This window comes from Pezoporus wallicus, unplaced genomic scaffold, assembly GCF_028554395.1.
Source record: "Pezoporus wallicus isolate ANWC-B61680 ecotype Strahan unplaced genomic scaffold, APGP_CSIRO_Pwel_v1 contig_10548, whole genome shotgun sequence".
Classification (NCBI taxonomy): domain Eukaryota; kingdom Metazoa; phylum Chordata; class Aves; order Psittaciformes; family Psittacidae; genus Pezoporus; species Pezoporus wallicus.
This window is the reverse complement of record NW_026639416.1, coordinates 119,953-242,614: the sequence shown is the minus strand read 5'-3', so window position 1 is coordinate 242,614 and position 122,662 is coordinate 119,953. Positions and strand designations below refer to the sequence as shown.

Sequence of the window (122,662 nt, the reverse complement as noted above, 5' to 3'; positions counted from 1 at the left end):
TTGTCTCTTTTCTCCCTCTGCCCTTCTGGGAAGGCAGTTCCATCCCTTCGCTGCTGACGGAGCAAGAGGTGTCACGGACATGGAGTCTGGACAAGAGTTTCTGTAGCATCAGTGCTGTTGTGGGTTGCTCCAAGGCTGGGACTTGGGTGGCTGAGCAGAGGGAGCGCTTCCACCGTCATTGTTCTCTTCAGCTGTGACCTGCTGCCGTGGCTCACTGGATACACCCTTGGCTTGTTCCCACTTTGACTCCCATTATCTTGCCTCGTGATCTGGGGCCAGCTTTGTTCTTTCTTCATCTCCCTGCTGCAGGGAGCAGATAAGTTTTGTCTTCTGTGTGTGCTGAGCCCATTTCCTGGAAGCCACCTCTCCTGCTGCCTCCTTGACCATCAGTCACTGAGCTGCACCCGCGTTCACCAAGGTGTTTGCTTTCTTATGCAGAGAAGACCTACGAATCGCATCACTGGGGACCAGGTATCAACCCATCCACATGCTGGAAGGCTTGCCATCATCTGCAGCGAAAGAAATTCTGGTCCCCATAGCACCATTTAGGTGGCTTGGGATCTGAATGCAATAGTGGATGGGAGGGTGGTCCTTTTGGTCTGGTTTCCCTCTCCCTGGAATTCATTTAGGAAGGTTGCACCACAACAGCAGTTTGTGTATGTGTTTAACTAGGATTCATAATGCAGATGAGGGCACTTAGGCTCTTGGAGAGTATCCGTGGTGGGTGTTTCTCAAAAGGGATGTCCTGTTTCACTGATAGTCATTATGCTGCTCTGGAGTGGATGCTGGAGCGTAGCAAATGCAGTTGTGACTGTTCCCGTCTTCACCAGGGGTAGGTGACATTTAAGTGGAACCTCTTTCCTAATGAGTTCAGGAATGGAGTCACCATCTGCTCTTCACTGGAGAGAGATGCCACCTTTGCATTTCCCACCTGGGTATTTGCTAGTGCTACCAGTTTGTGGTGGGTAGGGGCAAAGGTGGACTCTTGTCTCTGCAGACCCCAGGCAAAGGTTATTGCTCAAGAAGGTTTCCATGTAGCTGCACAAGGAAGAGGGCTTACTCTGGGGCAGTGTGGAATCACCACCCCTGGAAGTGCTCAGAAGCTGTGTAGATGAGGTCTTTAGTGCCATGGGTTAGAAAAGGTTGGACTTAATGATCTTAAAGGTCTTTTCCAACCTCGCTGGTTCTGTGGTTCTAACAAGGGGGCATCTCTGCTGTGTCGGGTGGTGCCTGGAGCTGATGGGCAGGGGTTTGGGCTGAGGAGCTGTGGTCAGGACATGTTGGACCGGTGCTGTGGGTTGACCCCACAGAGCTTAGGCTGCAGGTGAAAGCTCACACATGGTGCAGCGTGCCAGGCTGGTGCCTGTTAAATGGGCTGGGTTGGTGGGGACAGCTAAAGGATCACCAAAGGAGGCAGGCATTTGGGATGGAGAGCCTCAAGAATGATTTCTGGTTTCAGTTGCTGGCGGCAGTGATCCTTAGCAAGAGGTATCCATTGTCTTTGTGAGAAGGATCCCTGGATGGAAGTTTCTCCCTTCCTATCCTCCAAAGGGAATGTGTGATCAAAGGGGATGTCTCTATCACAGCCTCCAGCTGCCACCAGGCTGCAGAGCTCTGTCTTCAGTGAGAGGCGATGGGTGATGCAGAGCAGAGCAGCCTTGATGCAGAGGACATGGTAGGGCACTCAGCTGTAGCGCTGTGCTGTCCTGCCACGTGTTTGGGTCCAAGCCAGCAGCAGAGGCCCCAAGAAAATGCTTTTTGCCTCTGTTCTGTGTCCTTGAGCCCCTCGGCAGGGGGGAAAGAGGAATTCCAGCATTTTCTGTTCTGCCGCCCCTCTCTTGACGCTGAGGAGTGGTGGGAGGAGGAAGAGCGGGAGCTCTTTGTGCAGAGAAGGACCAAGGGGGTCTCTGATTCCTCTCCCTTTCCCTGCCTTCCCTGTGCGTGTCCTGAGATGAGGGTACCAGGGAGCCACAGCGGTGCAAAACATACCTGTTTGTGCCCCCTCTGCCCTGTGCCAGCGCCTCAGCACCCTCACAGGGAAGAGCTTCTGCCTCAGAGCTCAGCTCAGTCTCCCCTCTGGCAGGTTAAAGCCATTCCCCTTGGCCTGTCCCTACATCCCTTGTCCCAAGCCCCTCTCCAGCTTTCCTGCAGCCCCTTCAGGCACTGGAGCTGCTCTCAGGTCTCCCCTTCAGGAGCCTTCTCTTCTCCAGGCTGACCCAGCCCAGCTCTCTCAGCCTGGCTCCAGAGCAGAGCTGCTCCAGCCCTCGCAGCATCCCCATGGCCTCCTCTGCACTCGCTCCAACAGCTCCATGTCCCTCTTGTGCTGCTCCCCAGAGCTGGATCAGGGCTGCAGGGGGGTCTCCCCAGAGCACAGCAGAGGGGCAGGATCCCCTCCCTGAGCTGCTGCTCACACTCTGGGGGTGCAGCCCAGCACAGGGAGGGGATCTGGGCTCAAGCACTCACTGAAGCCAGGTCATGGGGAGCTGTTTGGTCTCTGCCTTCCCACGCTTCACTGTGCTGAGGTGGGTGCTCTTGGTGGGGAGCGGGGTCAAGGGGTCTGCCTGGGGCACCTGCCCTGTGGGTTGCCTGGTCCTGCTCTTCCAGAGCCTCTCCCATTGCACTCTGTGACCCTGCTCAGCCTTTCTCAGCCTTGCCTTCACCTTTCCAACCGTGGTAAAGCAGCCTCAGTTTCTCCCTTCCCCTCTGCTGACCGCCATGGGTCTGCAGTGCGGCTTTGTGCCACACCACGGGTCCCAGCAGCTCTCACCGTGCCCTGTAACAGAGCCGTTCTCTTTCATGGAGCGCCCTGGGCGCTGCAGGATTTCCCCGTGCTCTGCCAGGTTTTCCTGCACGTCACAGGATGATTTCTCCCCCATCTCACTGGGCTTTGCAGCACCAACATTGCTCTCATTGCCTTGGTTTTCCACTGGGAGCGATGCTCCTGCCCGCCCGGAGGGACCCTTCCTGCTCCTGGGCTCTGTCTGCTGGGCTGAGGATCAGCTTTGTCTTCCCGTTCCGCTCTCCCTTTCGTCTGCTCCGTGCACTCCCTCCTGCTCTCGACCTCATCCCCTTTCCCACAGAGAGGACAACCACCACTAAGGCAGAACACGCTGCGGGCAGTTTGCTTTGGGTCCTGGCTCCGCTTGCCCACGGTCCCTGCTTCCACAGCACCCAACCAAGCAGCTCAAGGGATAAACGTCCCCTCTTATCCAGGCCTCCTGCCTTCTGTTTCCCAGCCCTCGCTGCCTGCTGTAAGAGCTGATGTCTCCTCCAAGCAAACCCCATGTGGAGGGGGAGTGGGACCATGAGTTTAAGGACCATCAAGCCAGCAGCAGCAGGGCTTTCAGAGGTGGAAAAGGGCCTTTCAGACACACACAACTGGTGCCAGGGGCAAGGAGAGCCTGGAGCGGGGCTGGGTGGGACAGGTCTGCAGCATCTGTGCAGGAATTCCTGTGGGAAGAGGAGGAAAAGGGCCTGGGGATTGGGGGAGAACCTGGATGTTGGGTGCATGGGGCAGAAGGGAGCAGCCAGGGTCTGGCACAGGCAGGAGGAGGAACAGGATCAGCCTCAGCCGGGAGGTCAGGCACAGCCCAGTGGTGCTGGAGCAGTGCAGCTGGGCACGAGCCCAGGGGATGGAGGTGTCCCAGGGAGCGAGAGGAGAGCCCCATTGAAGAGTCCCAGAGCCCTGCACACACGGACAGGGCTGCGGCTGCCACCGGGGCAGGAGACCCCCGGGTCCTGACCGGCTGCAGTGCAAGAGCTGGGAGCTCCATCACCGCCAACCCCGGCTCCCAGCACCCAGCCCACGTTGAGCACCACGTACCGGGGCTCAGCCACCACCACGGGGGTGCCACGGCCTTGCCCGTGCCCAGCCCCACGTGGCAGCATCCCCATGCATGGAGCTGTGCAATGGGCTCAGCCCCATCCCTGCGGCTCCCTCGGCAGCAGAATCAGCCCCAGCCTGTCCCCAGTGTCTTGGAGCAGTGCAGGTGTCTCCAGGTCAGGACTGCGCTGCAGGGACCGAGTGGCCTTCGCTGGCTGCTCTGCTGCTGCCTGAGGAGCTGCTCCAGTGCAGGGGCTGTGAATGGAGCGCAGGGGCAAAGCTACAGCAGCCTCTGAGGGCAAGGCGTGAGCCAGGGAGAGGCCGGGCACTGACTGCCCTTGGGGGGACGGAGAGGGCTGCCCGTGGTTGTCCATGGTTATCTACGCTCCTGCAGGCACTGCTTGCCGGGGGGGGAGGCTGTTTTCCCACCGGGAGAAGCTATTCCTGATAAAACAAACAAAATCTTTCCAGCTTCCCTAAAAATAGGCACTGCCCTTTTTCATCCCCAGCTCCGGCTGGGAATCCGCCCCCGTTAATACCAGGAAACAGACCTTGAGCTGCGGTGCCTTGTTCCAGTGGGAACATGTGGGGGCAGGAGCCACCCGGCTGCCACGTCCCCGTATCCCTGCAGCCTGCAGGGGGGTGCCTGGGCCCCGGTGGGGTCTCACACAGGAAGGTGCATCCATGGGGTTTGGGTTAAACTGGGGTTATTCCTCGTGCCACGGCCACCTTGAGCATCTCGTGGGATGCAGAGGGGGATGTAACAGCCCTTCCGGGTGATGAGGATGCCCCTCAGCATCCCCATCCCTGCGTGGGTGCACTCCCCATGGCATGGGGATCAGCCCCTCAGAGCACACACGGGGCAGCTCCTTCCCCAGAGCAGCACATGGCAGAGGCTCAGCATCCAGATTTGTGGGAAAACCAGGATCTGTGGGTGCTTTCTGCACAAGGAGAGACCCCCCAGGCCCTGTGATGTGGATGGATGGATGGAGGATGGATGGATGGACGAACGGATGGATGGATGGACGGATGGAGGAATGGATGGAGGGATGGAAGGAAGGAGGGATGGATGGATGGATGGATGGATGGATGGATGGATGGATGGATGGATGGATGGATGGATGGATGGATGGATGGATGGATGCATGGAAGGATGGAGGGAGGGATGGATGGATGGATGGATGGATGGATGGATGGATGGAGGAATGGATGGAGGAATGGATGGATGGAGGATGGATGGATGGGTGGATGGATGGAGGATGGATGGATGGATGGATGGATGGATGGAGGGAGGGATGGATGGAGGATGGAGGGAGGGATGGATGGAGTATTTCTTAGCAAGGAGTAAAAAGAGAAATACCTTTTATTACAGATAAAACCCTCTTATGTTTCTAGAGAGCAGAGGGCAGCCCCACAACGGGACAGGCACGCGGGACATAGCGCTTGGTGCCAGGAGCATGGAGCTGCTGCAGGGTCCTCTTCATCTTCCTCCTCCTTGTCCTCATCCTCTTCCTCCTGCGGGTGCCAGGAGGAGGCAGGGTCAGTAGCAGTGCGCGATGGTGTCCACGTTGAGGAAGCGGACGTGCATCTTGGTTTCGATGTCGATCCCCTGCCACATCTGCAAGGGGAAGGGGGTGAGCGGGGTGGGGGGGTCCCCATAACCCCCTGGCACCCTCGTCCTGGGGACACAAGTGGAGGTGCCACCAACCTTAAGGAAGTCGTCAAAGGTGATGCCCTCATAGACCTGGTCTGGTCCCTATGGGCAGCGAGAGAAAAGGTTACAGCTGCCCTATAGGGGCAATGGGGCACTGGGTGACCAGGGGATGGGACAAGTCTCCCATGGGTGCACAGTGATGGCCCCACACTGTGCCCTATGGCCAGCCCCAAATTGGTTCCCAGAAACAGCATGGCTGCACAGAGCTGCCTTTTGAACAAGCATTAAAGCCCCACGCACTGAGGGTGATGCTTTGTGGGGCTGTTTGCTTATGGCCCTGGGGACAGGGGAGATGCCCAGCCAGGAGGGACATTTCCCAGCCCCATTTTGATGCCATCTCGGTGCCTCTGTGCCAAGACAGGGTGAGGAACCAGCTCCCACCATTTGTCCCACACAGATGCTGGCTGCCTCCATCATGGCGCCATCGGCAATGGACCGGGCCGACTCCTTCTCCAGGTGGGGGTTCCCCGACAGCAGCTCCTCCACCACCTGCAAGGCAGGGGGTCAAGGCTGGGGCTGGGGATTCGGTGGTGATGGGGTGGGAGGGACCATACGTTACATTTCTGTACTCCTGCAGCGTGATCTTCCCATCATGGTCTGAGTCATACATGTGGAAGAGGACTGGGAGGGATGAGAAAAGTATGGCAGGGTCAGAGGGCCCTTTCCCACCATCCATCCCTCCATCCATCCACCCCTCCATCCATCCATCCCTCCATCCATCCCTCCCTCCATCCATCCCTCCATCCTTCCATCCATCCATCCACCCCTCCATCCATCCGTCCATCCCTCCATCCCCCCATCCATCCATCCCTCCCTCCATTCCTCCACCCCTCCATCCGTCCATCCATCCATCTCCATCCATCCATCCATCCATCCTCTATCCATCCATACTCCATCTATCCATGCATGCATGCATGCATGCATGCATCCATCCCTCCATCCATCCATCCATCCATCCATCCATTCATCCATCCATCCATCCATCCATCCATCCATCCATCCATCCATCCATCCATTCATCCCTCCCTCCATCCCTCCATCCATCCATCCATCCACCCCTCCATCCCTCCATCTATCCCTTCCTCCCTCCATCCTTCCATCCCTCCCTCCCTCCCTCTCTCCCTCCATCTCTCCATCCATCCCCCTCCAGCCCTGGGCTTTGGGCAAGCCTCACATTTGAGTTTCTCTTTCCGGAAGCGGTCGAGCTGCTCCTCGTCCATGTTCATCTCGATGGGTCTGAAGTAGGACATGATGGTCAGGAAGTCCTCGAAGTTTATCTCATCCGCCAGCCCATCCGCCTCCTGCCGCAGGTTCCTGCCAAGAGCAGCGCTGCTGGGGACAGCCAGAACCCCTCTGCCCACCACAGAGCCCAGCGTGTCCCTCGGCAAAGCTTCAGGACTCTTTTATCCCCAGACTCATCTCGATGCCTGTAATTCCCATCCTGGCTCCATCCCACTCTTTAAGCAGATCTTTGCCCGGTCGCATCCTTGCAGAGCATAAACCAATGCCGGGGCTGTCCTCACCTCTTGTCGAAAAAGGCATGGACGATTTTCCCCCTGATTGGGTTGAATTCCAAATCGGGAATGCTGTCGAAATTCTCCTTGCTGCAAAAAGGGAACAGGGAAGTGGGAGGGAGCTGAGGAGGAGGGAGGTGCTGCCACTGCCACCACCGGGCTTGGCCAGGAGCCCCGACCCCATCCTTTCAAAACCATCACTGAGTATAAAGAGGTTTGGCTTGAAACCCCCTTGTTGCCCCAGCTCAGGCTGAGAACAGGCCACGCTGCTTCCATACTGCACCCATCTGAGGTTTGTCCCACTGGAGTGGGTCTTTGGGCCACAGCAGCATGGAGCTGATGCCGGGGCGCTCTGAAGGCAAATGCCTGCATGGTTTCCAGAGAGTTTTCCCAGGAATAATATCCCAAACGGGGCTCAAGAAGGCAAGAGAAGGAGCTCCTGCTGCGCACCCTCCCCTCGGCTCCCTCTGCCCTGCACCACCCCACTGCACCCTCGCTGCCCCCCGGGTTGTGCTGCACAGACCCGAGGCTGAGCCTGTGCTGGTGCTTTGCTGATTGACCTGTGTGTGGTGGGGAAGCAGAGGGCAGCTGAGCTGGTGACACCGATGGGATGCTCCGGAGCTTCCCCAAGCAAGTGGAGTTGTGGCTTTGGAGCACAGCAGCCTGCACAGATGTCAAGGAGGGGGGAAAAGGGCAACTGCAAACCCTGCTGTGTAGGGACCTGTCACTGCTCTCCCCCAAACTGGGCTCAGAGCTGTGGGGTGGTGGGCTAAAAAGAACATGGGGAAAGTTCAGGTTGGAGATAATGCAGAAGCTCTTCCCTGTGAGGGTGCTGAGGCGCTGGCACAGGGTGCCCAGAGAAGCTGTGGCTGCCCCATCCCTGGCAGTGTTCAAGGCCAGGTTGGACACAGGGGCTTGGAGCAAGCTGCTCCAGTGGAAGGTGTTGGAGTTGAAGCTGGAGGAGCTTTAAGGTCCCTTCCCTTCCCACCCAAACCAGGCTGGGATTCCATGATCCATGACTTGGCTGGAGCAGCCCTGCTCCTGGGTCACCACTCGCTGTCTCATCTCCTCCTGGCATTAACGCCACGCTGCAGAGAACCAGCTCAGCACGGCCATGGGATGAAGGGCAGGGCAGGACAGGCTCCTGCTCACAGCCCCGGGAGCCGGACATCCCCCCCGGGCACCATTCCCAGCGCCGGGAAGCGCCATACCGGATTGTGAGCTGGTCCTGGCTCAGCTGCTTGAAGCGCCGGTGCAGGTGCTCGATCTGCTCAGAGGTGACTGTGGGGGGAAAAGAGAGAGGTGATGGTGGGGTGTGTGAGAGCATCCTGGGCACAGGGCAGCACCCAGGGACCCATCTGCAGCACCCATATCCCACCCAGGGACGTGGGGTGGGCACCAAAACCTGCCATAGAGGCTGTGCCCTGGGGACACCACCAAAGCAATAGACAAAAGGCTCCTGGATCTCCCCAAGCAGGTGCTTGGACACCTCTTGACACGGATGTCCCTGTCCCTGTTTCCCTTTGGTGGCTCTATGCAGCCCTATGGGGGTTTGAGCAACCTGGTCGAGTGGAAGGTGTCCATGGAGGAGCTTTAAGGTTCCTTCAACCCAATCCAGGCTGGGATTCCATGATTCTGTGGAACTCCCTGGGGGCCGCATGGCAGGATCCCACCTCCCTGTTTAGGGTCTGTTGGGGTAGCAGACCCACCCTTCAAACAGATAGCACTGATAAAAAGGAGTGACCAAAGCTGACAGCAGCAGGGGGAAGGCTGAACACAGAGGAGATGATTTGGCATCCAAAGAGCAAAGCCCAGCTTCGAAACAGCCATTACAGCTGCTTGGAGGGAGCCGGGGCACGTGGAAACCACAATCCACTGAGGTGGGTGCTGGGTCCTGGGGGAGGCTCCAGCCCCTGGGCAGCGTGGCTGCACCCCAGAGCATCACCTTAGAGGGCTGGAGCTGGGGTGCCAGCAGCCCCCCTTGGGGACCCCCGTCGCTGAGGTTACAGCGCGAGGCTCAGCAGCATCCTTCCTCCTCCTCACTCCCATGACTCAGGGTATGTGATGTTTTCCCTGCTATTCTCTACAGGCCACAACCAAGCTCTGCAAAGCCCCAGAGCACAGAGCCAGGCGACTCTTGTGCAAATATTGACAGTGGCCGTTCCCAGGAGCCAGGGGAGCAGCTCCCACCTTTGTTTGTAGGAGCGGATGGAGTCAATCCCGGCACCAACTGCACCCATAGGCTTGCAGCAGCCCTGGCCAGAGCCAAGCAACTGATCAGCCCTTCCCAGTGCCATGGAGCAAGAGGAAAGCATCCCAAAGTACAGTTGGGGGGTTGCAAACAGCTGCTGTGGCTGAAGGCAAACAGGTCGGTGCGGAGCTCGGGGCTGGCTGGCTCCCTTCTCTCTTTCATTAATGTCCTTTGCTCTGTTTCTGTTGTTTCCCAGCCTTGAAATAGAACTCGTATTGATCAGGAAGGCTGAGCACTTCCAGACCTCTATTAATGCACTGGAAAAACCCATCTGTGCTTGTCGCTGGGGGTTTGCAGGATGAGGCCGTTGGATAGGCTTTGGGGGTCCCCCCCGAACCCGCTGGCTCTGAGGCAGTGATGCCTGGCTGCAGAGGCACCAGCTCACCCATACTGTGTTTTTCTCCCCTGATCCCTCTCTGTGTGATGCGCTGCTGCTGCCCGCATCCGCATGGAAACTTTCTCTGGACTTTGCTTTCCAATTTTGGCCATGGAGAAGTGACCTTTCGCTTTCCGCCTCGACAACATCACCGTCACCATGGGAGCAGCTGGGCCACCAGGCCTTCAGCATCTGCCCCTTGGTTGCACACCAAACCCTTTGATCTCTGAGGCATCCCAGACAAGGACATGACGGGGTCACCGCTGGGATGCTCCCGGCCGGTCCAGCCCCGCTCCGCGCCCGGCCCCCATCTGCAAGGCAGAGGGGAGGGATTCGCATCCCCACACGCAGGTGCTCCTCTCACAGCCGAGCTGCAGCACGGGGCTGCGGTGCAGGCGGGCCCCTGAGGACTGCACTGTCCTGCGAAGGGCAGCAGCGCTCGGCTGCCTTCCAGAGAGGAAGCTGCACCTGCACAAAGCGCAGCGGCTCAAGGGCGGCGGAGGCTGCTGCGTCCCTGAGAAACAGCCCCAGCACTCGGATGATGCTGTAAGGGGAAGGACGGTGTTCAGACTGAAGGTGTTGGGGTTGCTCTTTCCCAGCCTGCAGCGGTTTGCGCTGCTTCAGCAAAGGGGAGGGGATGGAGGGGCTCGGCCCCGCGCTGTGCTGGGTTTTGCCTTGCAAGAGCACCTGGGGCGCAGGCACAGATTGTATTGTCCCAGGAAGAGCCGCTTCAGGACAGGGCAGATGCCTCTGCTGCAGCTTCATCATCAAGCAGGGATGGGAACCGGCCCCACCGGCCCCAAGCAGCCATGGGTGCCCCTGCAGCTTTTAGGGTGGAAAGCAGTGGGAAGAAGGCGATGGAACGCGCCATGGGGACCCACAGGGAGCCCTGTCCCATCCCTGCAGCTCCCAAGGGGGGCCGGGATCCCCTCCCCGAGGCCGAACCCCAGCAGGAACCCGTCAGGAACGCGCTCTCCTGGGGTTTCGGTACCAGCAGCCACAGCCCGGGGGCAGGGAGCCCTGTGAACGCTGCCAGGAACGCCCCCTGGCCATGGGGGTCACCATGGGCCTCACTCCCATCCCCTCCGGTTTCGATGGGTGGTGCCTCTGTGAACCCTTCCTTCTCCGGGTGGATTCACCGGGACACCGGACGTGGGAAGGTGCCTCCCTCCCGCGGGTGGGTGCTGCAGAAAGGCCTCGGGCAGCGCTGCCTGTGCCCGCGGTGCCGGCTGCCCTGCCGGAAACCTCATAGGATCAGAGCGGGTTGGGAGGGACCTGAAAGCTCCTCCAGCTCCAACCCCTGCCACGGGCAGGGACACCTTCCACTAGAGCAGCTTGCTCCAAGCCCCTGTGTCCAACCTGGCCTTGAACACTGCCAGGGATGGGGCAGTTTCTCTCCCACCCTGAGCTGCTGCTCACACCCCGGGGGCTCCTGCAGGGAGCGCTGAGGTCACCCCAGTGGGTGCTGCCGTGCTCAGCCCTCACGGGAGGAGGAGGAGAGGGGAGGGGAGGGAGATGTGACCATAGGATCGGTAGGGGCAGGGCTGGGGGGAGCTGATGGCCCCTCTCAGCCCCGAACCACATCCTTTGTCCATGGGCAGCGCTGCCTCCTCCCTCCATCACCACCCGCTCCCGGTACGGCAGGAGCTGGAGGAGCCAGGCGGGAGCATCCCGACCCCTGTGCCCAGAGCTGGCTACGTCTGGGGGCATCCTGGAGTGATGACATTCACCTCCATGCCGTGCTCGGAGCCTCAGGCCACCTCCTTGCTGCAGCCCCCCGCGCTCGCTGGTTCTTTCCCCGCACCACCGGGCATTAGCACCGCACCGGGGCCGGGAGCGCTGCGGGGGGACCGGGGGCTCTGGGGCAGAGCAGCGCGGGAGGGGGACGGGACGGACACCCAGCTCCCTGCAGCAGTGCCGGGGGTGGGCAGTGCAGCGCTGGGGCTCACCCATGTGCACGCTGCATGTCCCTGCTGGCAGCGGTGCGGCACGGGGGTGACACGGCTGCACCCCCCCACCCCTCAGCCCCGGTGACATGGATACACCCCTACCTTTCACCCCCCACCCACCGCCTCCATCCCCCGGTGCGATGCTGCATCCCCCCCCCCCGGTGACACGTCCTGTCCCCTCCGCAGGGCTCCGCGGTTTGGGGTGCGGGGGAAGCAGCGGGCAGGGCCCTGCCAAGGTGCCCCCTCCCCGGGGCCGCCCTGCTCCGGGCCCCCGCGCTCCGTACTCACAGCCGGTCCTGTCCGCCAGCTCCCGCATCTCGGCGGGCACGGAGTGCGCGGAGCCCATGCCGGGCCGAGCCGAGCCGAGCCGAGCCGGGCCGGAGGCGGCGCTCCGCGGGCCGCTGCACCGGGCTCCGCCGCCGCTGCCGCTTATAAGGGCGGGCGCGGCGGGGAGGGAGGCAGCGGCGCGGCGCGGCTCCCCCGGGTCCCTGAGCCTTCCGCTGTCCTTAGGTTCCCGAGTTAACGGCGGCACCCCCAGCTCCAGGGCCTGGGGTCCGGCGCGGATGGGATCCCCCTGGGATGCGGCTGGCGGCAGAGCCCTTGTGGGCTGGCGGCGCTGGAAGCCCGTGGCTGTGCTGTGACCATGCCCTAGAAGGGCAGGTAGTGCCCTCCATGCCCTGCACTCTCTCCAGGCGTTTCCCCCACCCAAGGACGCCCTAAAGGAACCCAGTGCCCACCCAAACCCTTTGACTTTCCCATCCGTGGGATGCAGGAGGGTGGGAAGAGAGGGGAGACACAGGACCCCCCAGAGGAGGGATGGGCTGGGCTGGGCTGTGAACCCAGGGTAGCAGCAGGTCTGGCAGGGCCGCTGCAGAGGTGGGTGCTCTTATCAGCATCTCTCGCTGCCAGAAGAGGGTCGGACCCTGGCAGGGACACATCAGCCTCCCACCGGCACCAGGGAAGAGGAAACTGCATTCAAGAGACAAGGCAGTGGGGCTCAAGCCAGCTCCGGAAGCACAGCAGGCTCGGGCAGCAGGTAGCAAGTCAGTGTGGTTTATTGTTTTAAAGCGAAATAGAAACAGGAAAGGAACCAGACCAATCCCAGCCGGCACCTGCCCCAGAGCAAACAAAGTACCTGCTTCTTTAGAAAATAAATAAAGGAGAAAGGGGAGATGGCCCCAGGCTGCAACCTCAGCAGGGTCAGGAGGACCCTGTGGCTCAGGAGCCCTCCCCCTTCAGGTGTGGGGCAGCAGTTCTTCATCTAATGTGTCTCCATGCCCAGCCCAGGCATCTCCAGCTGAAAGGAGCAGGGTAGGAGAGAGGGGTAACGAATGCACCACTCCATCCCTGCCTACACGGGCAGGCCCTGGGTCCGGATGTTGGGGAAGAGCCACAAGCCAGGCAGGTAGGGCCCATGGAGCTGTGACACCCATCAGGGATGCTCAGAACGCGCTCTGAGGGTCAGGACAATTCCCTGAGCAACCCAACGTGAACGTGAAGTTGGCCTGGGAGGGATCAGAAGATCGCCAGGGGCTCTCCTCCAACCCCCAGCAGTCCTTTCCTGCCCTCACCCTCCTGCAGGCAGCAGAGCCCCAGTGGGTTCAGCTCTCCGTGGCTGCGGTGCAGGTGCTGGGGGCTCTGGTTTTGCTGTAAAGGCTGGGGACAAACTGGTACGTTTGGCACAGAGGCCACGCTCTCTGCATGGCCTCAGCTCTGGGGGCTGTTGGGTTCCGCTGTAGTGCGTCCTCACCAGCCCCATGGGTCAGGATGGATCCCAAAAGGATGGGGCACCATCAGCTGCACCTTCCCCTGCCCCCGGGAACAGGGCCCTGAGCAGCTCTTCAGCCCCTCTCACAAGCAGCAGCACACCAAGACAGTGCCCTGGGAGGGAGAACAAACCTGCCCCAGGAGGCTACTGCCCACAGCCCTTGCTGGAGGAGATCTGGGAATGGCACCAACTGTATGACATTCCCAAGCCCCCAAAATCCAGTGGCACCACTGCCTCAGCTCTCTGTGCCACTGTCCTGACGATCCAGACAACAATTACTACCTGCTTCCTACCCCATCCCAGCCTACTTTCATCCTCTCCATACATCTCTCCTTCACCCTCCTGAAAACCATTTTAACATGATAGCACCCTAGCTGTCCTGTCCCCAGGACTCAGAAAGAAAAGGGAGAAGATGGAAAGCCATTCTCCATCTGCATGGTGCTCCATGCTGCGGGAAATTGACCCCTCTGTCTCCAGGAGACTCAGGACCAGAGGACTTTGGTACTGCACCAGACCAACCTGGCCAGGCTTTCTGCCCGGTGAGATGGTGGCAGGTCAAGTCAGACAAGAGAAGGGCAATTCCACCTTCTCCAGAAAGCAAAGTATCCCTTCTCCCCAAATGAGCTCTGCACAGACATGACAGATCACAAAACACGTGCACCATCTTCAACATACGTACATCCACAAGGACCCAGACATTACTCACAGACACAAGGAACTTCCAGGATCCACTGTTTTCCTGGGGAAATGGTGACTGCAAAGATGCCTGTGCTGCCAGGGAAGGAGGGACAGAAGAGCAAACACCTAATGTGACCTCCACCAACCCAAAGAGGCGTCACCCAGCAGTGCTGGACCTCGGATGCTCAGCCCATGGGAACTGAAGTGCATTTCAAGATGTTCTCAAGCAGGGATAGAGAGGTATCCTTGTGGCTCTTTTTCCTTGGCCACACTGGATCCTTGGGCTGGGGTCCCCAACAGCTGCCAATAAATACTTACATGGGAATTCCTCCTTGTCAAGACTCAGCCTGTAGCATGCAACACAGTCTACCCCACAAGCAGCACCATAGGAGGTGGCTGGCATGCCTGAGCAAACAGGAACAGAAAGGGGAGCCTTTACACACCACTTCCTTTGGTTTTGTCTGGATCCCAAAATTGGCCTGGGACCCTGTGCTCATGTTGTGTGGTGCCTATTGCAGCTCCTCCAGTCTCCTCTGAATTTGGCACATACAAGGCTGTGTTGGCACTGACGTGGTCTGTGTGGCAAAGCAGGCAGGCAGACCTGTAAAACATTGCTGAAGGGATGAGAGACTTCACTTACAGGCTGCTGGCTTCCCTGTGCCTGTCCTCTACTGTGACACTCTCCTCTCGCACCCCATGCAAAACTGGAAATGGCTAAAGTCTGTGGGTGGGGGAAGACTGGGAGAACCTCATGAAGAGCAGTTCCCACGTTTCCTCCTTGTTCAGACTCTTTCCATGATATAAACCTAGAGTGGCCCCAGCAAGGTGGGTATAATGGGGTCTGTTGTACACTGGGACCCACATCCTAAAGCACACAGCACGTTTACAAGCGGGTTACATGTGCATCGTCCAGTACCAGTTTTCAGAGCAACTCTGGGTAGCTTTCTGTTGATGCAGCCTCTTTTGCTAAGGACTCCTGTGAGCTCAGTATGTGGCAATCCTCTTGATGCACTTGAGGGGGGCAAGGTGGCAGACTGCCTGTTTGGCAGAGAGGAGTAGAAAGCCTCAGGAAGCTCACCAATATCTATGCTGTTACAGAGCAAACCTCAAAGCTGAGGCTGGGAATGGGGAGCCCAAGCCCTGCTCCTGCATGCCTGTTTTCAGCTACCAGCATCAACCTTGTGACTCCAAGGTCCCATTCCCAGCCTTGCATCCCTGCCAGGATTCTGTTTTCAAACCTCAACTAGGGTTGGAGGGCTGGGGGCCACCAAGAGATGGATTTTATGATTCTGCCTAATGACTCCTACCTGGCTTTCAGCTGGGTCCATCCTCCTTCCATTGAAATGCTTTAGTCCCTTCCTTCCTCCCTCCCTCCAAGTTCATCCCAGTACAGACTTCTTTAAACACAAATACCTACTTCGAGTACAGCACCTTCACCATTCCTCAGCACTACCCACACAGGGCTGTTCTTCCTAAAGCACCAAGATCCTGCACACCACCACCACTCCACTGGCAAAAGTGCTGGGCTTTCCACATTTATTTCTCATATTAATCAGTGCTTAATATTCCAATAGGATGGCATGCAGTTCAAGCATTCTTTTAAGAGGAGGGCTGTTGGATTTAATGTGGGGATACCTGAAGTGCTATAATAGAGCATCCAGGGCACTACAGGGCACAGTACCTAATTCTCATCTTTGAGATAACTACTGTACTGCAAGTGGACAGTGACAGGAGACACTAACTGCAGTTAGTCTATAGACATTGCTTCAGAAACCACAGACATGAAGGTTCTATGTATGCACAGACACTGTGTCACTCTGTACCCCTGTAATACCTGATCCCAGAGGAAAACCTTTTCTGCAGTGGTTTTGTCTGGAGCTTTAAGTCATGTTAAAATTCATGTGCCTTGAGCCGCTGAAGCTCTTCCCTTCTGGGCAGCAGAGTGTGCACTCCCCCAAAATCCATCCTCTTTTGGCAAAAAGGAAGAAGGCCTCAAGCTGCAGGAATTCACATCTCTCTTTCATACACAGTCTGGCTGACTCCAGGGCTGGCCAGTTTCCAGTCACAATCCCACTGTATTGCATGAATACCTTCAGATTGGAGATGGCAGCAATTGGAAGCTCCCCATACATCAAAGAGATTTTCCCCGAGGCTGGACAGTCATGAGTGGCAGGGTGTGTGGGAGAGTATGGGCAAGTATCTAGTCCAGTGGGTCCCTCCAGTGCTTTGGAAGTGCTGGAGATGGAAGGCAGCTGTATGGAGTCCCCTATGACAAGCTGCAGAAACTGCTGAAGGAGAGGGTGAACTGAGAGTTTGCTGAGGTGAAAGCCATCCAGCTGGCCTTGGACACTGCTGAATGAGAAAAGTGGCCAGTACTTTACCTCTATACTGACTCATGGCTGGTGGCAAATGCCCTGTGGGGGTGGTTGCAGCAATGGAAGCAGAGCAGAGGTAGGCTGCTGCACCTTGCTGTGGCAAGATATTGCTGCCTGGGTGCAGTACCTGGTGGTGAAGGTACGCCACGTAAATGCCCATGTACCCAAGAGTCAGGCCGCTGAGGAACACCAGAACGACCAAGAAGTGGATAAAGCTGCAAAGACTGAAGTGGCTCAGATGGAGTTAGACTGGCAACATAAAGGTGAATTATTTTTGGCCCGGTGGGCCCATGACACTTTAGGCTATTAGGGCAGAGATGCAACATAGAGATGGGCCCGTGATCGAGGGGTGGACTTAACAATGGACACTATTGCCCAGGTTATTCATGAGTGTGAAACGTGCTGCAATTAAGCAAGCCAAGGGGTTAAAGCCTCTTTGGTATGGAGGACGATGGTTGAAGTATAAATATGGGGAGGCCTGGCAGATTGACTATATCACACTGCCACCAACCCGCCAAGGCAAGCGCCATGTGCTTACCATGGTGGAAGCAACCACCGGGTGGCTGGAAACATACGCTGTGCCCCATGCCACTGCCCCAGACACTATCCTGGGCCTTGAGAAACAAGTCCTGTGGCGACACGGCACCCCAGAGAGAAGTGAGTCAGACAATGGGACTCATTTCTGGAATAACCTTATAGACATTTGGGCCAAAGAGCATGGCACTGAGTGGGTATATCACATCCCCTACCATGCACCAGCCTCTGGGAAAATCCAACGGTACAAGGGGCTGTTAAGAACTACACTGAGAGCAATGGGTGGTGGGACCTTCAAACACTGGGAGTTACATTCTTTCCATTCTCCTTCCCATCTCTCCTGGAGTGAGGGGTGAAAGACTGACCTCAAGGTTTCCACGAAACAGTGCCATGAGATTCAAAATCATCCTGGGAGCACTCACAGCTGTGCCACAGATCCTGCCCTGGACATAAACAATGAATAGACCAAAAACCAAAGCAAGAACATGGACTGCATATGTTTAGCAGGCAAGGGAAAGGGCTAGAAGCTCATCTTCAGCATTAGGAAAGTTTGTGTCATCAGCAAGGTGGCCAAGTGGACCTCAGTGTCACCAGGGCTCTGGCCACCCCTGGAAGCTTAGCTACTACTGGTTTTGTTGCTGGGGCTCTTTCCCAGGCCCATAAGGATATTCAGAATTGGAATGGTAGCTCTATGAACAATCAGACTACAGAGGGGGAGCAAAACCTGACCAAGAATTCAGACCGGAGGAGACAACAGTGAAACGCAAGAGACTTTAAAAACTATCACCTGCATGAGATTAAAACATTAAAAAAAACCCAGAACACAACCAAACAAAACCCACATTACTGCAAGGACAAGCAACTTCCTTCCCTGGAAGAGTGACTTCTTCCATATTCCACACCAGGGATCTCACCGAGTTGACCTTCTAGGCAAGACAATCACAGAACAAGTAGAATGTGCAAATCCTTCCAAAGGACAACACGCTTTCCAACATGACCATCCCTGCAAGATCCTTAAGCTTGGCCTCAACTACCAATGTGTCCCTGTGCCTCTGGGCCAGAATGGGCAGGCAGGCAACAGAAAGATGCTATAGCACCAGTTAACAAAGTTCAATGCAATTTTCAATGCATTAAGCCAAAGGATTGTCACCAAACTTGCCTTCCATGCAAGTTTTGCAAAGAGGGTAAAGCTACACTCCAGCTGCTTCTGTCCTCATGGTGCCTTTTGCATTCACTCCTTGCCTGAATTGTAGATCTTCTGAACTGTAGCACGTGTGAGCTCCAGATCCTCTGGGTACCGAATTTCTAGCTCAGTATTTGCTAGGTAGTGAATGCCAGTAAACTCTGAGAAGTAGCGGCCGATGTCAGGATGAGGGATCTCCCGAGGCTCAGAGTTGTAGTCCAGGTTCTCTGTTAGGAAAGGGAACAAGGGGTTATCACCTCATAAAATGGCCTACTGCAAGGCAATAAATCCTGCCTCTCTCTTAAGTCTTGTTTCTGTCTCTACAAACACCACATCTTGACTCTTTAAAGACAAAAAGCTAATCCAGGAAACTACACAGAGTGCACCACTACAGTTGCTCCGTAGTCTCATGTCCTAAAAGATGCTGACCCCATCTACTAGCAGTATGAAAACTGTTTTATGCCTGAGACTACACTGTCTGGCATCAGGTTAAAGTAGCAGGATGCTGGCCTGCTCCTGCTCATTCAGAGGTCCTGGTTGTAAGCACAGGGAGAAGCTGCCACAGTGAGCTCTCTGCCACAAACCCCATGAGAGATCCAGTTGCTAGAGGAGATCCTTCTCAGTTGCTCCAAGGGGAGGCTGACTGCACAGGGTTGTCCTGGCGGAGGAGCTGAGTGCTTTCTAGCTCTAAGTCACCAGCCTGGTTTCAAGCATCTCTCACACAGCAAAATGAACTTCCCTAAATCCAAACTTCTCCGAGTTAAGAGAAAAATCCCTAAGAACACCACACTGATTCCTTCCCAGGGCAGCCCATTTCCTCCTCTGCACAAGATAACCTGACTAAGCACAACAGTAGAAGCACTGGCATTAAAACACAAAGGGAACCCAAGCTGAGGGCCCCTTTGCTCCTGCAGTGTTTGCATAAAGCAGTGTGACTGGGAGGCAGCCCAGCACTAAATCACACGTTCAGGTGCCCTGCAGCAGTCCCCAAATGATGCCAGTTCTACCAGCACGGTGCCAGACACACAGGTAGAAACCAAAGCAGCTGAAGTCCCAAAGTCTGACTGATCTGCAAGGTAGGCTGGGAACGAGATGGGATGCGTTCAGGAATAATTCATGTCTCAAACTATTCAGTTCACTACAGACAGCACACAGAAGTTGTATTAATCCATACAGGTGCTTTGAAGCTACTGTAGGTCTGTGTGCAGCCAAAAGCACAAGCACTTTCTAACACTTCAGTGGGCTGGTGCAGTCCTTGCAAACTACCTTGTTTGTATACTGCACCACTGCAGAAGACAACTGACACTCCAATATGCTCTGCAGAAGCACAGCTGAGCACTGAGCTGTGAACAGAGGGAAAAACACTGTGATGAAACAGAAGCTGGCAGGGGAGAAGAGTCTGAGTTTGGCACTAGGTGGGGAGCCTGAGAAACATGCTGAATAGCAAGTTCTGAGCCAGGTACCTGGCCTGGGCTGCCACAGAGCAAACAAAAAAGGCGAGAAAGGACAGGTAGACATCAAACTCACTGTATGAAGCAGGTGGTTTAGAATTAGCTACCGCTCAACCTACAAATATACAGGAAGGACTCAAACTGAGGTGCAGTTATTTATAATAAGCTTGAGGTTATTTCTGAACTGCTTAGATAAAACTCTGCATTACTTAAGATTCTTTCAGTAAAAAACTATCACCCCCTCCACAAAGTCAGGTCAGTAAGTTATGAAACTGACCCTTCCCAAGTGATCTGAGGATCTATTTTAGAGGGGATTTCATCAGCAAGATTTCAGCAAGCAAGGACAAACCTTTCAATAGCAATATCAAACCAGTTATATGCCACAGACACAACAGTGTCACCTACAGCTTGGCTAAAATACACTGTCCTCTAGAATCAGTATTACATTTTTTTGTCTAATTGCTTATAAACAAGTATGAGATGCATATTTTATTATATATTATGAATAAATTATTCTATAGTTCTTCCCTGTGAGGGTGCTGAGGCACTGGAAGAGGGTACCCAGAGAAGCTGTGGTTGCCCCATCCCTGGCAGTGCTCAAGGCCAGGTTGGACACAGGGGCTTGGAGCAACCTGCTTTAGTCGAAGGTGTCCCTGCCTGTGGCAGAGGGTTGGAACTGGAGGAGCTTTAAGGTCCCTTTCAATCCAAAGCATTCTATGATTGTATGACTCTATAGTTTAATATCAAGAATTTTTGGTCTTTAAGAGCCTGAGAGGTCAAGTACTGCCTAATAAGAGGCATAAGAAGCTGCAATATGCCCAGTCCCCGCTTCATCTACTGAATATAAAGCAAGTCTCAGGACACCAGGAAACACCTGCACTTTACACCTGCAAAGGTAGGAGAGTGTCCCTTCCTGTTCAAACACCTCTTGGTCACATATAAGGGATTAGGACGTTCTAGAGAGCACCCCTAGTGAAAGAGCTGAACTGCATTTTGTTCAGCATTTCCACTCCAGCAGCTTCCATGTCTCTTAGCAAAATACAATCAGGCTGTGCAGCTGTCCTGCCAGCTGGATGGGATGCCTCTGGATCAGAGGGAGAAGAGCAAACATGAGGCAAAGGAACACTCTGTTTACAGCATACAGAGTTAGATTTATTATTTTTCCTTTTGAACCCCAGTTCAACACTTCCTCCTGTGTCCTAACCTCATATTCTGTCCAACAGACAAGAATTTCCTTTCTTATGGTATACTGCATGAAGAGTGACAAAGATTTCTACATTGCTTTGCAGTTGCAGAGACACTAATTTTTGTCCTGGTTTTATGCAAGGTGGCACTAAATCCATGCTACCTGTGCTCTTGGCACATAGTGTCTTGATGACAGCTGCTCAGAACCATGCCCTGACAAGTGAAGCTTATTTGCTCCCTCACTAAATCCTGTTTTGAGGTCCTGCCCAAAGCACAACATGATTTCAAAGAGCAAGAGCTACTGACAGAACTTAAGAGTGCAGTAAAAGATGAGTGACTTCTTTCAAAAGCAACAATCATGGTTTACACAATAAAAACAATCACATCCAAAACACGCTTCTTGGGCAAGAAGAGATTACACCAGAGTGGTCCTTAAAATTCATTCATGGAGAGCAAACAAAGCAGGCCATGATTCAAAATCATTTTCCTTCCTACCTCAATCTTAACTTACAGTTTATGTTTCATACTTAAAAGAGTTAATCCCTTAAACATCCCTTTCTCCTAATGTACTTCTAAAATGGATAGTAAACACAGGAGACTTACTCACCTTGAGCAGCATATCTGCAAGAGCCATCTTCCACTAGCACATTGTAGAAAGGCTGGTGGGGGCCATGTGGAAGGCTGTGGACGTTCATGTTCCGGATCCATTCATGCCCCATCATGCAAGCAGGATCCCATCCGTAAATCACACAGTTGTAGCCATATCTAAAGAAATAGCACACCAAAGACTGTGAGAGCTCCAGAGCCAGCTCTTGTCTCTCAAGACTAATACAGCACAAACAGGACAGGAACCTCCAGTCAGGTGGCACAAAAAGATTGTGTGTGTATTTGGAGGCTGGAGAAATGACCAGGAGTGACTGGATAAACAGACAGGAACAAACAGCTGAGGACAAAGGAAAACTAAATGTGAGCAAGGAAAAGAGAATGGGAAAAAGACTCTAAGCCAGCAAACAGAAGAACAGGAAACAATAGAGAGGGAATCGACCATCCTACTGTGTTGTGCAATGACTCTGTGCCCATCACACAGATGTGGTAATCCCAGTACTGAACTCTCAGAACCAAAGCCATCATTATTTTCAGCATATTTATGTGATTCATCATGAGGTATTGTAACTGTCACTACTGATGCCCTTAAATATGTCCACATGTCGAGTCAGAGAACTAGCTGAAGCAACACAGGGCTAGCATGTCACTCTGACAGAGTGGTAGAGACAGGGACACAAAGCCTCTGTGCAATGCAGGAAGAGGGGATAATAATAGCACAGGGAAAGATCCATAAGCTGTCTTAGGAATCTTACAGTCTCTTCTGAAGTAGATTCTGTTCCATGGTCCCTCATCAGAAACTGATTACTGATGTTTCTTCAAGAGCTCTGGGCTGTGGAAATTTTACCTCTGCAAGCAAACAGCAATGAATGCACTTGCTCTCAAAGGACGGAACTGCTCCCATTTTCCTACAAGGTGCATGGCATAGATGCAAATGGCATTTTCCATTCCATGTATCTCCTTGGCAGATAAAACATCTCATTACTGTCAGAACCAACACCTCTGCACTCATCCTTACAGCCTGCTAATGGGGGGAAGGTTTTGAAGAGCTCACCTCTTGTGTTTCATTATCAGCCCAATGGAAAAGCAGACCTCTTTGTGCTTCTCATCTGAACGGTGCTTCACCTCAGGTCCCACCTCCTCCTTCCGCCGCTCAATGTGTTCCAGGGTGTGTTGAACTAAGTACCCAACAGCCCCATGCTGGGAGGGGTCCAAAGCCTGAATATGTTGCAAGATGTCCAGAACCTTCAGCAAGCAAGCCAAAAAGACGGATTCAGAACAAGTCTCTAAAGCAGCCCAATACTTACATATATATACAGATATATTACTCAACTTAGCTGGGTCTAAGCGCCCAGGCCTAAGTGCCAGTCCACTACATGAGTTTTCCACACAGGACTAAGAACCTCTGCTCTACGTACACACTCCCAAATAGTTCTTTACACTTGCTTAGCTTGCAGAAACTGCACAGTCCTCTCCTTTTCTAATTGTAAAGCTCCCTACTTCCAAGGAAGGGCACTGTTGAGCACAATAACTCCTTAAAACTAAGTCATACAAGCTAGTCATGTCACATTTTGTGACCACAGGGCATTGACAAGACTGTTTCAAGGTTTCTGGAATGTTAATACTGTTGCTAGTCTCCTGACCTGCTCCTGCAAGGTCATCCCAGATGACTTCTGCTGTACTTGAGAAGAAGCATTTTAGTTTAAAAGAGTTCCTCAGCATGTCTGTGGGAGCCTGATGGAGGAAAAACAGGGCAGCACAGAAGGAAGGGCAAAGAATCTCTGTGATGCTATACCACATAAAGGGAAAAAGAGACACAGAACCTGCTCTCTCAGGATGACTGAAGAACACCAACTCTAAAAGTGCTCTCAAAGTAGCAAACCAGAACACCAACCCACCCACCAACAGCCTCTGGCACACTGCCAAGCATCCACTGCCAAGTTTGTTAGAGGCACGAAATACAAGTTTTACTCTTGTTTTTTGTCTTCCTCCTTGTTCTTAATATAACTACTGTCTAAACTGGTTGGGAAAAGACAGACATGTCTGTCCCAGCATCAAATACCTCAAGTGCTGCCACATTTCAGCACCTGGCAAAGGGACTGTCTCCTTGATCATACAAGGAAGTTTTGGTCATTCTAAGTTCAGAGCAGCAGCAGCAGAACAGAAATCTCATGCTGTTGAGCATGAACATCAGCCAAGAGGTGGATAAAAACAGATTCAGAGAAAGAACAGGTGAATAAGACGGCATGAGAAGCAGCAGAGCTCAGGCTTCTTGGCCACCTTAATTCTTTGGCTGGCATCTTGAGAAGGATGAGAAAATCCTGGAAAATCCTACAGAAAGGGGAAGGCCTGACAGTGACCAGAGCTGCCAGATTCTTGGCTATTTAATTTACTGTTATTTGCTAACGTTTAGGACAACATTCTGTGCGACTTGGCTTGACTTTTAAGATTTTGTACCACTTGCCATAAATCTGGCAGACCTCTATTAAATCTGGTATCTTCTCTTCTGTCAGACATAGAGCATTCTCTCTGGCTGGCTAAAATCCTACCCAACAGCCTGGAACGACTGGATGCAATACTGCAAAGTCCAAATTTGCACATTTTCAGTGCATCTGGCAATGTGCTGCAGAGAAACCATATGAAAACTCAGCCATGATGTTGTATTATTTGCTCTGAGGGGCAGCAAAACGCAAGTAGGCAAAGCCTTGGTGCTTTACAAATACATCACTGAGTGCCAGAAAGGGGAAGGAAGATCTTGAAGGGGCTCGCTTAGCTGTCCCCTACATACATACAGTTGCTATTTCAGCTTAGTGAGTCCCCTCTGTACACAATGTCTTAGTTCGTGCTGGCTTTAATGTGATGATCCTAAAATTTGCTGGTATAAGAAAGCAAGGGCGAGCTCAGCACAGTTTGTTCTTCAAAAAGAAGGCAGCTTCTCCAGCAGTCCTGAACTTCAGTGACCTTGGTGGAAAGAGCTTTATCATCTGCTCAGCTGTCCAGCCAGTAATTCTGCCTCCTCACCCAAACTTCACTTCTGGAAATGGCACAGGCATTGCCCATGTGCGTGAGCTTCACTGAAGCGGTACAAGGAGTTTTCACTAGGGAACACCTCTTTGCTGTAGTGACACACTAAAGAAAGGGTACTTTGAGTTACATACTTCTTCCCTGGGCCTTAATTCAGTGAAAGGCACAGAGATGATCTAGACAACTTAGACAACTTGTAAGACTCAGCACCTTCTTTCCCACATTCACAAGACAGCAGCACTCAAGTTGCTAAGGTAAAGGTGGGATTAAGAAAGAATCCCAAGGACAAGAATATTTAGTTGCTTTTTCACAAGAGCCACTGACTGTCTGCCTAAGGCTTCAGAGAATAGCTTTGGTTGTATTTTTAAAAGATAATTTCCTGTAACTTTTTTAATAAGGTAATTGCTTTTATATGAGCCCAGCAAGAGTTTTACCACCACTACCAAAAACCAGGCATAAATCAGAACGCTCTTGTAACTTACAGCTAAAGTCCATAGCATTGGTTGCAAGATAAGCTGTCAGGCTTGGGCAGTAAATCATAAATTATGACTCAGACTTGATGGTGCTCACAAGTTTCCTCTAGGGCAAGCAAGCAAGCATCATCCTGCTTTCCCTGCTTCACAGAGTAGAAATTGATTCTCTGAAATGTGATAACTCATTCAATTGTATTTATCACAGAAACAACTCGTGGCAGACTGTAATGCAAGCTGACGTAGTCCAAAAATCAATAGACCAGTGTTAATAGTACTTAGTCTATCAGAAAACATACAACCAAGTGGCAGGGTACCTTTTCTGGCCAGATTCCCAGGTGGAAGTATAACCTAGCTTGGAGCATTAGATGCTGCACATTGTCCGGATACATGGCCAGGTACAGATCCAACGAGTCTCTCAAGAGTTGGTAAGACTGATCAGTGCTTTCTCTGCCAGCAAAAAAGAAACTGAGTGGTAAGACTAGCTCTTTAACCCCTGTCCCCAGTACTCTGATGTACATAGACAGTCACCAAAAATGATGCTACAGGTACAGGCATGCTCATTCAGTGACTCTAGCACTGACCATCACTCATAGCATCCAACAGCCTGCTCAGCAGGAAAAAATGCTACAACATGACTTCCGATTGGAATCTATCCTCCCGCTTCATTGATATTCCACTTGGTCAAACAATCCTACATGTATAATTAGCTCTCCAAGCCATTTCCTTTTGAAATCTGCTTTTGTACCCCTACCTTAATTAACCCTAAAGCAACTCTTTCACTCTGTGATTTCTGACTATGTGATTATCAGGGGCAACTGAAAACAAACCCAGATGTTTGTTACAAACATACAAACCAAACATATCTCTAAAATTGCCCATTTGAGCATGTGGATTGTGCTTACCAGGTCATAATGAAGGTCTCTATTCAATGATGGACAGTGCCTATCAGCTTTTCACAAAGCAAAAAGAGACCTGTCCATTTCCTTGGTGAGAACTAGTTTTATTAAATATTCTTGTTTCCACACAGCTGCAGGTGATTAAAAGCAACTAGAGAATGGAACATGGCATACAGAACTTAAAATCTCCTGGGGTGACTGACATCTTTCTAAAGCACTCACATACTGTGAGGAAGAAGAATCACATATGCAGACAGAACACTCTAGGCCCTTTTTTCCAGAGGCCAGACAAGCCCAGTGATCAACTCACCGCTTGCCAAGGTTTAAGAGATTCCCCACCATCCGCTGCAAGACCTCTTTTGAAGTCACCACTCCATAGAATTCTTCAGTCACATGGTGGCCAATAAGGTACTCACACTCCTTCACTGTCAGCTGCTTTCCCTTCCCAAAGGCATCAATGTAGGTGTAGTCAAAGATATCAGTGCTTCTAAGGAAACAAAAAGGGAGCTAAACTGTGATGATGGGTCTCATGATCCAGCAGGATTTCCTATTTCTGTGCTTCCCTCAGCACTCTGAAGCTTGTTTGTTAGCAAGTCTCACTCTTACCGCAGCTCTCGCCTAAAAAGAGATTACCTGGTACTTTCTCTGTCCTCTTAGCTGCTGCTTCAGATAAACATATATGGGAAGAGACAGAACAACTACAGGGACATTTCACTCCATCATGCCAGTTCTTTCCTTCAGGTTTGCTGCATCTATCTCGCTAGATTATATTATGAAGGCATACGCATATGACGTCTGAAGCCTAGTGCCAAAAGGGTCTCTTGGACTGCTGATGTCATTCACAAACCACAGAGTTCTGTAAACTGATCACGATCTGGTCAAAGACATGGTCTGTACTGACTCAGGGAATTAAATAAATGTCCAGAACAGCAGCAGTGGCCTGCAGCAACTGTTCTGTACGGAAGGTTAAATGAAATCAGCACCTTTTTTCTGCTTTTCAGCTTTTCATAATTTTCTTAAGTAAGAGAACCATTACCTCATGGTTACTATTATTGCACACAGGAGATCTGTTACCATTTAACAGCAGCATAGTTCAGTTCTGGGAAAACTTCTGTAGAGGTCTGATCTTTTTCTCCATATAGGTTATAATTACAGAAAGAAAATAATACAACATTCTGGTATAGGTCTGGACTTGTAAATCCTTTTTGGCTTTTATTACTGTGGGCATAACTTCAAAATTCAGCACGTCACTTACCCTTCCTTTCCTTGACACCATCGCAGCAGAAAATGGCTAGGGAAGTTCACCGGTTCAAGTCTGACTCCCAGCTGCCTGGCAATTGTTAAATACAGCACAGACAAGCTGATGGGGATTCCTGTCCTGCGGATCAAAACCTGAGGATAAAAGCATGATAAAACCATGAGGAATATTAAGAAAAAAACAGAAACCCCCAACGCTTGATTTTACAGATGAAAATACATCAACCTGACAGAGCATTATTTGTCTGACTATATTCAGACAGTTAAACACCATAAATGGATGCCTCAAGCTTTGTAGTCTCCTGGTTTTTTTGCCTGACATACACGTACCTGGTGAATGTATGAATTCAGGGAGTTGTAGTAATCCAGCTCGTTTCCTTTGTATTTCAACTGCTCATATAGGACACAGTTCATAGCATCAAGCACCTGCCGCTGAAGCTCCACTTCTGGGATCAGGATCTCTCCTAAAAATACATGCAATGAAATAAAGACTGAGGAAACAAGCGTACTTAACTTTCATGCAATGAACCTTATACCCGAATTTTGCCCAAGGACTAAGGACGCCAAGACAATTCAGATAGTGAAGAGACTAGCTGAAGTTTACCATGGCAGTGCTGTAGAGCTCTGCTCACAACATGGCCCGGCTCAGTGGATCACCCTGCAACTAAGCTGTGCCATAGCAATTCCTCGCTTCCTTCTGTGGCTGAAGGACTGGATCCTAACCACCCTGTGCCAGCATAGCACTGCAGCTCAGACACGTCACACTGTCTGGGTATGGGAAGAGTGCTTTCACTGCTTGGGAGCCCCAGGTTGGCCACACCAGATATACAGGTACAGACAGACCACCCATTCATCCATTTGACAGACAGCAAACATTTAATAGTGATTATTAATAAACCAAAGAGCAAGATGCTGCCCAACTTCTGGAGATGTTAAAGCACCTACCTTTTATCAGGACTACTTAAATCTTCAGGTACAAATGGGGAAATTAAAAAAAAAAAAGGAAAAGAGAACACCCCTCCTAATTCTTTTTGCTTAGACAGCATCAGATGGACTGACAACCCTGGGCTATTGAGACCCTGGGGCTGCTGCCTGACTGCTGGTTCAGGCAAATGTCAGAATATGCTTCCCAGGGAATAAAGTCCAACAGCTCTTTAAGCATCAATAACTCAACAGCTTCACCTTCTCCACCTGTATCTAGGCTTACAGAAATGCTCTGCAGCAAAGCCTGTGTTTATGTACAGTACCTGCCTTGGAAGCCAAGCTGGGGTGCCTCGGGTTCCTACTCCGCAGCACTTTGCGTACTTTATCTGTGATATCATCCACTTGTGCCTGGACACTTTTTAAGCAGATGTCTGACAGGGGGTTACAGTACTGATCAATTAAAACAGCACCTGCAAAAAACAAGCTATATAAGAAACAGGACTTCAGTTTTTTCTTGGCTTAGTTTCCCCTGCTCTAAATTCCAGGCATGCAGCAAGCAATTGCAGCAGAACATAAGAGCTTTCCTTTTAAAATCTGCAGTCATTTATTGGATTTGTCACATAAAATGCAAAGAATACGCTGACATGAGAAATACCAATCCAATTCAATATTCTCCTCTCCACCATCTGGAAGGGAAAGCAATAGATTCATACATCGAGCAGGTATGCTGCTAGACCAGGCTTAACCAGCCAACCCTCTGGTCACACCTGGCGTCCTCCCAATCTACAATGGTTTTTATTCAGAGCCTGAAATCATATCAACTTCACTATTGCTTCAGTTCTGATTTCTTCTTGCCACATCCTCCATAGCTATCATTCCCTTTTCTGCTACATTCATCTTTCTCTTCCACACCTGCTCTCCATCTTCATGTCAGAAATCCACTATTACAGAAGAAACTGTCATTTTCCTTCTGCCCAAGCCCCCTCTGTCAAACTTCTGCAAGAAAACAATAGCCCTTTCTGAGAATCTTGTTTGTCATCTTGTCACCACTGCTCTTTCCCACCTTTTTTAACCTTTGGCATCAACTGTATTCATCTGCAAGAACTTTGCCTGGATGCAAAATTGCTCTTCCAGCTTCCCACATGCTTTGATAACATGTCCATGACAGGCCTGTATTCAAACCTTTCAGCAGGGGCCCAGGCAACGTCTTCTTCCACACAACCCCCCCCCCAAAGTGCTCCCCATGCTGACTAGGTGAAACTTCACAAAAGACTGTGTTGGTGCTTTAACAGTACCTCCACAGCGGACAAATGCATGTATTTGTGACCCATACGATCAAGTCACACAATTAAGTGCTTCAGTTATTTCCAGAAAAGGCTACTTCTAGCTTTCCCTTCTTTCCCTACCACAGTCTCTTCTTCAAATTCTATTGCCACTAACAAGAACCAGCTTTGGTGATAGAGACTCTTTAGTATGACATTTTTGAGGTACGTATCAGGAGTAAGGGACTCGTAGAAGCCACTGGCAGCTTTTGATCCATTTAGAAGACTATATTCTCCACAGAAAGCTTGAAGAGGAGAATAATTCACCAGACTGAGGACATGAATAGCAGAAAAGCCTTTTCTTTCCTCCTATCAGGTGCATGTGCCTTCCCACCCTTCGACTGGACTTCCATCCATCCCCCAGCGATACACTGCACAGCTTCAATAGCAAATATTTCCCGAGAGAAAAATCACAATGCACAGGCTCCAAGCTGTAACAATTCCCCCTGCCTGCAGGCTGCTCCTTGCTTTTATCTGAGAAGCTCTTGGCAAAGTAGATAAGAGGGAGCTGACTTGAAATCAAATCAGTTGGTCTGGTAGGACCCTATTCAGGCTGTGAGCCACTGTTAAAATGCTTCTGAAATGTCAGCTAATGAGGATGCTGAGCTACTGCTGATTGCTTCAATACATTATTCAAGACTCAAATAGAAGTGTTTAACATTTTCTCCATTGCTTTTCAGCTCATCTGTCCATAGGCAGTGATTCAAGCACACAGCACTGTCAGAAGCTAAGGTAATCCTGACATTCCCATACAACACTGTGCAACCACTGCAGGCTTTTAAGGATTTCAGCTACGTCAACAATGCAAACTTAATTCTCAGTCACTGTTTAAGGGCTAATTGAAATATAAGCAAGGAAGGCTCTTTCCAAGTAGAAGAGAAATGATGGAAAGCTGCCATTAGGTGCTCTTACCCTCCAGAAACGACTGCCGATCAGTTGGGCGCTGAAGATATTCCTTCAGGTTTTTCAGTATGTTCTGTTGCCGTAGGAAGTAGAGAATTTTCTTTGCATAGTACTTCCAGGTGAGACCTTTCCTGCACATTTAAATACAGAAAGCAATACTGCCCTAAACAGGCACTTTAAGGGTGAGCATTTGTTTTCACTTTTCCAGTGAATACAGGTTTACAAGTTAAGACTATTGCTTTGCTAAATTAATTTGATAACACTGTCATAAGTGAAGAGTCAACCAACAATGAAGTGTTAAAAGGAAATTTGTCATCAAAAAAGCACAATATAAGCAAAACATTGCTGCTATCATCTCTCTTTTTTAACCTATCACCAATACGTAATCTTGAGAGGATACAGTATCATGTGAAACAACACAGATCCTAACCAAAGCAGCTCAGGAATTTCTGACTGAAGTCCTGATTTCATTCGTAAAACATTACCCTCTGACTGGATCCCTCCAGAGTCAATCTTAAAGTATCCTCTCACCATCAAAGCTCTGGCCTTTAGCAGTGGGCCATCTAGTGCCTCACTGAGCTGAGTAGTTCGGAATGGCACAAAGCCCTGGCCCCAAAAACCCAAAGGGAGAATTCTACTCATGCCCGTGCTTTGTCCCCGTTGTGTTTAAAACAAGACCAGTTTCCTTCTTCAGAAGCCACCCTCTGTCCCTGCTTACATTTCCTCTCCTCCAGACTGCAGGTCAGATCAGCCTTCTCCGTACTTCTGCACAGAACAATCATAACACTATCCTCTTTCCAATAAATCGGGATGCTCGACAGGGACAACTGCTTTATTGGGATATCTTCCAGGGAAATGATTTAGCCTAACGCTCCTGAATGGCAATAACTACAGTTTAATCAGGGTGTAATTAGCATCAATTCTGCTTTATGGGGAGGCATTTGGCCAGTGCAAAGGCTCAAAGGCTTTTTAACCAATTGTCAAATGAGAGATGTTTAGTCCCAGTTCAAACAGAGAAGGTAATAAAATGGATGTGAAAAGTCAAAAAATGAGATGACTGCCATTACAGTTATGTTCTTCCAAGCTCTACTAACAGTCCCTTTAACCAAGGCTATTAGACTGCATCAAGAGCAATCTATTGCTGCTTCGTATCATGGCAAGATCAGCATGGTTTATATGCTACCAGCAGAAAAAGCTTCAAGTAAATCAGTGACTTATCTCGCTCAGTGTTAACCACGGTGATGAGAATACCCAGGCAGATGCAAGCCAGAAGTTTTATTGACCTGCTTGGCATTTCACCCGTGTGAATAGTTTATAGAGCTGCAAATTTTGCAATGGCTGAATTCAACTCAGTTGCTTATTTGCAAAGATTGCACTGACCTACTATAGCCAAGAAAAGCAACAAGAGGCAAAAAAAAAAGATGCTGTAGTTTCATGACACAGGGGTTCATACTTCTCATTGAGTATTCCTGCTTCCCTCCTGTCCTGTGTCCTCATCTGCAAATGACTTCAGCAAACTGATCCAGGTTCAAATAAAGAGAAATGTGAGGATGTCCTTAAGTCAAAACTACTACAGAGAAAAGGATGAATGGACCGTCGTCCCGAGAGATGTCATGAACTGACAAGGAAACAAGCAACAAACAGTAACACAAAGCCAGAGGAACTCCTTCTTGTAGAACAGTCTTCATGGTTTCTCCTGGAAATATTACATTTGTTCTGAAACTAAACTCATAGCAATACTTCCCAGCTTTGGTAGGCCTGAGGATGTTGTTTTATGAGAGTTAAAGGAGGACAGAAGCTGAGGTCAGGCATCCACCACAGTGACATTCTCCTTCAACCACTGAAAGGAGAAAAATCCCTTCCATTCCTAACCCCTCACTCTCTTACCTTCCTTCCATGTTAAGGATACACATCAGTTCATCCTCAAAAAAGTGACTTGGGCACCCAAGAGTCTCAATGTCACTGAATCCATCACAGGGAACCTGCCAAAGCAGACAGTGAATTACGCAAAGTACAACAGATTCTTCTCAAAAGAACATAATTTAATAAGAGGTCTCAAAACCAAGTTTTCTCTAGGTTTTTAAGTTTGTGTGCCCAGCTCACCAAGTATTTATAGTCTCTAGTCTATGGATTCATTACAAGGATCCACTGAGAGCCCCATGGCAGCATCTTACAGCAATCTGAACTAACTACTACAGCGTTCAGGGTTCCTACAGTGGGTGTATGGAGCAGCACAAGCACGCTAGATCTTATGCATATCTCCAATTCAGTGAACCTGTGTCTGGTTGTGTTTTCAAATGACTTCTGACAACTTGCAGGACACATTCTTGCACAAGACCTGCAGCGAGATAGACTCATAGGCTGTGGTATGTGTCAACAAACTATTGGTCCTTCCAAAGTTCCCAGAGCCAGGTCTCAACATGCAGCAATGAGCAAAGAGCTTTTAAAAATGCAGCAGCAGCAGCTGAATGTCATATGCAGAGCGTGCTTTGGAATCTATGCACCTCTGCATTTTGAGCTCCTTCCCTTTTTGGCTGGTGATGGAGCATTTTCATACAAAGTGAAGAAATACAAAATTTCTGATGGCATAGTTGAAAAGATGTGAAGAGAGAGGGGAAGACAAACCAATAAAAACACTAAACAAGTAGCGGGGTTGTTGCACATATTTATACAAGATGACTTACATGTTCTGAAAAGAACCTTTTGGAGAATGAAGCTACAATTCTCTGGGCTTCCAAGCCAGCATTGTGCCGTGCTTTGTATTCTTCAAACCAGCTAACACCATCTGTGTGACTATAGTATTTCAGCAGCGATGGCCATCTACACAAGAAGACATAAGTGAATACATTCATTAGTATTTCCATATAACGAAGAACCTCCAAAGCTGTGAAACTTCACTTATTGTAAGCATGTGACATGAAGAGCTGAGACACTGCCAAGACACAGCACAACTTTAAATGTAATTGCATAAATTAAGCCAATGACTCAAGCACCAAAGCATAAACCCAAATGATTTTGTTGATTACTTTGATGGTTAGTTAAAATTAAGGTCTCCTGAAGCCTGTCAGCAGGAAGCCTTCAAAAGGTCAGACTTTAGATATTTCAATACCTAAATATCCTATACACTTTCAATATGTCCTCTAGAGCTTTGCAAGATCAACAGGTATCATATTGGCAGACAAGAGGCAGTGTTTTATAATAAGTAACAAAGTATGGCATTCTGAAGCAGTATGACATGTAAACTAACTTGTCATCTAACAGAATGAGAATTTGTTGTCTCTGCTTTTCCTCCTGCCTTGTGGGTTTAATTAAAGGGATGCACAAAACAGAGCTCCCTCTATTGCCCTTGCTGGTGGCAACATCTACTGGAGGGAACCAGAATTCTGAAGACAAATTGTGACAGCTAAATGCTTTTGCTGTTCATTCTTAATGCAACAAATAATTATGACACCCCCCCCCCAACAAACATACACCTTCCCTGTAGAAGAAAGTTGTACCTGTTTTAATGAGTCCAAAAGTGCAAAAGCTAAAACACATTCCACAGTTTACTGAGCAGTGTTTCAAGGTTCAATTGAAAACCTAACTTCAGGTAATGTTATGGGGACTATTAGAGCCAGCACCTAGCGCAATAAAACACCAGCACAGCAATACCCACAGCTGCTCTGAACATACCAAGATCATTTGTGTATGAAACATGAAGAAGAACCACTGAAGATGGAAGACACCTGAGAGAAAGGCCTCTTGTAATTTATAGGGATGTTTATGTCACATACTGAGATGCTGTTAATATTAACTGTTTTTTACAAAACATTTTTTTTACATGGATTGCCTTAGACTTTTCAGATTTCATATATATATATGCATATGTATACTTTCATATATCTACATATATTTATTTTTATAGCTAGAGAAAAGGCCAAATGTTTAAGCCACTACTTCTGTACAAAAATCATTACCAACCAACCACACAGTTATGTCCATCCACACACAGAGAATATTTTACTACCAGTTAATCATAAAACTCCAGTGCAATTGCAGGTACAAAATAAAGTCAAAGACTATCCAAATAACTTCCCATTACATAACAACCTCTCTGCTGATGGCTCCCCAGCCATTCACCTGCTGCTGAAATGTAGCCACGTCGTAATAACAATTACAATCATTTATTTTAGGATGAGAAAGAGTAATTTCTGGGGTTGAAATGATATTGAAAATGTTAGGAAGATGAAGCGCAATTACTCACGATGGAATCCAGCCAGGACGACAAGGTCAATGTGCAAACTCCTGCCAAAAGTTCTATTATCAAAGCCAGAGGAGGACAACAGCATGTGCTAATCACCCACCACACTCCATTTCAGCTGCTGGATCTCACCCATTTGTAACATTTCAGGTTCACTTCAGAAACCAGAGGCACTGAATTGGTGACAGGATCTGGCCACAGCTCAGTGAACTGGGGAAGCTGTAACGGTTCAGTAGTCTTTTTCACCCATGAAAAGAGAATAATTCTCTCATTTGAGAAAGCCAAGTGGCAATTAAGAAAAGCAATATTGCTACTTGTCCTGTGCCAAAACACAGACAAAACCAGGTAGCAGATGAGCATGCCCTATTCTAGATAGGCTGGCAGCCCTAGCGAAGGAGTGGTGTTTCTAGGACTGGTGAAAGCAGTGTAGCACAAGCCATACATCACTCAAGCTTTACTCCCAGATAAAGTATTAACAGCTTCACCAATTACAACCCAACTCTGCTTTCACCAGGCACCCTATAACCACATTTGGGGGAATCTAAACTCAGGAGCAGCAGAAGTCAATCCAAAGGATTTTGGTTTCTGTGAAAATAGCTCTCCCAAAGGCACTACAAATAAGCACTACTGCTGTAACACATCAGCCCTGCAATAGGACAAGCCTTGGCAGTTGTTCTGGAAGCTGTTAGCTGCTAGTGGGGCCTGGGAGGCCCATCAACACCACCAGCGTGTGTGGCCCTACACCCAAACCAGTGCCAGACCCCAGGCTGCCTGTGGGGACTGCAGGCAGCACAAGCGCTATGGAAAGGGCTGCAAGGACACATCTCCTCCGAGGGGCTCAGCTCGATCCCACCCCATGGGACCCAGGTGGTGAAGCAGCCCTGCAGCAGCCCCTGCTCGGGGAGGACATCCACATCTCACCCGTTAGATAACACCAAAAAGCCGCTGGGCTCGTCCAGCCCATGCTGGGCTCAGCATGCACCTTACAGAAAGGGAAAAGGGACAGGGATGGGGTGACGCGGGCCGCTCGGCTCCATCACCCCGGGAGCACCCGGGCCCTCCCAGCCCCAGGGGACCTTAGACCGGCTCCGGTGTGGCCCGGCCCCGCTGCCCCCCCTTCGCCAGGCCGCGGGGCCCTACCTGAGGCGGAAGCGCTCCCGCCACACCTTGCCGCGGGGCTGGCACGCCTCACGCAGCCGGCGGCAGGTGCACGACACCCGCCCGATGTCGGCGGCTCCCAGCACGTCGCAGCAGAGGATCAGCTCCAGCAGCTCTCCCGGCAGGTCCGTCAGGCCCATCCTGTCACCGTCCGCCTCCGCCAAGCCCCGCGGCACCCCCGGCCCCGCTGCCGGGTCTGGGTCCGGGTCCGGGCCCTCCGCCGCCATCTTGGATGTTTACCTGCGCCCCCCCCCCCCGCGGGAGGGGTTAGGGAGCGTCTCCAGCTTCCGGCGGGGGCGGGGGCACGGCCCGGGGAGCGTCTGCCAAGTGCCGCCGCCTGAAGAAGCGTAGAGCGCGGCCGCCCGTTCCCTTTGTAGGCGCTAGGGAGCGTCCGCCAAGTGCCGCGGAGCGGAACGCGCCGCTTCGCCTGGTTAAGGGTCAGCGGCGGAGCCTAGGGAGCGTCTGCGAAGTTCCTACCTTCAAGACAGGCGGTGTCTGCCCCCGTGGTGGGACCTCCAAAACGCCGTTCGCCCCGGCAGCAGGAGACCGGGGCCGGCTGCAGGGAGCCGGGTGGTTTGTGCCCGCCCGCCCTGGGCTCACAGGGGGTGTGTGGCGTTATCTGAGGTACCGCTGCCGCCATGGCTGCACGTTGGTACATGCACGCCTGAGGTGGCACCCGGGGTAATGCCGCCGCCATGGCGGCCGGGGCACCCCCGCGGGGGCTGAGGTAACCGCTGCATGGCGAGTGAGGTGACTCCAAGGTGGCTGCTGCCCTGCCCGGGGGAACGGCTGAGGTGACACCGCGGCCATGGCGGAGGTGAGAGCGCCAGGGTGTGAGGTGAGCCCGCCGCCGTGGCTGACACCATGGCGGTGTGAGGTGAGCCCGCCGCCATGGCTGAGGTAAGACCACCACAGTGTCCAGGGTCATGGCACTGCTATGGCCAAGGTGTAACTACAGCGCTGGCCAAGGTAGAACTACCGCTGTGTATCAGGTAACACTATGGCCGCGTTCCCCTCACCAGCCTGGCCCTGCAGGGCTCGCCGGAGAAGCATCCCCTCACTCCTGCACATGGATTCCTTCATCCTGCTCCTTGCGGACAGCTTCAGGATCTTTCTGCCCTGATCACATCCGTGTGCTGCTGCTCTTCAGGGAGCACTGGGATGTCTGTTTAAATAAAGGCAGATTTGTACCCCGTGCAACACCCCGTGTCAAAAGCCACACTGCTTTCAGGTTCACTGTCCTGGCCACATGCAGCCGTTCTCTTTGCCCAGGTCTCTCGGGTCCTGCCTGGAGCACTGCGGCTGTGTTCTTCCAGCTCCAGCACCAAAAGCTGCCCTGGGCTGTGTGCAGACATCCCTGCTTGCCTGGCTGTGGCAGTATCCTGACGGACATGCTATAGATGATGCCATGCCATGCTGTGACTCAGGTGACCTTACAAGAAAGTGTTTGTCTTGAAGATAAATACATATTGCTGATTTATAGTGGCCTGGCATTACAGGTAGCAAACCAGAGCAACCCTGAGACATCGGGAGAGCCATTCCAGCATTAAAACCTTAGAGAGAAGAGAAGAACGAGGTCTGATGGGCTTTAGTTCACTTTTTTATTTTGACTGTAATGCAAACAGGCATAAGTATTCCATAAAATCAGAAGATTGGAACTATACAGAAAGAGGTGCATGCTTTAGAACAATGTGGATATCTTGCAAACAGAGCCAGAGTCAGTCCGAGAGAGGGGGCTGGAGTACATTGTACGAATGGCAGAGATTTTAGCAGCATTGAGAGCTCAGAGGTAGGGGAAAACCATGTTTGTAACCACTTAAAGCACTGGTATGATCAAATACAACACCAGCTCATCTATCCCTCCTCCCACCGTCCCCACCCCTTTGCTCCTCAGAAGAAACCTACCTCAGGATCACGCGAAAAGCTACAAAATAAGCTACACATCCTCCTCCACACATACCTGCCTTATGGGATGCGAAGTGAGAGTAAAGACAACGTGCCAGTGTTAAATCGTGGCATCATTTGATAAACCAAATGAAGGCACAGTGACATGAGGAGGTGCTGAGGGGAGGGAGGAAGGAGCAGGAGGACCAGAGAGCAGCGAGAGGTTGGAGTCCCTTCCAGCACAGCAGAATTTACTCATCTGAAGATGTTGAGAAGAGGTTTAGGAAACCTCTGCCGTGGAAAGTTTGGGAGTTGCCTGCCCCAAAGCTGCCACCCTTCACAGACCAGTCCCCTTCCTCATCATGGCATCAGGGAAAAAGGCCATCAGGAGAAAAACTAATCCAAACCAACCTTTGAGGCTTATGCTTTTCAAAGGTGCCTAAGGGAATCACGGAATAAATCCCTGTTCCTATTACAAAGATGAATTGGCACTGAATATCAGAATCCCTGGGTGGCTGGAAACTCATGTTTCTAACTCCATTCAATCTAAAAAGCGACGAGTCCTGGCTGAAAGTCATCTTCCTCTGTTCATCTGCTGCCTGGGGAATTGTGCACACTCTGGAAGAGCTGGGGATGGTGCTGCAGACCAGGGAATCTATTCTCAAGCTCTTTTCAGCATACAAATCCCAGGGCTGTTTGAAGGCATCTCAAGGCAGCAGAGCACGTTTAACCTTGGGAATGGTGGACATTTGCCTATTGTGTAGAATTCTAGCAAAGCAGAAACTGGGCATTGAATTTCACTGGCTTCAAAGCCATCACTTCAATGCTGTGCACGGGGAGGTGCTGAAACACCATCTTCTGTTTGCGGACATCCTGTCGAGTACTGTAAAACCTATTTTGTCAAGACGTGATTCCGTGCCACAATCACACAGAAAGAGAATAAAGCAGGCTCAGAAGCAAGTAGCATTAACGTCTCTTGTTGGAGCTGAATATGTATTAAGGCAGTTTTGTTGCCCTTGGAAAATCTTTAAATCTCTGTTAGCAATTCTTGTGAGAACAAAATATGTGATTGAATTCAAAACAATCTGATAATGCTTTTTGTTGGCTTTCTCCACCCGAAAGCAGCACATGAAAACAAAGCAACAAAAAGAAGCCCCGAATCTTTTGCTCTTTTAGATCATCTCTTTCAGTATTTACCCTTTAAATTTTAAAGCATTAAGGATACTTATGGAAATAAAACACTTTGCCCAGTGTTATTCACCCACTTCCCCACCGTGGTAGCAAAGCGTAGCTGCAAAGCCTTGCCCTGTGGGCTCCTGTCCAACAACGGATGCTCAGGACAAGGCTCACTGGTTTGAATACCTTGCTTTTAAAGTGGTTCCTCCCTCCTCTCTCCCTGGAATCTGGGCAGGTAGGAAGATGAATAAGGCAGGAAAGCAGCAGCCCTCACAGTAAGGTGCTCCCATTGCTAAACAAGCTGTGACCACTCCGCTATGGGCTCACAATCTCTTGGGTTTTGTTTGCTTGGTTGTTATTTTCCCCTGTGATTTCAATGGCTCAAACTTCCATCACAGCCAGACATCTGTAGGGGTGGAGGCCAAGCCTTTCTAGTCTGCTTCATTCCTGGCACAGCAGGAAAAAGGTGTGTCTATATCACAATGCTTAAATATGCCATGAGTTACCCATGCTAAAAGCAAGCCAATGTCTGGGAAGGTCTGTTTTACCTGTGGAACCAAGTGCTTTAAAGCAGAAATCTCATTAGCTTTCTCCCACTCCTCTGGTTTCCTATTAAATACACACAGCCATATGGAAGAAGCCAGAGCTCAGATCTCCCTGTCGAAGAGAGACTTCAAATGGGTCACTAGAGTCATGCATTGCAGGCAAGTGCAGATAGACACACACAAAATCACTGCCATCATGAAACTGCTGCCGCTTTGAAAGCCTGATCCTGCAAGCTGCTGAAATCCCCAGTGCCACTGAAGCGTGTCGAAGGTGTTTTGTATTTGGGAGGACTCAGATCCAAGTTCAGGAATACAGTTTTCAAGAGCATTCAGCACTGGCCAAATTTTGCTCCTCCTGTTACAGCAAAAGAAATCATTATACCAAAACCAGTTATAGCAAAGTGGAATGGTCCTGAAAATGTGTCTCCATCTGTTCTGTAAAGGGACTGTGCTCCCCTCTGGAACTATCAAAGTGATTGCAAAGTTATCAGAGCAATTCTGAAGCTGAGAGCTCATCCCCAGTGAAAACAGGAGCAAAATCTTGTTTTGAGCATAAAAATTCTTCCAAAGAGCACTGGGAACTCTCTGCAGCTCCCCCACAGGTATGAATCAGAGGAGTGAATGGCCTCAGTGGTCATCAGTTGTGAGACAGCAGCTTTAACTTGGGCTTGGTGCAAGGCCATGAAGCTTCAAGCACAAACTCTCCTCCTGCTGCCAGCTTAATAAAACCATGATCTCCAGTATATGGTAGGTGTTTATGGACCTGTGGTGCTTCAGAAGGTGGTGTCCAGTTTTCACCCACACTTTGCACTGCCTCCATACACCTATCAAACCCCTTCACTGGGAGATTAAGTGCAGAGCAGGCCTGTAGGTTTCCTCTCAGTTATCCCAGGGGCAATTTGCCCATCAAGAATTTCACTTATCCATTGAAGTCACTGTTCCTCTCAGCCCCCAGTCTCTGTGTGTGAGGAGCATTTCTGGAGAGAGCCAGAACAGGAGTACAGCCCTAGTACAATAGTCTCTTCCCAGCCCAAGGCACTGCAAGCCCGTTGCCATTCCCAGGACTCACCCTTGCCAAGCAACTCACTGCACCTTTTGGCTGGTCAGCCAGGGCTGAGAAAGGAGGGATCTCTGGAGAGAAGTGGTAAAGGGAGCACAGGGTACAACCTGGGATGGGGTGAGAGGCGTCACGTACTAACAAACAGTAAAGGAACAAACGGAGCAATCACAGTCAGACTGGACACAGGTTCAAGCAGCTCCTGTCTCTTCCCATCTCCTCTTCTGCATGGGTGCAATCACTCAGGACATACCTGCAAGCTGTGTTGCACAGGCTCACACTGCTCTGAGTGTAGAGTCCCCTGCTCACCCCTGGGATGTGTAGGCACAGGATGGCGCAGGGAGCTCAAACCCATTTCTCTGGCCAGTATGGACATGGCTGGCTCAGTTCCTCTAAGTTCAACGATCTCAGGCCCACCCTGCACCAACCGTGGAGTCATCTTCCTGAGTCTGCTTCTGAGGGCAGAAGTCTCATTATTTTCCTGCTGTCTCTCATAAACAGAGCAACAACAAACTCCCAGGCAGTCTTTTTGGGGAGATGAAACCTTTGAAGTCATCAACAACACAGGCAGTAGACACCCTTGCACTGAATGAACAACTTATTTTTCCCTGCTAGTGGACACAGCAGGTTGGAAAAACAGAGAATCATTTCCCATGAGTTTTCAAGGTCAGGTAATAACTTTCTGTGGATGTTTGAATTAAAATCTTTGCCAAAACCAACCCCACTTCATAGTGTCTTGAAAATCAAATCTCCTTTTTAGAGAAGACCCTCTTTGTGTTTAATATCTGGGGAGCAAACAGGAGCAAAGCTGCTCAAAACGGGCAGTGGTGGTGGTGGACATCCTCCAGGAGAGGAACTCGGACACTGGATCAGGCTGGGTGTCATCAGGCCCAGCACCCCTCCCCTCAGGAGCCATGTGGGGCTGTGCAGGAGCCTGGCTGGGCAGCAGGCACCTGGAGGTGGCAGATCTGTGAACCAAGTGCCCAAGAGGCACAACCTCTCATCCATGACACCCTGGAGCAGCTCACAGCACTACTCTGTGGCTGACCCCACCTCACTCTCTGCTGCTTATCCGTGCCAGAGTTACTGTAGCTACAGCCACACGTCAGAAATGTCACACTGGCACAAGCAGGGTGTAGACAACTGGAGGAAGAGCTGCATTTGTGGAACGATAAAGCAGATCCACAAATTGATTTTCCCCTTTGCTGTGGGAGAAAATGAAGCACGAGGGGAGTGCGATGCCCCTGCAGGTGAGAGGATGGAGAAGCTGAGATGTCTGAGACTGACTCAACAAAAACCAGTGAATCAAAATTCCCAGTGGTGCAGCTCGTGAGGAGCAAATGGTCCATCTCAAGCAGAGGGAGCAGAAAGGCAGCTCAGAGCCCTGGTGGACATATGAACGGGAGTCATGGACCTTCATGGCAGGAAGAGTGTTTCTTCTCCAGGGCCGGGCAAAGAGGCTGCCCTTAGAACAGCATATCCCTTCCAAAGGGCTCTGAAGGACTCACCTACCCAATGCCTGGTGAACTTGAGGGGGCTCTAGCTGTCTGTGACACAAGCCCCTGCATGGATCCCACTGAAGGCAAGGCACATGCCCCATTCCCTTCTCCACTGTGCTTCCCCACTGCTTTCACTGACAGCTTGGGTGGAAGGGGGATATGGAGGTGAGAAGCTTTGGGGTACAGGGAAAGCAAGTCAATTCGTCTCAGACACAGACTCCAGCAGCAGTACGTCTTCCAGATGGGAGGTGATACAGGACAGGAGAAAACTAATTGCCAGCAACACAGGATGAGCTGGGAAAAGGACAAAGGCAAGGGCATTTCTTAGGGCACTACCTGCTCTTCAGATTGCATCACTCCTTCTACCAAAAGGAGAACCAGAGCTCAAAGTCTAGAGCCACAAGCAAATCTCCCAAAAGAAGGGGATGAGTTTGATTTTTTCCCTTCAGCTCTGTTTCTGCAGCCACAGGACTGGGGGTTAGGACCAGGCTTGTTCTATGTTCACAGCTTTAGGGCTGTTTTCCACAGACAGCAAAGGGACCCAGCTCCCCCACCCCACTGCCTGCCCTGGGATTAAGGCACAACCCACACAGGGGGACCGTGGGCTGCCCTTTCTCCTCTCCTGTCCAGTTTTCACCTCCAGGTGACAAGTCCCCAGGCAATGACACAAACCTGCCCTCGCACTCGGCTCCAAACCCTGCTCTGGCCACAGAGTGGCAGCATCCATTCGTATTTTCCACCACTCTGGTGGGAGCAGCAAAACCGAGACTTGGAGCTCAATTCGGTGCCTTTTGCTCCTGGATTTGGGGTTGGAGCTGTTTCAAGCATTCAGGGAGTCAAGGCTGCAGGAGGTGATCACGGTACGGGGAGACGTGGCTAGCCAAGCAGCAGGAAAGAGGAGGAAGTCCTGGCTGAGGGTGGGGATAACGGCACAGCCTGGGGCCGGGGGAACCGGAGCAGCTTGTACCATGGGCTGGGAGAGCAGCAAACCTCCTGCAGCTTTTTGTTCTGGCTTTGACAGAGGGTGGCTAATCTCTGCCCTCTGAAAGCAAGCTCACCATTGCAGCTCCTGACCAAGCCCTCTGCTGTCACCGGTTTTGGTGCTTTGCTCCATAGAAGTATCAGCATGGAGTTCATCAGAGCAAGGGCAGGAGGAAAGGATGGGCATCTCCTACATCTGCCAACCCCATATCCCTGCCTCCAGCAAAAGCTGCAGCCGTGCTCTGCTGTCCTTGTCCTGGCAATGAGGGAGGACAAACCTTTTCCAAGATGAGGAAGAGAGGAGGAGGAGGAGGAAGGACACCAAAGGTCATGTATGCTTTACCTTGCAGACAGCTTTTCTCTGTTAGAGGGATGATACCTTCCTGTGATCGCGTTAACAGATGCTTTTGGGGCCAGGTTTCTGCAGCAGGGCTGAGGTGTGAGCGTGCCAGAGCCCAGTCACGCAGCATCTTTGCAGCCCATCTCACCTCTCTTCTCACTTGAGATGTCCGGGCAGACACAGCTAGTGCTGCTGGCAGCTGGGGCAGAGCCTACAGAGGGGGCTGGCTTGTCACTGAGATGCCACATGCATTTCTCAGGTCACTCCGTGCTGGCACTTTCTGCTCCTGAAGGTGTGGAAGAGGCTGGGCTCTGCTGTCCCAGCACTGCTCATGGGACTGTGCTAAGATGGAGATGATGCTGTCTTTGGGCTTTCAAGAATCCTTGGTCAGCACATCCTCACCAAGGAGCAGGAGCCTCCGTAACCCTCCAAGTGCTGCCTTCCAGATAGGAGATGCTTCTTGCAGTGGGGTTGGAGTTGCTTCTCTCCCATCCTCATGGCTTTTCAGTCTCACCTGGGAAAGGGTTCACACATTCACAGCATGCAAAGCTCTGGAATGCAGCCAGTCCCTCAATCTGTCCCATCAGCATCATTTCTGCAGGTCACACATCTCCTGTAAAGCCCTCCAGAGGACAGCCTGGCCAAGCAGCAGTCAATGGCATGAGTTTTTCCCCAGCATACACATCAGCCTGTGTATTTGATGCTTGCTTCTCTGTGGGAGGACTCATGCCAGCAAAAGTAGGGTTGAGCAAAAGGAGAGGCTCGTGGGGAGCAGGGAGCAGAGAAGGAGGCAAACATAGCACAGAATCCATTTAGGAGAAATCATGACATGTGGATAAGAGACATCCCACCCTTGGGATCGAAACAGACACTTGTATCCAGGCTGCCTGGGGGTGAACCAAGTTCATAGGCACGAGGGCATTGCACATCATCTGCCCCAGCTTCAGGCATATGCCCAGGGCTGTGTAAGTCCAAAGAAAAGCCATGAAAACGCAAGGATTCAGCCAAGCCCCGAGCTGGGGAGAGGGGGAACTCTGGTCAAGCAACAAGACGTAGCCATTGCCCAGCCCCTGCCACCTCTGCTGTCCCACTGAACACCAAAATGTGGATGATCACAAAGTTGATTTCATGCAGCTGCAAAACGCCCTCGTGAGAAGGAGAAATGTGGAGTTCTGTTAAGAGCCACTGCAGGTTATAAAGCCATCGTACTTCAGTGGGGAAATCCAGGGAAGGGAAAGGGGGTGAAAAGAAATGGCCACAGGACAAGAGCAAGAGAAAGAGGAAGAAAAGGAAATAAAAATCATCATCATTATCATCATCATCAGGACACAACGACAGGACGAGAGACAGAGCGCTTTCCATGGGCAGTTCCCCGCGGAAAAGGAGCCACCGTGTCCGTGAGATACAAAACCCTCCGGCTGGAGGGGGCAGCAGGAGCCGGGACTGGTTTGGCATCCCCTTGGGGTGAAGGGTCCAGTTAGGAGCAGAAAACCCTGCAAGGGAAAGGGAAGAAAGGCTGGGCTTAGTGAGAGCAGGGAGGAGCAGCGGAACACTGGGTAAGGACCTTCCCAGGGACCATGTAGTAGACAGGAATTTACAGTGCCTTTTGCAGCTGTGTAAAGCGGACAGAGAGGTAACCTTTATCCCGACCTAGAGGTGGGAAACTGAGGCACTCTGTATGCAGTGCAGATCCCAGAGTATGTGCTGTGTTGGAGAAAAATTCCTACCCAATCTCAGGGACGTTGGGAAACCCGCTCTGGGTCAGCAGGGCACTACATGGCACAGCCAGGAGTGCAGGGAAGGGATCTGCAACCCAGGTTACTGAGGGCCAGGACAAGGAGGAAGATCCAGGCAGCTGCCCATCCTTTATCCTAAATAATCCTTCTGCTCAGCCAGGGAAAATCCCACCCCGGCTGAGCTGAGCAAATGGCAGGACATGGTAGAGCAGAAACAAACAGAGCAAATGTCAAGGTTTTCTACTTCTCTTGGTTGTTTTTGCAACAGTGGAAAGAAAGGTCTCTAGATCTTTCCTAACAGGGCATGCAGCAGCCTGGAGACCTCTCCCTCTGTGGGTACCTGCTGCCTGCATCCCTTGGGCCAGGCAGGGACCCCCAAAGCCATCAGTTGAGCTGGGGAAACCACCCCTCACCGTGGGTCCTGCAAACTTTAAATTCAGGCCTTTACATTTAAACAGGGGAGATCCCAGTTAGATATTGGGAACAAATTCTTCCCTGTGAGGGTGCTGAGGCGCTGGCACAGGGTGCCCAGAGAAGCTGTGGCTGCCCCATCCCTGGCAGTGTTCAAGGCCAGGTTGGACACAGGGGCTTGGAGCAAGCTGCTCTAGTGGAAGGTGAACACAGGGGTTGGAGCTGGAGGAGCTTTAAGGTCCCTTCCAACCCAGCCCAGGCTGGGATTCTGTGATTTGATGTAAACTCCTTGGCAGGGGGGGCAGAGGCAGGCAGTAAACAGAACTCTTTCCCTTTGCATCACCATTTAGATGCAATTGTCAGGTCTGAGCACATAGGTCCAGGGGGTGCAATAACCCAGGAAGGCCACCGGCACATTTGTCCTAGCAAGGTAACAGCTATTTCAGAGCCTGCCAGGCAGCAGCCTCTGCTTCCAGTGCAACCCCAAATGCTTTTTCTCATCCTCTGCTATAAGAGGGATCACACGAGTCCAGAAGTTAAAGCTCCCTTCCCCATCCCACACATGCTGGGGAAGCAACTGCAGGGGTTAAAATAAACGTGTCAACTCACTCATCCGTGTCTTTTTTGCTCTCCTCAATGAATGCAATAGACTCAGATCTAAGGCGGTTAGTCACTTCGTACGTACGCAGGGTGACTCCAAAAATATCCTCGTGGTACCGGCTGTCATCCTGAAACACGGATGGGAGAGGGGCAGCAGGAATGAGGAGTGTTTACAAACAGTTGTGTTGCTGCAGCACCACAAAGCTCTGTGGTGTGGGCAGGTACCAAACACACAGCACATGTTCTGTCTGGAGGGACAGGCAGGGCAGAGGGGCAGGGACAAGCAGGGAGGTGGAAATGACCTTCCCAAAGGCACACTGTGGGGCAGTGGTGGAGCTCCTCATCGTTTGGCAGCCTTGGACACCAAGGGGACAAGGAGCCTGGGGCCAGCCTGTATGTGAGAGCTGGTTGTAAACCAGTTAAAACGTAGTTCTGAGTTCCGTTAGCTACTGGATGGAGTGTGGGGACCTGGTTCAGAAGGGGCAGTCCCACAGGAATCAGGCTGAGTTATCCTCTTAAGGAGAAGCGGAGCGTTCAAGCATCGGTCCTTTGGCCTGTGTCCCAGACTGAGCTCATTTATGCTTCAGCTGCAACATCTGCAGCAACCTGTTTGCCCAGGAGCGTTGTCCAGGCAGGCACACACACAGAGGAGATCTGGGGAAGGGGGACTCACTGTGAGGGTGCTGAGGCACTGGCACAGGGTGCCCAGAGGAGCTGTGGCTGCCCCATCCCTGGCAGTGTTCAAGGCCAGGTTGGACACAGGGGCTTGGAGCAAGCTGCTCTAGTGGAAGGTGTCCCTGCCTGTGGCAGGGGTTGGAGCAGGAGGAGCTTTAAGGTCTCTTCCAACCCAAACCAGGCTGGGAGTCTATGATTCTATGACCCACAAACTTCCCTGTTAGGTTAGTGCACTGATGGGGGAGGACACTGAGAACTAAGCAAGGTGAACAAGCCCTGCCCAGGCCACCAAGGGTGCCCAACAGAGCTTGTATCAGTGCTCATCACAGGAGCTGAAGGAGCTGCAGCAAAGCAAAGTGACTTCCGCTGTGCACCCAAAGCTCCGTCAGGTCATGCTCCCATCCTTGCCCAGTGCAGCAGCACTGCTGGGAACTGCTGTCCCCCCTGCAGCACCCATCACCCAGTGCCACCCGCTGTGCAGGAGGAGGCATCAGGTGCAGTGCCCATGGCAGGAGGTCACACAGTGTCTCGTGGTGCAGGCACTACTCACCCGCAGCTTGCTGATGAAAGCTCCTGCCTCCTCCACCGAGAGCTGGCCCTGCTGCCTCACGATGCGCTGCACCGTCTTGAGGACGTCCCCGGCCATGGTGACGTCCCCGCAGACGTAGATGTGGCCTCCCTGCTCCTTCAGTGCTTTGAACACAGTTTGGGCCAGCTGCTCCTGTAACACGTCCTGCACGTATTTCTGAGGGAGGAGGAGGAGGAGGTGGGATTAACTCCAGCTTCTCAGCCCTATCTACCTGAGTGCTCCGGCCAGGTTTGTGTGCACTGGGCAGCACTGCAATGTGCCACCGCTTTGGGCGAGCATGCCTGCAGCACTCACAATGATAAACAAGAGATGGGGAGAGCAGCAAAGCATCGCTCTGCTCTTGCATTTTCACACCTCCACCATAGATCTCATTGCCAGGCCTGCTCAAGGTGGTGGTGGTGGTAATTTGGACCAGTTATTTGTGCCGTCTCTGCGCCACTCCACTGGGTGACATCCCTCCTTTTCCACCTCCTTGGGAAGATGTGCCTTTCCCCTCCCATTGCTCCCAGGGCAAAGCACAAGCAATGTGGGCACACATTCAGGCTGGTGCAGGGATGAGGGGCTGCAGTGTGGAGGGCACAATCCTGTACACTTAAGCAACCAGCACACCCCAGGGCACGAGCCGCTGTGGCCAAGGAAGCAGCATCTCCACACCGTGCTGGGTGGCCATGGCTGTGCAATGAGACCTGAGCAGAGCCCTCCACACACCTTTGGTTTGTCCGGTTCCCGGGAGTAGGCTGTGTACAGCTCTCTGAAGACACCTTGGGCTTTGGCAAAGAGTGTCTCCTCTTTATAAATGTGGTCAATCCTGGACTGCCGACAGCCAAACACCAGCACCATGGGACAAGGCTTCAGACCTGGGGGAAGAGAAGGGAGAAGCAGTTAGCCTGGAGACCACCAATAGCCCCTTTCTGCAAGCCACCTCTCTGCAGAGCTGCCAGCAGCCCCAGCACCCTGCACAGCATTGCTGGGAGCCCACTCTGGTCAAACTGGGAAGGAGGGAAGTCCCACAAGGAGGAAGGTGATGCATAGCCTGCGCCAGCGCATGGGCTGGGCTCACACAACAGGGATGCTTGTGCCAGGTTTGGGGGAGAAATGAAACTTTTTTTCCCTAAATCGTCTAAATGATCTGTGTAAAATGTGTATTTTACACACATGTACATGAAATGAGCCCTAAAAGCCAGCACCAGCACTGTCACACTGCCACAAAAGCTTGCAAAGCTGTACAGGAGGAGGCTCATGGAGTTAGGTTTGGGAGTTTGGGCCGACCTCCAAGCTCGCACTTGGGTGAGTCGCTGCTTCAAGAAGCCCTTGGCCTCTGCTAGGGTGACTGGACCCCCATCCCCATGCCACCACCCAGGGTTCCCAAGTAGAGGAAGAGGAGGAACAAGCATGGACCCACCTTTGTGCTGGATCTCAAAGAGCCGCTGCTGCCAGAAGCTGCGGAAAGGGGCGATGCCAGTGCCGGGCCCGATGAGGATACAGGGCACCTGGGGGTCCTGGGGCAGGTGGAACCCGGGCGCACTGCACACACCAAAGACACAGTTAAACCCCAGCAGGATGCTCCCTCCCTCACCTCTGCCCACAATGAGCTGGGACACCAGGAGAGGGAGGGGTAAAACCAAGATGAAATCCCAGAGAACAACATTTTGGTGCAGAAGGAGGGACCCATTTGCTCACCAATCCCACCCTGTTTTGTCCTCACCCTCAGTGCTTTGCAAAGATCTGAGGGCAAAGAGCTCATCCTGCAAGAGGATCACCCCATCTTTTTCACCCTTTGCCTTTTATGACCACTTACCCTCTTACAAAACAGGGCACTACTTCATCGGTCTGTATCCGATTGAGCCAGGAGGAGCAGACTCCATGGTGGATCGGTCCTTCTCCATCTAGGAGGGGAGGGAAGGAGGTCTGTACTTGGCACACCAGCCAACTACTCCAGTTGGCTCCCTGCTGCATCCCACATGAACACCTCACTGAAACATTGCCATGGACCGTTCTCCATAACATGGGACAGCGGTGTCATAGGTTCAAGGAATCTGGTCACTGTAGCAGGTAGAAACGCTTTCAAATAACATATAGAATCATAGAATCATAGAATAGTTCGGGTTGGAAAGGACCTTAAGATCATCCAGTTCCAACCCCCTGCCACGGGCAGGGACACCTCACACTAAACCATGCCACCCAAGGCTTCATCCAACCTGGTCTTGAACACTGCCAGGGATGGAGCATTCACAACTTCCCTGGGCAACCCATTCCAGTGCCTCACCACCCTCACATTAAAGGATTTCTTCCTTATATCCAATCTAAACTTCCCCTGTTTAAGTTTTAACCCGTTACCCCTTGTCCTGTCACTACAGTCCCTAATGAAGAGTCCCTCCCCAGCATCCCTATAGGCCCCCTTCAGAAACTGGAAGCTGCTCTGAGGTCTCCCTGCAGCCTTCTCTTCTTCAGGCTGAACAGCCCCAACTTTCTCAGCCTGCCTTCATATGGGAGATGCTCCAGTCCCCTGATCATCCTCGTGGCCTCCTCTGGACTTGTTCCAACAGTTCCATGTCCTTTTTATGTGGACACCAGAACTGCACACAATGCTCCAGGTGAGGTCTCACGAGAGCAGAGTAGAGGGGCAGGATCACCTCCTTTGACCCTTTTGATGCAGCCCAGGATACGGTTGCTTTCTGGGCTGCGAGCACACACTGAAGCCGGCTCATGTTAAGTTTCTAATCAACCAACACCCCCAAGTCCTTCTCTGAAAGAAGATCTCTACCAAAGACCTTGTGGTGTTGCCCATGTGCTGATGCTTTTCCCCTGCTCCCCAAACCAAGCCTGTCTCCACTGACCCCTGCGTGAGCACTGTACCTCTTGTGCGATAGGAGACCACCGCCACGGTGAGGTGGACCTCGCCTGGGTACATCTCCGGGGAGGAGCTGATGGAGTAGTAACGTGGTTGAAGGAGGGGGAGCTGTGTGAGTAGCAGTGTGGAGGGCATCTGCACCGAGGGGAACTCCTCCAGCACCTCCACGATGGTGGGGTTCTTGGACCACTTCCATTCCTCATACTCCTGCAAGCCCTACAGCCAGGGAAAAGAGGGAAGGAGGGAGGAGAGAGCTGCAGCATCAGCCTCTTCCAAGCCAACTGCCTCAGCCAATATCCTACCAGGCTTATGGCAAAGCTGGGATGGGTGGCAGTGTGGGATGAAAACGCCCTGTAGTTGTGATTGCCCCCAAGGCCTTAAAGAACTTGGGTCCTGAGGCTTTACCTTGCTAAGGACCTGCAAACGTTTCTTCTCCTTGTCACTGGTGGCCAACAACGCAAACTGCTGCAGCAACAGGGGGGTGGGAGGGGTGGTGATGTCCAAATAGTACTTAAAAGCTTGGAAGATGGTGCATGGTGGGACACGGTTCTCATCTGTCCAGTTACTGATGACACCTGCCAGGAGGGAATTGAGCACAACCATGGGATCAGCTGAGCCTAAGAGCCAAGGTGAACAAATCACACAGAATCCCAGCCTGGTTTGGGTTGGAAGGGACCTTAAAGCTCATCCAGTTCCAACCCCCTGCCATGGGCAGGGACACCTTCCACTAGTCCATGAGATACTGTCATGCTACAAGTGAGATGCTGTACAATGAGCATAAATATGAGCCTGATGCTCCAAAGTTACTATTGCTTTTCATCTCCTGTTACACTACACATGGCAGTAGGGTAGCAGACTTATGCTTGAAATATAGTGCTGGAATGGTCCATCAAGATCCTTTAGCTTCTTTCCAGCCCTAGACATTGCTCTTTCCATGCGAGTATAAACACCTTTCATTTTCCCCAAGAATAAGGAAATACCTTCCCCAGGGCCCTGCTCATCCATCAAACTCTTGCTCTACCTCCCAAGTACAGATGAGCAGTGGCTTGGGCAGAGGAAGGTTGAAGGAGGTGCTCTCAACCAGTCAAACACAGCAGTGAGATGGGAAATGATGTATCCTGGGGGCCACCTTCCTCCCTGAGGAGCTACAAGGTGACGGGCGAGGGGCAGAGAAGCCAACTCTACGCTGAGGTGACCCTGGTTACCTAGAGCTGTGCTCCTCTCCTCCAGGAGCTCCACCTTCACCAGCTGGTTGGCCGGAGGGGCATCTTCAAGCCTGTCAATGAGGGCATTGACCAAGTCTTCGTGGTTCCCTGGAAACACTCCCAAGTGGTCCCCGGGCAGGTACTGCAGTTCCTGGTGGCCGTTGGTGTGGAGGCGCACGAAGATCGTCAGGCGGCTACAGGGAAAGGAGGAAAAGTGGGATGTGTTTGGGGAGTCCTTCAGGGAGCGTAAAACCAGGTTAACTTCTAGCTTTAGATACTTTATCATAGAATCAGAGACTGGTTTGGGCTGGAAAGGACCTTAACATCATCCAGTTCCATCCCCCTGCCACAGGCAGGGACACCTCATGCTAGAGCAGCTTGCTCCAAGCCCTGTCCAACCTGGCTTTGAACACTGGCAGGGATGGAGCATTCACCACTTCTTTGGGCAACTGGTTCCAGTGCCAAATACCATTTGTTTGCACTACACAAGTGTGGCCACCCATCATCCCACCCCTTCCATCAGGCAAGGAACATCCTTTACTGGGTTCACCTGGCTTCCAGCCTTGGTCAGAATCAGCACAAAGGTGGTACCCATTGGGACATTCAGGGATGAAGGGATGTGTGCGTGGGTGCTTGGGTGCACCATGAGTGCCTTCAGCTCCCAGGGCAGCTCCATCTCCTACCTGGACTTGGGGCTCTGCAGGTTCTGGCGTGTGATCAGCCGTGCTGCATAGACACGCTTTTTGTGGATGCTGTACAGTCCTGCAGGGGAGAAGAGTCAGTGAAGCAACGCAGCGGAGCATGGCCAAGGCAGGAGGCTTCTGGCTATTGCAAAGCTGTTGGCTGCTGCTGCACGTTCAGCCCTTCAGACTGGAGCTGGTTGTTGCCAGCCCCAGCAAACAGACCATGGGCTCAATCACCCTCCTGCCCCTATCTTCTTGTGTGATCCCAGTGATCCCAAGAGATCAGAGACCCCAAAGGAGGCCCAAACACACGCCCCTTCTGTTAATGACCGAGGAGGACCCCGAAACAGCTCTCACGAGGCTTGGGGCCGAGCCCTCACGTGCAGACACGCACCTCTCGCTGCTGGCACCACCTGGCTGGGAGCAAAGAGCCTGGATTTGGGAAGAGCAAAGGCAGTGCGGCAGATCCTCAGCTGCAGGAGCCATGCTGAGGGGCCAGGTGCTGCTGGGCTGGACACGCCATTGCATCGCAGCGCTCGGCTGAGCGGCATTTGGACGTGAAGAGAGCTTGGAATGCACCCAGGTTGCCAGCTCTTTGCTTCAAAAAATGGGGTCAGGAGGAGGGAGAGCAGATCATAGATCAACAGTGCTGCTACAGACACACACAGGGGCCAGGTGGAGGGGCCTGAGACGTCACAAACTGCTTCCTGGGCGTGTGGTGGAGGGGAAAAGCAACACTGAAATGTTGGCAATTTAGCACAAAGTAAAGAGGTTTGACCCCTTCACCTCTACTTTATAGAATCATAGAATAGTTAGGGTTGGAAAGGACCTTAAGATCATCCAGTTCCATCCCCCCTGCCATGGGCAGGGACACCTCACACTAAACCATGGCACCCAAGGCTCTGCAACCTGGCCTTGAACACCGCCAGGGATGGAGCATTCACAGCTTCCCTGGACAACCCATTCCAGTGGCTCAGCACCCTCACAGGAAAGAATTTCCTCCTTATATCCAATCTAAACTTCCCCTGTTTCAGTTTTAACCCGTTGCCCCTTGTCCTGTCACTACAGTCCCTGATGAGGAGTCCCTCCTCAGCATCCCTTTAGGCCACCTTCAGATACTGGAAGCTGCTCTGAGGTCTTCTCCTTCCCCTGCCCCATGCCCACAGCTCTCGGTGGTGACCCCATCTTCATACCTTGGGTGAGCTCTGGGGCCTCAGCCACGTAGGTGAGGCGAAACTTGCTCCTCTTCCAGCTCCGGTCGTTGCTGATGAGGGAGTTGTTTGCTTTCTCGATGTTGACGTCGTCCCCCACGCAGAACACGTCGCACGCTGCCTGCAGCACACACCGGGCTCTCAGGCATCTCCCCACTGCCCCCAAGGAGCCCCACAAACCTCTGGTCCCAACCCACCTCAGCCAACACATGGGGAAGGAGCCCCCAGCTGCCCCAGTGGCTATGGGCATGTCTTGTGGTGCCCTCCCTTCCCCAGGGATCTGGGATAACACAGGAATTCAACACAGTGCTCACCCTTTGGTGAGCACAAACCAGAGCACCAGCTCCACCAAACTACGGAAAACCTCTTTATTGTGGGCTAAGGTGATGGTTGAGTATCCCAGCTTAGGGAAGGAGAGGGTGGGTTTTGATCCAACCCCAAACAAGCATCATTGCTCTATCCCTGTATCCATCTCCCCTCCTGCTCCTCCCTGGAGCACAAGGGAAGCGGGTTACCTTGAAGACCTTCTTGGCCCAGGTCCTGAAGGACTCCTCTTGGCCGCAGAGCTCATCCCCTTCTCCCATGCGGAGGATCCTCTCTCCACCCAGCTCCTCCAGGAGCGTGTCCACCGCGCGGGCAAAGGCGCAGAAATGGGGGTAAGCTCGAGACCCCAGCCCGAACACGGAGAACCTGTGGAGAGGGGGCACGGCTGCAGCCACTGGGCAGGGAGCGACACCACCATGTCCCCCTTCTGTCCCACCATGTCCCCCTTCTGTCCCACCATGTCCCACTTCTGCCCCACCATGTCCCACTTCTGCCCCACCATGTCCCCCTTCTGCCCCACCATGTCCCACTTCTGCCCCACCATGTCCCCCTTCTGCCCCACCATGTCCCCCTTCTGCCCCACCATGTCCCACTTCTGCCCCACCATGTCCCCCTTCTGCCCCACCATGGCCAGCACCAGCACAAGAGTGCGCGGAGGGACCTGCGCATTGCAGAGATACATCATGCTTTAGGTAAGAGGAGAAGGGGAGCTCCGTGCAGGAACCATGTCTGCCCCCTCTGCTGCCTCCCCCCCATCCCATTTACCTGACGTTAGCCAGGGGCCCTGTGCTTTCAAAGTTGTCCCTGGAGTCAGGGCCATCGCTCGAGGATTTCTGTGCATCCGAGTAAGAGGAGACGCTGTTGAAACGGACCTTGTAGCTCCTGTGAACAGCAGCAGCATTGGGCATTACAGTGATGCCACGTGTGCATGGGGCTCCCACCGGGCTGTGTGCTCAGACTGTGCACGAGACCAAACCAGAGCTCAGGGGTTGATATTCCAGAGCAGACTCCGTGATCAGTGGCTAGAGCAGAGCAATGTGCTCAACCCACTCCTTCCAGTGGTGCCCGGCAACAGGACAAGGAGCAGCAGCCATAAACTAAACCACAAGGAGTTTCACCTCACCGTGAGGAAGAACAACTTTACATTGAGTTGTTCAGGAACAGGCAGCCCAAGGGGGTTGTGGAGTCTCTGTCTTTGGAGACATCCCAAACCCACCATGGACATGTTCCTGTGTAACCTGCTCTGGGTCGCCCTAGAGCAGAGGGGCTGGTCTAGGTGATCTCCAGAGGTCCCTTCCAACCCCAATGATTCTGTGACTCCTGGGGTTAAGCCATAGCAGCCCATACATTGCATCCCTCCATCTGGTCCTGGCCCACTCCATGAGACCCTCCAGTGGGTTGACCCAGGTGTCGGCCACCACGTTGTCCCCAGCAATGCAGAGCTGCCCGGACCTCTGGCTTTACCTGCCCTTCCCTGGCTGCACCCAAGGTCGATGTGCGCCTGAGCTGATATTCTGAAGGGTTTTTCATCCATAGGAAGTAAAACCCATAAAATAAGATAAAAAGAGCGAGAGCAGAGGGATGAGGAGGGGGAAGGGAGCGGAGCAGAAGCCCTGACAGCAGCAGAAGTGTTTCTGAATTGAACCATCTTCAGAAATTGCTCTCCACAAGAGTTTCTAAATATACTGCCAAGCAGGGAGGCAGCGGTGTGTGTGTGCATGAGTCACAGCAGACCTCCTGCACCCGCCGCCACGCAGAGGAGACAACCCCCGAGCAGAGGAATGCCAGGGTTCAGAGCCCTCTGCTCCACAGCCTCCTCCTGTCTGCCCCGGCTCCTCACGCTTCTCTGCTTCGCTCATCTACACAGAGCCATCTCCTTCCTCTGCCTGCCCTGGGCCACGTCCTCACCCTGGGTTGTGTGGGGCAGGCTGGGCAGAGCTGCCCATGATGAGAATGAAGCCCAAATTCCCCAGTCAGTGCTGGGTCCATGGTCAGGGCACCAGCAGTTTTGTTGAAATTAATAGGTGCTTGTAGTGCAGGACTCTTGATCTGGGACTATAGGGATAGGGCAAGGGGTGATGGGTTCAAACTGAAACAGGGGGAGTTCAGGTTGGATCTAAGGCAGAAGCTCTTCCCTGTGAGGGTGCTGAGGCGCTGGCACAGGGTGCCCAGAGAAGCTGTGGCTGCCCCATCCCTGGCAGTGTTCAAGGCCAGGTTGGACACAGGGGCTTGGAGCAAGCTGCTCTAGTGGAAGGAGTCCCTGCCCATGGCAAGGGTTGGAATTGCATGATCTCAAGTTCCTTTCCAACCTGAACCATTCCATGATTCTATGACTGTTAAAGGATGAGCTGTAACTGAACAGCAGGTCCATAAATAGGAATGACTTATGAATGCCTCTGAAAGCTCTTGGAAAACCCTTGAGGTAAGACACAAAGAGCCAAGCTGATGCTGCCCCTCTGCCCCAGACAGTCTGCTCCAGGCCACCTTGTCTCATGGCAAAAGCTTTCTTTCATGCTTAATGGTGTGCACCAGGACCCTCCCTAGCACAAACACAGGCTGGGGGGGACTGGATGGAGCAGCCCTGAGGAGAAGGACTTGGGGTACTGGTCAAAGAGAATCTCTCCATGACCCGGCTTCAGTGAGTGCTTGAGCCCAGAACCCCCCCGTGTGCTGGGCTGCACCCCCAGAGCGTGAGCAGCAGCTCAGGGAGGGGATCCTGCCCCTCTGCTGTGCTCTGGGGAGACCCCCCTGCAGCCCTGATCCAGCTCTGGGGCAGCAGCACAAGAGGGACATGGAGCTGTTGGAGAGAGTGCAGAGGAGGCCATGGGGATGCTCCTGGTGGGGCAATCAGGGCAGTTAAATTGCTCTGTACCACTGGCCAGGGCTAATCCTTCCTTCATTGAGGAGCAGCCCTTTGCCGGCTGTGAGCATCCTGTGTTAACTCAGGAAAGCCTCCGGAGCAGAGCAGTGCCCCAGTTAAGTGAAATGTATTGTACTTTATAGCTAAAATAAGAGGATGTTCCAGATATTTAACGCTTTGCTGGCTGCAGCCTCTGAGGCATGCGCTGAGATGCTCAAGGCTCATCTCCTAGTGATGAGGATCTGTAAAAGCCCAGAGCCTGTCTCCAAGGTACCAGCTCCAACCTCCTTGTTACAAACATCACAGTCAGGATTTAGAACAGCCCTTATTTTCCCTAGAAATACTCTCACATGATGCCAAGAAGTTAAATTTGGTTCTCGAGCTCACCCCCACCTACATCCACACAGCTGAGAACTCCCTTCTACCTCCAAGTCATCCTATTTTGGTGTCTCCTGGATGGCCCCAGCTCTCAGATCTGATGATCTGGGGGAAATTCCTGCTTTTATTTGGGTTTTTTTTCTGTTTTGGGTTGTGATTTTCATAGATGCTGCCTCTTTGCAGCTGAACAGAAATGCTTTAAACGCCAGCCAGGGGAATTACAAGCTGGAGTCCATGGGATTCCTGACTCAGTGCATCTGCCCTCCCTGGGACCTCCACCAGCTCCGTCCACTGGGTCTCCAGGCAGGTCCCATCCCTTTGACCTGGCCAGACTTGAAACCTGCATGAGGATTTCATCCTCTCTTCTGAGAGGAGGCAAGCAGAGGTGTACTGGCTGTGGGGCTGCCTGCTTGCAGGGGTTTGGAGTGGGAAGGGGGGTTTGGAGTGCTCTTACTTCCTCTCCTCCAGGTTGGCATTGGGATTCTTCATCTCCATTAAGGCGCAGCCAAATTTCTACAGGGAAGAAACAAGAAGAAGCCATCAGTTTTGCCAGGCCCTGCAGGGAACAAAGCATGACCAAAGCCTCGGCCATGGCTCTGATCTCTGCTTGCTGTTCCCAGCAGCCTGCAACGCGGCTGTACAGGGACTGGACAAGGTTGTAGCTCCCCAGCCAAGGGGCTGGCACCTTTTGTGTGACACTGACATCAGTTGTACAGGACGGATTTAGCAGCAGCTCAGTTACTTGTCTCACAGTAGGGAATAAGTAGATAACCCTATTACAGAGCAGGCTGGAGGCAGGCACACACAGCACCAGATATCACACAGCTTCTGGACCTGTTTTGGGCCATTCCAGCTCTGGCCGGATAAAAAGAGGATGTTTCTCCCCATTCCCCACTGCCTGTCCCCTGCCCGTGTCCCTCTTGCAGTGTAGTCACCCATCCCTGTGCTCTGTCCTACCTCTCCGTTCTCAGGTGGGTCTCCATTGCCAAAGGTGCTTGTGACCACCAGGACCATGGTTTCATGCTCTAGGTGCACAATGTCATACTCATCCATGGACATCACCTGGAGGAGACAGAGATGTTAACAAAAGGCCTTTGGTGGGGAGATCTACCCCCAGCCAGTCTCCTGGGATAGATCCCAGTCCTCCTGGGGATGGGAGCAGCATATCCTTGCTGACTCCATGTCCCTGCATCAGCAGAGATCTCCACACAGGGAGGATGAGAACAAGAGCCTCAAGGAATACGGGCAAAGCACGGGCTACCACCTGGGAGGCAGTAGACGTATGCATGCCACAATGCCTGCAGCAGTATTAGCTGGAAAATCCCCTGTGTGGGCTCCAATCCGGACTCAAAAGCTCATATCCTGGGAGTGGCTTCCCTGGGAAGCTCCACATGCCCTGAGCCATGTGTTTCCTGGGGCCACCCAGATGCGCACAGAGCCTCAGCGGGGCTGGGAGCGGGGACAGTACCTTGGCATCGAAGGCGTGCTTGAAGATCTCACACAGAGTTTTTGCATAGACCTGCGACTTCCCTGTCTCGGTAGCGTACAGAATGGTGGCTTTGACCCTCTTGGCCATGGCCTGTCCCATCAGCTTGGCTGAGAACTTCACAGCCCTAGGAAGCAAGAACAAACCCTGGTAAGAATCCTATGGAGCCAGGCTGAGAGAGCTGGGCTGGGTCAGCCTGGAGAAGAGAAGGCTCCTGAAGGGGAGACCTGAGAGCAGCTCCAGTGCCTGAAGGGGCTGCAGGAAACCTGGAGAGGGGCTTGGGACAAGGGATGTAGGGACAGGCCAAGGGGAATGGCTTTAACCTGCCAGAGGGGAGACTGAGATGAGCTCTGAGGCAGAAGCTCTTCCCTGTGAGGGTGCTGAGGCGCTGGCACAGGGTGCCCAGAGAAGCTGTGGCTGCCCCATCCCTGGCAGTGCTCAAGGCCAGGTTGGACACAGGGGCTTGGAGCAAGCTGCTCTAGTGGAAGGGGTCCCTGCCCGTGGCAGGGGTTGGAGCTGGAGGAGCTTTAAGGTCCCTTCAACCCAAACCAGGCTGGGAGTCCATGATTCTATGATAAGAGAGCTCGCTTCTCTGTCAGTGCCTCTAGCCCGGACTATTCACACCATTTATTTGTTATTAAATGAACAGCCTGCTTTAAAAAGCTGCAGCATCACTTTGTTGTTATTGTTTGTGCCAAACAGGGAAGCAGTGGAAGAGCACGTTCATCTTGACTTCTCAGAGGGGAAGATCGGACGGGGGAGCTTGGACACATGAAATACCTGAATGGGTGTAAGGAGGAAAACGCTAAACCAGGGGTGGGGATGATCTTTCTGCAGAGACAGAACAGAAGAATCAGGGGCAGCAGCTGCTGAAAGCAGTGACAGCATAACCTCAAAGGCAAAGCTGGAGACCAACCGCAGATCAAGCTGCAGAACTCATGGTATCTTCTCCTCCTCTCTACGTCTTTACATCCTACCTGGCTGCCGTTCCGCGGGAGCTGTCCTAGCCAAGCAGTTGCTCCTGTGCCCCACACGTCACACAGAGCCCTGAGACACTGAGGGGCTCAGATGGAGCTGTCTGCAGCCCCTTGGGTTTGCACTGCAGCCATGCTATGAACCTGACTCGGAGGAGCAGCCCTCCCGAGGCTCAGAGCTTGCACGTTCACTCAAGGGCTGTGTCTGGCTGCTGCCTCCTGTGCCCGCAGTCGTGACTGGGTGCATTTGCTCCAGCCTTCCCCCCCCGGCAGGGCAGAGGGGCTCTGAGAGCTCACTGCCCCCTCTAATCCTGGCCAAGGTGATGCAGCACTAGAAACGCTGGCTCCTTGTCTCTGCTGGTGCTGCTGCCTGGGGTAGCATCAGTGGGCCAAGTTTGTTGGTTTAGGGCTGCTCATAATCACCTAATTTGCTGCTATACAAACACTCCTCCGTGTAGTTCTGCATGTTAAAGCTGTCCTTTTGCTTTCCCATGAGGGTAGTGTCTCCATTCCCTAGAACTTACAGTGGCCCCAGGGGAGGGAAGGGGCAGGTTTGAATGCTCTGATTTAGCTGGAATCAGCACAGCCTGTCTGAACAAGCATCAAAATCACGCTGTGACCAGTGCCAAGGCCTGCTGAGCTTGGTCCATCACCTGATTAGCTCAGATCCAGTGAGGATTAATGGTGAATTACAGGAATAATTCCTTTCCCTGCGTCAGGAACAGTGGAGATTTGGGTTTAAATTACCTGCTCTGCTCACATTTTTATAAAACCATTTATCAATCACACACACAAAAAGCATTGTTTCTCCTAACTCAATGGCTCGATCCATCTTCCTGCGCTCTCCACCAGCCCCAGGCTGCAGCCCAGACCCAGGCACCAGCGTCAGCTTAAGGAGCACATTCATCAGCTGCTGATCGTGTTCATGGATGCTCCACAGAAAATAGCTTACAGAAGGTGACAGCTGAAGAGTGGGAACAACCTGATGGCAGGGACTTGGGGAAACTGAAGTGTGGGGAGATGCTGTGAACAGCACCAGGCCTCCTGCCAGCCTGGCCATGGATACCAGGGCAGACCCAGCCCTTCCCAGCCTTGGCACGGGGCTCTGCTGCCGTGGAGCCAACAGCTCCTACAACAGCCTCTGTGCCAATGGCCCACAGGGGAGGCTTTTGGGCCAGGATCAGCCAAATGACGCTTCATTCCTGCATCCCTCCTGACTGGATGCTTTGGCAGGGGAGAGGGATGCGCGTGGTCCATTACTGGGGGTCAACTGGCCATGAAGTGCTAATCTCAGCTCAGCCCCGATCCATCTGCTACCTGTAGATAGATTCCTCATGCCGATCTCCCCCCAGCTCCTTGCAGATGGGGTGTTTGGAGGTTTAGACACACACTGGAGACCAGTGCTCCTCAAGCAGCTAAAAAGTCAGCAAGAAAAAGAGAGATAAGGACACAGGCTTCATCTTGCTTGTGCCAGCATGAACAGTGCTGTGGGTGACCACCAGTGGGTGAGTTCTCTGCCCCAGGAGGCTGTGAAAGGGCAAACAGGCAATATACCCCCCGAAAGTGAGAAAGCCATTCCTGACCATTGAAGACCATATTACTGGAGAATGAACCAGCCTGGGAGAAAAGACCATATGCAATGTCTGGTATTCACCTGCCCACACACCTAATGGGATGTTCAAAGGACTGCTTGCTTCTCCAAATGTCCCTATGGGCAGCTTGGGATCCAGGCTCCCAAGCCATGAGGTCGCACACATCTAAAGGGTAGCGGTACCAAACAGCACAACAAACACTGCTACCCAAAACCAGGATCAGCCCCAAACACTCCAGGGTTTTCCATACCCACTGGTACTTACTTTGCTAACTTCTTAAAGCCAATGGCCCTCTTCTTGGTGGGTGTCCCATTGACACCTTTCCAGACATGGGTATTCCAAGGGTCCGGCTAGGAGAGAGAAGAGCAGCAGCAGCTGACGGGCAGTGATCAGAGCATTAGGAAATGCTGCAGCCACAGCACTAGCTGGCTTACACACAGCTTTCCATGTCATGTATAGGTCCCTGGTCCTTGGAGCCTCAAGGATCATGGCTCCAGGGTTTCTCGTGGCAGTTGGACAATGGAATATGAGCACAAAAACTGCAATATAATAAAGCCTTGCTGGCTTGTAACAGTATCTGGGCAAATTCTTCCCTCTGAAGTAAGCAGTAATAGGCAAAACGAAGGCAGGCAACACCAGAAAGGGAGATGGGATGGAAACAGCTCCCTCCCCTCCCCATCCCACAGGCTGGATTTCTTATCCTAAGAGGCCCTGTGGGAAGAGGAGGCAGCTGAAGCAAGGAACAAGCTCACAGAAGCTTATTCAGTGCCCTCAGAGTCTGTAATCAGGGCCAGGAACCATCAGGGCTCCTGGTGGATGCTTATAGAAATGAACAGGCTGCTCCTGGTTTGTGATTGCTCCTTAAGGGCTCTCGACTAGAGGTCACATTGTGTGAAAGCCACCGGCGCAGGGATGTTGGCTCATGAGGGTGTGTTTGCTCTGGGGCCTTTTCCCCATGCTCTGAAGTGTTAAATACTCCAGCATTTCATCCTGCTGCTTGGCAGGAGCCCTCCCCATCAAGCTGCTGGATCCCTGAGCTGGCAAGAGCCATTCACTACAACATGGATGCTGTAGAGAGGAGGATACAGTGACCACCAGGTCATTTCCTCACCCATCCATCAAAGTGCAAAACGCAAAGGGAGGAGCTCTGCTTGATCCAAGGGTGAAGGTTGGCACCTGAGGTGTCTCATATTCTCATGGAGGGGAAAAAAGCCATTGCCTTGGGAAAAAGTGTAACATCCAGGGGGTTATTACACTACATTAGGGGTGTACTACATCAGTCACACTTGTTCATGGACTTCAGTGCCTGAAGGGGCAGCTTGTTGAAGGGATTAGAGGGTGTCCCCCTTTTGCATCTTCTGAGCTCCAGGTCCCACCCTGCTTCTGGCTATACCTTTGGGCATGCAGCACTGATGGAAGGCAGGGTGCAGACACTACCTGGTACTCAAAGGAGGGTGTGAGACGGTAGTTGAGCATTTCCTGGTGGAAAACTGGGGTGATGCTGCCCGACATGGGAGGGACAATCCACACCCAGTCAGCAGGACAGCCCCCACGGCATCGGTACTCATTCTCCATGTGCTTGATAAAGGACTCGGTGGCTGAGTGGTGGTCCACAATGGTCACCTTGTCGCTCTGTTGGAGAGGAAAGAGAGCAGAGCCATCAGCTCTGGGTTAATTCACCCCAGAAGGTAACAGCCGGGATTTAAAACCAAGATTTTACATTTGGAGCTGTTCAAGTCAAATATTCCTCCCTCCCATGGTCTTACAGGACTGTACCTTTGGAGATGAACCTGCTCTTCCCAAGCAGGCTGCAAAGCTGTCCTAGTCCTTCCTGAGTAGATGTGCTATGGGATGCTTGTTCCTCCTGTTATTTGTCATGGGTCAAGCAAAGACTAAGATGGCATTGAAGAGGACGGAGCATCCTCTGCTCAGCCCCTTGGGGAGCTCTTTCATGGCTTGCACAACTCAAGGAGCAGCTCTGATCTAGCTCCCACCCTCTGAAGTTGGGTTGCCAAGGACCAGTTTTGCTAATCAACCTTTAAGTAAAGGCTGGGGGAGAACCTGGGCCAACTCTTGCTTCATGAACAGGAGAGAAGGGCTGGATCTTGCCCCCTCAGGGCTCTCCCTCTGGACCAGCAGAGCTCAGATGCTGCTAATGCTGTCCTTGCAACATCCAGGCCACAGAGATCATTACATTTCACTGCAGGTTCCTGGAACAGCCAAAAACTAGGAGGGCACAGGCCAATTTCAGCTGAGAGCATCAGCTGTCATTGTTCTTGGAGGGATGTCTCCATACTTGGCCCATCCAGTCCCTGTGTCCCTCAAGCCCAACCCAAACAAACCCAAGTCCTGCTACTCAGTTACCTGGAAGCTGTACAGCACAGCAATGTTGATCTCCACCAGGGCCTGGTCCTTCCACAGCGAGGAGGTTTTCCTCATATCCAGGTCCATTTTCTTGGCCACTTGCTGCAATAAAACATGGTAGAAGGTGAACATTTGTAATGGCCAAGAACCAAGACCAGCACACTTGCAACAAAGGGCTGACGTTTTGCCTTCCTCTGAGGAGACGTGGTCCTGCCTTTTCCTCTCCATGGCAGGAGTGTGGCCAGCCTGGCCTCCCTTCCTCCCCTAAGCACAGGAAGGTAACTAAATGCTGTCATCAAGAGCAGCTGCTCTCTGTGGGAGGAAAGGAAATAGGTGGGTCTGTGAGATGGAGCAGGAGATGGAGGTGATCCGTGAGCTGGGAGGAGCAGACTCCTGCACCCTCCCCATGTCTCCGTGCTGCTCACAAGCTCCGTGCATTCTCAGCCTGTTTCTTCTACCTGGAGTCCTTCCCCCGGGCACTATCACAGAGGGACATGTGCACACACACATTCGCTGCCACCCCTCTGGTTTCCAAGTGACTGGGAAGGATGCTGACAAAGTGTGCCCCTTGGAAAGGCAGAGGAGCCACCCTTCATGGGTGCAGACCCCTTGCACCAGCGCCTCCCCTTGGCATTGTCACCAAGCCATGCTAAGAGCATCCCTGAGGAGTCACCAAGTGTCTCAGCACCTTCTGAGCCCCACTACATCTTAGCACTTGACTAGGTGCCTGCTGATCCATAAGGTCGTAAGGGGAGCTCAATGGACACCACACTTGCTTGAGTTAGGTATTAGCTGGCCCCATAGGTCACAAAATCCATCACCCCCTCCATACCTCCAGAAGAACATCAGTGCCCTCTCTAAGGGAGACTTGGATGTCTCTTGCGGTGTCCTGCCTGCTCCCCCGTCACTTCACACACCGCAGGAGCCCCTGATCAACTCAAGGAAGGGGAATTACCTCTAGTATGTTGTAGCGAGAGTTGTCACAGTAGTCCCGGACCCCGATCTCTGTGCCCATGTACCAGCCACTGAAGGGGCAGGCGGAAAACTCCAAGCCACCAATCTCAAGGAGCATGTTGGAAACCGCTGGCAAACCATACCACTTGAGGCCCAGGTCCTTAAACCATTCAAACCTGGTGGGATACAACAGGCAGGGAACAGAGGAGGTTACTTTGCCACCAGTCTCCAGGCGAGCAGAATGCTTCCTGAAGGCAATATCTCCCTTAGGGGCTGTTTATAGGGAGAAATGGGTAGATCAGGCATTGGAACATGCTGCCCAGGGCAGTGGTGGAATCACCATCCCTGGAAGTGTTCAAAAACCTTGTAGATGAGCCTTTTAGTGCCATGGGTTAGTGGTGGCCTTGGCAGTGCAGGGATAGAGGTTGGACTTGATGAGCTTAAAGGGCTTTTCCACCCCGGTTGATTCTATGATCAGGAGTGCTACAGAGTGATGTAAGTCCTGGGAAATATCAAGAAAAGGGAAATCATCCTTGGGACAAGGGCACAACTCACTTTCCACCTCCAGGTTCTGCCAGGCTTACATCAGAGTGGAGGGAAGACCTGGAAGAGGGTCTTGGGTCAAGCGCCCAAGCCATGGCAAGAAAAAACCAAGCTCAGGAGATGGCTTAGGGTGAAACCAAATGGGCTCAGTCCTGCTGATCCCCAGCTTCGGGGCTAACTCTGACTTACTTGGGATGTCGGATGGGCACTTCCAGCACGAGCTCTGGAGGGATTTCAAAGAGCTCTGGGTCATTGCCATTGGCTTGGAGGAGCAGAGGCAGGATGTCAAAGCGCCCATGTGGTGCCTTCCATCCCTGCTGAATGCAGATCTATGGGAGAAACAAAGATGGGGTTCAAGCATTATGGGCAGGGAGTTGCATGGCACTGAATAAGGTCTCGTAACAGCACCTCTGCTCAGCCCTTGGGATGGAATAATAACCTCCATTCAAGGGAGCTACAACATGGGGTTGCCTGTCACAGCCAACCCTGGCCAAGTAAGGGGGAACTAGAGTGAAAACGAGCTTAGAACTAGATCCCAGGTAGGATCATGCTCTGAAAATGCTGCTTGTGTCTGTAATGGTGAAGGAGAAAAGGGAAGAGAAGAAACAAATGCAGCTTCATTGCAGTGGATGTGACAAACCCTGCTTGTCCCAGCACCCTCCTCCCTGCTGGGGTGGTCAGGATGCATGCCCCCACGAGCCCGTGGTGCCCAGGAAGGATGGAGACAGCCTCTGTCAGGTATGGTGCTGGTGCCTCTGTCAGGTACGGTGCTGGTACCTCCGTCAGCTCCACGTTTGCAGGGTCTCCCAGGATGGTGCCATCGGGCTGCTTGTAGCCGGCGTAGCGGATGAGCTGGGCATTCCAGATGCGGAAGTCGTGCTTGCCGTCCGTCCGCTGCGGGAAGATGGTAATAGCAGATCTGGAAGGAAAAGGCAGGGGTTGTCAGAGGAAGTGTTGCAGGGAAAGGTGCTGTCCCTGCCTGCACCACCCTGTGCATCACCTCTGCTCGTGCCCCGGGTAAGCCCCAGACATCTACTGTATTCCTTTCACTAGAAGCTGCCATGGCCAAGTGTGCTCCAGCTCTGGAATTTGGGGTGTTCCCAGCAGTTCAGCTCCAGGCAGAAGCTGGCTGCTAAGATGGGGCTTCACATAGAACCGGAGAGCACCCCATGCTCTGCATTTGATGCACAATATGGGGAAGGAGAATTAATGAAAAGGGGAATCTGTGCCTTGAGATCCCACGGAGAGCAAGGAGGAATACCTTTGAGCAAGGAGGAATACCCTTGGGCCAGCAGGACACCTTCCCTTGATATTGGGTCCCTCTAAAGCTCCACAGGAAAGGAGGTGGCTACAACCATCCTGCTGTGCAATGACTGCTGAAGGAGACACCGTCAGCTGGGTTGATACACACCCAGCTGTAAACTGTCAGCTATAAACCCTGGAGGCTCCCTGGTACTCACCTGAGATTCCCTTTGTTGGTAGCGTATTTGATGTGGTTGCAGATGTAATTGAACATCCCATGGGCTGTGGTGCAGTCCCGGGCATCAAACACCTGAAAGAGTGGAAGCAATTGTGGTGATCCTACAGGATGCTCTGACTCCTTAGGACAGAGCCAAGCAGAAGAAACACAGCACAGGGAAAGCTTTAGATACCACCATGACTTGTTAGGTGTCTAAAGCTCCAGAACTGCATGTTCTCTGCCTGTACAACACTGGAATGCCTAATGCAGCTGCCCCTTCTGCTTGGAGAGGTGAGTCATCTGCTCCTGAGGCAAAACCCTCCTCAGTCTAGTGCTCCCAGCCTGTCGCTTACCCACCAACAGTTTGGGTTTCTGCTGTTTGGCTCTTGAAGATCAAGATTCAAAGCTGAAATAGGGCAGGTCTCAGGTCTGAGGGGTACTGAGAGGATGGAGAACCACAGATTTGAATCAGAGAATCATAGATTCTTAGTTTGTGTTGGAGGGACCTTTAGAGGCCATCTAGTCCAACACTCCTGTGATGAGCAGGGTCACCTTCCACTAGACCAGGTTGCTCCAAGCCCCCTCCAACCTGGCCTTGAATGTTTCCATCTATAAAAGGATGGAGAAACCAGGAAAGAGGGTCAGCAGGAGGCTTGAAGACAACTTCTTGCAGATATAACTCCCCTCCCTGAATCCAGATATGCCAAAAGAAAGAGTGGAAGAGAAGAGTTGAAGCTGGGAGCAAAGGCTCAGCCTCCTGGCCCCAGGCAGTGCCTGTACCCTGTGTGAAGCAGCCACAAGAACTGCTCAGCAGCACTTGAGCTGTGTTCCAGGTTACAGAGGGAGACGTCATCTCTGTACCATGGGATTCCACTGGAGATACTACTTCAGAGCCTACTCTACGCTTCCAGCTGGTCAAAGGGCACTGAGCCAAACCTGCTTCTGCCATAGCATCTCTGTACCAGGGATGAACGTGCCCTGCTGCCTCTCTCCAGCAATAGTTTTGGAAGCAGCATGTAAGATACTGAAGGAGTATCTGATGTTGGAAAATGTTCTCTAGACAACCAGCTTCTAGTTGGCCCCTTTTCAGTCACAGACACCTCAGCTCCACCTACCCCACAGATGCTTTCCCAGCTCCTGCTCTCTTCCCAGCCTCTGCACCCCCAAAGCTGTTGAGGAGAGCAGGGCTGCTGTGTGCTGAACACCCGCAACTGTACCTGTGCTGTGCTTCCCCAGGTGTTTGCAGAGCAAGATTTGCCTGTCCAAAACTCCGGGGCATCCTTTGGCAGCCAACCTGGGGCTGGTGCTCACCTGCAGCTTGGACCACTGAATCCTGCCCACACAGCGGGCTGCGTTCCTCCAGGCATGCTTGGCTCCGTAGATCAGCTCTGTGTCCCGCAGCTGGTAGGTATCAGTGGCTTCAATCTCCTTGGTCACTTCCTCCAGCCTTTCCATGTGGGCCTTGGAGCCAGATCTGCATGGGTGGGGAACGGAGGAGATGGCAGCTGTCCACTGAGGCGGAAGGCAGGGAATCCTGCTGCTCTCCGCCTGGGCACAAGTTCATAGAGTGGTTTGGGTTGGAAGGGACCTTAAGGCTCCTCCAGCTCCAACCCCTGCCACGGGCAGGGACCCCTTCCACTAGAGCAGCTTGCTCCAAGCCCCTGTGTCCAACCTGGCCTTGAACACTGCCAGGGATGGGGCAGCCACAGCTTCTCTGGGCACCCTGTGCCAGTGCCTCAGCACCCTCACAGGGAAGAGCTTCTGCCTCAGAGCTCAGCTCAGTCTCCCCTCTGGCAGGTTAAAGCCATTCCCCTTGGCCTGTCCCTACAGGCCCTTGTCCCAAGCCCCTCTCCAGGTTCTCTGCAGCCCCTTTAGGCACTGGAAGACTGCTAGAAGTTGTTTCTTTCTTAAGCATATGTGTGCACATATATATACACACATATATATATATGTGTGTATATATATGTGCACACATATGCTTAAAATAGGGATGAAGATATTAAGATACGCTGTCAGATAATGGATGACCAAGTGCAAATGGGAGAAGTCAGTAATTTGCACAGAGGCACACACCAAATACTACAAGTGAAGCTCCACTGCAGAAGCAGTGTCAAGGTCTCAGCCTGCTTTGACTCTCAAGTGTGAAAGATCAGATGATGTGTGACATCTCAGCAGCAGCAGCAGCCTCGGACTGCGACATTCTCCAGCCAATGCTTACCTCTTTATAGAGGAGTAGTACTGGTCAATGAAGTCCTTAGCCAAGAGGAGCACCTCCTCTTTTGTCTTGGTATCTTCTGACTTACGGATGTGCTGGCTAGGAGTCATTACTGAGCCCATGCAGATCTGCTCGGTGCACGCTGTGGTCTGGTGGGACAGAAGGAGACAAGAGTGTCTTGGGTTACTAAAGCACATTTGACTATATGAACAGGGCTGGGGGATGTCAGTGGTTAGCTGTGCAGAGGTCAGAGGCATCTTTGACAAACAGGGACATTTCCAGCTTATTTGTTTTCACACCCATTGGCATGTTGTAATTGGTAATGTTGCTCAAGCATGTGCAGTCGTCTCTTGTCCCATCCTATACGGACAATTGGGTCTCACTAGATTCTTGCCCAGCTTGGTGTAAAGTCAAATGCTTTTCTTTATGTATCACAGGGCGACTTTCCTCTCACCCAGGCTGTTACACCAGAGCTTTGAATCTCAACCTCCAGAGACAAGACGACTGATCAGAATTCATCCAGTCCTGCACTTCCAGGTGAAGCCACCTTGGAACCCTGCGATCCACTCCATTGTGCTCAGGCAACTTTCAGCCAGGCCTACCTACAATACTCACCATCGCCGTCTTGAGGTGCAGGGTGTCATGGAGCACGGAGCCTGTCTCCCAGTTCTTGATTTTCACAAACCGGGGGCATTTGGAAGGACTTCCATTCACTGTGCTCTTGGTCGGGGACTGCCGCCCCGATGGCGGAGGCTGGACAACAAGAAGGGTAGGCACAAGGTTAGTGCTCCGCAAGGAGATACAGAATAAAGGCCTCAGCAAGCAGCATCCTGTATTAGTGGATGCCTGCCACTTAAATCCTAGTGACAATATAGTGAGACAAGGTACAAGATCCAAGTATCTGGCAGCATTTGGGATCCTACAATCGAGCAACCAACTCCCAATGAAACCGAGAAGTCGTCTCCATTTACACGAGAGTCAAACCTGTAGAAGAGGAGTTAAAAACAGACATAGCAGCAACTTAGAGGAGAATGTTTTGTTCAAGTTTCCCAGTGGAAGACTTACCTCTAAAATGTATTAGATGTTTCTTTTTAAGGAGCATTTTAAGGAGCATCACCTGCTCAGGTTTTGCATGTGCCAAGCTGATAGCAGCACTGAGATAGAGCTAATTGTTCCTCCGAGCAAGCCAAAGGCACAACTCCTTTGATATCAACGCTGGGAGATCATAGGGATAAGGATGAATAAATTATGCAACAGGAGGGCTGCTGGATTATGCACAGTTACTTCAGTCTCAGCTCTGAAGCTCCAGCCCTCCCTGCTCCTCTGCGTCATGGTGTGCTCATCAGCACATCCCGAGCTATGTGCCAACAAAAGGAAGAGCCTCAGCCAGCAGAGAGCTTGTAATGAGAAGAGCTGGCTGCAAGTGCTTGTGTTAGCACGTGTTGTCACAGATAACATCTACCCGTTCTACTGTGACCCTTCTTTGCCCCAAGCACTTAAACGCTTAAAGAGCAATCAGTGTTTGCTGGCATGGGACAGTGGTCTGGAAAGCAGGGAATCCTGTAGGAATAAGATCTTATAGTAGGGTGCAATCCACACATGTAATCACAACGGCGTTACTGCAGGCTTCAAGGGGTGACCTTATCCCACACCAGAGCATCCTGTAAAAACCTCCTTATATTTGGCATCTCTTAAAGGCTTCCATCTCTGCAAATCAGGCTTGGACCAAGTTTTGATGTAGCCTTCCTACATGAACCCTGTAGCTTGTGTCCCTTTCTAATGCATCTGCAAGGTTTGTTAAAGATGGCACCACCTTCAGCAGAGCTGTACAGAGTCTCATCCTCCTTTTTGGTGGCCCTGGGCTCATGTCACTGTTGCAGCTCATGGACTGGCACCAATAGTATAAATCAGTGTTATTACCGCCTGAAGGACCAAGTGAAGAAGAGCCAGCCCATGGTGGAAGAAATTCATGTTTGAGAACAAACACTTTTGCTGATGAACAAAGACCCAGGAGGGAAAGCAACAGGGACCACAAGGATGGCAGAAGCAGATGAGACTCCAGACCTAACTTATTCCTACTTTGCCAGGCAGAGGGTTGCTCTGCTCTTCTCAAGCAGAATGATGCCTGATGCACCGCTGCATTGCCCTGGTGACAATGTTGGTCCTATTTTTTGCCTAGTCCTTGTTTTTACCATATGTTCCATATTCTTTCTCCCAGAAAACAGGGATTTTGCTGTCAAGCAGCCTGAGGCTCACAGTGTAATACTGCGCACTGAAAGCATACACTGGGAGCAAGAGGCGAAGGATGGAGGCGGAGGGAGAGCTCTACCCCTCATCCCTTGGTAGGACCCTCTTTGGTCCTCACAGCAGCTGAAAGCAGCTCTCTGCACACCCTCAGGCTATGCTGTCACGGGTCTCTGCAGCATTCCTCATGTCACAAATCCCATGAGCTTCCCTAGGAACGTCTGAAGTCCTAGCCCCTGAAGCCAGATGACCGCCCAGTGGATCTCAGCTTCTCTTTCCCATGCAGCAGAAAGCAAACACAGTACTTCATATACAGCTCAGAAACACCAGTAAATAAAAAAAAGCCTCCTAAATGTAGTCCTGGAAAAGCACTGTTTTTAAGGTGGGGGCTTTTCTTTTCAGTTTTGTGGCATCTGGCCTGAATGATGGCAGTTTCTGGCTATTTCTTTCTGCTTGTTTTATGCTTTCAAGGAAATGAAACCATTCTTGAGCCTCCAACAGCATCTTCTGCTCTCTGAACCAACCTGGGCCACCCTTAGGAGCATGGGGGATAATCTCCCACCTTCCTTCTGAGTGTGATTGCTCAGAGCAGCTCTGTGAGACTGGCAACACTGGTGCTGAGAAGCCCCAACAAACCAAATCCTCACCTTTACCTCCACTTGCCAGACATGGGTTGGAAGTACCAAGCAGAAAGTGCTGCTTGTATCCAGCATCACCTTTTTATTCCGAGTTAGTTTTGGTTTGCTGATGGGGTTTCAATGCAGCTTAGGAGGCATGCTCTAAACAGCATCTTGCTGGAGCAGGTACGGGACAAGCCTGTGTTATGAATCCAGATGTAGCAATGATCCTTGGATCCTGGTGGACACTGGCTGTTTAACACCTGCCTGCGGATGTTCTGCCCTAAACCTCTCTCAGAGCTGCTCCCTTTCCATGCAGGAGCTAGCAAAGTGTGAATCCTTGCTGAAAGAGGGTCACGATGGAATGCTGAATGCTGAGTCCTTAGGATGCCAGCCAGACTGGAGCAGCAAAGGAGACACCACCTACAAGAAGCAGAGGTGCCACATCTGGCAACCACAGCACAGAGCAGCTATGGAGAGAGTGACACCCAGGAGAGCCTGGGAAGGAGCTCTGTGTGCGTGTGTGTGTATTCGCCTTCCCACACGGCAAAGCTGAAGCCAAACACTACCCCTGGTTCTGTCAGGGAGGTTGTATGAGATCTTTTCATGCTTTAATTAGGCAGCTGCAGTGTTAGTGACTCAGGAGTGGGACAAACGGAGAGACTGATGCAGCAGCCGGGGCGCACATGCATTATGCAAACAGCTTTTACACGGGAGCGTGGTGGCACTTGTCGTCAGCACACAGCTTGGGAGCTGTCTGAGCTCCTACAGACACAGGGGAGAAATGCACCCAGCCCTGGGAGGCTCTTGGAACCGGAACGACAGGGAGCATCCTCCTCGCTGCAGACCTGAGTGAGCTCTACAGGTCCTCAGCCTTCCTCCTGCTTCCCACCTGCACTTCAGGAGCATGTATTGTCCTGCTGAAATTCATTGACTGCAGGAGGACAAGGTCTGCAGTGTTAGCCCAGGTCATAGATATCATAGAATCCCAGCCTGGTTTGTGTTGGAAGGGACCTTAAAGCTCCTCCAGCTCCAACCCCTGCCATGGGCAGGGACCCCTTCCACTAGAGCAGCTTGCTCCAAGCCCCTGTGTCCAACCTGGCCTTGAACACTGCCAGGGATGGGGCAGCCACAGCTCCTCTGCCAGCTCCTCGTAGTAAAGAATTTCTTCCTTATCTCCAACCTAAATTTCCCCAGTTTAAGTCTGAACCCATCACCCCTTGTACTATCACTACAATCCCTGCTGAAGCTTTGAAGTCCTTCTCCAGCTTTGTTGTCAGCCCCTTTTGGCACCGGCAGCTGCTCTTAGGTTCCCACATAGCTTCTCTTCTCCATCTATTGCCATGCTGACATTTCCTTCCAGCCTGCATTAACCCCACTGGCTGGAAGTGTGGGTTTTTTGCTTTTATAAAGCTGTAAATCATCCTTACAAGCGTGGAGCTGACATGACTGCCTTCCCCTCCTAGCTCCACGGACAAACACACCACTGGTTACCCTGGAGCTCCTAACAAATCAATCCGTGTGGGCTGAAATAGGACTCACGTAGGACCTGGGCTGGTGCAGTCACAGCATTTTGCCATCACTCAGGTTTAGGGCCAGGAGGAACTGGGCTCCTGGGAAACAAGCAAAACACCGTGCCCAATTTTGCAAGAAACAAGGGGTATGGATTGATGCCCAGTGGGTATTTCAGCTCATTATGAGCCTCAGTCAGCATTCCCCACCTGGCCAAGCTGTAAACCCCACCAAATCCTGCTGCAAAGGACAATGTGTAAGAAGAGCTCACACTTTGCTTGGCCTTTCCCTGTGTTCACAGTAGTTACTGCTGCTTACAAGTTCAGCTGCCTTGACCGCATGCAGCCCTAGGGAATGACTGCGGGAAGCATGAGGGAAAACCCAAGCTGCCTTCAGAAGTGCAGGCACATCGATTTGGGGATAAGGAGGATGAAAAGAAAGCTGCATATCTAGTGGGAAAAAAAAAACCTAAAGAGTTTATTAGCAGCTTAAGACTGGGAGGTTTGGCAGCCCTTACACGGAGAGAAATTAAGCTCTGAACATAGAAGGTTATAAAGTGCTTATAGTAACAGACACGTACATGCAAGGAGCTTAGCGAAGGAGGCAAGACAGTGTCTTTCCAGAGCTGGGGCAAAGGGACCAGAGCTGTGACCTGCCCTTGGGCAAGATGGGCTCGTGATACCTGCCACAGTGCATTAACCATGCGGTGGGACATGGGGCTGCCCAGGGACATCTCTCCAACAGCTGAGCAAAGGGTGATGCAGCGCTTGGATACACCCAGCTGTGTGTAGGATGATAACCACCATAAAGTTGTTTATGCTGCTGGAAGACCTGGCCACAACCCTGAGCTACAGCCAAGGCAAGGTGGAAATAAGCTCCCAACTGCATCTAAGCATCCAACCAAGTTGGTTAAAGCCATGCAGCAAGCCTGCCATGGACAGGAGTATCTCAGCTGCCGTCATGTTCATCAACACCTTCACAGGGGGTCTCCAGCACTGTGAGTGCCGCAAAAAGTGGACGTGAACATTGCATCAAAGTGGTCCTCAGACTGGTCACCGTGTCCTGCCCTGGTGCTGATTAATCCCATCAGGGAGACACGTTTGCCTGAACATGCTTGGCAATGCTCACACACGTCATGCTTTTCCCAAGGTGATCCTTCTGGCCTGGCAGGGTCTGCCTTTACGTCTCTGGCTTTGCTACAGACGGAGACCTAATCCCCTTTTGACAGGGAAGCCTGAGAATTTATGCCTGTGGAATGTGAGGAGATGAAAAGGCACCGTCGAGCACATTATCTGAAGTGCTCTATCGAATTACCATCATGTGAATCAAAACGACTGTAACGACGCAACTTGGCTCTTAGCCGCAAAGACAGACAACAGTCCCAAGGGAGGTGTCAAAGTCCTGGTCCCTGTGCTCCCATCCCAGTCTGACCCTCTGGATGAAGAGCATCATTCTCCAGTAACCTATACCCTGCTTACACCACAGGGAATTCGGCTTCATTCAAACGGTCTCTATGCTCCATCAACTGCAGCTCTTGGGATCAAAGGCCTTCAGGGTAGCACATGTAGTCCTTGCATGTTCTCTGTGGTGTGAGAGCCCACCAGGATGGGTTATGTACCCCCAAACCCTTTTCCCACCCAAACCAGCACAAACCATGGGCTCTTACCTGCTCTGCTTCGGAGTAGGGGTTGTTCAGGACCACAGGCACGTTGCTCTTTCCCCACAGGTCACCGAGGACACGGTCGTTCTCCATCCCGGCTGGTAAAGCTTTCTGCAGTTTGTTTTCCCCTTCCCTGAAACTGAAGGGTTAAAAACCATTGGGGTCAGCGGGCTGGAGGGTGGCTGGGTGCCGGGACCATGGGCCAGGTCCCGGAGTGGTATCTCCAGGATCTGCTCCAGCTGTTTCCCACGAAGGAGCAAAACCTCGCGCATCGCCCCGCAGGAGGGGAGGAAATGCTCTGCCTCGGCCAAGGCGATGAATCACCGCAGCGAAGGCAATCCAAGCACAGCAGAAATCCTGCTGCACAGGCAAGCACAGTGCTTGCAAAACAACAGGAAACCCCTGCCTGACACTGCCTCTACACACCGGAGCCTTTGCGCCCTGAAACCAAGTTGGAGCCCTGTGAAAGCAAGCATGGCGCTGGGGGAAGGAGAGCCGCACGCGCTTGCAGCTGCAAAGTCTCATGGTGAAACCTCATAGCGAAACCAGCTGGTGTTTATGAGCAAAGAGAGAAAAAAATAAGCCAAGATAAAATAGGTGGCTCCCAGGAGGAAGAGACAGCAATCTCTCTTCTTCCTGACCTTTAGAGATGCTGCAAAGGCTGGTGAGCGCAAGCGATTTTCCTTAAGCAAACTGATGGATTGCCTCCACAGAGGATGTTGGTAAGGCTGGGGGACTGAGGACACCCCCAGCGTGAGCTGGCGTAACTCACGGTGCCCACAGTCTACCACGCACGTCTTGCCTGGGGAATGTACCATGGGATGTCAGGGAGGCTGTTAAATGCCATCGAAGCAGGTGATGGAAAACCACTGCCATATGAGCCTGCACGAAGGAGAAAAACAAATGGGGTTTAGAGACAGGATAGTCAGAGAAAGGAAGCTGTGGCATCTGCACTGAAGATGCCAACCACTCTGGTGAGGCCACACGTGGGAAGGAGCACCATGGGTTTAACTGCACGGGCCACAGACCAGGATGGGTACAGCCCTACAGCTCGCAGCCACCCTGCCCTTGCTCAACAGACCATTGAGGTAATGTGCTCTGGCAATTGCTTTGCTCCTGCTGTCAGTTCTTGCAAGTCTTCTAGATGCCCACTGAAGTCAATAATGACCCTTCCCATTAATGATGGTGGGCTTTGGGCACCGACCAAAGTAGGACACTCACACTCAGGGCATTCACACCAGGGCATTCACACCAGGGCATTCACACACAATCAGCCTTTTGATACCGTCACAGGAAGACACAATACTTACAACACAAATTCCATTTCAGAGTCCTCCTTGCCCCCCAGTTCGCATCTTTAGGAACAGTTTAAAGGAAACGCTTCACTTGAAGATGATCTCCCTGTGAACTAGATTTTCTGTATGTTTTCTGCTTTTACAGAGCAATTTTCAGCTGCCAAAATATTACACTCAGCTCCTGGATACCTTCCAAACAACGGCTGCCTTAGGGTGATAGTGGCCAGCTTGATGCAAGCAGGGAGGTACAGAGCCATAGAGACAGCTTCTACTGGGTTTTCTAGCCCCCCCCAAGCCCTGAAAGCTGTTCTTTTGTGACTTGGCTGCTGCGAATACATGGAAGGGTTTCAATCAGATAAAGCACAAGAAACCCCACCCATTGCACCACACAACCACAGCCAAAGACAACAGGTCCTGGCTCTCTGCTGCACGGTGGAGGCACTGCCGGGAGCACTCGACAGCCATGCAGGTCCCCCAGGGCTGGGGACAGCCGTGTACCCACTCTGCCCTCTACCAGCCCATCCAAAGGGGAGGTTTGAGGGTCTCTTGGCACATCCAGCTTACCTCCATCTAGAGAATTCCCAGCAGCAAGACATGGAATTAGCAGGATGAACATTCAGCAAATCTGGCTTTTCCCTCGAAGTTAAGGCCAGCTATTAAATATCCCAGAGAATACCAATTTCCATGGCTGCACATCCATACCTTCTCTCCCATTATATCTAGGAGAGTGAAGGCAGGTCAACACCAAGCTAGTAAGCACATGAAATGATGGGCATACATGAGCCATCTCTTGTAGCTGATGCTACAACACTACAAGCACTCACGAAGTTGTCCTCCCTGTAACTGGCCCAAAATCATAGAACTAAAGATTCATTGAATGGTTTGGCTTGGAAAGAGCCTTAAAATCACCCAGTTCCAACCCCCTGCCATGGGCAGGGACACCTCACACTAGGCCATGTCACCCAAGGCCTTGTCCAACCTGGCCCTGAACACTGCCAGGGATGGAGCATTCACAACGTCCATCAAGAAATCAAGACACAAGCACTAAATCCCTAAGGCAATAGAAGAAATAACTTTGTTTTACTGGTGCCTGGGACTCGGCACAGGGAATCTGCTTCCAGGAGGAACACAGTGCCTCTCCAGGGGCACAGCCTTTGCCTCTATGCAGCCAGGAGATGCTTGGGCAGACAGACCCCAGCGTGCCAGGTATCCCACAGGCACCTCCAGAATGACACTGAGCACATGCCTGCAGGCGCCTGGCACAACCTGCTGTTTCCAGGAAGGTGTTTGCCTGTTTAAAGCCTGTCCAAACGAGTGTTTGATGACACGAGGGAACCTTGGAGAGGAATCCATCAATCGGCAGCAGCAGCAGCCGGAGGTCTCGGCTGGGAGGCAGCATGCGGAATCTCATTGTCTGCACACCAGCAAAGCCATAAATGCTGCAGCCTGTGCCAACTGCAGGGGAAAGGACCAGATGCTTGAATTAAGTCATCGCTGTAGTTGGCTACTTTGTGTATTACAAGTATTACTGGAGCAGGGCCCCGTTCCCATTCACTGGCCTTGAGCATCACCCGACAGAGAGACGCATCATCCTGAGGAGCAGCGAAGTCCGGGTGGGCATTAAAGGTTGAATGCTCAGGAGCAAATGTTCCACATCCCATTGTGTGTTTGCCACAGGGGCAGAGAGCCTTGTGTAGTGCTGTTCTTGATGAGCTGCTGTGACCACGAGTGCATGCCCCTGTGCTGAGCTAGGGTAGACCTGTCACAGATGAGGCTCCCCAGAAGCATCCAGCTCTGTCTTTTGGAGAGAGACAAAGAGAAAAGCCCATTCAGAGCAGCCACAGCCTCACCCCAGACCTAGCCCAGATGGGAAAAAGACATAAAACTGATCAATTCCTTCATTTTACAGGTATTTCCTGCCTGGTTTGTGTTTGTGAGGTCAGACAGGATCAGGATCTTTGGGGTAAGTTATTTTCCTCTCTTGACTTGGCTTCCCCACTGCCCAGAAGAGACACAGGGTGACCTGCCCTATTCCCATGAGGATGCTGCTCACATAGTCAAGGAGGGGGGCAGAATGGCCAAAACACTTGCCCGAGCTCAGTCTCCAGATAACGTTTCCAAAAGCACTTTATCAACAGGAGAGCCCAAGGGGCCATTCTCATGGGTTCCTGGTAGGCAATGGGGAGGATGCAGTTCCCCCAAGGCAGCCGGGTTGGACCCCTACAGGGAGCTGCCATGGAAACAGCCCTGTCTGCAGCCACGCAGGGAAGAAGGGAGCTTGCACTTGGAGACATTAAAATCACCCCTTTATAGTCTTTGAGGCACTGGAGGCAATGCTGAAGATGTGTCCTTGGAGGTACGTGTTTGAACTCTCCCAAAGGCCAGATCCCGGTTCCCGAGATCCCTCTCTGACCTGCTGCCAGGTCTATTACATGCTATCAGCAAGGCCTCTGGGTTCAGAGCAGGTTTCTGGGAAAGGACCGCGTTTGAAGTTGTCTTTTGTTCCAAAAGCAAAATCTGTTACTTAAAAAAAGCAAGAGGAATCCTGCCCTCCCCCGCTGGTGCAAAGGCAGAGCCGTGGATGCTGCCTCACCTCGGGAAGAGCATCTGGCTGTTGGGAGAAATGAGAGGCACCACTGTTTGCTTTTGACTAATTTGATGATGTTGCAGTGCTTGGAGTGATGCTGCTGAGGCAGCCGTTTCTGAAATCCCTCCAAAGCTTTTCCAAAAAGGAAACTGGAAAAATAATGAGCAAAAAAAAAGAAAGTTTGTCACTTTGCTCCTTTGAATTTGCCTGGCAGAAGAATCTCTCTGATTTCCCAGGCAGAGATACTGCTGGCTGCTGCAATCCCCAGGGCCCGTTTGGGTGAACAGATAAGGATGCTGCTGTCCACACTTGGGATGACAGCTGTTGTGCCATGATGCCAATAGCAGCACTCTGCTGTGACCATGGGGATGGACTCACCCCAAACCCTTGTCCATGGGGCTGAAAACCCTACACTTGAGCTTGGGAAGCTCAAACGTGCACACCTTGCTTCGTGTGAGCTTTGGGAGAGAAATACCTTTATCTTGCTTTCTGCTCATCTCCTGGTGTGTCGCTGGAGATGGCTGCCAAGCTGCACTGCACATTGCTCCTCCATCCAGTGCTAAGAGGCTGGGGTAAAAACCTCTTGCCTCACCTTTATTTTGCCCCACAGAAAAACATACTCCAAAGGGCACTGCATCCTCAGAAGTTAATATCCCCTTGCAAGCATACTCCTTTGGCAGCTCACAGTCTGTAACACTGGAAAATCTGGATACCTAAAAGGGGTTGACAAAAAAGCTGGAGAGGGGCTTTGGACAAGGGCCTGTAGGGACAGGCCAAGGGGAATGGCTTTAACCTGCCAGAGGGGAGTCTGAGATGAACTCTGAGGCAGAAGCTCTTCCCTGTGAGGGTGCTGAGGCACTGGCACAGGGTGCCCAGAGAAGCTGTGGCTGCCCCATCCCTGGCAGTGTTCAAGGCCAGGTTGGACACAGGGGCTTGGAGCAAGCTGCTCTAGTGGAAGGGGTCCCTGCCCGTGGCAGGGGTTGGAGCTGGAGGAGCTTTAAGGTCCCTTCCAACCCAAACCAGGCTGTGAAAGCTTGCTGCTGCAGACTCCTCACCTCGAGGGTTAAAGCAAGGTCTGCCACAACAGCACCCGTCTGAGTGAGAGGCAGGAGAAGTGCTTGGGCAGGACCTGGGATTTGCGGGGTGCAGAAGATGGAGCAGAGCTCCAGAAGAAGCAGGAATGTTGGAAGCAGAAATAACTCCCAAAGGGGCAATATGCCCTGAGCAGACAATTGCAGAGCAACCAAAGCAAGAAACCTCTTCCTAAACGAGAAAGGGGAGCTTGAACAGCACCAAGGGAAGAGAAGAGAAGCCTCACCCACAAGTACATGGCATGGCTTGAAGGAGGTCTTGTGCCCTGGAAGGTCAGAGCATTGCTGGGCTGTGCCCAGTGCTGTGATTAGGGACTAATGAGCATAGCAAGCCACAGAGAGCAGCTCTGGGGAGAGACCTGTGAAATATGAGGTTGGTAAATGCCATTGGAGTAGGCATTGACACAGAAAGACCTGGAACAGACCCAAGTCATCCCAAAGTCCCATCAGCATTGTTCAACATTCATCAGCCGGTGTCAGATGCAACCTACAACCACCACGCTCGTCCCTTCCCAGCCATGCCCAAAGAGCCCTGGGGCATTCCAGCTTCAGCATCTTCTTTGGAGGCCAAACACAGTTTAGGTCTGCCAGGAGGGCACATGGGATGTGGGTTTGTCTGCTGGGACCGTGTACAAGGAGAGTATGGCACCCCATAGGATGAAAGTACATCAGCACAGGGGCCGAGTGCGTGAAGGGCGCCTTGGAGACTGGTCTGAGAAGGCCCCACGGGGGTGTATTTAGGGGGAATATGCTGACACTGGGCACAAAATGCCTCTTTGGATTAGACTGATGTAGTCAGAGTGACGAGGAAGAAGGATCCACCGAGGGAGAAGGGGAGGGTTATTCACAGGCAAAGCTTCCTCCTTCTCCACTTTGCAGCATGGCAATGACATGAGAGTTTCAGGGAGCCTTTTCATTGCAGAGGTTTTCAAGTTCTCGTGTCCAAGTACAGAATAATGAAGACATCAGAAATGCAAATGAAATGTTTTGAGGCACACAAAGAGATTTTGGCGGCAGCGAAGGAGGTGGGAGGAAGAGAATTTTCTCTTGGAGAACTGCAAAATTATGGGGTTTGTTCCAGTGCAGGATGGAGCCTGAAACCTTCATAAACAGGATTCCTGCTCTCAGCACGCTGCTCCCTCTCGGGGCTGCTGATGCTGCTTTTTGGACCCGACCTGCCATGTTTCCATCATGCTGTTCATGTTATGGAATAGACCTGAGAAGGAAAATAAATACTGGCAACTGAGCGGAGGGGAGAGAGGGAGGGAAGATGGGACATGACAATCTCCCTAGAGCGCAGAGGGAAAACAGACCTGGCTTAGCTGGCAGTGAGTGAATCAAACTCTATTTTTGTTTTCTAGCCCACGGTGAGGCTCATGGCAGAAATGCCAGCTCTCATCATACCTTGCACCCCACTTCCATGCTCTGTGCTGTGATTGACTTCATTGCAGATGGCTTGAGCCAAGTAGCAGACATTGAGCCGTGGTCACAGCCCATCCCAAGGGCACGCACCATGGATACAGGGCACCTTACAGCTGGAGCAAAAGCCAGGTCATTGCAGGGACATGCAGAGCATGGGTGCAGCAGATTGGAGAAGAACTGACTTCCCCCCCCAGTGCAAACTTCATCGTTCCCAGTTTTCTTTGGAATTAACATTAGAGACATGGGTTGGAAGCCTGAAGCATCAGGTGTAGTTAGAACCACATTTGGCAAAGCCCACCTTGAAGAAGTGTTTGGCTCCATGTGAAACCCTCGGACATGCACCATTCCTTTCTGCCCTAGGAAAGCTGTCATGGCTCTGCAAGCCAAATTCAGTTTGACAAAGTGCTGCAGGCTGTGAAGCTCAGCACCAGGCAAAGAGAGAGACAGAACAGGATTGGTACCGAGACCAATGGATCAATGGCCAAGTGGTCCAGGCTGGAGGTGTCAAGCTCAAGGTTTTACACCCTCCTGTTGTCCTGGCAGAGCTCTGTTCTTGTTTTGATTAATGCCAGCCCTGATGCTCCCCCCCAACCTGCAGAAGTCAGAGCCTACGGCACGAGGGCTGCATCAATCTGACAAGGCTCACTTATTCTTTTGGACATCTCTTTGGCATCAAGCAACAGTCCCCCCAGTTATCCGCTCCCCATTGCTCCCTGACCTTCCTGCACTCCTTCTATGGACCAAGAAAACTTTCACTGCAGAAGACCTTCAGGATGCCCCAGCTCTGCCTGAGACCAAGCCAAGGAGATGAATCACCTCCAGCCCGTCGCAGCAGTGGGAGGAAAGGTGGCTGGAAAATGCCCTTTACCTGGCAGAGCGGCTCTCAACAAGTTTTCCCTGCAGTAAATCTCCTTCCTCATGTCTCTGCTCTAGCCCAGGTCTCCTCATCCGTAGAGTCCTACCGCAAGAGGCAGACTGCAGCTTTTCATTGTGCAGAAGACTGATTTTGACTGAAAAGTGGATTTTCAGTCCCAAGGTACATAGATTATAGAGATACTTCTTTAAATGGTACCGGAAAAGAATGAGTGCAGCCTTGTGGAGTACCCACTTTGCTGATATTCCTCCTGGTTTCGCATCTTTCAGTTTAAGTGAATTCAAAGTGTTTGGGTTTAATCTCTGAGGAAAAGCGACTCCTCAAAGGAAAAAACACACAATTTTCCTCCCTCTCCCAGCTGGAGCAGAATTCCCTCAGAGACCTGCAGCTGGTGGGATGGGGACACAGTTTGAAGGGTGAGGCTGTACCTGGTATCAGCGCTTGGGATTGTGTCCCCTGAGGGATTTGCTGGCCTGCGACCCCCCCTACAGCAGCCTAAGCAAACCCAGAGGCAGAGAGGGGATCTTTAAGCACCCCTGCACATTCTCTGGACCTGTAGTGAAGCACAGCCCTGTCAAGGCTCCAATCCTTTGTTTGGTAAAACCAGGTCCCCCCAGGATGGCTTGATACTGGATTAAAGGATGTGCAGTCTGAGGAGGTAACCCTCAGCCTTCCAAAGAGAGTGCTGGGCTCAGGGGTTAAATTACCTCCTATTGCACAGCAGAGACCAAACCCCACTGCTTCTGAAACAGCCAAAAGTACAAGACGGGAAAAGGGATGGCAGGGGAGGGTGTCCCCAGCATATCCTGTCCCATTGCTCTTCCCAGACGTCTGCCACCCGCTGCGGGCACCGAGCTGAGCAGATTTGTTTTCCCTCTGACTCAGTGTGACCACCCCAACGGGCTTTGAGCAGCCGTGCCCTCCGCAAGGGATAACGCATCATTTGGGAAAGCAGGAATGAAGATGGGAAACACACAGCGTGGGTGTTGGTTTGCGACGGGAGCCTTCGGGAGCTCAGCCTGGGCGCTGGCACCGAGCTGTGCACCACAGGGGTCCTGCTCCTCCCCAGCGCTGCCTTTCCCCTCTTGTTGTAGCCGATAGAATGGATGAATACAATCTTTCCCCCTCCCAAAGGAAGCAGGTGCAGGAGGGGAGCTTGGAATTACAAATCCCTCTGTCACTGGACCGAGATACCAGCTTAGGCGAACCTTTCACAGCCAGTCAATAAGCGAGGGCAGCCACAGCCTGCCGCAGCACTTGACACTGCTGAAATGTGTTCAGGGACCTGGGGAAAGGCAACAGGAGAAGGCAACCTATCATTGCTAACAAACAGCCAGGAGGCAAGAGAGCTGGCACCAAGAAATAGAAACAGGCACTAACAACAGCTTCTGCAAAGCATGAAGGGCCACAGGGAGCTGCTTCGGCTCCGCAGCGATGGGCTACATAATGCTGAGGAAGATCAGGGGGACACCATCACACACATGGCCCCTTGCAGAAATAGGTATCGGAAATGAAGCAGTTCCACCCGCACAATGGGACTTCACCCTTTTCAAGAAGCTATGGGGCAAGCACACACGTCCCCATCTTTGTGATACATGCATACATGTGTAGAAATAGCTTGATCTAGAAAGAGCGGAGGGGATGAGCAGGCAGCTCCGCTGTTGGGTGTCAACAAGAGATGGCCATTTCTGAGCTCTTGGTGGGAAACATCTCCTTCCTTTGAGGAAATAGAGCACCCGAGGCAGGTCCCACTGGCCTTGTACTGAGGTCCCCTTGGCTTCAGCTGGAGCTGGACCAGGGCTCCCCTCTCCCTTCCCCAAGCAAGATCCTGACTGCCAAAAGCACAGAAGGTTTTGAAACTCGTTTCTCTTGGGAAGCATCACACCCTGCCAGTCTGACCTTCCTTCTCCCTCTCTGGCAGCTAATCAATAGCAGATTTCAACTGGAGAGCTCTAACGCAGCACAGCAAGGACAGACGACACCATGAATCTTATTTGGCAGGTGGGGAAACTGAGGCACGGGATTGTGTTTCAGCTTAAAACAAATGAGATCAAGAACATGGAACAGAAACAAATCCCAGTCCAGCCGGTGACCCACCACATCACACAGCTCAGCTTTCCATGAGACACAACTCTTGCTGTCTACCCCATTTCCCAAGCTTACATCTTTCTCCCACCACCTATTCCAAATCTTCCATTACTTTTATCTTCCCTTCATCAACTGTTTCCCCCTTTTTCTCCATCCCTTCCTCTCCACCTCCGTCCTGCTGTGTCAGACAGCAGCCATTTGTGGAGAGCTGCTCACCAACACCCAAACTATCCGCGTTGGGTAGCCAAAACCACCACATTCCACCAAAGGTAAAAAAGTTATTTAGGGACCTACCAGTCTACCTGGACTTCTATATCTCTTGTCTCTACCTTGGAGGGTGCATCTCCATCGCTGTCCTTACTGCTGCTCTTCAGGAGATCCAGGACAGGCTCGATTTCTTTGAGAAGTTCATTGTCTTCCACACCACCGTTGAGGCAAGGGTAGCTACAAGCACCCGCCTTCCCCTTTCCACTGCCCTGCCCTTTGCCACCGGTAACGACGCCGTTAACATGGACCATCGGCTCCACCTCCTGCCCAATCTCCCTTGTCCACAGGGAGCCCATGGTGCGGTCGGCTGCTGGCAGCGGCTGCTCTTTGCTGTGCAGGCTTGGGTTGGACAAGTCAACCGCCTTCGGAGCCGGGCAGAGGGGTCTGGTGACGCGGATGGTTTTTGGTGTCCCGTCGCCTGCAAAAGTGGTCTCCAGGTGAGTGGTGAAGCCCTCGGGACCCCGCAGGATGAGGACCACGTAGGTCTCGGAGGCGATGCTTCTCAGAGTCTCCAGCGCGGTCTCATAGCTCACGTCCACCAGCGGTTTGCTATTGACGGCTAAAATGATGTCCCCAGCCTGGATGAGGCCACTCTGCTCGGCAGCCCCTCCCCGGATCAGGTCGGAGATGATGACGGGTGGCTTGCTGACGCGCTCCTTCACCAAGAAGCCGAGGCCGCCCACCTTGCGCTTGAAGAGCCTCACCGAGATGACGTTGGGCTGTATCTGCTGCACGCTGAACACATTCTCTTCCATGGCAGCCCCTCTTTTTCGAGCCTGCAGACCAGGACCTTGGCACTCGTGGAGCACAGAGGAATTCACTGTCTGAGATGCTTGTCCACACCAAGGTGGGGAAGGGACAACTCTTTGGCTTTTGAGCAACCAGCTTCACTGCAGAACTCCTCTGGGCTTTGGCTGCAGGCTGGTTTTCTTCAGCATACTCACTGCTGCCTGTCTCTGTAATGCAGCCAGGGGAAAGCAGGGTGTATCACCGGTGGAAAGCAAGGCTAGGAGCAGGGCTGGGCATCGCAGGGGCTGGAGGGGACAGCATGCCAGCTTCCAGTCAGCCTCTGGTCCTGCGCTGGGCAGAGGAGGGGATGCAGCCCGCTCACTTCACCGACATCCCTGAAAGCAGTACACGAGCCTCTTCAGCTGGAAAGGAAAAGAGAAGCAAACAACAAAGGAGAAAGAGAAGTGAGACAGGGCAGGCGTTAAGTGCCGGCGCAGCACGGGGCTCGGCGCTCCACAGACACCCCCGTGCATCAGCCCGGCCCCACACATGCCACCCCTCAGGCTGCGCGCTGGAGCCAGGCTGCAGCTCCCCATTGCTCTGGGCTTTGTTTCCTCCACCCCTCCCTGCCAAAAGCAGCACCATCTGCTCGGCAGAGGATGGGGAAGTGCGGGGAGAGCCCGGGGAGGGGGAGCCGGGCTCGGACCCTCCCTGCTTTGACCATGTCGACCAGTCTGGCAAATGGGTAGAGGTGCATGGAGACCGGCTCCTGTGCCGGCCGAGGATGTCCTCTCCGTGTGTTTTCCAGAGTATCCAACAACCTGATGGTTGAGGTGGATCGGGGTGAGCAGACAGGGATGTGCGTTGCTACCCAGGATGAAACCCGTTCCATAGGCGCTGTCACACCAAGAGGGTTTTACGCTTTCTAGTAGCAGCCACAAGCAAACCAAGGCAGTAGAAGACATTCAGCTCCCCTTACCCTGAGTTACAGCGAAGCACTCGGAACGGCGAGGGCTTTTAAGCCTGGCTACAGGGAGCACAGCCTCAGCCTGGCTCAGCTCCTCCTCTGCCCGTATTTCAAGCCTGGCACAGGGACACAGGAGGCAAAGCTCGCACTCCCCCGTGCCCAGCCCTGCCATCCAGCTCTGAGCAGCTCCCAGACAAAGTGCTTCAGCTGATGGAAACCCATCTAGAGGAGAACACGCAGGGAGTTTACCCAGCTCTCGGGGGAACCTCGTGCATCGGGGCATGACTTTCTACTGCCCATGTGTGGCTTGAGGAGCCACGTCTCATTGGCTCCTGATGAGACCCTGGTTCCTACACGCCACTGCTCGTATTCGCTAACTTCAGCTCTGAAACCCCATTCTCTGCATCCCCCTCCTGTTTCTTAGGTGCTCTGGAGAACGTGTCTCCCTGGGACCATGCCCTGACATTTAGCAGTGCACTGAAAGGCAGATGCCTTCTTTTCCTTTTTAAATCTGCATTTTGGGGAGAGAACAGAGGGCACAAGATCTGCAGGCTGGAGGCACTGGGGTGCCAAATCAAACGCTCTCCTGTCGCCCAGAGACAGCACATTCAGGGCAGCATCTGAACTTTCAGACACGGAGCCGCCCTCTTCCAGGCGCTCCCTTCAGCTCCCAGATGGGAAAGACAGGGATCTGTGGAGCAGGGCAGGGACACCAGCCCTGGCATTAACTCCCTTGAGCATTTTAATCCCCCTGTGATGAAGGCTGCTGACCCCAGACTGGATTTCTACAGGCAAGTAAAGAGTAGAGCAATTAGAGAGCGATAACCCAGGCTGATGGATTTAACCCCTATTGCCCTTCTCCTGCCATTACTCATCCCTGCAGAGCAGCAGTAATGTACAAAGGGTAAATGTCACCTGAGTGGGTCAATGGGGAGTCACCTCTTCAAGGGCCAATTAACCCAGGTGACATAAGCCCTAATTGCCCAGTGACTTCCCACCAGTGGCCCTGGGCAGAGGTGACTGGAGCAGGACCTCTGCCAGCAGTGATGGCTTGTGCCACCTCACAGGGCTTGGGGCAGCAGAGCAGGACATCTCCAGGTCCTCAGGTCATCTGGGCAGGGAAGGTCACATACCCGGGGAGGATGGAGGGAAGCAGAGATCTGCTTCTATGGGGAAGGTCCTGTTCCTCTTCTCCTTCCTTTCCATCCCCTCCATCCCTTCCCCAGCCAGAGCCGGCTTTCACCGGCAGCACTGGACACAACAGGATCCCAGCTAAGCCTTCCCTCTCTGTTGCAGGCTCTTTGGTACCGGTGCCAAACCACAGGACCCGACAGACCTTCTCCCTACCAAGCCCTGTCCTTTCCTCTCCCTGCTCCTGGCAGCCCACCAACACATGCCCTGCAACCCTCAGGCCCTCCACTGGTCCCCATTACAAACCAGGTCACCATCACCCTGATGTCCGAGCAGGTCCACCAAGAACAGGACTCATTTCTAATGCATTAGCTGGCACCAGAAGGATGAACCAGGCTTTGAAAGCAGTGTAAGTACCATGGGAGTGCAGTACTGTCAACTTCCTTCAAGGGGACAGCCCTGTTGTTAGCTCTGGATTAGTCACCAGCTACGAACGTCTCGCAGTGGGTGAAGTCTGTGTTCACACCATGCCCGTATCGAAGGGGCCAGGGCCACCTGACTGACTGCTCACAGCAAGCCCCTGTCACCACCAGGCATCCCCAGCAGTTCCTGGGGGCAGATGCTCAGCAGCTGGAGGAGATGATGCCTTTCAGCTTGTCTCAACTCCTTACTGCAGTGCTTGCAGGGGAGGGGGGCAATGCTAAGCCTCATCCACCCCAAATAGCAAAGTATTTACAGTCCCTCACTCTTCTCCTGCCAGGCCAATTTCCAGTTCTTCTCTCCAAAGCCTTATAGCAAAGCTTATAATCTGTTACCTATATGCAGCTCCAGCCTGCAGGATCCCAGGGAACAGAATTATTGCTGGTGCACATCATTCCCCATCCCCAAAACCTGCCTTACAAGAGGGAAGAGGAGAAAAGAGTAGATTCCAGGTGGTACCCAAGCACCCAGCCAGGGCTTTCCCCGAGTTGGAGGTGACCAGCATGTCCCTATAGAAAAGAAGGGTGACTTGTTCCTTCCTTTTCCTCAGTTGCCTTCCAGAGTAAAGAAGGTCAGAAAAACTCCAGAAAGCAGAGGGCAGGAAAGGAGATGGAGGACAACCTGTCCCTAAGCTCCTGACCCTTCTGTTCCTTTGGGAAGAGTTGGACAAGCATTTACTTAGAATCATTAAGGCTGGGAAATAATGTTCAGATCATTGAGTCCAACCATTTTCCAGCTACAAAATCTTGCACAAACTCAGACTGAAGATGGGAGGGAGAAGCTCAGGAGTCACCTGGAAGCACAGGGAAGCCTTCCCCACACACCCAGCATGGGTGAGAGCTTCCCCATGCCCACCTCCCAGTGTGTCCCAGTACGTTGGCAGGTCCATTCCCAGAGGGAAGCTGAAAGATTCAACCCCATGTGAAGTGATGGGGAGATGGGGGCTGTTCGCAGCACGGATGAGCTCTGCTCAGCTCTGACGAGCTCAGTTCTCCCTATGAGCATCATTAAGAGTCTGATTTATGAACCCAAGAGCAGTAGCACATTTCCAGGTCGTACATGTGAAGCTACTGGAGATGTCAGTTCTAAGCCCTCAAAACCCATGGGAGCAGTGTGGTGAGCAGGGTTTCACAGTGCTAGTCGGGTGGAAACGCTTATTTCACCCCTGAAAGACATAGGAGGTGCCCAAAACCACTGGCAAAGCCAGGTTCAGCTCCTTGCTGATAAACATCCACGGTCATTGCCATCCCACTCCCTGCCTCAGTTTCCTTCCCCTTTCCAAAGCATAAACCCAACTCAAATCACAGAACAGCAACAAACCCTGTAGAGCAAAACTTGTAGCACCCCAGACAAGCGTTAACCCTGATCTCAACACCAGTCCACACTGACAACGCCTGTCTGGAGGGTTCCATCAGTGCAGGGAAGAGCAGCAGAAGAGGTTCCCCTATGGCAGTGATGAAAGCATTTGCTTAACATACAAGCAATACGAAAAGCAATAACAAGAAGCTTTTAGAGCGGCCAGATAACATTTCAAGCAACAAACTCCAGCACATATGTTAATTGGCTGATTTGATTTAGGAAGCAAAGCGGAGGAGAAATCAATCTTAGGAGCTTAACACAATCTCTTAACTCTCCCAGCCAGGGGCTGCAAGTGATGCTGAGTTAGGATGTACCCAAGAGCAGCCCTCAGCGTGGGCACTTGGGTTGCCCTTGCCCTCACAAATCGATTTTGAGCCTTGTCTTTGCTGTGGTAATGGCTTATATTTCTATGTGCCAACTTTAAATGGACACCATTGTCCTATTTAATTAGTTTTGGTGGGATTTATAGTGCTTAAGGAAGAACCCCAGGGCTGATGGATTTATGCCCGTTTAATTTTTACGACCCATGGAGCACCAGTGGATCTGATGAGGAAGGATGGGATGCAACATATGCACATTTACTGTAAACCTGTGTGTTTGTGCAGCCGAAAATGGAGCATTAAAGTGATTCAGTGGCAGCCAGCTTGCCCATGCCAGCAGTTCTGTGCTCAGCTCCCGCTCAGCTCAGACCGACGCCACGATGTATCTGTGTACATGGCCTTTTAATCCTGACATTATATAGGCAATGCTCCCCCAGCTATCTCTAATTATCCACCTCCCACCAAGCTGGCCAAAATCCTCCCAGGAAGGAGCAAGCCCTTTTTCCTTCACAGCCAAACCATGCACTCCGCTTCTGCCTTCCCATCCCCAGTGCACCATGCTGGGAAGTGGCTGTTTCCCCCTGGACACAGTGGTCTGTTCATCCCCAATAAACCTGATTTACACCTAGGAGTGAATTAAAGAAGAGGTACTTTGCCATCTGTGCAACATCCTGGTGCTAGTGTTCAGTGTCCAGCGATGCTGCATCGCTGCTGGACCACTTCATACAGCCACGGGAAGCAGCAGGCTCGAGAAGGATGTTGCCAAAGGATGAATGGTTGAGGTCTCAGTCCTGGAAACCCCCTCACCTCCCTCACATCAGAAAGGCACAGATGTTTGCATTGAAAACACATCTATAACTGGTAAAAGAACAGTTAATAATGCAACCGCTTGCATTCCAGTATAAATAAATCCATGTCCATTCCCTGAGAGGGTTCATTTGCCTCTAATCATGGGGTTGCTTTCTGGAAAGCCAAACAATCCATGGCTGCTCATGGCCACATCTTTGGGCTGGAGCTGCCCTAAAGCCCCACAACATGCACATTGATCCAGCTCCTTACTCTTCCTTTTGTATTCATCCCAACTGTCTCACTCCAGGGAATTAACAGCCAGGAAAGCCTGGTCCTGCTGGCAGGAGCAGTCACTGGCACACCTTGTGAACAGTTGGATCATTCTAGGTCCCTTCCAGCTGAAATGCTCTGTTCTCTATTCAGACCAGCATCCTGCACGCTCCTTACCATGGAGCACCAACGCTAGAGGACGCAGAACTGCACCAAAACTTTGCTGTGATTTAATGAAGTCCCTCATCCCTCTTCCCTTCAGCCCATCCGATACAAACCGTGCCTCTCCAAGCAGACCTCGGGCAATCACTATAATGTTGCCAAGACAACTGTGTTGACAAAATTCCTTTTTTTTTCCCCCAGATGACAGAAACAAGGCTTTGTTTTAATTTGGAGTTCAAGGCTGAGCAGATTTCAGTCACACGCCTGCCATTTCTCTTCTACTGTTTCTTGGCGCCTGTGGTGTGTGGCTGAAACAGAGTTTAGATAAACCCGTCAGTTCAGCCGCTTACCCCATCTGAAACTGATGTTCTTATTAGGGCACAGCCCATCTGTAAAACAAATTTCACCACCATCAATTTGCCAAGAGGACTGGAATTACACCAGCGACTCCAGTTTGACAAATGGGACCCGTGTTAACACCGCACCACTTTGTCCTAAATGACAGAACAGGTAGATAGGAAATAAATGAGAAAGTGCCACTTGATGGATGGTCTCAGAATCCAATCGCAGCACGAGAGGGGGGTTGTGGCTCCATTTAGGGAAGAACAAGGAAAAGGGAATTCAGAAATCACAGCAGGTTGGCTGGAGCTGCAATAGCTCTGGAGCCGCCAGCCGGCATCAATAGAGTCAGCGACAGAGCTCGCAGCTCAGAGTCAGTCCAGGAATTGAGCTCCCGGCTCGTCTCAGCAGCTCACGTTCTCGTCCCCTCCTTTACTGCTGACTCCCCAAAATCCTTCCAGAATAGCATCAAATTTGCCTCCTCTATCAAGCCAGTGGGAGATGCAGCCCAATTAGGACGGTAAATAGCAATAAACCTGATTGTCACCAACTTCTTCTGATAGAGTGATTCATGTCACTATTTAAAACCCCAGGAAAACATCGGGCTCCTTACGGCACAAGCCTGGGTTCCTCAGTCTGGAGGCACGAGCCAGCGGCTCCCTGTGAAAGCCTCCCAGTGAGAAAGGTGATGGGATTCTCTCTGTCCCCCTTCTTCAACACCAAATGGGGCAGGAGGACTCGAAGTGCGATTCCCTGCTGATGAATTGGGTCCATGGAGGCAGAGCAGAGCTCGCACCCTCCATGCACCCTCATCCTCAGTGACTGTGCAAGACAAAAAGGAAGATAATTTGTTCCCGAGTTTCTGTCTGCACTTTTCTTAGGGTTTTGCATTAGCACTTGTTGCCATAGTACCACCAGCAGCAGCAAAGGTCTCGGGATGCCTCCTGGGACCCATTTCATGTCCTAGGAAGGGCTCTGGCTCTGATTCAGGCAGGACTGGGGGAGATGGGGAGGTGGAATTTTCTGTTTCCTTTCTAACTCTTTCCTTGAAAATTAAATTGTGCTGAGGCGCTGGCACAGGGTGCCCAGAGAAGCTGTGGCTGCCCCATCCCTGGCAGTGTTCAAGGCCAGGTTGGACACAGGGGCTTGGAGCAAGCTGCTCCAGTGGAAGGGGTCCCTGCCTGTGGCAGGGGTTGGAGCTGGATGGGCTTTGAGGTCCTTTCCAACCCAAACCAGTCTGGGGTTCTATGAGTGCATGAGAGAGAGGAACAGAAACTGGCCCTGATGCTCATCGGTTCTTTCCCCTTCTCCCATGGGACAATCCTGTGCTGGTGATGCTGCCTTTGCCTGCAGCAGCCCCAGCCCCTCTTGGAAAGAGAGGTTTTGCCCATGCCAAAGGAGATGATTTTGGCTTCCTACGATGCTGCTCCTCAATAATGGTATTACGGGGAGAGGCAGCAGTGGGGCAGGCTGTCACACCAGGACCACAGTCCCCCTGCACTCCAGTGGGACTGGAGGCACTCACCACAACGTGCCACTGGTATTTCCAAGGATGCATTCATTTTGAAGGATGGGTCCTGCTCTCAAGAGACTACTGAGCTTCCATGACTATCAAGGCAAAGAAGAACTGCATCTTTTCAGCATGTCTGAAAACATGGACTTGAGACTCTGCAAAAAAAGGATTAGGACAAGCCTGTCCTTGAAGAGCATTGCAAGATCTCGTCAAGCATAAGGAGTTGCCTTAGCATAAATACCTCCGGTTTTGTATATACACACACAGAGTACTTGCAGGCTTCCACACTCTGCATATAGCACCAACACACTGCTAACATATGGGCTTTCCAGACTGTGTGTTTCTCATGCTCACAGCCAGATCCCAAGCACTCGCTTGGCATCACATCGGCACTTCATTCCGCTTGCTTTACAGCTGCCGTGGAGGGTGGCAACGCATTGGGTCAGGTATCACACACAGCCCGTCGCAATCCACTTGGAATGAACATGTTACATCTGGCTTCAGCCAGAAAGGGGCTGACAGATCCTTCCCTCTTCAGGACACAATACAGTTATTTTTGGCTACGCACAAGAGATCAGATCTCGTATATAGATCTGATTTAATGCACACGATACAATCAGAACAGCGTGAGTACAGCAAAGGCATTTTAGCTTCATTTGGAGCCTCCTTTCAAAACCGGTCCCCTCCTGTCAGGATTGTATTTCTTTAGTAAAAATTGATGGTATCAACAAGTATCAAACAATATTCTCATTACTCAGGAGAGGTAGATGCTAATCTATGCGAGCCGAGCTCATGTGACTTATCAGTTACTATATATAGTTGTTTTCAGGCACTGATTTAGGCAATCTGGCAGATTTCCTAAGCCTTTGTACAGATACTCTACTGAAATGGAAAAGACAAAATACACGAGCAAAGCAGGGGGTGGAAAGAAAAAGCTGAGCGGGGTAAAACGTGCCCGGGGGAGGACCAACCCCTCCCCATCAGTAGGAACACAACGTTAACTGCAAGTGAGGATTGAGCCCAAACCCCTCTGCCTAAGATGGCCTCTCCGGTACTCGCTCACGATCATTGCACTGGCAGAGGGAATAAGCAGGATTCAAAGGGCACAAGGACTTGTCACTCTCCTTTGCTCATGAGGGAATGTAGCGCTTCTCCCAGTGCAGGTGTCTGATCAGAGGAAGAGCCCCTCAGACCCCAGGTCTGCATAAGAGGAGACTTTGTGCTGGGAGTTTGTTTGCAAACACATGCACGCGTTAAAACAGGAGAGTATGTAACGGAGTGTGTAGCATCCTTAAGGAAATATTCTGGGTATTACAAGCAAGAAAGAAACAGAGGGAGGAAGAAATCGCTGATGCAAACCCAAATTCCTTACGATAGGACGTCCTCACTAAGACCTTTAACAGAAAAGACATAGCCAACCAAGACGTGCAGGTAGAAATCCTGGGGAGATCCTATTGTGAACAGCCCCCCTGCCCCAAAAGCTTCCTACAGCTTTTGTGTGATGATCCCTATAGATCCCTGCCTGAGCCATCAGCATTTAGGGATGCAGAAAAGGAAGACGAGCTGGCATTTAAAGCAGTCGAGCCCCCAGCCACTGCAACTGCCCCCCGCAATCTCCCACGTCTCCCGCTCCAGACAGCCTGTGCTCCCACGGGAAGGAAGGAGACACTTCCCCTCCATTGCGGTGGGAGGCGGATCAGCTCCTCGGGGACTCGGCGAGATCATTGTCAAGTTGCTGCCAGAATTTCCTCCTGACAGTCATAACTTGAAAGCATTGGAAGAAAATGTCTGCACCTGGGCTGCGGAGCCGAGGCAGGGAAAGGCTCTGTGGGGCTGGAGCTGGATGGGGCAATGCATGCCCACCCCAGCACCAGATGCTCCAGATGTGCCTCTACAGAGGTCTCTTTTTCTGCTGCTTTGACAGTAAAAACCAGAAGCTTTCTACTGTCTACCACAAACTAAGCCAAGAGCGAGCCCACAGGCAGGGCAAGCACGGCTCAATCCCCTTGCTCCTGCGACAACTCCCTTCTGCATTTAAAGCGCATTCAGAGGGGACTATCGAGGTCCCGGCTGGGGAGGGAGAAGGGGCAAGAACCGGCATGACCCCCTCCGGAGGACTGGAGGCGGTGCTGAGCGGGGCATCCCAGGGCTGCACTCGGGGGGCTGGAGCCGTTTTAGGGTGCCTCTTCCCGAATGGGATGCATGCGGACCCTGCTCCCACCCCAGCGCCCCGGGGACACTCCGGGTCATCCCCAACCCAGCGCCGGGCTGGTGGTGGCACCTCCTGCAGCACGGAGCCCCTCCTGATGGTGCCCGCGCTGTCGCGGGGGGGGGATATGTCGCGATTCCCGTCGGGCAGCGATCAGCACCCGGGACAGCTCCGGCACGGCCCCTCCGCGGGAGGGGATGGGGGGGAACAGTCCTGACCCCCCCCCATCAAGGGAAACTGCCTCTGTCAACTTCCCCCTCCCATCTCTGCACCCGGGTCCTCGTCTCCGCCGGTCCCGGTCCCGGTCCCTTCCTTCCCCGTCCCGTGTGTGCCGGGTCCTCCCCGGTGAACCGCTCCCCCATTCCAGCCGCCCGCCTCGCCCCATCCCAACTTGCTGCAAAGAGTTACGGGGGAGGGAAATACCCAGCAGCTTCGTTCCGTTCCTGCAGCTCCCCCCCAGCCGAAAGGACAAGCGGAGGGGGGGGGGGGAGCCGAGCACGGAGTTTGCAGCGGAGCCCCGGGGGTGCGGAGGGCGGCGGGGGGGACGCAGAAACACCCGAGCCCCACTCGCTGGACCAGCAAAGCGGCTTTAGCCGGGCAGACCCCACCCATGCCCCCCGCTCCCATCCGCGGCGCGGGGCCCGGGGACACCCCGGCTGCCCTCACCGAACCCCGGGCTCCTGCAGCCGGAGGCAGCTCCCGGCTGCCCGCACCGGCGGGGCTGAGCACCCGCGGCTGCCACCCCGTGCCCGTCCCCAGCCAAGGGCACGGCGGCGCGGCGCAGCCCCGGGGGCACCGGGGAGCGCTTCCGACGGGCGCCCGAAGGAGCGCACGGTCCCGCGGGGCTCCGCGCATCCCCCCGCAAAGTTTCCCGGAGAAGCGGCCCCGGTGCGGGGCTGGGGGCAGCCCGCCCGCCCTCCCCACCTACCGTGCGGCGGAGAGGAGCCGGCCCCGTCCCCGGCCCTGTCCCCGGCCCCGCCCGGTGCATCCCTCCCGGCGGCTCCGGGCGCAGCGGGCGGACGGACGGAGCCCGGCGCGGCGCTGGGCTCGGCTGGGCTGGCGGGGAGGGAGCCAGTCCTTGCTGCGCCCCTTTATCCCAGCATCACCGAAACGAATCCGCTTTGACGTCCAACCCGGGTTTTTATGGGTGTGGAGCGAGCCGGTGCAGCCCTCATTAGGAGACACTCTGCTCTCCAAATCATACATCTTTTATATAACCTCATTTCCAGCGTGGCTTTTCTTCCCCCTCCCTCCCCTTACCGGGGAGCATCGCTCTCCCCCTCCCCAATTCCACACCCCCCCCCCACAATTAAACAGCCGAGAGACACCCCCCGGCCCCCACTTGTTGCCGGGAAGCTCCGCGCCGCAGCCCGCCCCGGACCCGGGCTCTGCCTGCCCCTGCCCAGCCCCGCTGCACCAGCAGCCGCCTCAGGGCCCATGGAAGGCTGCATTCACACCCCCCTTCTTGCTCCCGGCCGGGCTGTGCGCTGGTGGCTGCAGGAAAGCCCCCTCTTTCCCTTGCTGCCAGGTCTGCCCCTGCCCTCTCTGCACCCGGGGCAGATGGCACCAACCCCGCTGTGATGCCCTGAGCACCAAAGCTGCCTGTACCTCTGCTGGCAGAACCGAGCCTGGGCTGCACGCACGTTAGGGAGCAAAGGGGCTCCTCCTCACCCCATCACCCCATTTCTGACTCTCTATCTGCCCCTGATAAGGCCCAGTGCAAGCCCAAGGCTTGACATCAGTCTCCAGGATTTACAATTGTGCTCATTCCCATGGCAACAACAAACACACAATTATAGATATATAGTATTATATAAACCCAAGTGGGCTCTTGGGCAGGGAGACGAGGTTCACCTGCTGCAGCCTCCTCCCAGGGCCAGAAGGCAGCTCTCACTGGAGCAGGGAGAGGTGGCTGCAGCCTGCTGAAGGTACATGGCCCGTGGATGCCCGGCAGCTCGGGCTCCCTGCCCCATGGCTGCTCTGAGGCAGGCAAATGCAGCACAGCAGGAGATTCAATTACAAAACTTCCCACAGGGAAGAGGAAAAGGAGCAGCCCTGTTCCCTCCCGGCACACTGGGAGTTTCGCAGAGGTGGTGAAGGGGAGAGGATAGGCAAATGTGGTAGCAGAACTGGGGCTGCTTTCCCCCTGCTCCCCCCTCCTCACTCGCCTCATACATCACGCTGTAGCACACTGTCTGGGGCTAATGAAAACATAATTAGGGCTATTTAGATGCAAGGGGACTAATCTAATAGTAAGCTAACCAACGACAGCTGCTCTGATGCTCTGGGCAGGGAAACCTGCCCCGTGGAGGGTTGTGTAGGTGCACACCAGCGCTGCATGACCCTGTCCCAGGCTGAAAATTCTCAGCTGAAGACAAACACAAACCCTTCCCCTCTTTCAGTGCTCCCATCTTCGAGCCTGGCCTTAGCACTGCAGGGAGGTGTTCAAAGAGACTGCACTGCCAAAGGCACCCCAAAACACAGCACGAGCTGCGGCCTCCAGCACCTCGCTGCTCTTGTGCCCTCCTGCCTGTGAGGCAGAACTGCAGGAGACAAAGCCATGCTGGGGAAGCAAACCTGAACGAACTTAACAGGACGATGCTCATTCCACTGTCAGCTGGAGCGTTGCTGGAGAAGGTAAATCTGGGCAAGCAGGAGGATGCTGCCGGCCTGTGCACGTCCCATTCGTCCCCCTAAGCCGGGAGCAGCACCAAGGTAGACTTTCCCTCCAGCTGGTGGCCATGAGTCAGCCCAGAGAGGGAGGCTTGGAGGTTCATAAGCAACTAATGAGGCAGATGTTGGGCTGTGAATGGAGAAGGTGGAGCGAGACCCTCTCCAGCCCATCTGCACCCAGCGAGCCCGTTCCCACACAGCTCTTGTGACAGCAAATGTTTGCACCTTCCTTCCTCCAGCCAAGAGCATTTGTGAGAAGGATTTCTCCACAGGAAACGTGTTCCTATCATCCTGCCTCATCCTTCACGGGTAGATGAGAACCCCAAAGAGACCCCAGCTCTGGAGAACCCCCCCCCCATCCACGGAAGTTGCTTCCCCCCTTCTCACAGCTCTGAGCAAATGCAGGCAGTGCCACCATGCAAGTTATCCCCCAAACCTGCTTGGGATCGGGAATAGCCTTTTCCCTGCCCCTCACACAGCTACATCCCAGTTCCCCCTCTCTGAAATCAGCTCAGCTCTGCTTGCCTCTGGCCATATGCTGCCAGTGGTTAGAGAAGCCAAATATAAACCCAGCAGCTAATGCTCTCCCAAGTTTCCTTTCCCTCCCCCTTCCCAGATCTGAGCTCTTTCCCCTCTCCTGCTGCCCTTCATCCTCACCCACCTCTCTTTTGGGAGCCGGGAACGCAACGGGAATGTGGCTGCTCGGGATGCTCAGCTCCAAGATCCTTAGGAAAGCGTGGCCCCGGCACAGCTCACACACAATATCCCCGGCAGCCACAGCTCTGGAGTTATTCGGCTGCTATTTCTATGCAACTCGAAACGTGTTGGAGGGATTACTGCCCTGGGAATAAAGAAACGGCTAAATATATTTATACTAAAGCTTAAGGAGCGATGTAACTGCACACACACACACACACACACACACACGTACACCAGCTGATGGGGGGTCTGGCACGGAGACTGCGGTGATTTGGGACAAATCCCAGGATTGTCTGTCTGTGCTCCAGTTTAGAGCGGGCGCCTATGCGGGTGCTCGCCTAGAGGTGGCAGTGAGCCTTCGCTCTTGTCCTCTCCAGGACCAGAGCAGAGCAGCACAGGGGGGGCCTGGGAAGTCCCCAGCAGAGCTCCGCACTCTCTGCTGGCTCTGCCGCTGTGGGCATTAACACAGGTTCCTGTGCCCAGGAGGAGTCCCGCTGCCTCCTTCCCCTTCCTCTCCACCCGTGCCGTGCCCACGCCACTGCCCCGGCGGGATTCCTTGGCATCGTTCCCTCCGCACGGTGCATGGGGCGGGGAAAGATGGGGGTTTGAGGCAAACCAGACTGCGTTTAAAGCCTGCAGGACATGGCCGAGGGAGCTCACATCCCTGCGCCAGCTCCCGGATGTGTTTTGGGGGTGAAATTCCTTGCGTCCCATTCTCAGGAGCTCTAACAAGCCCCGAGCTACCAAACATCAGCTTTGCCCTGAAAGCACCCTCCCTTCCAACCGGACACCTGTAAATCCCACCAAAACCCAGCTGTATCCATTAAACCTCCCTGCGCTGGGGGCTAGGGGTGGGAACGTGCTGCTGGAAGGATTCTTTCGGAGCGCATCGCACCGCCTCCAAGGGTATAAAGTGGGTTATAAAGGGTGATCTCTCTGTCACACGTACTTGCGGGCACGCATGCACACAGCAAATCTAATAAAAAGATATTAGTCGAAGAGTATTTGGCTTCTGGCATTCAGCTCAGCCAAGCTTCGTACAGACACCACAGAAATGAAATTACGGGAGCACACAAACAAGAAATTCCAGGGGGATGAATTAATGTTTCATCACTATTACACGGCTGAGAAATACCTGCCCGTCTTCCCTGGTGTTTCTTTTAGGTGTACTTCAAAACGCGGACCCCCTACCTTTAACAGCCACCGCAGCACATTTCCCACAACCCAAGCCCTGCCACCTTCCCATCAAAATCAAAAGTGCTTTCATTATCATTTTAAGGACACGTTGGAGGGCTCAAAACCACCCCAAAGTTCAAGGACTTCCTGTAAATCCAGGATCTGATTTAGACAGATTAAAACCCCCCTGCTTGAAGACCTTGCTTCACTGGCTGGAAGGGGTTCCAGTTACTTCTGGGTTATTCAGATGCAAGTGCTGTTTTGAAGCACAAGTGCCTGAGCCATCCACCAGCAGCTGTAAGTTTGGGGGCAGATGCTCGGCAGCGGCAGAGCTACACGACTCCACTGAAATCAGCAGAATCCACATCATTAAAGCCAGCTAAAACCAGCCACTTCGCAGTGGTTTATATCATCCGAGTCCCTATTTCAAGCCCTTTCCTTTCCAGTGGGATCAGGCCCCTGAATGGTGCCTTTTAACCTTTGAATCAATTATTGGGGTAATTCCAAACCAGAAACATCACTTGTGTGTCAACCTGGAGCAGCATATTGAGAGGGTTTATGTATTTTCTCCCTATTGTGACATGTTTCAGAGGACCGTGGCTTAAACACTTGTTCCAAAAGACCCAAATCTCTAATCTTAAATGAGAAGTTATCACCGGAGGACCTTGGTGTGGGTGGTGACAAACACAGGAAAGGGCTCTGCGTCAGCCAGTGCCTTGGGTAAATAGGGACGGGGAGGAGAGCGGAGGGCTTGGAGCAGGCTGACAAGCCTGATAAGCCAAATCTGCAAAGCATTCATTGCAAAAAAGAACACAAAGCAAACCCAAAAGCAGAGAAACAGCTGCTGGTGAGCTCTTAATTTCTAAAAAAGAGCAAGAAGGGCAAAAATAAAAAGCCAAAAATACCCCATTCCCCACCAGCAAAGCCCCTCGCGGGATGGGGAGGGAGGGAGGTGCCAGCATCCCTGGTCCCCTCCGCAGACAAGCTAAAGTGAAGCGGCGTCTTTGCGGTACCCCATGAGGGGGAGCGAGCTGTGCAGCCCCTCTGTCACGTCAGCCCCAGCCTGGATGGAGCAGCAAAGGGAAGGTGACTGTGAAAGGCTGATCCCAGCCCCAGCAAGAGATGTGCAAGCACAGGGGGACACAAAGGTGCTGGTCACCCACCTCCCTGTTAGCATCATCAGGCCACGGCCAAACGGCAACCAAGGATCAATGCCAGCCCAAACATCAGCAGCTCCCCAAAAAAGGATGAAAACAAGAAGGCAAGAGACAGAGCTGTGGATTTTCTCCTTTTCTTCCACAACCCAGACAAAGGAAAGGCGATGCTCAGGATTCCCACCGACTGCAGAGAAGTTTGCAGAAGTATGCCAGGAATTCAGATTTCTCCCTGGAAGGACTTGAATGGGATCCTGAAGCACTGCTGCAGTTTAAAGGTGTCACCCAGCTGCTTCTCGTCGAGCCAAGATGAAGCAAACCCTTCTCCAAACCATGCTGACAAACGCCAGCCCAGCCAGGGGAGCTCAGCAGCCCCATGTGAAGCCCCAGCAGCAGGTTTCAACGTGCCAGGCCCTGAGTTCACAGCTTGCTTTTGGTTTAAAAAAGCTATTTACAGTTCCTGGCTCCCAAAACCCAGCTCAGCCCCAGTGATTCACCTACCTCCAAGCCGCAAGGTGCTCCCTGTGGCCAAATCCTGGCTCGTGTGCAGCTCCTCTGGTTCCAGGCTCCGGGAAGCAAGGCTGACCCCGCTAATGGGAGGAAATAGGGGCTGAGCAGCTCACTGGGGTTACCTGTGAGAGCTTCCTTAGTGCTGGGGACCTCATCCTCAAACAGCCTTGACGTCAGCTCTAATAACACTGACAGAGACTTTGCCTACGGTTGAAAACATCCTCGATGTTTCCTTGTGAGATCACCAGTGCCTCATGGATTTCAGCCCAAATCCCAGCCCCCTGCTCGGCATCCCGCTCATTCCAGCCACCTGGCACCCATTTTCATGCAACTCACCAAAAACATCCTGTTTTTGAGGTCTCAACCCTCCCATTAAATTTGGTGGAAATTAGCTGGGTTTGTTAGGATGAGGCGGGTGGATAAAGCAGAGCGCAGCTGGGTGAGCCCCGTTTCCTTAGGAAAGAGGTACCAAAGGTACCCCCAAAAAGAGAACACCCCCAAACCTTCTGTTTTGGTGCTGTTGGAGAAGGAAAACTGTGCCTGTGTTTAAGAGCAGGAGGATTTCCACCTCTCGATACCTCCTGTGGGTGATGGTAGCTCCACCAAAGGGTGACATTGCTGCCCATAACCCCAACCCAGCTGCTTTGGGGGGACTAAAATGTGTTTTCCTTGCTCTCAAGCTGGAGTTAACACCCCCCTCGAGGATGGGCCAGTCCTAGGTAAAGATAGGTTTCCTGGTGGGCACACATAGACCTTCCTAGTCTTGGGATCCTGCCCAGTTTGTCGAGGGAGGAGGTGAAATCCCAGGAAATCCTGGCTCTCCACAACAGGGAAACACTGCAGGGGCCCCAAATGGTTTTATTTCCAGGCTCCTGCTTTTCCTGCTGCATTTTAACACCCTTTGGAGAGCCCCAATTAAGTTGATTGCTGTGTCATTAACATCTGACCCATGGTTTTGCCTACATCCCGCTATAGCTTTGGGCTTTGCTTGTGGATGTCCTCACCTTTCCACACTGCTTTGAGCAGAGCTGGCTGGTATCAGCTCAGCCCAGGGCTCATGACTGTAGGATTTACTGCTCCACAGCAATCCTGATCCACTTCTGCTCCCAGTCCAGCTCTGGGTCTGGGATGATGGGTCCCACCTTGCCCCCAAAGCAGGAGAAGTGAGGTCCCAGCAGGCACTGCCATCACCCTCAGGCTCCTTCAGTGGCCGCTCCAGCACAGGACGTGGTCCCTTTGCCATCAGGCCACTGGCAGAAGCACACTGGCAAAGGGAGTTGGGTTGAAGCTGGGGTCCAGAGGGGCTGCAGCTCCTCTGGGCTTCATCGGTGTCTCCAGATGTGGCTGTCATCACCGCACACCAGATGTGCTGAATCCCCCTCTCAACCCATCACTAAACACTGGAGAAGAGCCCAGGCAAGAGGATGGAGACCCACAGGCTTTGCCCCTGTGCTGGCCAAGCACCACAGCTGGTGGAACAGGACAGACCCATCTCTGCTGCCCCCATCTCCAGCCCAGCAATGGTACTGCCCTTCCAAGGCCAGGATCTGGGGCTGTGGACCTCAGAAGGTACCAGGAGAGGTGGCATCCAAACAGAGTTTTCTTTTTAGCAGTGTTGTTTTCCTATCGTCATTTGAGGGGTTTTGCAGCAGGAGCAGCTGATGGCCTGGAAACAGGCTCAGAGTTAGGACTGGAGGCACCCATCCACGCAGCCTGAGGGAGAGCTTTGAGGCTGAAAACATAGTAAACAGGAAAAGCAGCCCGACAGCTAAAGAGGCCACCTCGGACCTGAGAAGCAGAACCCTGTGAAGCACTGGAAAATAACCATCCTCTTACCAATCCAAGTGGGGAAACTGAGGCACAGAAAGGGCCGGGGTCAGCCAATGTGTTTGCAGCGACCCCAGGACCAAGAGACAGGGCTCAGGGTTTTCACTGCGAGGTTAAAGGACCATCAGGAATCCCTGGAGCAGGGGAAGGCTGGAAAATGCTCCCCCCAAAGCACCAGCCACAGCCAGAGAAACCCAGTTTGGGACTTGGCAACCCGAAAGCTTCTGTTTGCCATTTAGACAGCAATAAATTAGAGTCAGACTTTCAAAAAGAAAGAATAGGAAAGGACCCCAAGCAAGATCAAGATCAAACAAGAAAAGAGCTGTTGCAAAACACCAAGTCACAGCAGGCGGATCTCTCCCTGCATCAAAAGCTCCCAGCCCCAAACTGCTCCCCAGCGGAGACCCCAGTGGAGCAAGCAATGGAACAAAGAACCCAGCCCTTCCCCATAAAGACCTCATTTGAGGGTCAAATGAGGCCAATTTGGGATGTTTGGGAACACCTGCAAACAAGCTGATGGAGGAGGAGAAAGGGATGCGGCCTTAGCAGAGGCTGTGAGTGAACCGGGTGGGTTACCAGTGGCCGAGCCTGTGGCCAAGGTGGCATCAGCCTTGTGTGACCCAAATGTCACTCCTACCACCAGTGCCACCGCTTGGGGCTCGGCAGCCTTGTTGGGGAGCAAGGGGTCACACCAATGCACACCAGAGCCCCTCACCAGGAGCAAGAGTTGCTGTTTGAATCACAAACATGTTGTCTCATGCCCTTGCTGCCCAAGGAGAGCAGCCATCCCCACCAGCTGGCCAACGGTCCAGCGTGAACAGGGGATGGTCTTGGAGCTAACATCAGCCTCAGCTTGGGTTTTCATCTAAAACCCCCACTGTTTGCACAGCTCATGCAATGGATCAAATCCATCTCTGCCCTGACTTCATCCCACCCAAATCACCAGGAGCACATCTTAATGGGTGTCGCAATGCAGAACAAGCACAGGACCAGCGCCGAGCTGCCCCAGCCCAAAGCATCCTCCCCTGCAGACAGCCTGTAATCACAGCTGGAGAAGAGCAGGAGGCTGCTGGCTTTCCCCTATTGCACTACAAGTCAGAATGCAGCACACTTTGGACATTCTTCATGGAATCCAGCTTTCATACAAAGAATCCGCTGTCTCTCTAGGGCACGTTTTCTCCTCGATGGCCCCACAGCCTGTTTCTCTCCCCAGCATCCTGCTGGTACCTAAAGAAGCCTCTCTCGCCTTCTCTGAATCTCGGCGTTCTATCACCGCCTCAAACGTGTTTTTCTTGCTCTCAGGGTCCCATCAACCCCCTGCAGAGGAGGACAGAGTAGCTATGGCCCTGAGTTGCACTCACAGAGCACAGAAGTGAGCTGCAATAACCAGGCACATCCGAGAGCTTTTTGATGCAATGGAGATAGACGGAGCCTGAGACAGGCTTCCCCCTCCCCTTTTACTTTCCCTCTCTTTATTTTTCTCTCCTCTCCTCGACCTTTTATTCCCAGTGGCCAAGAACATTTAGTCTGGCCGGGAAAAGGAAATCTCATTACAGCATTATGGTTCATTTAGCAGGTCCCACTGGAAGCCCTGCAATAACCACTGCCTTCCTAACAGGATTAGCCAGTGTCTGAACCTCCCAATCTCGCTGCAGTCATCTCCACTCCCAACAGGCTCGAGGACCCCAGAAAACCCCAAGCAGCCACAGGAGCCCAAGATGCAGGTGGACACAGAGAAGGGAAGATTGAGGGGAGCCAAAGATTGAGGCTGTTGGTGTGAACGTGGGTGCTGCTTGCAGAGGCTTGAGCAGACGTTGTCCCAGGCTGTGTTAGAGCCCTACAAATCCCACCTTTCTTTGCTGTCTTGGGTTCTTCCAGCCTTATGGCTCATTCTCACTCAACCTCTTGCTTCCCATGAGGGTTCTGGGGGTATTGACTTCAGAAATGCAAGCAAGACACTGAAGTAATGCAGGTGCTGCTGCAGCATTAAATAGGACATACCCTGTCTGCTGCACCTCAAGCAGTACTGAGATGCTCGTGTAAGTTGGTTGAGGATCCCCCTAACATCAGTCTTGGAGTTTACATGAACATGAAGGTGTTTGGTTGGCATCACATTGTTTGGTAACCCAGTGTTTTCTGGGTTCAACTCTGTCATTATGAGGGAAGGAGGGCTTAGGAAAGAATAATTCAGATGAAAACATCAAGAAAGAAGCCAAATTACACGCGGCCACTACAACAGCCAAGACAAGGTTTCGCCTTCAGTGATGCTGAAATCAATTTGCTTCCCTCATCCTTGTCCCCACCCAGTACAAGGAAAAGGTGGTGAAAGAGCAGCAAGTTGGGTGTAGCACTGCGTGTGAAACCACCTCTGCAGCTTCACAGGGGAGAACATCTGCTCCTGATGCTTCATTACCGCACTGATTTATACATGGAGAGGACACAAACGCTGTCCCCAGCAGCAGCCAGCAGAAACAACAGGCTGGGGGTGGCAAAGTCAGCTTGTGCAAGAGCCTGGAGCTGACTGCATGTTTGGGACAGGAGCACGGCCCCGGGCAGGGAGGCTGTGACAGGAGCATTGCAAAATACTGCGCGTACGACTGATGACAGTGGTGAGAAGTGTCTCAATGACATCCCTGGATGGGACTGAAACACTTCAGAAAGGAGTGCAAAACACGTGCAGGGTTTGCCTGGTTTGCCTTCCCTTAGAGCAGGGAGAGACAGCACAGCTTTGGTTGAACCAAAGGCAAGAAACTTGGTTAACCAAGACTGTCAAGACCGCGCTCTCCACCACATCTTACTGATGCAAGACGTGCATCTCCATCTCCACCTTACTCCATCACACATCTGCTCCAAGGAGCTTTTGCCATGGCAGAGTCCTCACCAACCACTGCAGGGACATCTGGTCCCCTGCGATCCCCTGGGAGCATCACCCACTATGGCCCTTCTGCAGTGAGAAGTGGGAGCCCTGGAAGGTGTTGGAGCCCACCTCCGCATGCCTCTCCTCTGACAACAAGAGGAGCCCAGGATGTTGTCTCCCAGTTTTGATGCTCAGAACAAGCTGGGGTGGCTGAGAAGCATCATTAGTGCTGGAAGCAAGAAAAAGACAGTCAGGGTTGTTTTTCAAGGCAGAGCCCTGCATCCCCATCCCCGCAGCTCCCACGCTGTTTCAGCTCCACCAGCAGATGTTCCTTCATTAGCGAGGCATTTGTCTGGAGGTGAAGGGATGCGGCTGCCTTCACACTGCTGCTAACAAAGCTGTGTGGGCAGGGGTTAAGTGCTGGGGCTCAGCTTGTGCTCACAGGACATTACAGCGAAGGCAGTGGGGACCGCAGGGGTTTTGCATGATCAGCCCAGGGGATGAAGCTCAGGTGAAGAGAGAAGCTCTGGGAAAAGAGGAGTGAGGGATGAGAGCAGGGAAAGTTGCACTCATGCACGCAGCGTGTAATTCAGATTGCAGCGTCTCACTGAAGCCAAGAGCTGAGTAAGAGGCTAGAAAGGGTGATGCGTTTACATGGCTAATGAGAACATGAGCCCTGCCAGGAGGGTATAAACCCTCAGATCCCTGGGAACACAAATGGATATCCCCTGAGGAGAGAGATGTCTGATGACCTCCATCCATTCTGTCTGTCCTGGCGAGGTGCAGAGAATGAGGACCTCGGCAGAGCACTAGGACAAGGATGCTCTTGCTCCCTCAGTGCAGAAATTCCCACTGGACCTGTCACTTTGGCTTTTGGGAAGCATTTTTAGCCCCTTTTGGCTGCAAGCTGAGCTGGCACAGAGCTGTGAGCATCCTGCCTTCCTCTGGCCCTTCTGCAGGGACCCCTGAGCATCATCATTCTTCCCAGCATTGCTCCTACCACTGCTGTGCAGGACAGAAGTGTTACTTTGTGAGCTGGTATTGAACAAATCCGACCTTCTAGCACAGCCACATGCAACATCCAAGAGCATCAGCCACCACAGAGGACGGGATACAGGGCCTGACAATGGCTGGCAGCAAGTCCTGGTACAACTACACACTGCCCAAAGCAGGCACGCAGCTTCCCAACATCCTCTTTCCCATTTTCCTTCTTGTTGTTTGTTTGTTTGGCCATCCAAACATTTCTCAGCAGCAACAGGGTCTGGCAACCCAAAACTTTCCCTAGGGAAGAAGTTCTGGCATCCAGCAGCCAAGTCAGGAGACTCTGGAAAGTTGCTCTGAGCCTGCCTCATCTCACAACTTGACATATCACCGCTGTCCATTTCCCTTCCCAAGGAAATCTGATTTGTTCCAAAGTTTATAGTTTCAGTGACCTAATCCCAGCATAGTTGTTCCTGTTTCCCTTTAATTTACTGCCGCAGCTTGTATTAATTGATGGATTGCAGAGGGCTTGAGCCACGCTAATTGCTTTAGAAGAAGAAAACAAGAAGAAAGGAAGGGAGATGCGAGGTCCCTTGGTGGATTACGAAGGTATCCGAATGGGGAACCAGCAGCCACTAGAAAACAGCAACAGCTCCAAACAGAAGCAATTGTTTGGAGAGGTGGGGGCACAAGGAGTGTGATGCTGCCTGGAAACACAGATATCTTCCCTGGGATAACCTTGAGGAGAAAGGCAAGGTGGGGGAGAGGAGGTTGCGATGGGCTCTCTGCTCTGCCAGGGTTGCCTTCACCCTTGCTTCTGCTGCTGAATGACATTGGGGATGAGATGAGTTTCCTTCGGACAGGAAAGAGGCAAATGTCACCCATCATCCAGCAAGGATGATGTAGGGCTGCTCAGTTTGCCTGAGGAGGTGATGGAGCAAATCCTCCTGGAAGCTGTTTCCACCTATGATGGGCAAAGTGTCATTGGGAACTGCCAGCAGGGATTTATTAGGTGTAAATCACGGCCAATGCACCTGATCACCTTCCAGTTGAGAGGACTGGCTCTGTGGACCAGGATAGAGCAGTGCAAGCTCTATAACCTCACTTAGGCATGGCCTTTGACAGCCTCCTGTAGCATCCTTGTTGGCAAACAGTGGATAAGCAGGTAAATCAGGCTGCACTCAGCTCATTTTCAAGTGATACCAGATGGGGGAAGCAGTTGACACGCTGGAAGGCAGAGCTGCTACCCAGAGGGACCACAATGGGTCCAACAAGCAGCCCAACAGGGGCTCAGGGAACTCAAAGGCGAACGCTGATTCCTGCCTCTGGAATGGGATAACCCCAAGTATCAGCGTCCAAATCACTGGAAAGCAGCTTTGGGGAAAACGATCTGGAGATCCTCGTGGACACAAGCCACCACGCTGCAGCTTGGCCAGCACAGATTGCTTCCCCCTCTGTATTATTCCCCTCTATTTGGTACTTGCAGTTCCATGTCGTGATCAGTTCTGGGCTCCCCAGGATAAGGCAGACATGGACACACTGGAGGAAGCCTATTGGAAACAACCAACCCAGTCAAGGACTGGACACAATGCACAAGGGAAGGCTGCAGGAGTTGGGCTCCTTCTTCCCAAAGAAGAAAAGGGAAGAAGAGACCCGATGGTTGTCTGCAACCACCTAAGTGGAAACTGAGGAGAATACAGGTGGAGGTCACCAGAGACAGGATGAGATGCAATGGCACAAGCTGGAACATGAGAAATTCTGAGCTATTGGGGGGAAGAAATGATCCCCATGAAGATGGTCAAACACACGGCGTGGTCATCTTTGGAGTTACATGGTCTAGAGGAGGTGTCCTTACCCATAGCAGGGGGATGGAACTGGGTGAGCTTTAAGGTCCCTTCCAACCTTAACCATTCTATTGGCTTGGCTGGGTCACAGCTCTGAGCAGCCACCGCCGGCTCTGCCTTGAGCAAAGGTGCCCGTGGCACAGGCAGAGGAGGCAGGGTGCAAGGCAGAGCACTGAGATTGCTGGTACAGGCTGGGCTTGGAGACCTCATACGGGTTTGGTGGCTGGTCTTGAGCAGAAGCCAACAGAGAACAAGACAGAGCAGGAAGGAGCTTCACCTCCACCAGCTCCGCCTGATGGGAGCACGGTGTTTCTAGGACCTGACACACAATGTGGTGCCTTGTGCTGTCATGAGCCAGGTCTGATCCCATGGGAACATGCAGCAAGGAGGACGTGGAGGCCCCCTCTCCTCTCTGACACCGTCTAAACCACAGCATCATCCAGGTCTAAAAGTTTTCCAGGCAATAAACTTGCTCCTTGTTGTTATCCTGGCTGAAAGCCCCCCCCGGTTCCACATAAATCAGCCCAGGCTCTTTCAGCACGACTCTCATGGAGAGGCTGATTTATTCAGGAGCAACACAGGGAGTTTCCAGATTAACACTAATTGCTCTCCCAAATTACTTAATAGTTTAAATTGCAGTCCTCTCCTTGGGAATCATCTCAGACAGTTCAATAAAATACTAGCATCGAAGAGACAACTGCAAATTGATAAAGTCTTTGAGACGAGGCTAATATCATTGCTGTCTGGCAAATGTATTCATCTGAAACCCAATGAGGAGGATAAACAGCCTTGCTCGGTGAGGAAGACACTGCCTGCTACCGAGCTGCTCAATTTGCGCTTCCAGAGATGCTCTTATTGCTTGGAGAGAGCCTCAACACTGCTGAAACAAGGCAGCCGACTGCGACACCTATGAATAAATAGCAGCATCCTTCCTCTTCAGGAAAAGAACTAGATTTTTAAATAATAATAATAAATAATAATAATAATAAATATTACTAATAGTAGGGTGAATGTTTATGCTGGTTGTGATGGGAAGAAGGAGGCAGTGCTCCCCTTTGGGGTGCTGAGGGCTGCTGTGGATGCAGGAGCCAGCTGGTGAGGACCAAGCTCCCGCAGGGTTGAAATTGTCACCCAGGAGGGAAGGGAAAACTTGTTTCATTTGGGCCATTTCCCAATTTCCCGGCCCCTCTGGGGGCAGGAGATGGATGTAGATGTAGGGGAAGGTGAGGGAGGATGGGGGGAGCATGAGGGAGAGCCGGATGTGTGCGTGGGGCTCAGCATCCTCCTGCTGTGGGGAAAGAGGGGCTGCTGGAGACACCCATGGGGACACAACCCCACCGAGGAGGCTTAAAACAGCCTAAAGGTGCAGGACCAAGAGAGTGGGTGCAAAGGAAGCCCCAGTAAAGGGACTCCAGGAAAGCTGGAGAGGGGCTTGGGACAAGGGATGTAGGGACAGGCCAAGGGGAATGGCTTTAACCTGCCAGAGGGGAGACTGAGCTGAGCTCTGAGGCAGAAGCTCTTCCCTGTGAGGGTGCTGAGGCGCTGGCACAGGGTGCCCAGAGAAGCTGTGGCTGCCCCATCCCTGGCAGTGTTCAAGGCCAGGTTGGACACAGGGGCTTGGAGCAAGCTGCTCCAGTGGAAGGTGTCCCTGCCCGTGGCAGGGGCTGGAGCTGGAGGAGCTTTAAGGTCCCTTCCAACCCAAACCAGGCTGGGATTCTAGGAAGCACCAGGGTGGTTTGGGGGGTGCTGACCAGGACAGGCACCACCAGCACACTGGGAGCATCACCCCCACTGTGCAATGCTTTGGGAAGATGGGTACCCAGGCTCAAGGAGCACCTCATCACCAGTATGGCGATGGCCATCCCACATCCCACCTGACAACAGCCCTCCAGGACCCCACACACCCTGCTCCCACCCAGACAGAAGACCCTGCTTCTCCCCATGTCGGTCACCTGCCTTCCCTGGGGCCAAGTTGCCCATTTCCTGCGGTTTTAAAACCATTTCTAGGTTCGGCTGTGGGTGGTGGGGGAACAGGGTCTTTCTAACACAGACTGATGGGCAGCAACTCGGATCCATCTGCCTGTAACACAAACCCCTTCCATGCCAGGTCTCCTCCCACCTCCAGCACAGGCATCACTAAACCACTGCAAGAGTCATAGAATCGTTAAGGTTGCATTAAGGTTGAATAGGACCTTAATGATCACCCAGTCCCAACGCCTGCCATGGGCTCCAGAAGCTCCTCGGAACGCTGGGGAAGGGGCTTAGCTCCCGTGTGCTCTAATAGGAGGCAAAGCCAACCCCAGCTCTTTCCCTAGAGAGCAGTGTGGGAGCGAGGGGGTTACCAGGAGCCGCTGCCCAGCACGGTGCCAGGAGCCATGGGGAGCTGAGAGCAAGCCCAGCCGATGGCTGCCATCTGCTCCTGGCACCTCGTGTCGCTGCCGGAGCCCGAAAGCACACGAGTGCAAGGAGAAAACAAACCACAGCAGCCCTGTGAGCCCGCACTGTGGGCTCGGAGCAGGCAGGGACGAGATGCAGGCACCTGGGGCATGGCTGGGCAGCAAGAAGCAGCCCTATGGTCTGCTCTGCCCAAGCTGCCAAAGCCCTTTGGGGTGTTTAAAGGGCTGCAAAACACTGCCTGTGCTGGGGGCTTCACAGCCAGGGACATGTCGATTCGGGGTGCTTTCCACCCCAAATCAGCCTATGAGTCTATGCCCCCTTGTTCCTTGTGGGATGCAGCAAGGCAGCAGGAGGGATGAAGAGCGACTGGGGGGTGCTGTGAGGTCCCCATAGGGGTTGCCCTACTTCTGCACCCAAGGATGCACCGACGGCATCAGTTCTCTGCGCCTCACTGATGCAGAGGGATCACCTTGGGCCAGGGCCCATCCTCCCCAGGCCATGTGGAAGCTCCTGGGGCTGCAGCAGAGGAGCCCTAAAGGACACTCACACAGCAACCTGCAGGGCCACAGCTTTGATGTCCCCACAGCCGCCAGGAGAAGCGGCGTGGAGATCCATCCCCATCCCTCCGGGAAGGCATCCAAGGGAGCCGGCTTGGCAAAGCCGCCAATTAAAGCAGGAATCAGGCAAGCAGCAAGTGCTGGCTGCGGCCGGGTGGCCTCCGAGCCATGGGGGAGAGCGGCCGAGTTTCCTGACCCACATCAACACCCCCTGTGGGGCTCCGAGAAAGAGAAACCCTTTAGAAACATAGGAACCAAAGAGAAGTCGCATTCATCACTCAGCCTCTGTTTGTTTTCTGCACTCGGCTAAGCTCAAACAAGCAAAACAGATTAGTTGGGCTCATTTGTTTCCTACTTAATTACACCTCTTCGGTGCTGATGTAATAGATTGCAAGATCGGGGCTGCTAAGGCTGAAAATCCACCTGCCCCCCTCCCACACCCACCTTGGCTTTTCATTCCCGTGCTCAAAAAGCCCAGATGGAGGGGTTTGGGGGGGGGGGGGGTAGAAAAAGCCCTCTAATTATGGAGGAATTCAAGGCTCTGAATGCAGGAGCTGCCAGCGAGCGCTCAGGTTGTCAGAAGCAGATGGACGCGGCTCCAGCTTTTGATCACAGCCTCCGAAAGCCTCCCCAGAAAACAAGGAAAGGGGGGTGGTGGATAAGGACCCCGCATCTGCAGCCGCACGCAGCCTCCCATAACTTCAGTTGTTTCCCCCCCCCTCGTCGCTTTGGCATCAATAGGACTTCCCAGGAAGCTGGAGCAGCTGCGTGCCGATGCAGGATGAGGTCTGTGCTGGAGGAAGGAGCTCTCGCACCTCCCCACAGATGTTGCTGCACAGGCTGGAGGTGCCTCCCCATCCCCTTCGGCTGCTTGCTTTCTTTCCTTCCTTCCTCTCCTCTCCGTGCCCCACGGCTGCCCCTCGTCGCTGTGCCCGTGCTCGCACACGCTGTGGTTAGTCAAGGCACAGCCCGCCTCGCCAGCCTGTGGCATGTAGGAGAAGGCGAGTGTCCCAAAGAGCAGCAAGATGCACATGGGAGGGGCTTTTAAGGCTTCCGGTGCATAAAATGGTCCCGCAGACCCCAGCCCATTGTCCCCCAGAGATGCGAGGGAGCTGCCAGCCTCTTGTTCCAAAGGGATGCTGATGGCAGCAGCAGCCCCCTGCCCACTGTGCCAAGGCCAAACATGAGAGATGGAACAATGAAGCATATGGGGGGGGGGGGGGGGGGAATGGAGACAAAAAGTGACCCCCCTGCAATCCCCAGGTTAAGAGACCAGGAAAGAGGTGGGGGAGAGCAGCCCTCCCCCCCATCCCATCCCGAATAATCCACAGTGCTCCTGCTCCTCGAAACCCCTCTGTTCAGTGGGAGCCAAAGACATTCACACCCTCCATGTGTGGGGCCACACACACTCCATGCCTCCTCACTGCCACCACCACCGCCCCCCCCCCAGGTGCCCCCCTGTCCCCAGCCTTACTTGTGCGCAGAGAGCCGGGCACCGCGCATCGCACCCCGCTCACCTCCGCGGCCGCCGCTCAGCCGAGGGCCCCCCGCCCGCAGCCGGGCTCGCAGCCCCAAGGGGCGCACCCCGGCCCCATGGCTCCGGAGCCGGCCGGCAGCGAGGGAAGGAGGCTCCGGGCAGCGGCAGAAAGGGCTCTGCTGCGGGGGAGCTGCGGGAGGGCTGGAGCGCAGCGCCGAGCCGGCTGCGCGGCCCCCGCCGCCTTTCCCACGGTGGCATCGGGCCTCGCCGTGTCCTCGTCCCCTCCCCAGGCCGTGCAGCACGCACCGGACCCTCCGCCCTGCCCATTGCCCCAGGCAGAGCATCCCCTGGGGGTCCCCAGCCTTGGGATGGGGGCGGTTTACTTGTGGGTTTGGGTGGCCACGGCACCCGCAGGGCACTTGGCACTGGTGCAAAGTCCCCAGCAGTGACTGGCAGGGGATGGAGGAGCTTGGTTATTGAGTAACTTCTAACCTCCCCAGGTGGAAGCTGCTCCGCGTCCACCTCATGGCACAAGTGCTTTTAGCGCTTTGGGGTTTGTTTGCACCAAGTGGAGGGGTTGGGAAGGAGGGAAAGGGTGAGAAAAAAAGCTTCGGGTTTGAATTCCAACACCCAGCTAATAGGGAAAAGCGGAAGGGGAAAGCCCAGCAGCCCCTCACTGCTGCAGAAACAGGCTTCCCAGGGACGCATCTACAGGGCATCAGGACCTTCCCCTCTGCAAAGCACAGACCAAGGTACAGACCGCACAGTAAGGCTGCTTCCACACCACAGCCAGGACAAGGAAGTCTCTTTTAGCCTGAAGCCTAAGGAATTACATATAGACATAAGAACTGGTTTTTAAGCCACCCCCAGAAGAGCAGGCAAGGAGCTCTTGTCCTTGACGCTGAGGTGGGGTTTTATTTGAGCTCGATCAGGAGATAACATGTCTTTCCAGGCATCTTGAAGGGTTTGCATTGATTTTCCTCAGCTACAAAGTGAGGGGGGAGCAGGAAGGCGCCCGCAGGCTCCTTACCACGGCCCCTGTGTGCTGCAAAGTCAGGTGTGCCCAGGGAATTAGGATTCATCTAAGAGCTACTGCATTAACTAAACCAGTGCTGAGAGATTAAATCATCACCAGGGACCCTCTTGTCCCTTCCAATCACCCCATCCAGTATCCACCCAGTAATGAGAGAGCTGCACCTTAAATTCCGCATCAGGTTTGGCTGCTGCGAAGCCCCTGAGCTTCCCTTTGCCTTTAAAGAGGCAATTTGCTTTAAAGTGAAGAGACTTTAACACTAAACAAGAGCCCCCCCAGCCCCGAGGAGGGAGGGATGGCTGGACCCACACATCGCACCAGCATGGATGTAGCCCTCTTGTCCAGAAGCCTCAGCTCAACCTCAAGGAACCCAAACCCTTGTAAAATCAAACCAGTTTTCAGAAGTCGCATCCCGCCCCCATCACTGTCAATACCTGGATCAGGCCCCTGCAATGAGCCCTTCTCATCCCAAGGCAACTCAGATGCTGCTCATGAGAGCAGGAACCTGTCCCACGCACCCTCCTATTGCTCACCATTGCCTGCAAAACCCCACTTTCACCTGGCTGGGAGCAATTTAACCCAGCATTTTCCTCTTCCAAAGCCAGAGTCTGTCCCCACTGCTCTGCCCTGGGGCCATTTACCAACAAGGAGACTTTTGAGCAGCAAATCCCCATCCCACCTCACACGAGCAGCATCAGAGCGGTTCCGTGTTTCTGCCTTTAAACCCCCGGTTCTGGCTTCCCAACCCTGCATTCCCAGGATCTATTCCCAAACATCTGCCAGGATCATGGAAACAAAGAGAGGGCGGTCACAAAGGATGCTGTGCTCTGATGTTCAGGCCCCTTTTATAATCAGGCATTTAGAGAAGGGGCTTGTGCACCTCCAGCAGTGCAGGAGGAAGCCCTAGAGGGATGCCCTAGGGATGCAGCCAGACAGGCTGGGGCAATTGCTGTTTTATAGCTTCCCAAGCACCTGAAGGCAAATCCTGTCTTCCCACCTCAATTCCATAGGCAAGAGTGTTTTGAGCCTCCTCAACAGTTTTCAACTGCTGAGCGTGACTTTCCCAGTCCCTAAATCCCCCCCATCAACCACAGCATCACCCAGCACATAGCTCACAGCACTCATCCCCACAGCAGGACCCCATCCAGCACCACCCCAAGCCCCCTGGCATGCCCAGACTCAGGCTGGGTCTCAACCCACCAGCCCAAGTCTCACTCACCACTGGGTCCTGGATGGCCACGGTGTTGTTCCCATGGGAAAAGCAGTCCCAGGGGTGCTCCCTGGGAGGCTGTGAGCACACATGTGGGTGAGCAGCACCCAAGGCCCCTCTCTTGCCAACGCATTGTATTTAAAGTGTGGGAGAAATTGCTGCTAATGGGGCAATCCATTTTCCTCCCAGCACCAGAGGCAGGTTTGCTCCAAGCCAAGCCCAAGGGCAGGGCCAAGGGAAAGCACTGGGAGCATTTACCCAGGCACAGAGCAAGGGATCCTCTCTGCTAAAATCTGCTTCTTCACAGCATGGTGGCTGCCCGGAGTCTCCCCACATCCCTAAGGATGTAAATGGGATTCATGGTGTGTAGGCTGCAAAACCAATGCAGAGCCAATGCTGCCTGGCAGAGCCATGGTGTAGCTGCTCCACCAATGTGTATTCACTGCTGTAAATACAGAATGAACTCAGAACCAGCCCCGTGTGTTGGCTGGGGAGCTCTGGGTACGGAGCAGGGATTGATCACCATGTGGTAGGATGCTATGGGCTAATTCAAGCAGCAACCCCCCCATGCAAGGGTAAGCAAGGAGCCATCCCCATCCAGGATGCTGGAACAAGCAGCTGAAGAGAAGACTGCATAAGTAAGACCCCAAAAAAGAAAGCAGCATGGCCAGGCTGGGGAAGGAGCAACCATGACTTTATCTCATACACACAGAGCCACCAGCGTTCTCCCCCATTGGGGCAGGCCTGGAAATAGCCACCAGCAAATGAAACCCAACCCAGGGCTCTGACAGCAGCTCCACTCTAATCCCAGTGCCCATGAGCCTGGAAGTGACCGCCATCCCCTCTGCATCCCCTAGGGATGTGGGCCAGGGCCTCAAGAGCCTGTTGGTGGTGATGGTGCCAACAGACACAGAGGGACAGATGGTTCCCAAGCACCGGGCATCCCCAAACACCCCTGGTGCAGCAGCCAGCAAATGAAGTGCTGCAAAAGCCCTTGAGATAAATAGGTATTTATCACAAACCAGCCTGGTTTGGGTTGGAGGGACCTTAAAGCTCATCCAGTTCCAGGCAGGGACCCCTCCCACTGGAGCAGCTTGCTCCAAGCCCCTGTGTCCAACCTGGCCTTGAACACTGCCAGGGATGGGGCAGCCACAGCTTCTCTGGGCACCCTGTGCCAGCGCCTCAGCACCCTCACAGGAAGATCCCCAATGTCCCCCTAAAGCTGATCCCACCCCCCAGTGGGACCCCCTCTCCTCCAGCCACAGCTCTTTCAGTGCTGGCTGCCCAAACCCTGCCCAGGGGAGCGCAGCCCAGCGCAGCCCTGAGCTCCAGCACCACAGACCCATCCCTCACAACACAGCCAGGGGATGCCCTGCGCACCCTCCCCGCTCCGGGCTTTGCTGTACAGGCACACGAAGCCACCCTGCCCCAGGAAAACAAGGAATAAAATAGCTGGGAGGCACGGGGAAGCCCTCAGCCAGTTTTAATACCTGGTGGTGCCCAGGGCACGGCTTGGCTCTTTAACCCTTGTAGGAGGCTGCAAGTGCGAAGCTTAGGGTTAAAAGCCGGGACCTGGGAATCACTCCTCCTTCCCAGGGCTGCCCAGAGGAAAGGGTCCTGCTCATGTAATGGCTCCAGGCATAGGGCAAGGCAGCCGGGGGTCAGGTTTCTGTCCCAGCGTAAAAATAGAGGTGAGGAAAGGGAATCTGCTGAGCAATGGGACAGCAGGGCCGTGGGGAGCTCAGCCAGGGCAGCCCCTTCCCCAGCAGGAGAGGACAGGGACCCCAAGGGGAACCCGGGCAGCTCCTCATCCACCCTGGCTGGCATCGATCCCACTGAGGAGCTGGGTCTTTCTGCCCTGATCAGAGCCATGATCCTGGTCACGGGTGGGTGGCCACAGCCCCCTGCAGCCCCCGCGATGCTCTCCGGCACATCCATGGTGGAACTGGCTCAGGCTGCCCCAGGAGGAGCAAATGGAACCCTAATGCAGGGCTGGAGCTGGGCTTTACCCCCAGCCTGCGCCTGACATCACCCAGTCCCTGCTGGGGTGGCTATGAGGGGCTCAGCCCACCCCTGGTGCCCCAGGAAGGGCCCAGCCCTGTGCTCCAGCAGTGAGGGCTCATTGAGCTCCTGAGAAAGCCCAGACAAGCCTGGGGAGGAAAGATGAATTATGATGGGCAAACAATGCCCCATTGTGGGGCACTGCCACAGCCCCAGCCTGTGCCAGGGCTGCACCCACCCTGGGGAGAACCAGCCCTGGCCAGGATGGTCCAGACCTGGGTCAGTGATGCAGGACTGGGTTGGTGATGCGGGACCACCACTAGCCCCATCCTGGCTCCAGCTACAGCATGAGCACTGCATTGAATCACAGCCCTTCTGCTCTGCAAATCCAGTGCAGCCCCCCCAAAAATCCCCATGGTGCTGGGCTGGTGAAAACACTGGCTGGGGGCCACTGTCCTCACCTTCCAAGTTTAGGGCTCCCTGATAGCCTTTTTGCCTCCCAATTCTGCCGACACAGATTGAAAAGGGGAGCCCAAACCTGCCAGCAGTGGTCCCCATGGTGAGCAGAGGCTTGTGGCTGGTGTCCAGGTCTAACATCCAGGTGAACCATCCTTCGGAACCATAGAACCCAGACTGGTTGGGTTGGAAGGGACCTTAAAGCTCCTCCAGCTCCAGCTCCTGCCACGGGCAGGGACCCCTTCCACTAGAGCAGCTTGCTCCAAGCCCCTGTGTCCAACCTGGCCTTGAACACTGCCAGGGATGGGGCAGTCACAGCTTCTCTGGGCACCCTGTGCCAGCGCCTCAGCACCCTCACAGGGAAGAGCTTCTGCCTTATATCTAACCTGAACTCCCCCTGTTTCAGTTTAAACCCATCGCCCCTTGTCCTATCACTACAGTCCCCGATGAAGAGTGCATGAGCTGGTGCCCGTATGTCCGTTTATTTAAGTTCAGATCAATAAAATGCTTCAGTGTATGTTTAATTTTGGGGCAGTCACGGAAGATAAATGTATATAAGCCCCAGTGTGTCCAAAGGGAGGGTAGGTCACCCAAGCAGCACCTAGAAGACATGGACACACCTCTGAAGCCACCCTCCCTGCTGAAAACACACATACCCTCTGCTCTCCTCCTTCTCCATCCTCACAGCCGGCCCCAAAAGGGTTACTAGCACAAAGCAAAGAGCCCTTTTGACGATGGGGTCCAGTCCCATCAGCCAGGCTGCCTGCAGCCCCACTGTGCCCATGTCCCACCCAGCACCCAAGTGGCAGCAATGCCCACCCTGAGCCCCAACCCATGGTCCTTCAGCATCACCATGGGCTTGCTTGAGAGCAGCAGCAGGAGGACTAGAGCGACGTCCTGGGGGTTTAGCTCTTCTTCCACTCCCTGCATCTATTCTTTGCTGTGAAATATTAATGGCTCATGATTCATCAGCACCAAGAAGGAGATTACAGACACGTGTGTGCATTCGTGTGGCTCTCTGGTACACACACACGAGCGTGTATATGCAGATACATATTCAGAGGTGCTTCTAAGCTGCCAGCACCATTTTTAAGGCGGTTTTGGGGATATATTGCACATTTATCCCCATTCTGGTGCTGGCATCTCATCAGGCACAAGCCAGGAGCGAGCTCAGCATCCCTGTGCTGGGCTCAGCAGGGGCTCTGTGCTGCTGCTGGCATTTCAATCAGCCACCCTGTCCCTGGAGTGCTGGAGCCCAGTTACACACCAGTGGCAACCAGTTATGCCCCGGACTGGTGGAGCCCTCCAGATTTACACCAGAGGAATCACCAGCAGGGTTTATCCCCCTGTTTATTGCATATATGCAAGAGATCACGGCGCTGACACAGCCAGCAGCCCATTTACCCTGCAAGGGAGCCAGAGGTGTAACAAAGTCCCTGGCATGGCATCAAGTGGTGGTGGCTCTTTATCCCCAAATCTGTTTTCTCTTCTCTGGGAGATCCAGGCCCTATCACAGCACCCCCCTTCCATCTTTCCCAGGAAAACCGCCCTGGCCAGCCCCATCACCACTCGCCGCTCGGAATGTGCCTGGTCTAATTGCTTAGCAGCTCCTGCAGGCTTTGAAAGATGAAAAGCCCTCGACAGGAGAAGCGTTGAGTGTTCATGGTTTATTAATGGTGAGCCATCATTATTTCACCTCTCAAGCACTTGGGAGATAGCGAGGAGGGAAGAAGAGGGGAGAAGCAACACGACCCCTCCATCGCCTGCCATCGGGTCCCACCCGCATCAGCCCCACAGGCGAACACGCCGCTGCTTTCCACCGGGCTGTTTTGCAGATTGATGGTGCCCCCCCCCCCAGTAAAACAGCATGGGAGAAGCAAACAAAGCAAGCAGCAGATGTGAAGAGCCTCCAGTGCTTCATCACCAGGCTCAGCCATCCCCGCAGGGGCCTGGCTGGGGAGGAGCATCCCCTTTAGAACCCACCCAAGCCCCAGCCCCTCCACTGAGAGCCATGCAGAGATTTATCTGCTGCTGGTCCTATCATTTGCCCAATTCCCATGTTTTTGGCTGCCACATCTCCCTGCAGCTCCCATCCAAATGTTCACAGTGATTTATCATTCCCAAAGGGTTCAGCTGTGAGCTGACATGGTGGGAGATAGGAAAAGGGGGATTCAGCAGTGCTTGTGTTTGCCCCCTGAGCATCACTGGACCAAGATGCTCCCAAAGCTCCGATAGAGGGGGAGTGGTCCAGAGCCCTCCATAGACAAATAGTCCCACCCCATCCCTGCGATGCCGCTGTGGAGCAAGGAGAGGGCAGGAGCAGCCGTCGGCGCGGGGACGCGGAGCAGCACAGGGGTGCAATGGTTTTGCAAAGGTGCTTTTTGGGTTCGGTTTTGGTTGTTTTTTATTATTGGCATAAATAATTCATACACTGTCACCTCACCAAACACTGCACGAGAAACCACGGGAACAAATGGCTATCCATTTCTGCAGGTCACAGAGAGTCGCACTCAGTCAGACAGCTGAAATTATAAAGACTTTCTTCAAGTGTAGAAAACGTTATAAATGTTACTGTACAAATTTACATCGGGGAGATCCATCGTGCCTTTCTCAGCCATTTCCCTTGTCGGTTTGTGGGGTGATATTTTCTCTGCTGTTGTTGGGTTTTTTTTGCACCAGATTCAACTGTTCTGTTCCAGTGACGAGAGTTTTGCAACGACAACAAAATAGATATATATATTTATGTATATATTTATAAAAAGAAAAGGGAAAGAGGGAGAAAGGAAATGAGAGTCAGCTCATTCTGCAACGGTCAGAACTAACACGGAGAAAACAAAGCAGGCCATCGAGTTCAGTTGGAAACTGTACAGGAGTTAGAGCTCGTTATATATGTATATATCTATATACATACATATAGAGATATGTATATATATTTATATATACCTTATGTACAAGAAAATGTAACAGCGTACTTTACAGGGGCCAATAGTTAAAGGCGGCTTTTGCAGCTGACCAAGCTTCCCAAAGAGTCACCATTCAAATAAATAAAATCAAATATAAATTAAAATAAATAAATGGTGAAGAAAGGAGGAAGGAAAGAAAAGGTGCCCAGTAGAGCACCGGCTGCTGGAGGGCTCAACCTGGGGCTCCCCATGGCACTTGGGGGTGCAGACAACATCTCATGGCACCTCCACCACAGCCCCCTTCTTAGCATAGCTCAAGAGCAAGCCATAGGCACCAACTCTTCCATAGGATCCAGCAGAGGTTGAGCAGCTCCTCCACCTCCAAGACATTCATTTCTGCCTGTCATCTGTCTTAAAGGTTCATATCTCAGCTCCTGCCATGGTCAGATAAAAGCCATGGGGCTGGATCCTGAGCTCGTCATCCCCAGGAACAGGCTGGTCATGGCTCAGCAAGGGTAATTTGGGGGGGGGGGGGAGTGGATAGATGAAGAAGCAGGACCAGGGGATGTAATTTAGCAGCCGAAGAAGGACATAGTGCTTTGGGGTCATGCAGCACCACCACTTCCATCACTGGTGATGGCCTCACCACCCAGCCCCAAACACAGAATTCCCCAGGAGCATTGAAATGATGGGGAAATACCCCTCAGGCAGCAGCAAGATAAAGGGGAGCTCAGGGAAGAGCCTCGGAGCATGGCTGGAAGGATGAAGCAGCTGAGAGCTGGAGGACCAGGACAGGAGATCACGACTGTGGGGCTGCTCCACTGCAAGAGCCCGGGGATGCACCTGGGGTTGGGGATGGTTCCCTACGTCTCAAGCTGCTGCTTACAACACCACAGTGCTAAAACCAGCTCAGCTCCCAGCCGGCGCATCTGGAAATAGCCCGTCTCTCCTCTAGCTCACGCAGCTAAGCTGAGCTACCGGATGGACCAGCTCCCTCCTTCGGATCTCCTATTAGAGGGCATTGTGGAGAGCTTCTCCTTTCTCTCCCTGCTGAAGGGCTGGATATTTTTAAACTGGGGAAAAAAAAAAAAACCCAAAGCTCACAGAGTGGGAGTCAAAAAAAAAAAAAAACAAAGGAGAAAAAAAACCCCACAACAAAAAGTAGGATTCGTTGGGTCGGTTTTGTTGTTTAAAATAATTAAGACTTTCAAAACTAAGGCGGCATGATGCAAATCACACGGCTGCATAAACAACCGCTGCTGCGCTGAATGGAAGGGAAGGAGCTGCTCGTCTCAGCTAATTTATGGTAAGTGCAGGGCAGCTATTTTTCCATCGATACTATTGTGCGACAGCTCTGCTCGTGGCCCTGTGGAGACCCTACACTGAGGGAAGGGGGGGGAAGAGAAGGGAGATGAGGGAAGAGCTGGCGAGATTTACTGGCTGTTGGAGCTCTCAGCTCCTTTCAGATGCCCAAAATCCAGGGAGAAACACTTGGCTGAGGCTGCTGCAGAGAGCCCTGTGCTCCTGGTGGGGACCTGATGGCGTGGGGTGACCAAACCAACATGCCTATCGTTATTCCTGAGTGTTGGCTGATCTGGCATCTGTCAGCTGCTGGTGAGACCCCATGGGGGGATACGTCAAGGTAAGACGCTACAGCAAAGAGAGGGCTTGGGGCACAGGGAGTACACTCACAGTAAGACTTTCAAGACTGATGCTGTACCTTCCAGTATAGATCTGCACAATGTCTACCAGGCTACAGCACTTTGCCACCCCTGGGGTGGAGCATCACCCATGGTATCACCTCCTTCGTCTTCCCAACACATTCCTCTTGCTCACCTTGGAAGTTCACTTAGAAACTAAAACCACTGAGTGAGGACAGGGCCTTTCTACAGTGATCGCTCCATAAGGATGTGGTTCGGAATCAAGGGTTTCATGGTGAGACCTCCCTGCAACCCCTGGCAGCTGAGAAATCTGGTGATGGGGCATCCTCCCTCCCACAGACCCCAGGACCACTTCAGTGAAGGCATTGGTGAAGCCTCAGAGAGGCTTAGTGCAAGATTTACAGCACATGTGCGCACAGGCACAGAGGATGGAGAGGGTACGAGACAGCAGGAGAGGGCTGGGGTGAGGAGGACAGGCAGAAGAGGGCATTGAGGTGGGATGAAGAACATGGTGTGATTGTGTGTGTTAGAGGGGAAGAGGTGGGATGTGGAGGAGGCAGAGGGTGAGCAGCTATGGAGCATCCTTTGTCATCACTAGAATGAGATGATGCTCAGCCACCTACACTGAGCTCTGCAGCATCACACCCAGAGGACCACAAACCACCCATGCTGCCTGGTGCAGGGAGTCATTAGCACAAATTAACACTCAAATGTTCAAGCCAAGGCCTCATCCTGCCCTCCCTTGCTCATCCCAGCAGCAGCAGAGCCAGGAGCAGGTGATTCCTGCCTCATACCATGCAAAACATCCGAGAGTGAGATGGACCATGTAACCACATGGCACAGCAAATGTCCCAGAAGCAACAGCATCCTCCTGACAGACCCTCTTCCAGCAGGCTTGGAGGCCGGATTCACCCCCTGCTCCTGCCCACCTCAGGTTTGACACAGATGCACGTGTGCAGATTTGAAGCCATAAAAGCACCTTTGTAGATGCCAGCACAATTAAAGCTCCATCTCTTCCTAGCTGCAATTAGGTTTCTAATCTTCATTTACTTATGCTGAAGCGGTTCAAACGCCGGCAAGGGGGAGTTAGAGGAGCAGCAAACAAACCAGGGCTGGTTAGTTTGGAGA

At 52.8% G+C, this 122,662-nt stretch overlaps 3 protein-coding genes across 8 annotated transcripts; all 3 read right to left on the bottom strand.

Moving 5' to 3' along the window:
• Positions 1–5,168: 5,168 nt before the first annotated feature.
• TESC (tescalcin) lies at positions 5,169–11,991 on the bottom strand. Of its 3 annotated transcripts, none has more exons than XM_057414652.1 (8): positions 11,916–11,991; positions 8,263–8,332; positions 7,061–7,141; positions 6,712–6,851; positions 6,097–6,158; positions 5,919–6,026; positions 5,532–5,579; positions 5,169–5,441 (listed from the first exon to the last, which is right to left on the bottom strand). In XM_057414652.1, the coding sequence occupies exons 1-8, from the start codon at positions 11,971–11,973 to the stop codon at positions 5,364–5,366; spliced, it is 645 nt and encodes a 214-aa protein (XP_057270635.1). In that variant the 5' UTR covers positions 11,974–11,991; the 3' UTR covers positions 5,169–5,363. The 3 variants fall into 3 exon arrangements, with proteins under 3 accessions (XP_057270635.1, XP_057270636.1, XP_057270637.1); XM_057414653.1 differs by having other exon boundaries at positions 6,712–6,773; XM_057414654.1 differs by lacking the exon at positions 5,919–6,026.
• A 5,748-nt stretch (positions 11,992–17,739) lies between these two features.
• FBXO21 (F-box protein 21) lies at positions 17,740–35,828 on the bottom strand. The gene is made up of 12 exons (XM_057414643.1): positions 35,584–35,828; positions 32,888–33,023; positions 32,091–32,185; positions 30,213–30,334; positions 28,302–28,448; positions 27,385–27,518; positions 27,053–27,189; positions 26,108–26,284; positions 25,216–25,348; positions 22,459–22,649; positions 21,409–21,566; positions 17,740–18,392 (listed from the first exon to the last, which is right to left on the bottom strand). Exons 1-12 carry the CDS (start codon positions 35,826–35,828, stop codon positions 18,214–18,216), a joined length of 1,854 nt encoding a protein of 617 aa, XP_057270626.1. The 3' UTR covers positions 17,740–18,213.
• Positions 35,829–40,988: 5,160 nt separating this feature from the next.
• On the bottom strand, positions 40,989–112,354 carry NOS1 (nitric oxide synthase 1). 4 transcript variants are annotated; one of them, XM_057414663.1, is made up of 30 exons: positions 112,268–112,329; positions 85,901–86,057; positions 83,878–85,001; positions 74,233–74,365; positions 68,809–68,946; positions 68,197–68,342; positions 67,290–67,452; positions 65,980–66,071; positions 65,297–65,438; positions 64,709–64,848; positions 63,978–64,152; positions 63,023–63,124; positions 62,096–62,290; positions 60,923–61,008; positions 58,075–58,219; positions 57,564–57,668; positions 57,061–57,119; positions 54,134–54,250; positions 53,560–53,734; positions 53,027–53,165; positions 51,834–51,912; positions 51,151–51,344; positions 50,351–50,520; positions 49,951–50,161; positions 48,893–48,980; positions 48,497–48,618; positions 47,803–47,951; positions 47,056–47,250; positions 45,840–45,958; positions 40,989–44,576 (listed from the first exon to the last, which is right to left on the bottom strand). In XM_057414663.1, the coding sequence occupies exons 3-30, from the start codon at positions 84,603–84,605 to the stop codon at positions 44,561–44,563; spliced, it is 4,323 nt and encodes a 1,440-aa protein (XP_057270646.1). In that variant the 5' UTR covers positions 84,606–85,001; positions 85,901–86,057; positions 112,268–112,329; the 3' UTR covers positions 40,989–44,560. The 4 variants fall into 4 exon arrangements, with proteins under 4 accessions (XP_057270646.1, XP_057270645.1, XP_057270647.1 ...); XM_057414662.1 differs by lacking the exon at positions 85,901–86,057 and having other exon boundaries at positions 112,268–112,354; XM_057414664.1 differs by lacking the exons at positions 85,901–86,057; positions 112,268–112,329 and adding an exon at positions 100,322–100,787.
• Positions 112,355–122,662: the final 10,308 nt, after the last annotated feature.

Excerpts from the sequence above, each read along its gene's own strand:
- FBXO21 (XM_057414643.1), bottom strand. The coding sequence starts at position 35,828 with ATGGCGGCGGAGGGCCCGGACCCGGACCCAGACCCGGCAGCGGGGCCG. Across the intron at positions 33,024-35,583 it reads CGGGAGCGCTTCCGCCTCAG|ATGGCCATCGCTGCTGAAAT; the intron begins GTAGGGCCCCGC and ends CTTCTTGTGTAG. Across the intron at positions 27,519-28,301 it reads CAGCTTGGCTTCCAAGGCAG|GAGAGATCCTGATCCCAGAA; the intron begins GTACTGTACATA and ends ATGTATTTTTAG.
- NOS1 (XM_057414662.1), bottom strand. The coding sequence starts at position 84,605 with ATGGAAGAGAATGTGTTCAGCGTGCAGCAGATACAGCCCAACGTCATC. Across the intron at positions 64,849-65,296 it reads CAAACGTGGAGCTGACGGAG|ATCTGCATTCAGCAGGGATG; the intron begins GTACCAGCACCG and ends TTTCTCCCATAG. Across the intron at positions 50,521-51,150 it reads GGAGAGGAGCACAGCTCTAG|GTGTCATCAGTAACTGGACA; the intron begins GTAACCAGGGTC and ends CCCTCCTGGCAG.
- TESC (XM_057414652.1), bottom strand. The coding sequence starts at position 11,973 with ATGGGCTCCGCGCACTCCGTGCCCGCCGAGATGCGGGAGCTGGCGGAC. Across the intron at positions 5,580-5,918 it reads GCATCTGTGTGGGACAAATG|GGACCAGACCAGGTCTATGA; the intron begins GTGGGAGCTGGT and ends CGCTGCCCATAG. Across the intron at positions 5,442-5,531 it reads CCTTTGACGACTTCCTTAAG|ATGTGGCAGGGGATCGACAT; the intron begins GTTGGTGGCACC and ends TTCCCCTTGCAG.